Here is a 124,059-nt window from a genome sequence, read left to right on the forward strand (position 1 = left end):
TGGTGGGAAAGATGCTGGAGTCTATTATAAATGATGAAATTACGACACATCTGGATAGCAGTAACAAGATAGATCAGAGTCAGCATGGATTTATGAAGGGGAAATCATGCTTGACTAATCTTCTGGAACTTTTTGAGGATGTAACTCTGAAGATGGACAAGGGCGATCCAGTGGATGTAGTGTTCCTGGACTTTCAGAAAGCTTTTGATAAAGTCCCACATAGGAGATTAGTGAGCAAAATTAGGGTGCATGGTATTGGGGGCAAAATACTGACTTGGATTGAAAATTGGTTGGTTGACAGGAAACAAAGAGTAGCGATAAATGGCTCCCTTTCGGAATGGCAGGCGGTGATCAGTGGTGCGTCGCAGGGATCAGTGCTGGGAACGCAGCTTTTTACAATATACATTAGTGCTATAGATGATGATACTAAAAGTAATATCAGCAAATTTGCTGATGATACAAAGCTGGGTGGCAGGTTGAAATGTGAGGAGGATGTTAGGAGATTACAGGATGACCTGGACTGGCTAGGTGAGTGGACAGATGCATGGCAGATGCAGTTTAATGTGGATAAATGTGTGGTTATCCACTTTGGTGGCAAGAACAGGAAGGCAGATTACTACCTAAATGGAGTCAAGTTAGGTAAAGGGGCAGTACAAAGAGATCTAGGTGTTCTTGTATATCACTCAATGAAAGCAAGCATGCAGGTACAGCAGGCAGTGAAGAAAGCTAATAGCATGCTGGCCTTCATAACAAGAGGAATTGAGTAAAGAAGCAAAGAGGTTCTTTTGCAGCTGTACAGGGCCCTGGTGAGACTGCACCTGGAATATTGTGTGCAGTTTTGGTCTCCAAATTTGAGGAAAGACATTCTGGCTATTGAGGGAGTGCAGCGTAGGTTCATGAGGTCAATTACTGGAATGGCGGGACTGACTTACGTTGAAAGACTGGAGCCACTGGGCTTGTATACCCTTGAGTTTAGAAGGCTGAAAGAGGATCTGATTGAGGCGTATAAGATTATTAAAGGATTGGACACTCTGGAGGCAGGAAACATGTTTCCGCTGATGGGTGAGTCCCGAATCAGAGGATACAGTTTAAAAATAAGAGGTAGGCCATTTTGAACAGAGGTGAGGAGAAACTTCTTCACCCAGAGAGTGGTGGGTGTATGGAATACTCTGCCCCAGAAGGCTGTGGAGGCCAAGTCTCTGGATACTTTCAAGAAAGAGTTGGATAGAGCTCTTAAGGATAGTGGAATCAAGGGTTATGGGGATAAGGCAGGAACAGGATACTGATTGAGGATGATCAGCCATGATCATAATGAATGGTGGTGCTAGCTCGACGGGCAGAATGGCCTACTTCTGCACCTATTGTCTATTGTCTATTGAGTGTCAAAAGCTCCGTGATGCAGAGGTGTCGGTGTTGGACTGGAGTGGACATTTCAGAACAGCAGGTTATAGTCCAAAAATTCATGACACTATTTTTAAGGATGGTTTGTCCCAATATTTGTCCTTCAATCAGCATCATCCAACAGGCGATACTGGAGGTGAGTTGACATGAGGGTCACCACACCTCAGGCAAGGGGTAAGGGGCAAGGGGCAAATTTGAGAAGAACAAGACTTTCTTGTTAATTGGAGCCAGTGTGGGAATTAATACATCAGTCTGTATCACAAGCCAGCAATACATCCAACTGAGCTAACCAACTCCCCCTCCATGTAATCAAATTAATTTAAATAGCTTAATTTGGGTGAATCATTCTAATAACTTTCAACATCAACAACAGAATGAGGTCCCAATAAATAAAAACTGCAGGGAGCTATTTTGAATATTCTTCAACAGAAAGAGTGCAGGTTGGGGAAAACAGAGATTTCCAGAGGTTTTCCAATATTGAGAGTTAAGTCATTTGTGCTGAAGACATAACATTCCAGACACTAGAAAGGATGGCTGTTGAACTGGTGCGACTGCCAACAGCAGAATACTTGAATCATTATAAAGAAATGAAGTAAACGGAATCTTCACAAACAGATGATAGCGAGAGAAACCAGAGGGTCACAGTCGGTTATTTGAATTATTAATCACAAATTCAGAAATATTTCAGTCATCCTATGGTTATGAGGGAAATCAGCCAACTGGAACAGTCTTCACAGAAACAGAGGATTCTAACGGAATCGGAATTACGGGTCACAAAGAGAGAATTGTGTCAGCCAGTTGTTCCAAATTGACAGTCTGTTACGATGGTTACACAATTTCAGAGTCTAACACAAAACTGACACTGGAAGACACTGCCTTCACTGTGACAAAGTGACCCAATTGCTGGGCCCTCTGAGAAGCAGTCGACTGCATACTTCAGACAACTCTCACAGATCAGAACACAGTACATGATTCTTTTATATTAGCAGAAATTCTGCAGACAATCAGTCCAATGGAAATGGGCTTGCTAGTGAATTGTCATTTGAAAGAAGCTTGATGAAGCACACATGACCCCCTAACTTCAACAGATTCACCGTGGAAAAAAAACATGATTCCAACATCATTCAGGTTAAAGTATTTTAACATAAAAATGTAGGAGGAGATTTGGGATATTCAATTTTTTGAGCTTATTCTACCATCCTAGATCTTCTACACCAACACTATCTCCCTATGCTATTCCCATTTCCCTTGATAACTTTAGGATCTAGAGATTTATTGATCACTATGTTGAACATACTCAATTACTGATCTTCCACATCCCCTGGGTTAGAGTGTTCTTTAGTGGATGAAAATCTTATACTGATACAGCACCTTTCCCATCCCTCAGGACATTCGAAAGCACCTTATAGCCAATTGAGTATTTTTGTAATGGAAGCACAGCAGTCTGTTTCCTATGCTCCTTCATCCCTACAAATGCTGGCATTAACCCATGTAAAATAAACTAATAAAAAATAACAGTTATCCTTAACATTAAGCTTCATATCTACTAATCCCTCTTTCGATTCAAATGGGAGGGCTCTTATGTTAAATGTCTGATGTATCAAGCTGAATTTTATCAAAAATCGGGAATGCCAATCTCTGCGAGTTTCCAAGAACCCTACCATGTTTTCTCGTGCATTTCTCTGCCACTCACCTCACTCTGTATGCACCACAGTCCATGGTGCAGCTATTTCATGCTCACCAGCAGACAAGGTACTCACCACTAACACGGCCTTCTGGGATTCCCACCAACAGCACTGTATTTAAATGACGGATGTGCACCCCAAGCCCATGACTACCACCCAGGAACTGCCCTTCAGATTCAGAAGAATTGCCCCAGAAATGGCCAACAGAGTCAAGTTGGCACCCCACTTGCTGAGAGGGATCTGGAGGTCTGGGTGGCCTTGAACCCTGAGTTGCCACTTGAGGTTGGTGTGATATCCACAGACTGAGGGAATGGCCATCAGCGCTGGAAGCAGGCTAATGACCTTCTGTACTTCATCAGGGCATGTCTCACCATCTTCTCTCCAACACCTCACACTCACTCTATTTTCATTCAGTACCCACCTCTTGCATGGTCCCTGCTCTACCATGGTCATTTATTGCATGCAACATCTTCCTGCAGTCACCTTCACTCCTCCCCTTCCTGTTGCATGAGTAACAATGCCTGCTTACTGTGCTGCCTACTCACTCACTGGAGACACCACCTCTGCCAACACTAATGTCTGTGCCAGCCATTTTCCTCTCACTGACTTCCACCTTTTGTCTCATTCCAGGAGAAAGTGGCCCACCATAGCGCAGTGAGAGAGCCTACAAGAGTGGTGGGGTGAAAGTGAGCACTGCAGATGCTGGAGATCAGAGTTGAAGAGTATGTTGCTGGAAAAGCACAGCTGGACAGGTAGCATCTGAGGAGCATAAGCCCTTCATCAGGAATGCAGGAGTGGTAGGATGCCCAATGTTTATCTTTTCAAATCTTATGAGAAAAAAAATCTGGCAGAAGAGGACCATGGCCACTTATAATGCCTAGGCCTCCATGTCCCAGCAATCAACTAAGATTGATTGTCACATGCTATGCTGCTCTCTCATTGCCAACATGGTGAATGTATGCTTAATATGTCCAAACTCCCATCCTTAATTCACAACTCATTGTCACTCTTGTCTCCTGCAGGAACCAGTGACATCCATAAGGTCATTTCAGTTCTGCAGGACATCATCTCCTCCAGCCCTGAAGATGATGCCGCAGAATCCTCAGAGCAAGCACTGGCAAGGCTGCCTCCTGTACCCTCCACCAATTCAGAGACTGCCCCCTCATTGAGTGCTTTAAGTGGAGTAGAGCTGGGATCACATTCTGGTCAACACGTCACTGGCACATCTCCACAATTGCTCAAGAGAAAAATACCCTAGCTCACTGCCACTCAGAGAACTGCCAGAGACCAGGCATCTGTTCAGCCCTGGGCAAGACCTCACTGTGTCCGGCATGGAGAACATCATTCAAATCCACAAGTAGGGACATGAGAAGGCAAGTCTTTTCAGAGGAACTAGTGAAACTGACTCAATGGTTGGAAGTGTCCACCATCACTCTCTGTACAGAGCTGCCTCAGGCGTGCAAGTGACTGGATGACACTGTGGGCAGCATGGCTGCTGTCCCAGACGGCCAACTCTACCACCCTCAGTGCGGGTCAGTTCAACAAGGAAAAAAAGTGGGTGTTAAATACAGATAAAGCTCAGAAAACAGATCAGATAAGGTAGCAAGAGGAAGGAGGGAGCTTGACGTATTTTGGATGAGGACAGAAGGCAACCGCAGTAGAGCTTCACGGCCTGAGCACGGGGCTCAGCCTCTCAGTCACAGTGACCACCGGAACCTTCATGTTCCTTTATCCTTTGCCCACCCTGTCAACTTTTTCAACTTGCATTTTGCCCACATTCCCTTCCAATCCATTTGTTTAGCTGCTCATATCCCCCACTGAGTTCCAGGGCAGGCAGCTGAGTCATGCCAACAGTATGCACTGTTCCAACTCCTCCATTGAAACCAAAGGGTGATAACTATTGAATACTCCTGCATCACCCCTGCCCTCCCATGCCTAGTCAGCTCCTACCCTTATATTTTGAATTGCCCTCCCATCACAATTATTATTCTCACTGTATCCCAGCGTACTGCCTCTAATCCCCACAACTAACTTCCACAATTGCCCAGCAGCAACCTATGATAATGCCTTGACTTTCAGTGAATACTCAACCCCCCCCAACCCCAATCCCGAACTATCTACAGCCACTCCCTCCTCTTGAGCGTCTTTGATGGACAATCCATGCTGATGAGTGACCAGGCCGCTGATTAATGTTTGCCTTGCTCCCTGGCTGACTGGACATTACTCCTTAGTCTGGGTGGATGGGACATTCAGGACTGATCACGGCTGATTCCCTGAACTGTAATGATACATATCCCCTGACCACAGATGTCCCAAACAGCAGACTAAAATATCCAGTCTGAGATCAGACCATGTTCTTGACTTACTGCGCTCGTACCATTTAACTGAGGACAGTCCCTGTCCACCTCACTGAGGACTATTCCCCTTAGACTTGGAGACATGGTCATTCGATTGTCCACAGGAGGTGTGTTTGCTGGTACATGCAGTAAGGTAAGACATTGACATAGCGCCGTGTTGCACAGAAACGCATCCATCCCCTTGACTGACACTTCCGACAATTATGACAAGCTGCCTGGCTTTGTATCAGAGTGAAAAGAAGCAAGGGAAAACGGAAGGACTGGGAAACTTCTGCAGTTGGGAACTTTCTAAACAAGGCAGAACAGCACAAAAAGGGAAGGCAAAGCACAAAGAGATGCTGCACACATCAGAGTGGCACGGTGGCTCTGTGGTTAGCACTGCTGCCTCACAGTGCCAGCGACCTGGGTTCAGTTCCAGCCTCAGGCGACTATCTGTGTGGAATTTGCACATTCTCCACGTGTCTGTGTGGGTTTCTTCTGGGTTCTCCAGTTTCCTCCCACAATCCAAATTAGGTAAATTGGCCAAGCTATATTGCCCATTGTTTTCAGGGATGTGCATATTAGTCAGGGGTAAAATGTAGGGTAGGGCAATGGGTCTGGGTGGTTTACTCTTCGGAAGGTTGGTGTGGACTTGTTGGGTAGAAGGACCTGTTTCCACACTGTAGTGATTCTGTGAGTCGCTACAGACTGGGTGAGTGCTAAGAGAGCAAGCTAAGACCATTGAGACATACTCTACTCCAATCCATGAGATGGGTGTCTGTGCCTGCAAGCAAAGTAACCTGGCAACAGTATTGCCACACAAGGTGGCAGTGAGTTCCAAAGTGTAGTATTGAAGTGGATAACAGATATGTGTCATGACGAGGCTGTGCTGAGGCTGAGTGTGTCTGGTGCAAACCACAAGTCTCTGGACTGCAGCTGGTTGCTGCCCATGGAATGAAGTAACGAGATTGCAGACAGCAAGCAGCAAGTTGAAGTATGTAGGAATTGACTCTGAATTTCATGCCAGGAATTGTCACGCCATAGTTTCTCTCTTCAACATGGAAGAATAGGAAGTTGCAGTTAAGTAATGCAAAATTCAGCCCTAACGAGATAAGAATATATGTATCTATTCACTGTCTACTGGGATTCTCATCTCACCTTCAGTCTTGCGTGGAAAATTGGCCTTTTCTTTCCCAATATTGAGAATCTCATTCAGTTGCCACATTTTCACAACTGACCCACCACTGCCCATGCCGTTCAGGAATTGGGAAAATTGAGTCCCTTGTGTTACCAGATAGAAAACAAGACCTCCCAGCATGCGTCCAAGACAGATTTAATTCATTACCTCCTGCACTGAAACTACAAAGGAAGTATTAGGGACCACGATCCAGATGTTCCGAAGTCTGAGAGACCAAGATGTGTGAGCTGCGAGGGAAGGCATTTTCAGACTTTGGAAACATCTATGTGTTTGTGAAAAAGACTGGGAGCAGGCCAAGCTGCATGGGATTGCATCCTGGGGAGTGGCACTGCTGCGAAAGCAGATCACTAAATTACAAGAGCAGACTTGATGATACAATCTTGTAATACTGGGCATGGGAGCAGGGTTAAATAGCCGCAAAGTTGCTGAGGACCCAAACCAGCCCCACCAAGAACAGATCAGCTAAGTGCAACAACAAAAAGTGTGAGTTTTGAGTGCATGGTCCGAGCATTTGGGAGGAAGTAGATTTATAATATATCTTGAAATTTCAGAGGCAGCTATTAATGATTTACAGTTGTGAAAGCAGCTACAAATTGTAAGGCAAACAACTAGATTTTTTTTAAAATGCCAAACACTGGGTTTTCCTTGAATCAACAGTTAATGCAGAAAAAGAAATCAAGTACAAAACTGTTTGGAAAGAAATTAGCTGCTAAACTTCTCAGCATGGGTGCATATGTGTACTGTGTGAAAAAATGCATTAGCTCAGATTTTGTATTCACAATGAGGGCAGTGCTGTTAATGTTCGCTGTCATTATCCTGGGAAACTGACAAACTTTTGGAGTCTGGACACAGTTAAAAAACAGAAATTCAAAGGTCACTGTCCGTGATTCCCTGTTCCTCTGAAGACTATGAATTCAAAGTCCCTAGAGATAGCAGTCTTTAGCAAACTCTGAACTGACAAGAGCATTTACTTTACTGCAAAGATATCCCTGTTAAACACATCCAAATAGTTATGCCTTGTAAATGAGATGTAAATGAGTTTTTAACTACTGTTGACTTCTGTTGCTGGCACTGGAGAACAATTTTAATTTGTATTTTGCCAAACGTTTCCATTATGAAAAAGATTCTGCAGTTCTTTAAGATCTCGAAAGTTATTTCATCGAAAAGTTTGTTGATGGCATTTTATATTTTAATGTGAGAAGGGTCAACACCAGTGATCACTTAGACGGTTTAATATACAGAACTAAATCAACATCAATAAGAAAATTCAACTTTCACAATAATTACATGATCGAAATAACATGACAAATACAAAAAGTTTCAAGTCAGTATTTCAAATTAGGGGAGTGAGTGAAAGGAAAAACCAGAGACAGTCAGCATCACATAGAAGAGAGGACAATAGGAGCATCAAAACATAATCAGCATCATTGTTCCTTTGTAAGTGAAAGGAACCAGCCCCTATGGGAGGTATCCCTACTTGGATACCTCAGGGATACGATTGCCTACCTGCAAGCCAGGGGATGGATGACTGCCTCATCAGTCTGGACCAGGAGAAGGCCTTTGACATGACATTGCACACCTACATGGGGGATGTTCTCTCCAAAATGGTCCACAGTCTGGACAGATTTCCTGAAGATGCTGGGAATATGGTTCGGAGGGGCTGGAAAGTGCGCAAAATGTTGGGAGGAGTGCATTGTCAAGGTGAAGCAGAAACTGAACCACTCCCTTCCCATTGTAAGTAAAAGCCTGGTCATCATGTGTGAGGCACTCTCTTTGTTGTGCTACATGGAGAAAGTCTGGCCCATTCCCTGAACCTGCACAGTTGCAATCACCCAAGCCTTCTTCCACTTCATCTGGAGGCCTAAGGTGAACCATGTCTGAAGGGACACCATGTACAAAGCTCTGGATAAGGAGGGGGCAATGAATGTACACAGAGTCACCCTCATCCTGACAGCTACCTTTGTGTGTGGCTGCCTCATGCTGTGCTTATACCCTCGGTACATGAACTCCAAGTGTCACTGTATACTGAGATTCTACCTGTCCATGGTGTTGCAAAGGATGGGCCTGACCTCGTTACCATGGAATGCTCGTATCACTTGTCCTTTGTGGAGAAACTTACAAAGAGAAACACCTTTGACTCCAAGTCCATCAGGAAATGGTCAGCGTGTAGTGTCCTCGAGATTCTGTTGGAAAAGGAGAGGATGAATCCTGTCAGGTTATTCCCTGAGCAGATTGTCAAAGTCATTTGGTGGAATGCCTCATCACCAGAACTTTCCAGCAAGCTTGGATGGCAGTGAGGAAGGCACCACCTGCGAGATCCTTCTTGTAGACCTGGACTCTCCATGCCACTGAACGCTGCCCTCGAAGTGGCTGCAGGGGGAGGGGTTTGAGAATATCACACACCTCCTTCTGAAATGTGCCTTTGGAAAGCAAGTGTTTGCCCAGAGCAGCTCTATGATGCAGGACCTTGTTCTCTATGGTCTGTTCCCCATGACTCACACCAAGACACCGAGACTGCGCCTGGAGAGCCCAGTGAAAGACGCTCATGGTCTGCCTGCCAGAGAAAGGAGTTGACCCTGACAGAGTGATGCAGACTGGCACATTCCAAGGTCCAGGACTACGCGGAGGGACATGCTGAAACCTGGGGCAGCTGCTGCCAAGGTGCAGTGGGGAAAGACCACTGCCTAAGGTCTCTCTGTCAAAGTTAAATTCAATCCATTCAGTCCCGGGGCCTCAGATGCGTGTAGATGTAGTCTGGCATAAATAAGAAATGCCTTGGGTTGGTTTGTTTGCCATATGTAAGGACTGTGTACAGAATCAAATTGCCCTAGTGACTGTGTATACAAAGATATTTTTTATGAATAAAGTATATTTTTGAAATAAGAAAAGTATCTTTACTTGGTATCTCTACTTGGAAGCAGATCAAAGGGAGTGACTGTGGAGCATCTGCAATGCTGAGCTCTCTGTGAGGTGGTTACATCACAGCTAAAGAGTGCACTGGCAAAAAAACGGGAATGCGTGACCAGAACACAAAGTGAAAGAACGAGGCAGGTAATGTAAGAATCCCTGAGGACCACCTCTCTCTCTAACAGATTTCCCACCTACTGGGATAGGTGACTTTTCAGGGATTTTCAACAAAATCTGTGGTACCACAAATTGCTTACCTGCATGGGGAGGGGAGAGATAGGAGTGGAAGGGTAGTAGTGATAGAGGGTTATATCATAAGGGGAACAGATGGGTACTTCTGCAGTCACGTGACATCATGTTGCCTTCTTGGTGTCACTGATGGAGTGTTGTGTCCAGTTCTGGTCACCCAGGATATCGTTAAGCTAGAGAGGTTTCAGAAAAGATTTACCAGGATGTTGCTGGGTATAGAAGGTTTGAGTTATAAAGAAAAGCTGGAGAGGCTGAGACCTTTTTAAGGGGCGATTAGGAGGTGGAGAGGTAACCTTATGCAAGTTTTTAAAAATCATGAGGGGTATAGATAAGGTTAATGGTGGTTGTCTTCTCCCTATGATGGGGGATTTCAAGACTGCGGGGCACATTTTTAAGGAGAGAGATTTAAAAAAGATGAGGGGCATTTAAAAATCATGAGGGGTATAGATAAGGTTAATGGTGGTTGTCTTCTCCCTATGATGGGGGATTTCAAGACTGGGGGCACATTTTTAAGGAGAGAGATTTAAAAAAGATGAGGGGCAATTTTTTTTTACACAGAGGGTGATTTGCATGTGAAATGAACTTCCTGAGGAAGTGGTGGATGTGGGTGCAATTATAATGTTGAAGACATTTGGATGGATATATGAACAGGAAAGGTTTGGAGGGATATGAGCCAGAAGCAGAAGTTTGAGTGCATGTTTGGCACGGACTAGATGGACTGAAGGGTCTGTTTCTGCACTGTATGACTCTATAGCTTTATAAGTGACACCTCAATGATATCACTGAGTGGCTACAATTCTGAAGGGGGAAGAGTGAACAGCCAAAGCTTGTAACTTATGTCAGAACCAATGATATGAGAAAGAAGAAGGAAGAGGTCCTATTAGTAGGATAGAGGGAGCTAGGAGATAAAATATAAAGGGAACCAAGAAGGTTACAGTCTCAGAATCCTTAACAAAGGTCGAGAGGGGACCTGATAGAGATGTGTAGGATAATGAAGAGCACAGATAGCATAAGTAAGCACTTTCTCCATTAGTTTGGGGTCAATAAGCAGGGAGCGTGGATGTATGATAAGATGTAGAAAGCTAAGAGGAGAGGAGAGGAAAGGAGAAATGTTTTCATCCAGATGGTTGTGGGAGTCTGGAACTGACTGCCTGCAAAGGCGGTTGAGTGAGAAACACTCATAACATTGAAGCAGAATTTAGATATTCACTTGTGTTGCCATAGCCTCTGGCGCTCTGTGCTAAAATCTGGAACATGGGATTAATGTGGGCAGCTCTTTGTTGATTGGCACAGATGCAATAGTCTGAATAGCGTCTTTTTGTGTCATAAATGTCTATGTAGGGGATTATCACTAGCATCTCTCCTAGATCAATGGTCTTCAACCTGCCATTCTGGACCCACATTAAGGACTCGTGCAGCTTCTGAACTTATAGAGCTATAGAGTCATACAGTGCAGAAACAGACCCTTCAGTCCATCTAGTCCGTGCCAAACATGCACTCAAACTTCTGCTTCTGGCTCATATCCCTCCAAACCTTTCCTGTTCATATACCCATCCAAATGTCTTCAACATTATAATTGCACCCACATCCGCCACTTCCTCAGGAAGTTCATTTCACATGCAAATCACCCTCTGTGTAAAAATAAATTACCCCTCATCTTTTTTAAATCTCTCTCCTTAAAAATGTGCCCCGCAGTCTTGAAATCCCCCATCCTAGGGAGAAGACAACCACCATTAACCCTATCTATACCCCTCATGATTTTTAAAAACTTGCATAAGGTTACCTCTCCACCTCCTAATCGCCCCTGAAAAAGGTCTCAGCCTCTCCAGCTATTCTTTATAACTCAAACCTTCTATACCCAGCAACATCCTGGTAAATCTTTTCTGAAACCTCTCCAGCTTAACGATATCCTGGGTGACCAGAACTGGACATAACACTCCATCAGAAGCTTGGTGGATCAAACTCATTTTATTGGTGACTAAATGTCTCATTTTGTTTTTATTTTAAGATTCTAGTTGTGAGAAAATAGCATTCAAATGTTGTTTAAATGTGTCTTTGTCTTGTTTCTCCTTATAATTTGCATTTGACGAATAGCATTGCAGTCTTGGGATTTGCATTTCTGCTAAATATTTAGAACAGCCTTTCTTGTTATGATCCCTGGTGATCCTTGTGCTAAGTTTTATCCGAGCTAGAGATATTCCAAGCATTATGGCAACCTGCTTCTTGTCCCTCACGATTTCCTGTAGTAAGCTAACTCCATTACATTTTTACTTAAAGTACTGGATATAATATATGATTTGGAGATGCCAGTATTGGACTGGGGTGTACAAAGTTAAAAATCACACAGTACCAGAATACACTCCAACAGGTTTATTTGGAAGCACTAGCTTTCAGAGTGCTGCTCCTGCTTCCAAGTAAACCTGTTGGACTATAACCAGATGTAATATAGGAATGAAGCTTTTCTATTTGGGACAAGGAATTGTGTTAGTTTCAATAATAAAGTCGGCTTCAAGAAAAAGGACAGAAGTTATTAGTGATAGTGACAAAGGCATCACTCTAATTGATGCAGACTGGAGTGAAGAGGAGTCTCACCCTATTCATAGCCTTGATTCACTTTTATTCATCAAGCTCAAATGAGAAAACTCGATCAATCCAACATGACTGGCAGAGACACGATAAACTGGTAACCAAATAGCTCAGTATCTTTTCAAGCACAGGCACAACAGTAAATGGAACTTGTTCTGCTCCAGATTAAAAATATTTAATTGCAACCTGTGTCAGCTAAGAAGTATGGGAGCTCTCTCTCTCTGTGGGAGTATCATCACATGGTTTGACAGTGTAAAAACAGACCATTCAGACCATTATGTCTAGGCCAAGCTCCACATGAGGCATCTAAGTTTAATTTCACTCCCATGCTTGCGTTCCACCCCCATTCTTTCATCTTCTGCAGCAATTTAACAACAAGGTTTGATTAAATTAAAGCAAAGTTCATTAATGGTGCTACCAATTGTGTGGAGTTTGCACATTCTCCCCGTGTCTGCGTGGGTTTCCTCCGGGTGCTCCGGTTTCCTCCCACAGTCCAAAGATGTGCAGGTAAGGTGAATTGGCTGTGGTAAATTGCCCGTAGTGTTAGGTAAGGGGTAAATGTAGGGGTATGGGTGGGTTGCGCTTCGGCGGGTCGGTGTGGACTTGTTGGGCCGAAGGGCCTGTTTCCACACTGTAATGTAATCTAATCTAATCAATTGTGGACAGAAGTGTGGAAGGCTACTTTGCAAGCCACGTATTTGATGGAACTAAAAACACAAACATATTTCTTCTTTCCTTTTCTGAAGTTATTTATCTTCCTTGGAAACAAGTTACAAGAAAATATGGGATTTACAAACTTCTTCTTCCCTTTCATCAAACTGCTCCAGAAACCCAATTAGTTCAAGCCCCATTGCTATGAATCATAGAAACTAGAATCAGGAGGAATCAATCTAGCCCTTCCAGCTATCTCCACCAATCAATATGGTCATGGCTGATCCTTTATCTCAATGGCATATTCCTGCTTTTCCTGATGCCACTTAGTGCAATAAAATCTAAAACTTTATTTCCTTCTTAAATATATTCAGTGACTTGGCCTCCCACAGTCTTCTGTAGTACAGCATTTCATGGGTCCACTGTCCCACTAAACTATTTCCTCATTTCAGTTCGAAATGGTCTATCCTGTATTCTGAGACTGTATCACTAGGTCTAGGCTCACCATTCAAGGAAAATATCCTCCCTACATCTAGGTTGTTCAGCCTTGTTAGAATTGTATAAATTTCAATCACTTCCCCACTCATTGTTCTAAACTCTATTGAGTACAAGTCAGTTGATATAATTTCACCTTGTAAGCCTTCACCGCACTCCTTCTATGACAAGTACATTCTGTCTTAGATAGTGAGACTAAACTGCACGCAATACTCCAGCTAAGAACTCACCAAGGCGCTATATAACTGCAGTAAGAGACCCCCACTCTGAACTCAAATCCTCTTGCAATGAAGGCCAATGTGTAATTTATCTTCCTATTTGCTTGTTTGCACCTGCCTGTCTACTTTCTTTGACTGGTGCACAAGTGCACCCAGATCGCTTTGCACATCCACACTTCTCAATATATCACCTTCTAAATAATGCTCTTCCTTTTAGTTATTCACACTGAAGTATGCTTCCTGTGTGCTTGCCCACTCACTCAATGTGTCTGAATCACCTTGAAGATTTCTTACAACCTCTTCACATCTCACAATCCTGTCCAGTTTTCTGTCATCAAGCAAATTGGAAATATTGCATTTAATTCCCTTGTCTGGTCATTTATATACCTATATATAGTTCCCCGCCCCCGTACCTGCTGTGGACATAGAACATAGAATATAGAACATAGAAGAATACAGCGCAGTACAGGCCCTTCGGCCCTCGATGTTGCGCCGATCCAAGCCCACCTAACCTACACTAGCCCACTATCCTCCATATGCCGATCCAATGCCCACTTAAATGCCCATAATGAGGGAGAGGAGAAAGTGAGGTCTGCAGATGCTGGAGATCAGAGCTGCATACCAGGCAACATCCTGGTAAACCTCCTCTGCACCCGTTCCAATGCCTCCACATCCTTCTTATAGTATGGCGACCAAAACTGCACATAATATTCCAGATGCGGCCGTACCAGAGTCTTATACAACTGCATCATGACCTCAGGACTCCGGAACTCAATTCCTCTACCGATAAAAGCCAGTACGCCATATGCCTTCCTCACCGCACTATTTACCTGGGTGGCAACTTTCAGAGATCTGTGTACATGGACACCAAGATCCCTCTGCTCATCCACACTACCAAGTATCCGACCATTAGCCCAGTACCCCATCTTTTTGTTATTCTTCCCAAAGTGAGTCACCTCGCACTTAGCTACATTGAATTCCATCTGCCACCTTTCTGCCCAGCTCTGCAGCTTCTCTATATCCTGCTGTAACCTGCCATATGCTTCCTCACTGTCAACAACTCCTCCGACTTTTGTGTCATCCGCAAACTTGCTCACCCAACCTTCTAGCCCCTCTTCCAGGTCATTTATAAAAATGACAAACAGCAATGGTCCCAAAACAGATCCTTGCGGAACACCGCTAGTGACGGCACTCCATGAAGAAACTTTGCCATCAACTACTACCCTCTGTCTTCTTCCATCCAGTCAATTCCTAATCCAAACCTCCAACTCACCCTCGATGCCATACCTCCGTATTTTTTGCAGTGGTCTACCATGGGGAACCTTATCAAACGCCTTACTAAAGTCCGCTTTCCCCTCATCAACCTCCTTTGTCACCTTTTCAAAGAATTCAATAAGGTTTGTGAGGCACGACTTGCCCTTCACAAAACCATGCTGACTATCCTTGATCACATTATTCCTATCCAGATGTTCATAAATCCTATCTCTTACAATTCTCTCTAAGATTTTGCCCACACAGAAGTGAGACTCACCGGCCTATAGTTGCTAGGGTTATCCCTACTCCCCTTCTTGAACAAAGGAATCACATTTGCTAGCCTCCAATCTTCTGGCACTACTCCTGTAGACAACGAGGACATAAAAATCAAGGCCAACGGCTCTCAATCTCCTCCCTTGCTTCCCAGAGGATCCTAGGATAAATGCCATCAGGCCCAGGGGACGTTCACCCTTTTCACCCTTTCCAGAATTTCCAACACCTCTTCTCTACATACCTCAAAGCCATCCATTCTACTTAATTGTGACTCAGTACTCACATTGACAACAATGTCCTGTTCCTGATTGAATACTGACGAAAAGTATTCATTCAATGTCTCCCCAATCTCTTCATGTTTCAGGACCTACTGTGGAAGCCCAAAACTGTGGACAGAAGTGAACCCATTCACTTAAATGGGCAATTTAGCTTCCCAGCAGCCTCCTGGTCCCTGGTTCCGGAACATTCCCTGTAATATGTTCCGGCCGTGGGAAACCACGGGTAACTGAAACCGCAGAAAACGATTGCCCTGTAGATATAAATCTAATAATTGACTCCAAGAGGAGTCATACTGGACTCAAAACATTAATTCCGTTCCCCTCTCCACAGATGCTCTCCATGATTTTCTGTGTTTGGTTCAGATGTTTAACATCTGCTCTATTTTGCATTTATTTTAATGTATGACTGTTTACATTTTGTTTTGTTTCTCGCTCAGCTTGGAATTTTATTGGTGATTATGGCCTGTGTGTACATGCTTCTACTTGAATACTGAATAGCAGGAGAGTATGGCTTTCTGTACTCTGAGTGATATAATGAGGATCTTCAATGTAGGGGGTCAAATGACAAAGTGGACTAACATTTAAATTTGTCTAAGTCTTTCACATAAGGGGTACAAATTCTATGGTCAGCAGCCGACTACCAAATAATATGCTTGCTCACATCTGATGTTAAATGAGGTTTGACTAAAAGGTTTTACAGTAGACTTGCAGTTCAGTCATGAATTGCTATCAAAGATATGTTTTGTGAAATGACAGAAATTCTAAATGACCCAATAACATAATTACAGCTCTGGTATTCCAGACCAGTGCCTGTGTTGACAAGATGATGTGAAAGTACTATGTAACAACATTACTTTTAAAATAGTCAAGCTTTAGTTTGGTTTCTAAGTAAATACCTAGTTTCTGTTTATTGTAGGTGCGTGGAGGCAGGTTATGAATGCTCAGTAGTTCAAAGTTCTTAAATGCAAAGTATCTATTAATCACAAGAATGGTATTGTGACTCAAACCCGTTCCGCAAGTACAGCTCCTCTATTTACAACAAGCTCATTCTTCTCCGTACAATGTGGGCAGTATACTATTACAGAAGTTAGTATTTCCTAATCATGTATAACGCAGCGAATATGACAAGAAATAGCTGCCCTGTTTAGCCGTTCTGTTTCTTTTATTAGGCATCTGGGCGAAATGCTATCCTGGGATTCTGCCCATCTAGTCCAAATTGCAATAACTTTCTGGGCAGAAATTTAGCTGGCAATACTGGTGGGGAGAAGGCGAGGGACATTCAGTTATGGCAGTGTTTTTAAATACCCCCCCCCCCACCCCCAATGATCAGAAATCCAACATAATCTCACTCAGTTACAGCTTTTACTGAAACGTATTCTGAGGTTCGCAGAAAACCCGTTTCAAGGAATCCCTAAAATGTGAAAGCAGGCTACTCTGCCCATCATGCCAACACCACCAAAGAGCAACCCACTCAGACCTACCCCCGGCTATTCCAGCCAGCCTGCACATGCCTAAACACTACAGGTAATTTAGCATGGCTAATTCAGCTAACCTGTACATATTTGGACTGTGGGAGAAAACCAACACAGACACAGGGAGACTGTACAAATTCCACACAGATAGTCACCCGCAGGTGGAATCAAACCCAGGTCCCTGGTGCTGTGAGGTAACAGTGCTAGCTGCTGATCCACCGTGATGCCCCACTGTAGAATGAATGGGTCTGTAGTTTAATCTTTTAAAAGTTAATGAATGCAGACCTTATCCTAATACCGCCAATGCACGGCCAGTATACAGGTTTCTCCAGTTATGTGAAACCCGCCTGGGTTAACAAGGCAGGGCTACATGGGGGGGATTCATTGCTTTGAGAAATAATAAGGTTCAAGGGCAGCTGAAGAGTAAAACATTGGAGCTGCATCCCTGCTTAAGTGAGAAGATTTTTCTCATAGTGTGCTATCATCACTTTCCAGGTGATTTGCTACTTTTTGCAAGCCATTTCATGGAACGTAAATATCATTTTCTTTACCTTCACTTTCCAGGTTTCAGCTTTCACTGCAGAACAGTTTATGCAGTTAGCTCTTGGATATTCACTCTGAGCTACAGGACGGGGCTGAATTGGGTGGGGCTGTTTTCCCTGCAGCGTCGGAGGTTGAGGGGTGACCTTATAGAGGTTTGTAAAATCATGAGGGGCATGGATAGGATAAATAGACAGCTTCTTTTCCCTGGGGGAGGGGAGTCCAGACATAGAGGGCATAGGTTTAGGGCGAGAGGGGAAAGATCTAAAAGGGACATAAGTTGTAACTTTTTCATTCAAATAATGGTGCATGTATGGAATGAGCTGCCAGAGGAAGTGGTGGAGGTGGGTACAGTTACAACATTTAAAAGACATCTGGATGGGTATATGAATAGGAAGGGTTTTGAGGGATGTGGGCCAAAAGCTGGCAAATAGGACTAAATTACTTTAGTATGTCTGGTTAGCATGGACGAGTTGGAGTGCAGGTTATGTTTCTTCTGTTTCTGTGCTGTACATCTCTATGACTCTATGCAGAAACAATAGGATCAGCAGCAACAGCACCAGAGCAACAGACATAAACAGCAACAGCAGCAGCAGTTTCCTTCTCATCATGCCGCAGGACAGAGGATGATCCCAGAAGTCCAGATCAAAGCAGGCAATACACAAGGACAGATAACGGCAGAGAATTGGCTTTCCTGACAAGCCTGTGTGTCTCAGGATTTCACTGCAGCTCACTGCTGGAACAGGACCTCTCTCCCAGTTTGCCATTGGCTGCCAAGTTTGCCACAGCCCTGAACTGCTTCACCTCCAACTCCTTCCAGGGATTGGCTTCTGCCCATCTTTCAGATGTTCAGTGCTACGTTGGTCAGGGCTGCCACTTACTCCCGCTGAGATTTCAGAAGGTGTCACGTTTGTTGTCACCAGGGTTGGATTCCCCTAATTCGAAGGGAGTCAGAGACTACATGCACCTGTCACTCAAGGCACCCTGAGATCGATGAGCAGCCTTTGTTATTTGGAACTGATTCCACTCCGTCGATGTTCAGTGGGTTTGGGACCACTTTCACACGGGTCTCTGAAGGATTTATAAGGAGCTGCCACCAAGCCTTTATCCTCTCCCAGTCACATCTTCCATTGGTCTTCACACATAGGCAGCTCCTTTGGAGATGAATACCACTCTTTAAGGTTATGCCAATAAGACTAATGAGAAGCCTGACCACTAATGCAGTGGGAAATTATGAACAGCACCACATCATCAAACAGCAATCTTTTAATTCCAAGTATTTGACTGGCAAATTTTCCAATATCCTGTTTAAAATGCTGAATTAAGGGCTAGATCCCATCGATGTGCTGTGGGCAGCACAACTCTATCACTTGGTTGTGGTTCTGTTCACCGAGCTGGGAATTTGTGTTGCAGACGTTTCATCCCCTGTCTAGGTGACATCCTCAGTGCTTGGGAGCCTCCTGTGAAGCACTTCTGTGATCTTTCCTCCGGCGTTTATAGTGGTTTGTCTCTGCCACTTCCGGTTGTCAGTTCCAGCTGTCCGTTCCAGTGGTCGGTATATTGGGTCCAGGTCGATGTGCTTATTGATTGAATCTGTGGATGAGTGCCATGCCTCTAGGAATTCCCTGGCTGTTCTGTTTGGCTTGTCCTATAATGGTAGTGTTGTCCCAGTCGAATTCATGTTGCTTGTCATCTGTGTGTGTGTGGCTACTAAGAATAGCTGGTGGTGTCGTTTCGTGGCTAGTTGGTGTTCATGGATGCGGATCGTTAGCTGTCTTCCTGTTTGTCCTATGTAGTGTTTTGTGCAGTCCTTGCATGGGAATTTGTACACTACATTGGATTTGCTCATGCTGGGTATCACCACAAAGGTATACAAGAAAGCCACACACACAGACAAGTCCTGAACTACGAAAGCAACCACCCCAACACACACAAAAGTAGTTGCATCAAGACACTGTTCAAAAGGGCCACAACACACTGCAGTACACCAGAACTGCAAAAAGAGGAAGAAGAACACCTATACAATGTATTTGCCAAAAACGGATACCCGCGCAATTTCATCAACAGATGCCTAAGGGAAAGACATCGGAACGAGAACATGCCGCAACCCAAAGGACTAGCCACACTGCCATACATCAAGAGCATTTCCGAACTGACAGCCAGACTACTGCGACCACTAGGACTCATAACAGCACACAAACCAACAGCCACTCTCAGACAACAACACACCAGAATGAAGGACCCGATACCCAGCAACATCTTAAATCTGTTTGGATCTGGTGCATGCACACACACTCATAAAAAACCCTAATGTAACCATTGCTCCCGTCCAGACCTCATGCCATCAGGAGCAGCTTGGTATGTGGGGAGTGTAAACTCAGTAGTGATGGCAAGGACACCAGAGTCTGTTTGCATCTTATTAGTGGGACGGTAAATGGCAGGAGGCTGTCCTTAGGCTAACTGAGTCCCTTAAAAATCACATTTTGCCTCTTATGGGCATATTACCATAATTGCTGAAATCATACAGTGCTAAGGTCCCAATGGCTTGGCTGAAGGTTTGTGTGGACACTCCCTCCTGTGCAAAAAAAAGTCTTAATGCTTTCCCAAGCTGGGAGTAGCTGAGGGCTTTCAGGGTGAGTCTGATTGGAGGAATAATCGGGTCAGGTTGGATCAGGCTGGGCCTTTGGGATATAGAGTCAATGGGTGGTGGTGATTTAATGGAATTGGAAGGGGAGATGGGCGAGGCCAGTCTGAAAGGGTCAACTCTGGGAAGGATAAGTGAAGAACCAATGGGATGGGAGCTGGGTAGAGGGGTTCAGGGAGGGACTTATCCATGGGATGTTGGGTCTGTTGGGTTTTAGATCTCTGGGGTGTTTGGTTCGATAGCTAGGGGTGGGAGGTTGGGCATTGAGGGAGGTGTGGATAGGTGGCAGGAGTTAGTTGGGGTAAGAGGGTTTTGGTCAGTGTTGAGTCAGCATGATCACTTTTATAGTTAGTCAGAGCAGATGTTAACCTTTCTCATTTTTCCTGACTGCTATCAAGTAAGTGAGTCAGGACCATCTGAAACCAGCAACTCTAAGGAGAGATGCTGACCTTACGGAAGGCTCCAGATGTGGGGTTTTTGTCCATCGGAATCAGCTATACTAGGACCCCTTGCATAGTCCTAACTCGCAGCTCTCACCTACACTGCTGCAATGGTGATCTTCCTAATGGGAGATCTGGGCCGCTGCCTCTGGTAATCATGTGACTTTACAAACCTCATAAAAGCATTTTGTAACATGTTCACTTAAAACTATTTTGGGCTCTATGTTATTCAAGATGGAATGTTAAGAAGACATAAAGTTCATATGTTTTAAAACTTTACACCCAGCAGGGTGCTTCACTTTTATCACACAATTCCTGACTGGATCACACACATACTTATTTTGTACATTGTATGATGGATGGGTGATAGCAGATGGAGCTAAAACCTGTTGTTGTTTTGGCTTCTAGATTGATTTAACAATGATCCTTGGGGACCTCCCTACAAAAACTGTGGCTGTCTGGCATATTATTTACAAGATTCTCCATTTGGAAATCTAGTTGGCAGCACCAACTGTTTTAATATGGCTCTGGAAACATTGAATACATGGGAACACCTATTTAAATATTCAACAGTTATTCGAACAGCGCCTGGACTTGCTTCCCTCTCCATGCCTGAACATTAGCATGTTATCTTAATGTTTACTACTCAGTACTCCTCTAGCTTCCTAGTTCTGCTGCTGTGATCACAGAATTGATTCTTCTTCAATAATGTTTCCTCATTCATTCTCCAAAAGGCTCACTGACACTCTTCCCCTTATAAGCAGCAACCGCTACAGTCTTATTATGCTCTTTCCCTGACCTGCCTGTGTGGTGTTGTGACCAGTTACTAATTTGATTAACTTCCATCTGGTTCCACTCACTGTTCCCAATTTTGATTCATTTAATTCTGTCAGCAGAGAGGCTATCACTACTCCTGTCCTCATCATCTTCCAGAATGTGTATTTTCTAGCAAGCAAGATACCAGCTATCCATGCGCAAATTGAGAATGATCGCAGAGCCTTAACAAAGACCTGACCAAGCAGTAATGACATATTGTCATAGAGTCATAGCATGGAAATAGACCCTTGAGTCCAACTCATGCATGCCAATCAGATATCCTAAACTAATCTAGTCCCATTTACTAGCACTTCGCACATATCCCTCTTAACCTTCCTATTCATAAACCCATCCAGATGCTTTCTAAATATTGTAATTGTACCAGCCTCCACCACTTCCTCTGGCAGCTCATTTCATGCACGCACCACCCTCTACCTGAAAAAGTTGCCCCTTAGGTCCCTTTTAAAGGGGCGGCACGGTGGCTCAGTGGTTAGCACTGCTGCCTCACAGCACTAGGGTCCCAGGTTCAATTCCAGCCTTGGGTGACTGTCTGTGTGGAGATTGCACATTCTTCCCGTGTCTGCATGGGTTTGCTCCGGTTTTCTCCCACAGTCCAAAAATGTGCAGGTCAGGTGAATTGGTTATGCTAAAGATTGCCCATAGTGTTAGGTGCATTAGTCAGAGGGAAGTGGGTCTGGATGGGTTACTCTTCGGACGGTTGGCGTGGACTGGTTGGGCCGAAGGGCCTGTTTCCGCACTGTAGGGAATCTAATCTAAATCTTTCCCCTCTCACCATAAACCTATGCCCTCTAGTTCTGGATTCACCCACACCAGGGAAAGACCTTGTCTATTTGCCCTATCCACGTCCCTCATGATTTTATAAATCTCTGTAAGGTCATCCCTCAGCCTCCGAAGCTCCAGGGAAAACAGTCACAGCCTGTTCAGCCTCTCCCTATAGCTCAACTCCTCCAACTCTGGCAACACATGTTCCCTGGTGAAACCTCTCAGTATTTTGCCAATTTAGACTTCATTAATGTTGCCAACCTATCTTGTTCCTTGTTATGTCCCCTAACTCCTTGGACATTTTTTCATTCTTTAAGCATCTCATCTTATTTTACTATCCCACCCCCTCACTTCTCATTCTCCGCTATCAATCTAAACAATGTGCTGGGTAACTTCCCTTAGCCTCTGTAGACAGCAATTTCTCGGCATTGATTACAACCTTGACTACGTCTTAACATCGTCTCTCTCCACAAACCTCATTTCCCTTTACTAGTGATTGTAATGAGGTCATCTAGGTGGATGTCATACACTATGAATACCCTGATTGGATCAGGTTAACAGCCCCAATCAAGGAGCCCTTGCTGACAGATATAAACAGGAGTGTCAGAGATTCTGTTCACTCCGAGAGCTGGCTCTGAGGGAACTGGACCAGTGTCAAGTACTATGCACATGTAAATAAGAGTGACTTGGTGATGGGATACCGGCCTCTGTGGAGATATTTCACAGGCATCTTCTACAAACTCCGTATGTAAAACAACCACTCCTTTGTGTTTTCTTCACATATTTTATTTTTGAACTATAAAAGTTGCAAACAGAAAAAAACCCACCCAGACTGACACTCAACAAACATGTTGGAGGCCTCTCCCACAAACTCCATGTGAAAAAAAATGATTTACAATGAAAATTTCCTGCTGCAGCTATATAATAACAATAAGAAATCCATAGGGAAAGCCTGCAACTCAGAAGCAGCTGCAACATCCACTCTGAATTCCTGAATCCTACACAAGTACACTCCCAAGCAGTGTGGAACTGATTGTACTTACACGTGTTAAAAAAAGGTGCTATGAATTGTTGAAAAGTTATCTTCCAGGTTTACATTGATTGTAATTTGTTGAATGTTAAATGCTGGTTCCAAGACACATTTTCAAGCAGAGGTTGTTTTCCACGATATAGTGCGATATTTATGGGCTGTGCATGTATCTCGGTCAGAGTATATAAAAAAAGGGACAAGAGATTTTAATTGACAGGAAACCACATGATTTGCCTTTCGTCAATCCTTCCTCTTGCAAGAATATCTGAGTTAGTTTCCGCCCATGGTATTAAGCGTTTATGACATTTTAACACTTCTCTATTTCAGGTTTATTCCTTTGAACTGTGTAGGATATTGTTATGCAAACAAAGGTGTGTTAGCCAGAGGTTAAGAGAACATATAAACACTGGCAGAGGTGGCCAATCTACAGTGCACCCTGTGAGCCAGTAGGTGATAATATATCATGTAGACTGTATTATAAAGCTGGACATGTTGGAAGCCCTTGGAAGATTATCAGTGTGAATATTGCAGATTTAAATTATTGCATTATTAGTTTGTGTTCTGAGGTTAGCTGTCATGTGCTTGGAGAACTTTGACATCAGAAATATATAAACCAAAGAAAAGATCAGCAAGATGTTACTGCCAGGATATGTGCTATTGATGGAAATTTTTATTGGTTCTGGTTTTCTAAAGTGCTGTAATTTGGTCTGCATCTGCATCAGATCCTATTCATACAGTGTACAGCAATGAATTTGGCTGTTGGCTTGTCTGAGGTACAGCACTTCCCTCCATCGGAGATGATACAAAGTTTGCCAGCATGCCCACTTTGCCAGCCACTTAGATAAAAGGAGTTTTTGTGTCATTATGTTGCTTACCTATAGAATCTGATTACCTGTAGAATCTGATCTTTTTTTAATATCTCCGTCTCCCCCCTCCTCCCCTCCCTGCCTCCACCATCCCCATCCCTTGCCTCTAAACAGAAGAATGAATTACAATTTTTGCAGGAACTCCAGATGTGGTTAGCACTGCTGCCTCACAGCACCAGGGACCCGGGTTCGATTCCAGCCTAGGGCGACTATCTGTATGGAGTTTACACATTCTCCCCATGTCTGGGTGGGTTTCCTCTGAGTGCTCTGGTTTCCTCCCACAATCCAAAAACGTGCAGGTCAGGTGAATTAGCCATGCTAAAATGCCCATAGTGATAGAGATGAATATAGGATAGGGGAATGGGTCTGGGTGGGTTACTCTTTAGAGGGTCGGTGCGGACTTGTTGGGCTGAGGGGCCTGTTTCCAAACTATAGGGAATCTAATCCAATCTAATCCAAAAATGTCACAAATGGTTCCTGGATCAATGCTCTCAATTTACTTGTACAAGCTAATATTGCCAAAACATGCAAGACTGATTCTTCTGTCAAAACACATGCTTATTGGAAACAGATCAAAAAAGCAGAGAAAAGAGTAAAAGATTAACAGCTAAACCCAAAGAATTGTTTAAAAAGAGGCCATTAAAGCTTCCTCTAAAAAGGACGATATGAAGTAAATGGTGTCCTATGGTGCTTTATTTAAGCTCTATACAATTAAGGCACCAACGGATACAATGGTAAGGATACATAATTTAATGTGGTGTTCATTGAATGCAAATAATGCTTTTTATTGTCAACATTGCTTTAATCACAAGTGTCTAACTTATATATATTGATATCATTTTTGAAGTTTGGATTTTAAAGTAGTGGCATTTGCACATTGGTTATTTTCATGCAGGATTTTCTTTAAAAAACATCAAAGGAAGCCTTTCTATCACCAACCAATAATCTGTTCTGAAAGCAAGGTTTGAAGTGAACCAGCACAGATTGCGAGCTTCAGTAAGTGAAATACTGGGATTGAGATGCATGTGGCATTTAGGGAAGTGGAAGAGGGAACTATTGATGTATCTTGCTTCCCTTCCTACCTCCACAGGTCTAGAGGAGGCAGGAGTAGACCAGGCATGGGAGCAACAGGAGCAGCTGATTGGTATGTAAGTCATGGTGAGCATTTCCAAACTATATTCAATTGTAAGTCACTGTTACTTGGTTTATTCATCTTTAAAAAAAGTCTTCTAAGGTTTTAAACTTCAAAGGGTTTAGTCATGGCAGGAGAACTGGAAGCCATGGTTTGCTCCTCTTGCTCCATTGAGAGGCCAGGCACTGGAAATGTGTCTAGGGCCTGCAGGATGTGTGTCCAGCTGCAGCTCCTGGAAGCTCAGATTTCAGAGCTGGAACAGCAGCCTGGGACACTGCGGGGCATCCGTGAGTCTGAGAGGATTGTGGATAGACAGAGTTGGTCACAAGGACCTGATAAAGGAGGGAATGGGTGATGGCCAGGTAATCCAAGAGAAGCAGGCAGGTAGTTCAGGACTGTCCTCGGGTCCTGCTTACAAATCGGTATTCCACATTGGAGGTTGAGGAGGGGACTGGTTCCTTCAGCGAGTGCAGACAGAACCAAGTTTCAGGCACCACAAGCAGCTGTTTGCACAGGAGGGAAGGAAGAGCGAAAAGGTAAAAGTGACAGGGGATTCTATAGTCACAGGAACAGATAGGTGCTACTGTGGCTGTAAATGTGACTCCAAGATGGTGCTTTGCCTCCCTAGCGCCAGTCAGGGATGTTACTGAATGGCTGCAGGGCAGCCTGAACAGGAGCATGATAAGGTAGAGGTCATGGTACATGTTGGCACCAATGACATAGATAGAAAATGGGATGAGGTCTTGCATCAAGAATTCAGGGAGCTAGGCAATAGATTAAAAAGCTGGAGCTCTTGGGGTGTAATCATTGAATGACTCTCAGTGCCACTTGCTAGCAAGCACAGGAGATGGAAGCGTAACTTGGTGCAGGAGGGATTGTTTTAGATTCCTCAATCACTGGGACTATTACTGGGGAAGGTGGGACCTGTACAAGCAGGATGGCTAACATCTGGACCATTGTGGGACTAACATATTGCATAACGGTTTGCTAGTACTCTTAGGAGGATTTTAACCAAATCTCACAGGAGAAGGGAACACAGACTGTTAGCAAATTAAGGACACAGCATCATACAGTAAAACCATAAAGCCAGAGGGAGTTCAGCTGTAATAATTTTCAAGAGAGTAAGGCAAGACTGGATAGACTTTAATGACAGTGTTTACTTTAATGCTGGGAGTATCACAGGTAAAATAGGTGAGTCAGGGTCAATGATTGACACTGTAGCCATCATGGAGATGAGGTGGGGGGAGGGGTGAGATTGGCAACTCCACAATCCACAATATAGAATCTTCAGGGAAGAGGAGGAATCTTCAGAGAAGGGAATAAAAGAGGAGGAGGCATTGCATTATTAGCTTAGGAGGCAGTTACTGTAGTAAGGAGAGATGATATTTTGGAAGGGGCATCAAATGAAGCTTTGTGGGTAGAGTTTAGGAATAAAAAAGGGGCACATCACTCGGTGTTTATTATAGACCCTAAACAGTCAGCAGGAAATTGAGGAGCAAATTTGTGTACAATTCATGGAGGTGTGTAAAACATAATAACAAAAGGGTCATTATAGTAGGTGAATTCACCTATCCCAACATTAATTCGGATAGACATAATGTTAAGGGCGTGGATGGAATGGATTTCTTGAAAAGCGTATAGGAGACCTCTATATGTAGAAAGGCCAACAAGAGATGGAGCTGTTCTGGACCTAATTCTGGGGAATGGAGCTGGACAGGCGCTTAAGATGGTGGGGGACTGTTTCAGTGATAGCGATCACAACATGGCATAATTTTACATTTCTAATGGACAAAAAAATGTTTTGGGTTGGGGAGGGTGGATTTTAGTAAGATAAGGCAGAATCTGGCCAAGGTAGATTGGGAACAGCTATTGGTTCGGAAATCTACAGAAGAGCAGTGTGGGAGTCTTTGAAAAAAGAAATGGGGAGGCTACAAGCCCAATATGGTCCCTCTCGGGTGATAGGAAGGAGTGATTATACCAGAGATATGGATGCAATGAGAAGGAAGTGAGAGGCTTTTAGCAGGTATAAGGGGAACAAATCAGTAGAGGCATTAGGGGTATACACAAAGTACAGGGTCAAGTTTAAGAAAGCAAATGCTCCAACTGGTAAAAATAGAGAAAAGCCCAAGATATTCTATAAGTGCATGAATGGAAAGATGATAATCAGGGAAAGAGTAGGACCCATTGTGGGTGGAGCCGGAGGACATTGGTAGAGGGTTGAATCAGTCAGTTATATTTATCTTCACCCAAGAGAATGAAGATAAAGGTATGGATCCCATGGGGAGAGACTCTAAAGTGTTTGAGCAAATTGACATAGGGAAGGACATGGCATTGGAAGTGTTAAAAGTGGACAGGTCTCCAGGTCCTCCCAGGGCCGACTGTGGCAGGGTTCCAAGTTCTTAATTCCTGACTGGCCACATGAGAAATGCCAGAGGACAGGTGAACGGCTCATTTGGTTCCGAAATTTTAGTAAGGTTGAGAGATAAGCCAGAGCGCTACTCACTCTTGCGTTTCCACCAGTGGTAGGGAAACTATTGGAGAAAATTCTGTAGGAGAACATCTGTCTCCACTAGGAGAGGCAATACTTGATCAGGGATAGTCAGCATGGCTTTGTCAGAGGGAGGCCATGCCTAAAAAATTTGATTGAATTTTTTGAGGAGATGACCAGATTGCGGAGGGGGAGGGGTGGGGGGCGTGAGGGTGCGGGGGGGGCGGTGTTGGTGGGGATGGTGGTACTGCAGTTCATGTAGTTTATATGGATTTCACCAAAACCTATCAAGAAAACAAATATACATGGAATACAGGGTACGTTGATAAATTGGATTCAAAATTGACTCACTTGGAAGAAACAGAGGGTGATGACCGAAGGCTGCTTTAGTAACTGGAAGCCAATGTCCAGTGGCATACCACAGGGATCTGTGCTGGGTCCCCCTATTATTTGTTATTTATATAAATGACACTGATGACTGTGTGGGGATTGGATTAGTAAGTTTGTGGATGACTCAAAGATTGGTCAGGTGGTTAACAGTGAGTTTGAGAGTCTTGAGCTACAAGAAGATAAACAGCATGGTCAAATGGGCAGGTAGGTGGCAGATGGAATTTAACCCTGAAAAGTGGGAGTTAATATACTTTGGAAGAAGTAATTTGACACAAAAGTACTCAACAAATAGCACGACACTTGGATGTTCTGTGGAACAAAGGAACCTTGAAGTGTTTTCCATAGATCTCTGAAGGTGAAAGGGCATGTTAAAAGGAAGATGGGATACTTATCTTTATCAAATATCACCTCAGAGCACAACAGGATCTTGAACTGAAGGGCCAATGGGCCAAGGAGTGGCAAATGGAGTTTAATTTAGATAAATGTGAGGTGCTGCATTTTGGAAAGGCAAATCAGAGCAGGACTTATACATTTACTGATAAGGTCCTGGGGCTGTTGCTGAACAAAGAGACCTTAGAGTGCAGGTTCACAGTTTCTTGAAAGTAGAGTCGCAGGTAGATAGGATAGTGAAAAAGGCGTTTGTTATGCTTTCCTTTATTAGCCAGAGCATTGAGTATAGGAGTTGGGTTGTCATGTTGCAGCTGTTTAGGACACTAGTTAGGCTACCATTGGAATACTATGTGCAATTCTGGTCTCCCTGCTACAGAAAGGATGTTGTGAAACTTGAAAGGGTTCAGAAAAGATTTACAAGGATGTGGCCAGGTTTGGAGGATTTAAGCGATAGAGAGGGGCTGAATAGACTGGGTTTATTTGCCCTGGAGAGTCCAAGGCTGAGGGGTGACCTTATAAAGGTTTATAAAATCATGAGGGGCATGGATAGAGTGAATAGACAAGGGAGTTCAAAACTGGAGGGCATAGGTTTAAGGTCAGAGGGAAAAGATTTAAAAGGGACCTAAGGGGCAACTTTTTCACACAGAGAGTGGTGCATGTATGAAATAAGATGCCAGAGGAAGTAGTGGAGGCTGGTACAATTACAACATTTATTAGGTATCTGGATGGATATGAATAGGAAGGATTTAGAGGGATATGGGAATAGATTTATTTGGGATGTCTGGTCGGCATGGATAAGTGGACGAGGGGTCTGTTTCCATGCTGTACATCTCTATGACTCTGTGATTCTAATTGAGGCATAGATTACAAGAACAGGGAAGTCACGTTAGAGTTGTACAGGACTTTGGTGTAACCAAAAGTACAGCAATGTTTGGGGTGCAGATGAGATTCACCTCGATACTGCCAAGGATGGAAAATGTATGAGAAAAGGTTGAAAAGGATTGGGATGTTTTTGCTAGAGTAGGGAAGACTGAGGGTGGATCTGATTGAGGTGTACAAGATTATGAGGGGCATGGACAGAATGGATAGATTGCAGCTATTCCCCTTAGTTGAAGGGTTAGTCATAAGGGGAGACAGTTTGAAGGCGAGGGGCAGGAGGTTTGGGGGGGATGTGAGGAAAAACATTTTATCCAGATGGTCTGGAATGTACTACCTGGGAGGATAGTAGAGGCACATTGTCCCACATCCTTCAATAAGTACCTGGATATGTACCTGGCAAGTCATAGCATTCAAGGCTATGGATCAAGTGCTGATAAATGGGATTAGGTTGAAGGTCAGGTGTTTCTCATATGTTGGTGCAGACTCATTGGGCTAAAAGGCCTCTTCTGCACTGCATGATTCTATGATTCGAAATAATATCCTTCCTATAGGCTGACAAGGCAAAGGAGAAAGGAAATCTCACCACAAACAGCTGGCAAAGTGCTTAAAAAAGTCTGTGCTGGTCTCAACTGTAGCTTCACAGGAATAGATATAATAACGACATTTTATGGCAGGACAGGCCTCAAAACTATTAAAGTCCTTTTTAACAAGCTGTTTGTTCACAATTTCTGTTGATTCATTAGATTGCAATTTAAATCTGTGGTTTGAAATGAGTTACAAACGCTGATCTGAGAATGCTGTGCTTGTTTCAACGTTCATGTGACAGTGACATCACATGAATGAATGAAGAAGTTACTGTCTCACCCTGATTCCAATTTAAACCAGCTGTTCGTTATATGTTGAGCAAGAAAGTAAATATCCTGTTGATGTTATCCCATTTAGCTGCACTGGAGATAATTCAGTAACATTCTCAAATCAATTCTCTTTGAGTGCACTGGGAGCATGGGCTCAGTAAATGTGGGTGGCACGGTGGTTAGCACTGCTGCCTCACAGCGCCAGAGACCCGGGTTCAATTCCAGCCTCAGGCGACTGTCTGTGTGGAGTTTGCACATTCTCCCTGTGTCTGCGTGGGTTTCCTCTGGGTGCTCCGGTTTCCTCCCACAGTCCAAAGATGTGCAGGTCAGGGGAATTGGCCATGCTAAATTGCCCATAGTGTTAGGTGAAAAGGGGAATGGGTCTGGGTGGGTTGCTTTTTGGAGGGTCAATGTGGAGTTGTTGGGCTGAAGAGCCTGTTTCCACACTGTAAGAAATGTAATCTAATCTAATCTGAATCTAACCTCTCAGGCCTTAATAAAGTACCCTTTGGTATATAGAGTCATAGAGATGTACAGCATGGAAACAGACACTTCGGTCCAACCCGTCCATGCCGCCCAGATATCCCAACCCAATCTAGTCCCACCTGCCAGCACCCGGCCCATATCCCTCCAAACCCTTTCTATTCATATACCCATCCAAATGCCTCTTAAATGTTGCAATTATACCAGCCTCCACCACTTCCTCTGGCAGCTCATTCCATACAAGTACCACCTTCTGCGTGAAAAAGTTGCCCCTTAGGTCTCTTTTATATCTTTCCCCTCTCACCCTAAACCTACGCCCTCTAGTTCTGGACTCCCCAACCCCAGGGAAAAGACTTTGTCTATTTATCCTATCCATGCCCCTCATAATTTTGTAAATCTCTATAAGGTCTCCCCTCAGCCTCCGATGCTCCAGGGAAAACAGCCCCAGCCTGTTCAGCCTCTCCCTGTAGCTCAGATCCTCCAACCCTGGCAACATCCTTGTAAATCTTTTCTGAACCCTTTCAAGTTTCACAACATCTTTCTGATAGTAACTAACTTTGCATTCTCTATAACTAGATGTCCCCAGGCGTTTGAAGTGTGCTACAAATATATTTCTCATTGAATTCTTTCATTATCAGTGTGTTTCCATCCTGATTCTGTTACTGACCTGGTAAACCATTTGGATAGAATAAGATAGCAGTACCACAGACAAGTATCTACACCACGTATTTTAGATTTTCAGTAAACATTTCAAATACCTGGACTGCTGTTTTGTCCCTGGGAGTTGCCGTAGTGTTATTAGTCGCTACAAGTAGTTAAATAATCTATTGTCTTTGGAACATGTGACTAGCAGGATATTAGAAGGCAAACTGGTTACTCCATTCTCATCTTTGATGGGTTAGAAAGTTATCTTTTGACCTATGTGCAAATCAAGAACAATTGCTCATCAAAGTTTTTTTTTAATCATTCCTGTAAGCATTATAAAAGATGTCTGAACAGTCTCAATCTAGTTCCTGTCATGAGACAGACCAGAAAATAAAACTATCCTTCATTTTGCAATGTCACCGAGAAAAACACTATGTGTAAGTTCATGATACTTGAAGTGATTACCTCTCCACCCCCGATACCAAATACAGGCACATACATGTAACTGCCCATGAACAAAATTTGATATTATCAAATTACCTGACAAAAGGGCGGCATGGTGGCTCAGTGGTTAGCACTGCTGCCTCACAGCACCAAGTACCCAGGTTGAATTTCACCCACGGGCAACCATCTGTGGAGCGTTTGCACATGCTCCTTGTGTCTGCGTGGGTTTCTACTGGGTGCTCTGGTTTCCTCCCACAGTCCATAGTTGTGCAGGTTGTGGACTGTTAAATTATCCATAGTATCAAGGGATGTGTAGATTAGGTGCATTAGCCATGGGAAATGTAGGGTTACAGGCAAAGGGCAGAGAGATGGATCTGGGTAGGATGCTCTTTGCAGGGTTGATGTGGATTTGTTGGGGGGGGATGGCCTGTTTCCATACTGTAGGGATTCTATCTATCTAAACATCTTTATGTACTACTTGCATTTCAACATGAAGCTGAATTCAGCTGTCTAAAATCACAGAAGAGTCTAAAATTACCCAAATGGAAAATAATACTGAAGGTTTTGAAAGTAAAAATGCTGGTGATTTTGTGGTGTAAGAAATGAGGTTTGATTGGCCACTAACTTCTCAACCACTTGAAATAGAGTGAAATCCAGAGTGTCAAAAGCCTGAGCTGGATGCAAGGCCCGATGGGATGAGTTTGAAGAGCCTCAACCCATCTTTTCAGTGCTAATTGGCCCACAGAATAAAGCTGACTCTAATTCAATACAAAGGATTGGCAAATTGGTACTTACAGGTTCAGTATAACCAGCCAGCAAGTTGATGGCCAAGGAAGATGCATTCATAATTTGGCCAAACTGTTGAGTATTAACTTGTAAATCCTACCAACACCCACCAGTGATAGGAGACAAGGACAGGTGAGAATCTTGATCAGCCACATAATGGAAATAAATTAAAGTCCCTGCCATAGCTATGCAGATGACATCATCTGTATATTGAACTCCTTGTGGCGAAGGATAGATTGATTGGCTGAACAGCCTGTGTGAAACAGATTGGTGTTAACAGCACAGCTTCTGATCTTTCAGAACATATCATTTGTTCTGATCTGAAGATGATCAGAACAATGGCAAAGAGCAATGTCAGCAGATACTTGCTTTCCTTCTGTGCTCCACAGCATCTCAAACATTCTAGGAGGAATAACAAACACAAATTGCTCTGCATATCCTGGGTGGCATGGATTTGATACCTGCTGCATTCCCTTCCCATGGTGGAGGCTATGGGGCTATGTGTTGGACCTGCCTTTGGACTGGCAACTCAAAGGGAAACAAAGAAGCAATGTGGATAATTGAAACTCAGTGGAACTTATCTTTGGTTTCACTGTTACCTTAAGTAAAGGGAACATAGGGAACTGTTGGGACATCTGATTTTGTGGGGAAGTGGAAATGACAGAGCCAGTCAAATGGATGGACTTGATGTTAGTAAAAAATTTCTGTGAAATCTGTATATGTTGCTTGATGTAAGGGTGGGAGGAACTGGAAAGATGGATTTTAGGTAATAATTCATAGTGCACAAAAGAACCATGGGTTGTCATTGCTTTTTGAGACGATCCTGGGGAAATTGATGATTAAATTTGCACCCTTGGACTTGACAGAGTAAACTCAAAGACCTGAAACCTCTTTCCAAACAACATCGTGTGCGTGTCCTTACACTACAGTGGCTGAAGAAGGTCTCAGCACTCTGTCTTAAGGGCAGTTACAGATGAAAAACCAGCAATGCTCACCTCTCATGAATTAATAAAAATAGTATTAGGAGCTAACAAAGTGTTGTTGTGTATTAAAGAGCTTTCTAAAGTGAATAAATCACCAATTGCAGAGCTATTGTGGTGAATAGAGAGCTAAAGATTAGACAATGATCAGTCTTACTCTCAATAGACATCCATACAAGTGTAAGTTGGAATGTGCTGAGGAGAGATGCAGAAGGAAATAGAATTGAAATGGAATAAGCAAAAAGAAGTAGTGAACCATACAGATAATGCCAATAAAGATTTTTTTATTCATTCATGAGACATGGGTAAGACTGTCTGGGCCAGCATTTATTCACCATTCATAGCTGCTCTTGAAAAGCAAAGAGCATTCCATCCCATTCCGACCTTGTGCCTTGTAGATGGTGAATAGGCTTTGGGGGGTCAGGAGGCAAGTTACTCACTGCAGACTCTATCCTGCCTTTGTAGCCACTATTTATATGGTGAGTCCAGTTCAGTTCTGGTTAATGCTAACCTTGAATGACAGTACTGCCATCGAATTTCAAGGGTGATGGTTAGATTCTGTTGTTGGAGATGTTTGTTGCCTGGTAGTTGCGTGCTATGGATGTTAATTGCTGTTTGCCAGCCCAGACATTGATATTGTCCAGCTATTTCCACATTTTGACATAGACTGGCTCATAATCTACGAATCGTGAATGGTGCTGAACATTATGAAATCATCAATGAATATCCCATTTCCTAACCTGATGATACAGGAAAGATTGATAAAGCAGTTACTGGCATTGGTTAGCATTTCTCAATATGATAACATGGTTTGTTTTGCAACCAAGCTAGACATGGAATCGTTTTATGAACTCAAGAGAAGCAGGGATCACTAGTTAGGCCAGTATTTTCTTTCTATCTTTAACTTTTCTTGTTCAGTGCAGGCATGATGGGTTGAATGGCCTCTTTCTGTGCTGTAACCTTTCTATAGTTCTAATACCCTTTGGCAGAGCAAATCAGGGTGATCTTATCAGCTACACATGTATTTTCAATGGAGGTATTTTCAATTGCTAGAAAGTCACAACAAAGTAATAAGACAGGACGGATCACCTGGCATTGACCTTGGAACCGGAAAAGACAACAACAAAAACACCAACAGCCCTGTCGACCATGCAAAATCCTCCTTACCAACATCTGGGGCCTAGTGCCAAAATTGGGAGAGCTGTCTCACAGATTAGTCAAGCAGCAGTCTGCCAAATTCATTCTTACAGAATCATACCTTACAGATAACACCCCAGACACCACCATTACCATCCCTGGATATGTCCTGTCCCACCAGCAGGACAGACCCAGCAAATGTGGCAGTACATTGGGAGGGCGTTGCCTTTGGAGTCCTTGACATCAGCTCTGGACCCCATGTAGTCTCATGCCTTCAGGTTAAATTTTGGCAAGGAAACCTCTTAATGGGTACCACGTATCATCTTCCTATAGCTGATAAATCAGTACTCCTCCATGTTGAACAATACTAGGAGGAAGTACTGAGGGTGATAAGGGTGCAAAATGTGCTCTGCATGGGGGATTTCAATGTCCACCACTAAGAGTGGCTCAGCAGCAGACTATTGATTGTGCTGGTTGATCCTAAGTTAGACTGGGTCTGCAGTAGGTGGTGAAGCATACTTGACCTCATTCTTACTAATTTACCAGCTGCAGAAGCATCTGTCCATGACAGTATCAGTATTAGTGACCACTGCACTGTCCTTGTCGAGATGAAGTCCTGCCTTCACATTGAGAATAACCTCCATCATGTTCCATGGCACTATCACTGTGCTAAATGGGACAGACTTTGAACTGATCTAGCAGCTCAAGACTGGACATCCGTGAGGCACTGGGGCCATCAATAGCAGCATAGCTGTATTCCAGCACAATCTGCAACTTCATGGCCTGGCATATCCCCCACTCAACTATGACCATCAAGCCAGGGGGTCAACCTGATTCAATGGAGAGTGAAGCAGGGCATGCCAGGACCAGTATCGCATACCGAAATAGGCGGTGTCAACTTGGTGAAGCTACTTGTGTGCCAAATGTCATAAACAGCAAAGCTATCCCACAGCCAATGGATCAGATCTAAGTTCTGCAGTCCTTCCACATCCAATTGTGAATAGTAGTGGACAATTAAACAATTCACTGGAGGAGGAGGCTCCACAAATATCCCCATCTTCAATGATGGAGGAACCCAGCACATCAGTGCAAATGATACGGCTGATGCATTTAAAACAATCTTCAGTCAGAGATGCTGAGTGGATGATCCATCTCCGGCTCCTCCAGTGGTCCCCAGCATCATAGATACCAGTCTCCTGCCAATTCGATTCACTCCATGTGGTATCAAGAAACAGCTGGAGGCACTGGATACTGCAAAGGCAATGGGCCCTGACAACATTCCGGCAACAGTACTGAAGACGTGTGCTTCAAAACTTGCTGCTTCCCTAGCCAAGTTGCTCCAGTACAGTTACAACACTGGGATCTACCTGACAATGTGGAAAACTGCCCAAGTATGTCCTGTACACAAAAAGCAGGACAAATCCAACCCGGCCAATTACCACCCAATCAGTCCACTCTCCATCATCAGTAAAGTGATGGAAGAGGTCACCAGCAGTACTATCAAGCAGCACCTGCTCAGTAACAACCTGCTCAGTGACACCCAGTGTGGGTTTCGCCATGGTCACTCAGCTCCTGATTCATTACAGCATTGGTTCAAGCATGGACAAAAGAGCTGAATTCCAGAGGTGAGGTGAGAGTGACAGCCCTTGGCATCAAGGCTGCATTTGACTGATTATGGCATCAAGGAGTCCTAGCAAAACTGGAATCAATGGGTATCAGAGGCAAACACTCCGCTGGTTAGAGTCATATCTGGCACAAAGAAAGATGGTTGTGAAGGATCAGTCATCTCAGCTCCAGGATATCTCTGCATGAGTCCCTCAGGGTCATGTTCTAGACCAAACAATCTTCAGCTGCTTCATCAATGACATTTCCTCTGTCATAAGGTCAGAAGTGGGGATGTTTGCTGATGATTGCAAAGTTTCAGCACCATTCACCATTCAGATATTGAAGCAGTACATGCTCAAATGCAACAAGATCTGGACAATATCCAGGCTTGGACTGACAAGTGGCAAGTAACATTCGGGTCACACAAATGCCAGACAATGACCATCACCAATAAGAGACACTCTAATCAGCACCCCTTGACATTCAACGGTATTACCATCACTGAATTCCCCCACTGTCAACATCCTTGGGGTTACCGTTGACCAGAAACTCAACTGGACTCACCACATAAACACAATGGCTACAAGTGCAGGTCAGAGACTAGGGGTACTGCAGCGAGTAACTCACCTCCTGGCATCTACAAGGCACAAGTCAGGTGTGTGATGGAATACTCCCCACTTGCCTGGATGGGTGCAGCTCCAACAACACTCAAGAGGCTTGACACCATCCAGGACAAAACAACCTGCTTGATTGGCACCAATAACAGCAGTGTGTACTATCTACAAGATACACTGCAGAAATTCACCAAAGATCCTCAGACAGCACCTTCCAAACCCACAACCACTTCCATCTAGAAGGGCAACAGCAACAGATACTTGGGAGCACCACCATCTGCAAGTTCCCCTCTAAGCCATTCACCACCCTCACTTGGAAATATACTGCCATTCCTTCACAGTTGTTGGGTCAAAATCCTGGAATTCCCTCTTCAATGGCATTGTGGGTCAATCCACAGTAAGTGTACTGCAGTGATTCAAGAAGGCAGCTCACTACCACCTTCTCAAGGGGAAATAGGGATGAACTATGCTGGCCAGCCAGCGACACCCAAGTCCCACAAATGAGTAAAAAACAAAGTATTTGCAAATTGGGCCATAATTTGGAGACAGCCGCCTTTCTAAAGAGAAGCCTCAGCAGGTTCTATCCAATGCTTCGAGTCTGGTTGGGAAAGACCTCTGCCTGTAAAGACTGAGGTGGTCAGCTTGATGAAACTGTTTCACTTTTCTCTTCAGTGGCACCATTTAGATATTGTGGTTGTCAGAGCTGTTCATAATGTTGTGCACACCCTTGTCACTATATTCATAGAATCATAGAATCCCTACAGTGTGGAAACAGGCCATTTGGCTCAACAAATCCACACCGACCTTCCGAAGAGTATCCCACCCAGACCCATTCCCCTACCCTATTACTCTACATTTACCCCTGACTAATGCACGTAACCTACGCATCTCTGAACACTATGGGCAATTTAGCATGGCCAATTCACCCAAACTGCACATCTTTGGACACACACATTTTGTGTGTGTGGGTTCCTTCAATCCCAATATGATCCAGTGTGGATGAGAATATCCAATTTTCTGATCTAATTAGAAGAGCATTGTGAGTAAACAATAGGAATTTTATTACATCACTGCAGCTATTAACAGGTTTGTTGAATGTGACCTACATTACTACTGAGACTGTTAGGAGCCTCAGATCTGTTTCCTACAAGTTCCTTCTTTACTGTAACCATACCTTCATTGTATCTTTACAGAAGATGGTGCTTACTTCACTCCATCAAGTATTAATGCTCATAGATCCATATACAGGAGAAAGTGAGGTGGAGATCAGAGTTGAGAGAATGTGGTGCTGGAAAAGATACCAGACACAATATCTGTCCATCATCTTTCCCGTCTATCTGCTCCACCCTGCTCTCACCTTCTCCCTCACCTTCATCAATCTATTACTTTCTCAGCTACCTCCCCCCTTACCCCCCAGACCCCTTCCCATTTATCTCTCAGGCTTCCAGCCCACACGCCTCATTCCTGATGAAGGGCTTTTGCCTGAAACGTTGATCCATCTGCTCCTTGAATGCTGCCTGACCTGCTGTGCTTTTCCAGCACCACAGATCCATATATAATTCAGACTGCAGAGTGGCCTTCCTCTTTGGGTTTTCAGTTTCTTTCAAGTAGCAAAGATAGGGACTAAGCCACAGATCTGCATGAAAAAGAATTGCATAAAACTGTTGGCCAAGTTGTACTTGAATTCAATAAAACTCACTGCAAAAAGATTTTAATCAGTTTAATCTTTTTAACTTACTTTTGCTTTCATAGTAATGCCATGAGGAAGCCTGGGTGTCAGCGTCAAATTAGCATGATACAGAATCTGTGAAATGGAGGGAAGTGGTAGGAAGCATTCCTATATCATGGTCCTCTATTCCTGATGAAGGGCTTTTGCCTGAAACGTCGATTTTTCTGCTCCTCAGATGCTGCCCGACCTGCTGTGCTTTTCCAGCACCACTCTAATCTAGACTCTGGTTTCCAGCATCTGCAGTCATTGTTTTTACCTCAGTAATTTATGCCTATCCAAAACTTGTGAGCCAAGGTCAGGAAAGATGGTTAAAAAGAACAAAGAAATTTGCTGAGGGTGTTTGGATCTCATTTCCTATCTGATCTAACCTTCCAAGTTTTTGTTTGAAAGTTGCAGTTACAAATGGCAGTGTCCTCCATCATCATAGTTGTATCACAGATGTAGCTTAATGCAACAGCAGTATGGAATGTATCTTTAAAATTTGATTTTTTTCAGTGGGTAGTCCTTTGTCCTTTTGCTGATCACCCCATCGGAACAAACAGAATCATTACCCACACAAGATCACATGATATCCCACACAACATTTTTTGGCAATTAGTTGTTCCTTATTTTATATAGCACTTTGTTTAAATCGCTTGTTCCAACAATTTAAATCCATAATTTATTCAGAAGAAGAAGCCCCCACTGGTGATAATATTGTGTCTGATCTCTAGGCTTTTAGTCTGGCTTTTAGTTTGGAATGCTGCATTCCACTTTCATCTGTGCGTGGAAAATCTGGGTGTGGCAGTTTTAAAGAAAACTTTAGCAATTGCTGTTTTATACACAAACATGCCTCAGGTTTCCCTTCACTCTTTCTCTGCTGATTGAAATGCAGGAGGTTTCAATTTCTCTTTGGTTCAGTCAGTACGTTGCATAACCGGCAAAAACAAGCCTTTCTCAATTTGTTTTCTGAAAAGGCTTTAAAATAGAATTGGGTAATACTGAGAGTTCTGGGTTCTCTGTGTATTTTGGTCAATAATAAAAAAAAACAAGTGTCAAAACTTGTGTCCATTTGGAAACATAGATATAGAAGGCAGCTATTCCCAAGAGTGTTGTTAAAGATTCACTTTGAGACAATGTTTGGTAGAATTACAAAATGGATCATTGCCATCAGTTGGAGATAATATTTTGGGATGGGACACACGTTTATCTTTAACGTTGTCTTGAGGAAACCCAGCAAAACTGTTTCTCACTGGTGATAATATTGTGTCTGATCTCTAGGCTTTTAGTCTGGCTTTTAGTTTGGAATGCTGCATTCCACTTTCATCTGTGCGTGGAAAATCTGGGTGTGGCAGTTTTAAAGAAAACTTTAGCAATTGCTGTTTTATACACAAACATGCCTCAGAACGCTGCAGAACGTTTTGTCAGAGTGTGATGGATCTTTTCCTTTACCCTTGATCTACTTGATAAGTAGATGTACACAGGCTGTAAGTAGCAGAGGCCAACAAGCTAGATGGGAAATCAAGTTTGATAGATGTGGTGGCCTTGTGTTTTGGCAAGCCCATATTCCTATTTGAAGCTGACATTCTGCCCTCCTTCCCATGTTCATGCTGACTGCTCCAGCTTAGTCTGGCACCTGTTCAACATATTGATTTTTCTTCCCTTGCCATTAGAAACAGAAGGCCCAAGCTTCTCCTGCTGTTGGCCTTGAAGCACTACAACCAACTGCTGCCACTTCTCTTTCAGTCCGATTCCATTTCCATTCCTCACATTGTATTTCCGTCTCTTCTAATGCTACCAAACTCTCACTTCCTTCTCCCCATTATTGCTAACCATCATCCCCTCCTCTTTTACTGTTGCTTATTCTCCTCTCCCCTTCACTGGTACTTATTCCTATTGTTCTTTTATTGCTACCCATTTCTCACTGTCAGTCTTTCCTTCAGTCAGCAACTGATTTGCTCGTATTAGCTGTTTTCTTCTCTCTATTACCCCTGATAGATATCAGGGGTAGTTCCTTTACTCAGAGAGTGGTAGGGGCGTGGAATGGCCTGCTTGCAACAGCAGTAGACTCGCCAATACTAGGGGCATTTAAATGGGCATCAGACATACATATGGATAATAATGGAAAGGTGCAGGTTAGATAGGCATCAGATTAATGTCACGGGTCGGTGCCTGTACTACGCTGTAATGTTCTATGTTCAATGTTCTATAATGCAGTGCTGGTATTAATGGCAGGCAGTTCAGCTTTTAAAAATCTTCCAAAAGTTAAAGCTTTATGGTATCTATTTAGGGAAAGAAATTTGGCCAAATTGTTAAATTTTAGAGTGAGTGCAAAACCAGAAGAAATGCCAAACATTTTGGAAACTCTTTGGATTTTAAATGAATGCAGTTATCTCAACTATTGAAATCCCTACAGTGTGGAAACAGGTTCTTCGGCCCAGCAAATCCACACCGACCCTCCGAAGAGTATCCTACCCAGACCTATTCTCCACATTTACCTCTGCCTACCACACCTAACTTATACATCCCTGAACATTATGGGCAATTTAGCATGGCCTATCCACCTAACCTGCACATCTTTGGGCTCTGGGAGGAAACCCACACAGACACAGGGAGAATGTGCAAACTCCACACAGACAGTCGCCTGAGGTTGGAATCGAACCCAGGTCGCTGATGCTGTTAGGTAGCAGTGCTAACCACAGAGCCACCCTGCTGCCCAAAACAGTAAGGTCACCACAAAAGTAAATATTTAAAATAGATGCCCCAAAATATTTCAGATGAATTTAGAATGAACTAAATTATAAAAGACTCTGAAACCAATGTAAGCTTATGTGCTCCCAACAGATGTAATTATGTCAAATTCATATAATTTAAACATTGCTGAAGTAACTTGCATTTATACAATGACTTTTATGAACTCAATACATCTCAGAGTCATTGTCGTCAGCTATCTTTTGACTCAAGGCTGACACCTACTAAGAGTCATAACTTCCTGCCACGTGTTTTCATGTGACTGATCAGAACAATTTCCAAACCTCAGATTATATAACACTTGGGCTAGGATAATCTTTTGTGGTAGTGAGATCCAGACTACAGGACCTGCCTCCACTACTTCCCTTCTGCTCCACTGATGCACCTCACCATTAAGAGATTGGGAGTCCAAGCCTAACACAGCTTTGCAGAGAAGTTGTCACCGTTCTGAACGATTATTAGCAAGGGAGCTGCTGAACATTGTTTTCTTTGTCCTTCCTGAAACTTGCCGTTTGACAGTACAGAGAACAGGACCCAGTAGAGGAGATAGTTTCAGTCATCTGGACACAGTGCCCAGTCCACCAAAATTACTTTTGTATGAGTTTGCCTAACGTTTGACGAAATTGACTTCAAAAACAAGGCTAGCATTTGTTTAATGGTCCTCCCAATGAATCTGGAGGATTCAGTGGAGGCTATGTCGAAGAAATAATGTTCAGTGTTTTTATGTGTTGCTCATACACATTCAAAATCTCACTGCAATACAGGAGTGTGGTGATGACAATACACAAGGACTTGGGTTGACTTGCAGAGGTCTTTCCTGTCAAACACTCACTTGTAGAAGGTTGAGCTGGCACAGCTAATGTGCTGTTGGATTGCCTTATCAGTGGTGGCAAAGATCATTGCCAAGATATGGCAAGAACTCACCATAGCCCAGACACTCCCCTTCTATGGATCGGGGAGATGGAATAATCGATGACTGGGTATGGGGTAGAACATGAATTTTATTTTGGCAGCATTTAAGGATATGTGAAATCTCTTGTATGCAGAATGAATTTATTTATCTTTTCATGGGATGTGGTTATTGCCAGTTGGGCTAATATTTTGCCCCAACACGAACTGTTCTTGACAAGGTTTTGGTGAGCTGCCTTCTTGCACACCTGCAATGCTGTTCTTATGTCAGAAGTGTGAGATGATGCACTCTGATCAGAAGAACATAAAATGAGGGGTATAACTCTAAAGAGGTTGCTGGTGAAGAGGCCCTTAGGAGTATATGTGCACAGATTGTTGAAGGTCACAGGATAGATGGAGAGAGAGCAATTAATAAAGCACACAGTATTCGCAGTCTTATTAATAAGGGCATAGATTATAAGATCAAGATGCTGAACTTGTACAAGACACTTGATAGATCTCAGCTGGACTATTGTGTACAGTTGTGGGTACCACTACTATAGGAAAGATGCAAATACTTTGGACAGGGTGCAAAAGTGATTTACTAGAATGATTCCAGGACTTCAGTTATGAGGATAGACTGAAGATGTTGGGACTGTTCTCCCCGGAGAAAGGAAGGCTGAGAGGAGATCTGATTGAAGTTTTCAAAATTATGAAAGGGTTGGATAGAATAGGTACGGTGAAACTGTTTCTGCTTATGAAAATACAAGAACAAGTAGGGGATAATTTTAAAATGAGGCAAGGGTGGTATGAGAAAAAAAAATTACACACAGGTGTGGTTATGGAATGGACGTCTGAAATATGGTGGAAGCAGGTTTAATTGAGACTTTCAAGAAGGTATTGGATTGTTATTTGTACAATTGTGGTTTGGAGAGATAGAGTGAAAAGCAGGAGATTGACAGTACATAATAAGTCCAGTGCAGGTATATGGGCAAATAGCCTCCTTCTGCACAGTAATAATTAAGTGATTCTGTGAATGGCAGATATGGAACAAATAGTGGCCTTATCAGTTACACTTGCACCCCAAGAAAACCTAAAGGAAAAAATGCCAAGTGACTTTCTCCCTTCTCTAAAGCGGGCAGATTGAATTGTTGCTAACTTCTGATCCAAGCCACTGGACTGGAACAACACATTTATACTGAAATGTCAGCTTGGATTATTGGTCTCAAGTCTCAAATAGAAAGGGGCTGACATACCTTCTGAGCCCAGAGGAGGCAGAGTGACTGCTGAATCAGAATCAACAGCTCTAGATTTCAGATTAAGAACAATAAATTCTAGAGATTTTCAAATGGCATGCTGTGGCTGCAACAAAGTGAGAAATGTGTTGCTAAATTTTGATATCAAACAAGAACTGGTGTTGGGTCACTTGAAGAGCATTAAAGTGGATAAGTCCCCAGGGCCTAATGATATCCAGCCCAGGTTATTGAGAGACGGAAGAGAGGAGATTGCTGGGACCTTGATCAAGATCTTTGTTTCTGCATTAGCCATTAGAGAAGTCCTGGAGGATTCGTAAATAGCTAAGGTTGTTTCTCTAAAAATAGGGATAATCCAGGAAACTATAGACCAGTGAGTCTTATATCGGTAGCAACTGGGAAGCAACTGGAGAGAATTCTGAGGAATAGGATTTACTTGTATTTGGAAAAGCGTGGTGCACATAGGGACAGTCAGCATGGCTTTGTGCAGGGCAGGTCATATTTTACTAACTTGGTTGAATTTTTCGAGGAGGTGACAAAGGAGATGGATGAGGGTAGAGCAATGGATGTTGTCTACATGGAATTTAGTAAGACCTTCGACAAGGTCCCTCATGGTAGGCTCATCCAGAAGAGTAAGATGCATGGGATCCATGTCGGATCCTTGGCCGCATGGATTCAGAATTGGCTTGACCATGGAAAGTAGAGAGTGGTGGTAGAAGGTTGTTTTTCAGGCTGGAGGTCCATGACTACTGGTATTCTGCAGGGATCCATATTGGGACCTCTGCTGTTGGTGATTTATATACATGACTTGAATGAAAATGTAGATGGGCGGGTTAATATGTTAGCAGACAATACAAAGATCGATGGAGTTGTGGATAGTGTAGAAGATTATCAAAGGTCACAGCAGGATATAGATCAGTTGCAGATATGGGCGGAGAAATGGCAAATGGTGTTTAATCCATGTAAGTGTGAGGTGCTGCACTTTGGGGGACCAAATGTTAAGGAAAAGTATACAGTTAATGGCAGGATCCTGAACAGCATTGATGTACAGAGGGATCTTGGGACTCAAGTCCATAGCTCCCTGAAAGTAGCTATGCAAGTAGGTAGGGTGATAAAGAAGACGTAAGCATGCTTACTTTTATTGGTCGGGGAATTGAGTACAAGAGACGGGATGTCATGTTGTGGCTTTGGTTAGGCCACACTTAGATTACTGCATTCAATTCTGGTCACCACTTCACAGAAAAGACGGGGAGGCTTTGGAGAGAGTGCAGAATACATTTCCCAGGATGCCTCCTGGATTAGAGGGCATGGTCTGTAAGGAGAGACTAGAAAAACTTGGATTGTCTTCTCTGGAGCGGCGGAAGCTGATGGAAGATTCAATACACCTCTACAAAATTATGAGATGCAGAGATCAGGTTGACAGTCAGAATCTTTTTCCCAGAGTTGAAATGTCTAAAATTAGGGGGCATGCAAATAAGTGAGGGGGGAATGTTCAAAGGAGATATGAGGGACAAATGTTTTATACAGTATGTGTGTGGAATAACGCTGCCAGGATGATGGTGGAGGCAGATACGATAGGGGCATTTAAGACTTTTAGATAAGCACAAAAATATACAATGAATGGAGGGACACGGGCCAAGGGCAGGCAGAAGGGATTAAATTAATTTGGCGTCATGATCAATTCAACACCACGGGTTGAAGGATCTGTATCTGTGATGCACTGTTCTATATTTGATGTTCAAAATTCTCCAGAAGCAGCGCTACTTTGCACAATCCTCCAATACTGCACATGTACGGATATTTGTTACTGCGTATGGTTGTAAGATGGGAAATCCGTTCAGTATGCAGCCTGCTTGCACGTGCACGGCCCAAACAGTCAGTTTCAGCATGTGCAGTGATCAAGGATCATATCCTCAGGATGAGAAGAAACTGCGTATTGTAGTAAAAGACTTGGTACAATTATTGAACAACTGTAAAGCTGGCCTACCTGCCTGAACATGTTTCCACACCAGCACAGATTTTAAAGTGAATATTTCTGGAATTTTTTTCTTTTAGTTGAGCCACAGATCTAAGACTTAGAACAGATTCTAAGAAAAATAATTATAAGTTTCTTATTAAAATAAGCGGTTACTCTGCTTAGTCGATGAAACATCTGAACCTAAAGAAAGAATGCGAGAGCTGTTCAGAGACAGTATTCTGAGGGCTACCGACCTTTTCATGGCCAGGAAATCCAATTTGTCCCTTACCTGAATGTCTCACCCTCAGTGGGAAATTGGCAAACAGTTGATGAGCAGATTTTGAAAACATGTCTGTGCTTGCAGAAAAAGACAGTGAATTTTTGCTGGTGTATTTCAAACTCTAATGCTTTTTATTCTTCTTTATCTTGTCGCATGCAGTATGTTGAAAATATCTCTAGCAAGGCCATAACCAAAGTAAATGCAAGTCAGTGGACCATTTGCAAAAAATGAATTTAACTGAATAGAGTGGTTGTGCTGTAGAATTGTCTCATGTCTCATTCAAATGTGCCTTGATGCTGAAAATGTTGGGAACCACTGCTTTAGAGGGAGCAAACAGGAAGGAGGCTGGAAGAACACAGCAAGCCCAGCAGCACCAGGAGGTGGAGAAGTCGATGTTTCGGGTGTAAACTTCTTCAGGAGGATTCAGCAGGTCATGAAGAAGGGTGTCCACAAGAAACGTCGACTTCTCCACCTCCTGATGTTGCCTGGCTTGCTGTGTTCTTCCAGTGTTCTTCCAGTCTCCTGTCTGTCTACTTTGGATTCTAGAAACTGCAGTAGAGAAGAAAAGTGTGACTGGAAAGAAAGAACTCTTAACAATCTCTATAACAAAGGACAAAGTATATAACAAACTAAAGGGTGATGAATTATCAGAACCTACAGAGATAGTGGAACCATTGGATCAAGTGTTCTATATATCACTGGATTCTGGGAGGTCTTCTGCCATTGGAAAACTGCTAATGTGATGCTCCTGTTAAGAAGCAAAGACGACAGAAAAGAAGAAATTATAGGTCAGTTAGTTTAACATTTCTGTTGTTGAAAATATGTTAATATCTATTATTAAAGATGAAATCGCAGGGCATTTATAAAAGCTTAAAGTAGAGTCAAAATGGTTTTGTGAAGAGTTCTTTGAGGATATAACAAGCAGAGTTGATAAAGGAACCAGTAAATGTCACGTATTTGGATTTTCAGAAGGCATTCAATAAGGGGTCACATAAAATATTATTGTGCAAGGTAGGAGTTTATGGTATTGAGAGTAATATACTAGCAAGGATTGAGGGTTGTTTAGCAACACTGAAGAGAGTCAGGGTTATGGGCCATTTTAAAGTTGGAAGGATGTAACTAGTGGAGAGCTACAAGTAGTCATAGTGCTTCAATTTATAACCTAGATTTATTAATGACTTGGAGAAGGGAGCAAAGCGAAATGTATCCAATTTGCTGATGACACAGAAATACATGGAGGGCATGATGTGATAAGGGCATAAGGAATCTGTGAGGGGATATAAACCATCAGACTACATGATCTATGAGTAGTGTTAAGCCATTTGGCCCACTGTGACTGCTCCACCATTTGATCCTGGCTGATATGTTTCTCAACTCCATTCGTCTGATTTCTCCTTGTAACCCTTGATCTCCTTATTAATCAAGAACCTGTCATAAATGCACTCAATGACTTGGCCTCCATATCATTCTGTGGCAATCGGTTCCAGATTCACAACTCTATGGCTGAAGAAATTACTCTTTGTCTCAGATCTAAAAGGTCGTTCCTACATTGAGGCTGTGCCTTTGGGTCCAAGTCTCTCCTACTAATGGAAACATCTTCACCATATCCACTCAATCCAGGCCTCACAGCATTTTGTAAGTTTCAATCAGATCCTCCCTCACCTTTCTAAATTCTAGAGTACAGATCCAGAGTTCTCTCCTGCTCTTGATACGACAAGCCCATCAACTCCAGGCCATTCTTGTAACCCTCCTGTGGACCCCCTCCAACCCCAGCACATCCTTCCTCATACACAGGGATGCATTGTTTATTTGGAGATCTGATTTAGATTGGCAGAATAGCCCTTTTCTATGCTATGATAATAATTATTGTGGTTTTGTAAATTCTAATCACAAGTGACCTAGAACCACCAGATTCCACACATTCAATGCATCCAGGTACAGTACAAGTGGGGTAAAAAAATTGGTTACAAAACAACTTTCAGGTGAAAGAAATCTAAGAAGCAAGAATGAGGGGAAAGCTTAAAAGAAACCTCCAGCCTGGAACGTCCTTTGAGTACAAAGTCACTGCTGATTTTGAACAGCCAGTTACAAGACAGAACCAGTAACAGCCAGCTCAACAGTCACGGAAGGAGTTCAAAAAGGTCAATTTAAAAACAATTTAATACCTAGATGTAAAAAAAAACACAATGCAATATTTGACAAACAAGCCCTGATGAATAAATCTCAATTCGGTAAATTTTAACTTGATTTTAAGCAAACAAAACTACTTAAGCTCTTGGCTTCTTCAGTTTTCCTTGTTTTTAATGAATAGTGCTACACAACTTATGCTCATCGTTCCATGCAGGTGACTTTGCACAATAACCTCAATGCGCAAGTAACAAAATATCAATTGTAAATGTCTACATTGCAAGAGGTTTTATTTCAATGGGATGGGAAGGAATCGAACCAATAACCAGTAGTTATAACTGGACTGGAACAGCAGCAAGTCACAGAAGATTGTAGTTCAGGTTGAGGGTATGTAGGATGAGTAAGAGGAATCATGAATCATGATTAATTTAGTTTGCTTATAAATTGTACAAACTATATTAATCAATTAACATTATTCTGGCTATCTGTAACCAACATAGACTTAGTAAAGTCACCATCATCCTACCAGATGATAGGGCTGTCTTATTGGAGGGAAATGACTGGTGAGGGTCAACACATCTCAGACAAAGGGAGAGGTTCTGCAGCAGAGCTCTACACATGGATTTCAGCCTAGAAGTAAGCTCACCCTATTCACTGCTTTGCAAACCAGCCATCTAGGCTAAATGACAGAGTTGACGAGTGCACCATGGAATTTCAGAACTATATGGCAACAACTTTCACTCAGGCTCACATTCTCCCGACTTAGTGAATCAAGTGAGGAAGAGATTGTTTACAGGGAGGGAGAAGAAAAAAATCAACTATATTTTACATGAGCTCTTTTATATCTAGTGTTTTGGAAGAGAAGCAATTATATTTGGCAAAATGCAATCTTTTCATGGAGGTAAATGTTTAACAATGCTTAAAAGATACTGTATATAACTTTAGAACATTAATTACTTGAAGTAATGTGGCGATCATAAGGTAGCTCACTACCTTATGGTTTGTAAGTACCAATAAGGTCTTTTTTTTGAACATTTGCATATGCAAAAAGAAAGCACATCATATCCCAGCCAGAATTAACAATCCATTGTGGATGGACTGACTCCACTATCGATCAAAGGTAATTTATGTTAAGTTTAGAATATGTTTAGAAAATATTTGTACCTAGAATGGTCTCATACCTAGTCAAAAACTAATGTCATATAATTAGAATGAAATTAGATTTTGGAATTCAGTAGGTGGTATATTACAACAAAGGCAACATGACAGGAGACAAAGCTAGCAGTCCTTGGGTGACTAGGGAGCTAGAGAATATGAGGAAGCAGAGAATGACGCACGGCAGGTAAATTCTCCAAGAACCGGGTCAAATACAATAATTTGAATAGGGAAGTGAAGAGAAAAATAAGACTGTTAAAAGAGCGAGACCTAACCAGCAGTTGACATAAAAGAGAACCCAAAAATCATCATCTAACATGTAAGCAGGTAGAAGAGGCAGACTGAGTTCTGTTAGAGACAAACAGGGTAATATATTTTTGGAGAGACAGGGCAAGTTTAGAATATACAAGCATGTGTGCCAGTATTTAGTAAGGAAAAGATGCTAACATTATCAGTAGAGATGGAGATGGTAGAGGTAATGGACAAGGTGGAAATTGAGAAACAGGACTTAATAGTCAGCTATTCTATACTGAGTGAATAGGTTACTTCTGCAACCAGTCCCTGGAGAGGGGTCCCCACTTGTGATCACAGGAATGGAGGGAGGAACTGATTTTCCTTATTTATTAAAACTTCTCCCTCTGTTGGGGAACTTACCACAAAGGATTCATTCCCATGTGTATAATTATCCCAATTCCCATGTACCTGTGCTGTAAATGGACCCAATTTAACCAGACTTTTACCTCAAGGAAGCAAAAGTATTAGATACTAAAATGTGAACAAAAATAAAATGCAACACAAACACATGGCAGTGAAAACAGTAAAAATGAGTCCGTTTCATTTGTTCCTGGGAAATGGAACATTCAGGTCATTAACTTGGGTGATTGCAGTAATTGTCTTCAGAAGTTGAGTGGCTGGTTTGGAAATTCTGGATACAGTAGATCAGTCAAAAGGTCTGGTTTATTTGACTATGGCTTTTGACTGGTGAGGTGGTTTCATCAGAACGACTTCGTCCTTTATGAAACTAACAAGCAGTGGTGTTCAGAAGCTGTTCTCAGTTGTAATCTTCACCACATTCTACAGCCCTGCAGAATTTGAACTCCAGACTATTGCACACACACACACACACACACCCCAGAGGTACATTTGGTTCTGGATTCCTTCCTTTGTGCATTCCTGAACAGGGAGTACACAGCTTTCTTTCACTTCACTTGATAGCCACAGTCTGGGGATGCAGGCCATTGCAAAGACCCATACCATCTCCAACAAATCACTTCCTTTGCATTGTTTCTCTGAAATTCTTTGACATACTTCCAAGTTTCCATGGTGTTTTTCAAGGTTGGGTATATTCCATACAAACCTTCCAGATAGTCATTAAATTGTACTCAAATTGTACTAATTTGTAGGCCATTTGAAAAAAAGATCTACCTTCTTAAGTTCAATATGTCAGTGATCCATTGACATGATATTAAAATTCTGGTGACTAACATTCCAGTTTGCTAAGGGAATTTGAGGTGGAGGTAATAGAACAGCATTCCATAATCCATCTTTGATACAAAAGAGATGTCAGAGTATTTGGAGTTTGGTAAACGCTTGTGAAAATGATATTTGGCAGTCCAAATAACTAAAAGGCATAAATCTTTAACATCAATGCGTGGTAAGGTTTCAGAATCAATAATGAGGAAAAACAGATATTAAAAGGTTTAAGTTAATTAATTGTAAAATGGTTAACTAATTGTTTTGATCAAGTAACAGAGAATGTTGAAGGAGGAAATGCAATGGATATTATCTTGGTCACTTTCCTAAAGTGCAAAATACTACACTAAACATCAGCTGAACAAAACTTAAGTTCATGGAATAAGAGGATCAATATGATCTTATGAAGTCACAGCAAACGGTTAAATTGCAGGCTGAAGAATGGTGATTTTCCTCAAATTCCCATGTGCACTAATAATGCTAAACCTAGGAATGGCAATAATTGTAGATTGCAATTCTTAAGATAACTGAATTCTTGCAACATCAAAAAAAAAATCATGCTTTTCCCTGCCTTTGGCATACAAGTATTTTTCAGTTGTTTAAATGGTTTACCTGTATTAGCAGTTGGCCTCAATTGATTGCATCATTGTCACCCATATGATTTGATAAACTATCAGATGTTGAAGACAAATGTCATGATTTTAAAGCATTTCAACTGCAGTCAAGGTATCTTTGTGATTAATTCGATAATCAGTGCCACATCAGCTTCACATTAGGTCAGACTTTCCACATTTCAAAATGGCAACCATCTACACTAGTGGGTCAAAGTTCAGACTTTAGGGAGAATATTCAGGTTTCAAAAGGTTGACAAGTCACATTTGGGAGTGAGGATGAAGCAGATCAATGGCAAAATGGTAGCAGCAATAGGTCAATGAACTGAGCCTACAAGTGGAAAATTGAGCATTGAGGTGATGCCTTTTGAGAAGAGACAGGAAAAGGCAATATAGACAAGGATGCAGTTCCAATGAGTGAGCATGAACCGGACATATTAACTGTCATGTGTACACGGACCCCCACAAATACAAACATTTCTCAGTTTGACCTCTTATGGTGGCAGAACATACTGACAGTAGATAACAAAACATAAGGGATTATGTTCTTCATAAATATAGGAATGGTGTACAAAAGCTAGGAATTTATGCCAGGCCTTTACAAAGATCCAGTTACAGGGTTGCATCCCGTTGTTGTCACCACGCTTTGGAAGTGTATAAAAGGTGCAAAATGGCAAAGATTTATCGGAACGATTCCATTGATGAGATTAGATTGGAGAAGCTTAGGCTGTTTTTCTTAGAGCAGTAATATTTTAAAGGGGAGAATAAATAAAAGTGCTTCAAGATTTGAGAGACAGTGCCTTACACTGTAACAGTCAACTGTGTTAACTATCTGGTACTGTTCTGGAATCTGCTGCATTTGGTACAGGTGAAAACAGTGGGCCAACACGGCACAAGATGTGCCAGCTTTCGTTTTCCCTGGATTCTTTGTCTTAACATTGTTACTACTTGCCACTTCCATACAATTCCAAACTGCCTTCAAGTCATAGCCAAATCAAATACTTTACTGGCATGAGGACCTTAACATTCTGACATGTTTGGAAAACTGTTGCCATTAGCTGACAGTATTAGGAACCAGGAAATAGTGATAAAAGACTTTGGGCAAAAAAGCATGGGTTGCAGGAGGCAAGCAAGGGATAACATTTTTAATTGCTGAGTACTCATGCCCCAAGTACAAAAATGGTATAAGTAGAAACAAAACCAATTTAAAAAGGACATTAGATTGGCAATGGAAGGAAATAAAATTGTAGGGCTACTGCAATCGAGTGGGGCAATGGGACTAATTGGATTTCTCTTTGGAGTCAAGATGGTGCTGCATATGGCTTTACGCCCTGCCAGAAGTTAACTGCATAAATACCTTTGGAATTCTGGACATTTTCATAGAGAAGAATCTCCCTTCATGAGCTTAAGCAGATAGAAGGGGGTCGTAGAGAACAAAACACTTTCCTGAATGGCTGATTATTTTCTGTATATTCAAAAAACAGTGACACATTCTCTGGAGGTTCAAATTTAAACTTTATTTCTCAAAGAAAAAAGGCAAATCCGGTATCTACAGTTTGTGACTTTAAAACAATAATCAAAATACTTTAAAGGATTTATTGAGAAGGTGAAGATTCCACAATAGCATGTGTTCATTTGATGCATCACAATTGGGAAAACATCTAATTTTGTAATACCTCTTTAGTTTAACTAAGTTAACATCTTAAATTCTGAATCCAAGGTCTGCCATCCTTCTAGAATAAACATTTCCAATTTAAACAGATAAGACAAATATATAGTTTTAAATTTATGATAACCTTAAAGAAAACCTCATTTCCAAGTACACACTGATACTTCACTTGTCAAACAAAATATTGAACAATGTGGATACATTAAACAGATTGTGAGTCTTATTTTAAAAAAGTTAGATTTTAAACTGAATACAAAAAAAGGAAAATAATTAAATGCTAAAGTTAAGCTGTTAACAAGAAGCAAATATCAGGCAAAAATGCATTTTATTACTGAATGGCATCATTGTTTCAAACTTCCTCTTTAAATCATCTCTTTGCTGTTGCGAATGGCACAGCACAGCACCATACTGAAGATCATGCCAAAAATCTGGAGAAAAAAAGCAGGGTTATTGTTGTAAAACAACTCGAGAGATAAAGCTTTGTAATAGAGCTACATACTCCAGTGTTTAGGTAGTTTCACTCACCATTACAATTCCAATGCCAATCCCAATTGCTCCAATGATGTAAACCTTCCTGTCAAATACGTCTTTAATAGCAGTTAGGCATGACTGCACAAAATCAAAAATATCAGAAGTTAAAATGAAAAGGCTTTGTGGATTCATTTAACAAAAGTAATATCACAAAGAACTGAGAGAGGATTCCTTCTAACCATCAGAGTCTACTTCACTAAAGATCATGGTGAATCTTCACAGCTTCACCTTCCCACACAAATATTTATGCCTCAATTCCCATGGTAACCAAAAGTGCCCATCTTAACTATGTTCAATAACGGAGTAATCTCAGTATTCTAGGGTAGAAACGCCAATGAAACAATTCTTTGATTCCAGAAATTTCTAGATTTTTAAATTTCCCCATATTTTGGCACCAAGTTCTAGACTTCGAAGAGAAACATCAGCCTGGCATCTACCCCATTGAGTCACTGAAGAATTTTTGCATGCCAATGAATTCATCTTCATTCTTCCAAATGCCAGAAAACAGTTAATTCAATCTTGCCCAGATGACAGTCCCTTAACTCAGGAATCAGACTAGTGAATGTTTGCTACATTCTCTCAAAGGCTGGTAGTTGTCATTTTGCGGTTTCATGTACAACATCAAAAATCTTGGTCTTTTCTACTGCAATTTTTGTTTTTTTTTACTAGAAGTATAAACCATATGCTCTCAATTATTTTTGAGTCTGCATATTAACTGTGATGTCCATACAGGCCTTGATAAATACTAACATTTCCCAGTACTTCAGTCTATTCACTTTAAAATTTTAAAATTTCATTTTAAACTGATTGTAAAATGTTACTTTATTAGTTTAATATTCATGTCATTTTGCTTTGATAACTTTAAACATTGTAGGTCTTAAATTACAAATTTAACTGACACCAAATGTCAAGTCCTCCAAATATCGCTCAGACTGGATGGTAAACATGTCTAATTTTCCCTTTGATACAGTTTAAGATTACCTCTGGATGCTTCAATATACTGAGATGCACATTGAAGCATGCTGGGTTAAGCCTTTGAGTTTTGGGATTATAAATGACTCTGGGAAACACTGTTCAGCAAAGAGCCAAAATATATGCAAAGGCCAAGAGCAACTGCTAAGCTGGGTCAATGAATCTCATTTTCATAACTTATGATGATGGATACACAATCACATGATTTAATGTGTTTGGAAAGCCAGTGCTAGTGTGCTGTCCACAGAGGCCCAAGGTAAACATACATTCTGCTTCTAAAATAATAAAGGTCAGATGTCACATTGCCAAATGCATCCTTTCATACCACCTACAATTTTATTGTGTAAATTTCTTAAAATTAAACTGCAGAATATGATCAGAATGGGTTTTAACTACATTTTTCCCCCAGTCTCCAACCCCTTAAGTCTTGGGATTTCAGAGAGTTGTATTATTAGATTGACAATTAAAATATTCTAACAAACCAACTACCTCCTTCATTTCTTTCCACAATAGAAATTATGATGCAACTAATTTTAGAATTTAAGTCAGTGGTAAGAACTGTACTATAAAGAAAACAGTACTCAATTCCCAATCAGTTCTAAAAATTGTCCTACTCTGTGAAGTTCAATCACTTGACAATAAAAAAAGTCCACATCATTCAGCTGTGCTCCTGCTCATTTGACTAAACCAAAAATACAGCTATATTAAAATGCACTCGGGCCCTTCGGCCCATTGCGTTCATGCCAGTCTTGTCCCATTTATTAGGTGTTAAAGCAGAATTGTATGCATTCAATTATTTCCTGCAACAATTTGGGTTCAATTGCTGCTGAAATATTTACTGTCTGAACCAGGAATTTAGTTATTAAACATCTACTTCTTTATGCACCAATAGGTATACGGCAGTTCAATTATAATGGGTAAATAGCTGTCTTTAAATAGGTCTTCTGACACGCACACAAAATTCGCATTTGTTATTTACTGGTAAAGAGGATGTACCCTGCAGGAAAATAAGTTGTACATCAAATTTAAAACACTGCTACTGTCAAAGTACACAAGTTTAAACCCACAGTGTAAATCACACAAGCAGAAATTGCTGGCAAAACTCAGCAGGTCTGGCAGCATCTGTGGGAAGAAAGCGGAGGTAACATTCTGAAGATGAACAAGTCACCGGGCTCAACATTAACTTTGCTTTCTCCACACAGATGCTGCTCGACCTACAGAGTTTTGCCAGCAATTTCTTCAGCATCTGCACTTGTTTTATTTTAATGTAAATCTCACAAACCAAAGTCTCATACCTGTCTTGAAAACTCTCCTGCGATGTCTGTACTTGGGCAGGTGGGTCGAATAAGTGGTTCAAAAGTTCCACCTATTCCGCAGCAATTCAGCTGAAATAAGATAATTTCCTCAGAAACTGTGTAATAGCATTACAGATAATAGCTTCAGTGTGCTTAACTAGCAGAAACAATATATCTCATCTAGCTTTTTCATCAGCTAGTTTTCACTTTTGTAAAATAACTAATACCATTTTAGATTACCACTTAAAATCACAACTGCATTCTTTTATCCACACCCCATGAATAGATATCAATATCAGGATTAATTGTTCATCTTAATTTTGCTGAAGGCATCTTCATGAACTGGTGTGAGGCTTTGATATAATCTGCCCAATCACAGCAAATAGGGCTCCTATGTGCCTGCTGCCCTTACTCGACAAGGGATCTTAGGACACAAGTTTAGAAATTGCTGTTCATAGCATCATAGAATCCCTACAATGTAGATGCAGGCCATTCAGCCCATTGAGCCCACACAGACCCTCTGAAGAACATCCAACCTAGACCCAGCCCCCTACCATATCTCTAAGCGTGCATTTCCCATGGCTAATCCACCTAGCCTGGACAGTATGGGTAATTTAGCATATCCAATTGACCTAACCTAAACATCTTTGGATTGTGGGAGGAAACTGAAGCATCCGAAGGAAACTCACGCAGACTAGAGGAGAACACAACCTCCACATAGTCAGCAACTGGAATTGAACCTGGGCCCCTGTCTCTGGCAGGTTGGGGTGTTAACCACTGAGGCACTGTGCTGTTGAAACAATGTCAAGTCGCTGCAATGCATCTTTCAGATGGAGCACGCTGCTGCCACTGTGCACCGGTGGAAGTCGTCACTGAGATGAGGTGCTAATCAAGTGGATGGCTCCATCCTGGTTGGTGGCCTTACTTCATGTATGTTCCAGTTGCATTCATTCACAAAAGTAACATCTCTTGCAACATTCCAAACATGTGCCTTTGGGATAATGCATAGACTCCGGGGAGTGTGCTACCTAAATTATTCCCTGTACAATTCTCAGCCTGAGACACTGCTTTTGTATTCGTAATGTTGGCGGCTGATTTATTAAATATATCTTTGGCCGACAATCACACCCCTGCCTCCTTACCCAGGAAGGAGGGGTTGGGGATTCAGTGATAGCAATGCTGTTGGACACTGGAGGATGGTGGTTGCCTGGCATTTATATACCATTGGAAAGAGAAAGTGAGGACTCCAGATGCTGGAGATCAGAGTAGAGAGTGTGGGGTGCTGGAAAAACACAACAGGTCAGACAGCATTCAAAGAACAGGAGAATCAACATTTTGGGCATAAGCCCATGATCAGGAATTTTTATGTACCATTGGCAATTACTGCTTATCAGCTCAAGCTTGAACACTGCTGGTGGTGGTGGTTTTGGGGGTGGGGGGGGGGGGGGGGTGTTCCTTAACCAGGAGCTGCTCAGAACTTAAGAATACTGCTGAACAAAGGCACTTCCCACTTCTGACCTTATGATGGAGGGAAAATCCTCAAATCAAGCATCTGAAGATGGCTGCCCAAGATATCATCTAGTGATGTTGATGAGATGATTGACCTCCTACAATCACATTCTTTGTGCTGGCATAATTACAAATCAGTGGTGGTATTGGGCAGGACTACAACTGAAGCACAAGTCTTTAACACTACAGTCACACTCATTAGTGGGGCTTGGTCTTCATTATACACTTTGATAACAATGCAAGGGAGAAGTGGCATTCATCTACACACAAGGATTTTCACTTTTTTTAAAAAAAAGGTCATTTAGTCACAGGATGCTCTCACCGGGTTCCGATGAATAATTACTCAGATTTCACAGATATGAGCACCTCAAATCATCTATTTTTGTAATCCAGATTATCCTAATCATCTGGCACATGCCTAGACTGACATTAACAATTAGAGTTGATTCTCTGAACTTCCAATGTTCTGTTTTAAAAAACCTATGCCGAGTAGAGCAAACATGCCTACCATAGATGTGTCGTTCACACCTTCTTTAATCAACTCATGTAATGTTTCATTGCACCCCATTAGAAGTATAGCCTGTACCAGGAAATAGTAGTCACATAAGATGAGCCCCATGGTGTGACTTGGTAATAGGATTGCAGATTTGTTCTTGCTCTTCTACAGAAGCACATACCCCAAGAACTTTATTCTCCCACACTCTAGTCAGCTAATATCAATACTTGTCAATATTTTCTAGTCATTAATGCTGCATTTCAATGACTTTTCAGGTTTTATTTGGCATCTTGCCATAATATATAGGTTTTGCCTTTGAAAATATATTACAATCATGACTATACTTCAAAAAAAAATCATTAGTTGTAGAGTATTTTGAAATGCCAGTGGTTGTAAATGAACTGATGTGGAAATACAAGTCCCTTCTTTGAAGTCTTGGGGGCCTGTCATTTGTTCTTCAGAATGGTGAAGGTCATTCATTTAATGGTCAGTAGCTTTGAAATCACCAGAAACACAACATTTCTGATACAAAATAAAGGAGAAATGTGCACTCTTCTGGTGGGGAATCACGTGACAGTGATGGTAGAGCAGATGAATTGTGAAAGCATTTCTGAAAAGGCACTTGGGTTACAGAGAAGCCCTGACCATCAGACTAACAAATGTTACCTTACAGCCATGACATAGGAGTGATGACAGTTGCTAAGTCGAATAGCCAAGAACAGCTGAAAGAAACTATGGAGCTGTTAAGGTTCTTTAGCATTGCTGCTCTGTTTCTTTTTTCCTTCCTGCATTGGAAGTAGAGCTTCAATTCAGGATTTAACTCAAGATAGAGTTTCACCACACTTCACCCCAAAGATAACTGGAGGCAACACATTTATACCACCTACAGTCAGTTCAAAGGCAAATTACATTACACAAACACTGAAGTGTAATTGCACTTCAGGCTGGTCAAACTATAACAAAATAAGTTTCACAAAAGGAAGAGAAAGGACATTTATAACCAAAAAAAAAAAGATTGATAACTTACACTTTCCTGTATTGCTTTTAAAGCTGCTTCCTTACTCTTGTCACGATTTTTCACATATTCAGTATACAAGGACATGTAGAAATTTGTCACATCTTCAGTGACCTACAGGATTTAGTTAAGCAAGAGGGAAATTATTAAAAATGTAATTGAGAGTCACATTAAAAGATGCAGCAAGCTGATAATTACCTCTTGCATTATAGCCAAAAAAAAGGACAAAGAAACCTGGCTTCATGACAACTTTGGTATCATTTAAATTCGTGCTTAAAGAAAATGCTAAGATCTGAGAAAGTACCATTTCAATTTGTGCCCTCTTGACAGATGCTGACCAATATTAATATTTGCCTCAGGTTTTTAACATGCATAATAATTCAAAAACCAAAAAACAAGAGAAACATTTTTTTGAAAAGCCAGTGATGGAACACATTTGTAATACCCATTATCAGGTTCCCTCACTGCTGTTGTAGTGTAGAGTACAAATTAAAGAATTAGATGCTGTAAGAAGGGCAATAAAGTAAGGGACTTCAATCCATGTATACTGGACAAACAATTTGTAGTAACATAGTAAACAAATTCTTGGAAGGTAACCATGGCAGATAGTTTTCTGGATTAGCATGTTGAGTGATCAAGCAGAGATTTGGTTATTTTAGACTAATAGCATGCAATTCAAAAGAACCACTTGATGACTGTCGGAAAAGGGACCACTGGGCAAGTGTGACTATAATGGAACAGGCATTTATATTGAATTTGAAAATGATTTGGCTCAGTCCAAAAGCAGGGACGACTTGGGGCTGATAGACAAGTAGTCTCTTAGATTGGAAAGATTAGATTATGACTGTGTAGACAAGAAACAGTATTTAAATACTACTGTATTTTGACATTGATGTTTCAAATAATGTACAGATAACATGGTCCAATTATGGCTAAAATAAGATGAGTTAAAGCTGGAATCACTTGGTCAAAAGATTTATAATTTTGTGAAACTGGGTCTGATGATGCAGTGTCAAGAGTGTGGCACTGGAAAAGCACAGCAGGTCAGGCAGCATCCAAGGAGCAAGAGAATTAATGCTTCGGGCAGAAGCATTACAGTGGTAGCATCCTTATGTCTAGGACAAATTTTTAGGTTCAATTTGTAGCTGTCTTGAAAGTGCGCTGTAATTCCAAAATCGGAACAAGTTTGAGAATTGAGAGGGAGGATTTTAAAAGACAAAAGAAATGAAGTAGGAAAGGTCAAAACAATTTGAATTTAGACCATGAAGGTTCATTAAAATTATTGCAGATATCTCTATAGATGTGCAAATTACGAGAGATAAAAATCAAGATGAGTGCATTAGAATTTCTGTTTCTGATGCTAATAGGGACTGAGAAAAATCAGATATTAAACAAAACTAATTTACCTTCATTGTAGAAATAATGAACAATTCAGAAGTAACAGGGAACCAGGAATCTAGACAACATTGAGAGAGGACTGGATAATGGACAGACAAGATTAGGAATGAAAAGAACACTTTTGGGCACTTGGTAGTACTGTTCCTACCACTCAGCAAGGAAGCAAATCCTACCTGCTCTAGAGCTGTGTAATAACATCTCTGAACAGGATGATTAGAAATTATCCAAGGAGGACATTAAGTTGGCTGTAACTAATAAAGCAGTGCAAGGATCAGTACTTGGACAATTATCTTCAATCTACATCAATGAGTTAGATGAGGGGACTAAGTGCAATGCATTCAAAGTTTGCTGAAACAAACTTCAAGTTTAAAAGTAAACAGTGTAGAGAATAGCTGGGCTGCAGACAGATGTAGACCGGATGAGGGGATAGCAGATGGAATAGTGTAGTAAAATGTGAAGCTTCACTTTGATAAAAATCAAAATAATTTTTTAAAAAATGTTTGCATTTAGAAAGATCTGGATACCTTTGCATGCAAATTGATTTTAAATATGGAGTAATTCCAGGGTCAAAGGGCCAGATGGCCTATTCCTGCTCCTAGTTCTTATGTTTAATCAGCTCAAATGGAAATATGGCTCAAAAGGTTTACCTACAAAAGGTTACATCAGGCTCAGTGAGGTCAGTGACTGCTGGTGACAGATGGCCCTGAACCAGAATGAGAGTGTAACACCTTGACTCTCTGAGCTCATACACATGGGCCTTCTAACACAGAAATCTGGCATTGTCTGGTAAGCCTGGCACTAAGAATCCGGGAGTGGGGTCAAAGGCCAATAAAACAAGGCTGGTTATTGAGCAGGGTAAAAACAATGACTGCAGATGCTGCAATCCAGATGGAGCAGCATAGCCAAGCATCTCTCGGTAGTGGGTGGGAGACAGATAGCAGCTCCAGTCTGAATTCAGACTCAGATAGAAGAGGATGCTCGCCCCAGCTGACACTCCATAGCCACCACTTAAGTGAACGACTTATGGGCTTCCAGTTAATGGGCCTGGAGAGTTACACCAGCCAGAAAGATGTTACGAAGAATAAAACCACTAAGGGAGAGCTGCATGGTATTGATTTGTTCATTGACCTGACTTTTAGTTCCAAATTCAAATGTCATGAAAGGATTTTCTCTGTGCTGTTGACAGAAGCTCCAAAACTAGAGTAACTTGACAATCTGAGTCTAGTCTTTCATAGTCATCAGACAATAGACCCAACCTCTGCAGCTTAGCAATCTTAAAGAGGCTGGTGACTGATGGAGGAAAATCGATACTCAATCAGGTACTGCACCCCATTTCCTTCTGGACAAGTTGAGTTTTATTACATCCAACCTGGGAATGGCTGGTGATAACTGATGGCTGAAATAGTTTCCGGTTTCAATTCCTCAACACTGACATCCATAAGTTTTTCAGCACAAGAAATAGTTTTTTTTTAAAAAGTAGAAACTGATCCATACCTTGTCCTTATTCAGAAAGCCCCAAATTCCAGCTGCTATTTCAACTGCAAATATGACAAGGAGAAACAAGAAGAACTGAAAGAGAAGATGATTTTTGTATTACATATCAACTATTTAAAAACCAGTGGTTCAGAGAGATTCAACTTTAAACTCCATATTTCTGAGGATGCACTCAGATCACTCACATGCATATTTGTTGCGGTCACAGTCTAAGTGCAACATAATCCAGCGTTAGATCCCAATCTTACAAAGAGTCCAGTTATTTGCAAGGGAATCAGTCTTTCTGCATCATGGAAGAAATCTGACCTGGTCACCCAATATATGCTTTAGTGCTGGGATGAAGTTGAAACTAACATACTATTGATTAGTTAGCCTTTGATTATCCGAACAGATTATCACAACCAGAAGTCTCCAGAAAAATAGCTATTTAATTTGCCTGACAAAAATTTCTGTTGACTCAAAACCCCAAAGAATGTATGAAGTCAGATTTTAAAATTTATGATGACACTTCTCGCAGTCAATGGGGCTTTAGTCATTTGTGTGCAAGAGTAATACACCTGCATAGCAGCCCATTTGGTCTGAGGACCAGGCTATTGTTTGCCATCAGGACTCTGCTGTTATGAGATGTGCTCCTTCAATAACTCTAATTTATTCACTCTAGATATCAGGTCCTGGAGACACCAGTTTGTTCATCATACACAATCTGAATGTCTTCCAGAGCTTGGTGTCTTTTTTCCCCTTACAGATAAAAAGTGGATGTTCACTTTCTTGCAATAATTTACATAGCACAGCTTATGAATCACTTGTCACCTTGATGTGCCAATTTTAATCTTCTCTAATTGTTTAATTCAAGCTCTCATGACAGTTAATTACAATTGGACGTGTTAATTAAAATTGGCCCTGTTTAAATTTTACAATAAAGTGAGAAACAACAAACCCTTTCCCATTCCCTTCAAAAATTTCTCATTGTGCACATTGTGTTAAAAGCCCTAGACTTGCTCATGAGGCTTACCATACTTTTGATTGAACTAATTTCGTACACTAACAAGATTTCTGCAGAGAATTCCAAACAATTGGCCGAGGCAGGTTCATGAGAACCACGCTGCAAGGCATGCCAAAGAGTTTTGGGGATTGAGGTGCAAGGAAGAGATGAAGAATGCCAGGAAAGCAGCGACTTCACCGCCATGAACTCGTGCTGTCAATTAACAGCATGGAAGAAGTGGTACATTCACCGCTACATTTGACTACACTTTGGTGATCCCACCCATTACTTCAACTGCTAGAATATTTACAGCTCTCAATTGAAATTACACTGGACACACATCAGACAGGCTACTTAATAATGACTTGGATAGAAGACAATATTTGTTAGTGAAACCAAACATGTCTCCAAATAAAAGCCTCCATCTTTTGTCTGGTAGCCTGTCACATCTAACTAGAGCCCAAATGTTATGTTGCGTGCATTATTAGCTCAAAATGTGTAGCCTTTATTTAGTGTACAAACACATGTTGATTTACCCAACTGGGGAGCAACACATCACTGCCAGATTGGACTATCTGCACAATCTTTTGGGACTGTAATAATAAAAAAAGGATGAAAGTCATTCTAGCCCTTCCTCTATTTATGCATCAGGTATATTAAACAGTTCTGCTTCATGCTTCAGACTTCCTTCTGACCATGTGCATGATGCAAGATGATGATGTGGACCATATTACAGAAAAGGAAGATATCAGTCAGGATGATGATCTCCAAATCAAGTGAATGGAGTTGCCTACGAAGCGAAAAGTTGGTATTTGATAGTCTACCAAAATAACTCTGTCATGAAAGCTTGAATTAAACAATTAGAGAAGATGAACTTTGGCACATCAAGGTGACAAGTGATTCATAAGCTGTGCTATGTAAATTATTGCAAGAAAGTGAACATCCACTTTTTATCTGTAAGGAAAAAAAAAGACAGACACCAAGCTCTGGAAGACATTCAGATTGGGTATGGTGAACAAACTGGTGTCTCCAGGACCAGATATCTAGAGTGAATAAGTTAAGCGCGAGTTATTGAAGGAGCACATCTCTTTCAATTCAGTGGGCATAGCTAATTCTATACCCATGCTATGATAAAAGTGGATGCTGGCAATGCACATGATATACCTTACAATAGATATACTGCTTGCAAGAGGTTCTCTGTAACTGGCACAGAGGGAGAGTTAGAATCCCTACTCATCAGCTGTCGAGTAAACAGAGTAATAATGCTTCTTGGCTGAAATAGTTTGAATCATTAAATTTGGAGGATTTGGAGCACACCTGAAGCACCTTAAACTATAGTCCTAGCAAACTGCACCTGATCTCCCCAGTTATTTGGAATGCTTGTATCAAGAAAAAGACACTCCATATTGGGCTAAAAGATATTCAACGTAGAAGGATATATCAACATCTTAGCTTTAATCTCACCCAAATTCTAAATCTGTTTATACATCTCAGACTAAATGAATAAGGTAAAAATTGCAAAAATATGAGTATAATCATTAAATTCTATTATTTAATATGCCTGTTTGCTTGAAACATATTTTGTGCAAATCAGATGTTATTTACAAGAATTATTCTGTTCACAGGCCACCTCATAAATTATGCATTTCAACTTACAAATCCAAGCATGCAAGTAGATTCCTGAATTGCACCACAGCATCCTAGGAATCCAACCACCATCATCAGTGCACCAGCTCCAATCAAGATATAGACACCTATAAAGGAACACAAACCAGAGGAGTGTAAATGCATGGAAATGCCACCATAGAGTTACAGATGTATAGCATGGAAACAGACCTTCGGTCCAATTCATCCATGCCATCCAGATATCTCAACCCAATCTAGTCTCACCTGCCAGCACCTGGCCCATATCCCTCCAAACCCTTCCTATTCATATACCCATCCAGATGCCTTTTAAATGTTGCAATTGTACCAGCCTCCACCACTTCCTCTGGCAGCCCATTTCACCACCCTCTGCATGAAAAAGTTGCCCCTCAGGTCTCTTTCATATCTTTCTCCCCTCACCCTAAAATCTATGCCCTCTAGGGGAAGAGACTTTGTCTATTTATCCTATCCGTGCCCCTCCTGATTTTATAAAACTCTATAAAGGTCACCCCTCAGCCTCTGACACTCTAGGGAAAACAGCCCTAGCCTATTCACTCTCACTCTCCAGTTCAAATCCATCAACTCTGGCAACATCCTTCTAAATCCTTTCTGAACCCTTTCAAGTTTTACAACATCCTTCCAAGAGGAAGGAGAAGAGAATTGCACGCAATATTCCAAAAGTGGCCTAACCAATGTCCTGTACAGCCACAACATGACCTCCCAACTCCTGTACTCAATCTGACCAGTAAAGGAAAGCATACTAATCGCCTTCCCCATTTTTAAGAAGTTCCCTATCATGTCACTCACTGCCCATACATGGAAATACATCTCGGATTTACAAATGCTGGAGCAGAATTCTTGTTTCTTTAAATGTGGCAATCTTTCACTCAAATCAAAAGCCAACAAGTTTATTATACTAAAAAACAAAATTAAACAATTTGAAGGATTTCAAAAAAAACACACCAAAACAGAAGTTCACTTATTCTGAAACACCTTCATTTCACAGAAAATTAGAATCTCCAGAAATATATCCTCCCTGTCACATCTAAAAGTTTGACTCAACACTTCGGTCCTGTCCTGGTCCTACACAGCCTTTTCCTTGAATCCTTTCAGTCGAGCTTACACACTGTCATTTAATAAATCTGCAGAAAGAAAGTTCAGGTTAACAAAACACGTTACAGCAGAATTCTCCATAACGTGATTGACAAATTGGGACACTTTCCAAAGCCTGAACTTTAGAAAGTGTGTTGGCTGTAACACTATTACATCAACACTAAGCGCTGTTTCTAAAGCACGATTTTTCAATAACGCTGGGTTGCACAAAAACACAACCATTGCATTATAGAAGAATTACCTGCAGTTCTAACAAAATAATCCTGATCTGGCAGCTTCAGAAGTTACTTCAGTGACCATATAGCTTATTTCCTTAACTACCTTAAACCATCTCCTTTTCTAAAAGGAGTACAGTCTATATCTGTGTCCAACTTCAGTCAGATCTCTTTCAATAGTCCCCAAATGTTTGTATTAATTTTTTTTGACAAGTTGCTCGTACTAGATTCTAAGTTAAGCACAATGTTTTTTCTGACTGTAAACTCTCATCACAAAATCCCATTAACACTGAGGCCTTGTAGTCATCTGCTCTCTAATACAGACCGACTTAAAATAATGGCTGTGCAGGACTAATTGAATTAAGTTTTCAACCATTGCTTGAAAAAAGTAAACAAACATGCTTGCTTTTCATTTCAAACTAGTGACTTTAACAGTTTATACCTGATCTTTCATCACAGCATATACATTATTTTTCGATCAAAATCACAGACATACCAAAAATGTTTAATCAATTCTTTTACAGCGGGAGCTAATCTTAAAACATTAAATAATTCCCAAAATTGAACTTAGCACAAATGTTCTAGAAAAACAGAACAGTACTTCTCTCACACACTATAGCTCTGTTCAGTACAATTTAGCATGCGAGCTGTAAACAACAATATTTTCCACAAAGCCATTCATTAGAAAGGAACAAGAAAGACTAAATGTACAAGTTTATTCTCTCTCTTGCAGATCCTGTACCATTAAAAATAAACCATAAGTCATTTAGATCAAGGTTAGGTCACACCCACATACAGAAAACAATTCCCCTGCCCATCACAAAATTACAGTTTTCTAGTGGAAAGAAGCAAACAAAAATGAGAAAGAGTTTCCATAAGCTTGTGATGCAAGAATGCAGTATGTTAGCATGAGTTGGGAACTTGCATGTGAATGTGAAACAGTTTAGTTTTTGAGTTTCGTGATGGTGTTTCCTTTAAAGCAAATGTCAGCCGTTTTAAGCAGTGAGCTTCAGACAGCTTTTCCAAGAAAGAACATTACTTAGATAACTGAGAAGCTAACTGCTGAATGCTTATAATGCTGAGCTTCATCATTTAAACTAGATGGACAGGAACCACCAATAGGTTGAGTTCAAAAGAACAAAAGTCATTCCAGCAGAAGGCTAGTAAAAAAAAGACGGTGTTTAAATTTTTAAGCAGTTTTCAGTATAAAGGGGCAGCACAGTGGCTGACTGGTTAACACTGCTGCCTCACAGCACCAGGGACCCAGGTTCAATTCCAGCCTTGGGCGACTGCGTGGAGTTTGCACATTGTCAGTGTGGGTTTCCTCTGGGTTCCTTCCACAGTCCAAAGATGCGCACTTAGGTGAATTGTCCATGCTATATTGCCTGTACTGCTAGGTGTCTTAGTCAGAGGGAAATTCAGAGGGTCGGTATGGACTTATTGGGCCAAAGGGCCTGTTTCCACACTGTAGGGAATCTAATCTAAAAGAGTGGCTCAATCTCCAGGCTCCCAGAAATGAAATGTATTAGAAGCCACCAGAGCTGAAAATAAACTTCAATCTGATTCAGAAGGTCAAAGGAAAACGTTGGAAAGAGAATAATCTGAATAAGAAACTAAAGAACTAAGATGGGCATAAATATTCTCTCAGCCCCATACTACTGAAAGCAATGCTTCTGAAGGAAGATTGTGCATCCCAAGCACTTGTGCAAACCTATTTATATGGAAACAAATGTTAGAAATGGTGCATTTCTGAGACCCTATATTTGTCATGAGGGTACAGCTGAAGAGAACAATAGTTTCTCTCTGGTCTTGTGCAGCAATCACTTCATTACTGAATAGAACCACAGCCCAAGATATCCTCAAAACTGTAATAAATGAGGCCATTAATGTCCACTTTAACCATATAAGCATACTTCTAATTAAAGTATCAGTTTTGAAGCTTCCTCCTCCACTATCCCACCCAGAAACCTAATCCTAACATTAAGTCCCTTTATAGGAAGGGTTTGCAGATACTCCCAAGTCCAATGCTGGTACTGTGGTGAGCATAGCTATCATCCAAGTAGTTAACCTTAGTGTGACTCCCAGCCAAGCTGAAGTGGGTCAGTCAATTTGATGGCTGATTTGCCAACAGCATGGGTTCAATAGCAGCAGTGCCTGAAGTTACTACAAAGGACTTATTTTCTCAACTTCTCCCCAGGGGTGGTCACCCTCAGATTAATCCGTCACTTTCTAGAGAGAGAACAGCCTTCGGCCCTCCAGAACTGTGGCGATTTTTGCTGCAAAGTGTGTTTTTTTGCCAATATATATCCACCTCCCTGCCTTCACTGAATTTGAAGCATTGTTTCAGATTAACCCTACTCTATTTAAATGTGGTTCAGAATCATTTACCTGGTTTAGTACCAATCTGCAATGGACAGGCAACACAGCACAGGGTCTTTGCCCAAATGTTGTTGCATATTGTGTAGTCACATTTCCTAACTATCCTGTCCTCACCTTAACTTCTGGATTAGTCTAACTTGAAGGGAGCCAGCAAGTTTGCATCAAGAGTACTGGTTATAAAGTGCCCGCTGTGAGATTAAAATGCTGGGTGTTTTGCAGGAGTTGACATCCTGCAACATTTTAAAGAAAATGCATTCCCGGACAGTGATTTATTTTATGAAGTGACACAGCTTTAGGACTTTTATCACAACCATGAATGCCCTCCTGACAATATGAATGCATTCACTCTTAATTTGTTTACTCAAGGCTAAATAAGGCAGAGGATTGTATTGTACACCATGGAAAGCCCCCAGTCTACATCCTGTACAAAAAAACCCCCTGAAATTCCAGGTAGGGAGTACATGGGAGCACAGGGAATTAGAAGTTCAGGTTGTATAAGAAATCTTCTGCTCTTTCACCTTTATTCACTCGAGCGTTTAGCACAAAACAATGAAGCATCATTCTACTGTAAAATAGATTGAAAAAAGGTCCTGATCAGGCATAGCATTGTTACTCGCCCTTTACAACAGACAGAGCCAGGGCTCAGTGGCACTGAGATAACCATCAGCTCACAACCAGCAACATTATTCACTGACTTCCATTTACCAAGTTCAGACAAATCGGAGACAATAAAAGAAAGAAAATCAGGCGGGGACCTTGAACACCAATTCAAGGTCTTGTTTAGTGTGGTTTAACTAGTAACACATGAAAGATTCAGTAAAAGAATGCCAAACATTCCTGGTTTAAGTTTTAATCATGAAGCATGTCTACCCAACAGATGTGGAACTTACACACAGATTTATGACAGGATTACAAATGACAACACAGCAAGTAACTATTCCATTCATTGAGATTGTGTCAACTATTTGAAGAATGACACTACTTAATCCACTCCCTGGGTTTATTCTTCACTATTCTGTGAATATTCTATATTGAAGTACAGGTCCACTTCTCTTTTAAGAGGATTTCAGAATTTACATCCTCCAGTCTTTCAGACTTCCAGATCAGAACTCACTTTCCACTCTTCCCCCCCCTCACACTACCTCTGGTTCTTTCTCCAAATACGTATTCACACTAGGTATTGATCCTGCTGTCACTGGAAGGAGGTGTTTCCTCTTTATTCACTAAAAATCTTTCACGATTTTGAAGGCCTCTCTATCAAACCTTCCCCCATTCTGGAGCAGAGAGACTCTCCTTTCAGTCTCAGTCCCAAATAACTTGCTCCTGATTTTGAGGTTGTGCCTGCTTGGTTCTGGACACCCCAGGTAGGGCAAATGTTTTTTCTGCAACTACCTGGTCTAGTGCTTTAAAAACTTAAGTTCCAATGAATTCATTTCTCATTCTAAAATTAGAGAATTCTGGCCCAGTCTCCTCAAAGTACATTCTCACTCTCCCAGAAGTAGCCCCCCGGATATTTGCTACACTCCCTCTATGGAAAACATATCCTTCTTTAGGTATGGTGACCAAAACTGCACAATACTCCAAATGACGTCTCTAAGGTTATGTATAATAGAAGCAAGACCTGTACTTAAATCTCCTTGTCTTCAAGGCCAACTTACCTTTCTAATTTTTCCTTCACCTACAGGTTATCGTTCACTACTGTAGGAAGGAGGACACCCAGATCATATCTGACATCATTACTTCCTAATTTCTAATCATTTCAGAAAAACTCAACTCTGATCTTCCTACCAAGGTGGATGACCTCCCACAATGAGAGTTCAGTCAATTACTTCACACGCGCTAACTCAAGCCACCCTGCAATAATGTCAGCTCTCATCTACACAAATCCATACACAACAAAAATCCAGACTTTCATGTTTACCGTAGGAGAGGACGATGGGTACATCTAGTATATTTTAGATGATACACAAAATGAGAAAATTCAGTCGAAAGTGCAATTGATTTCCTTTGTTACACAACTGCAATCTTGAGTCGGTTAAATTTAATAGTGCCGACACTAAAATAATACCTGCTGAAAAATCAAAGATTTTATGTTGCATCACATTGTGCAAGAGGGGAAATTGATATGGATGAACAGTTGGTGCTTGATTTTCTCCTCCTGACCCATTTCTCAAAGATTTGGAATCTTACCTATATAGAAAGATGAAGGATTCTCTTCAATTTCAAAAATGTCCTTTGTTTGTGGGTCAAAACGTAGCCATAATCCAATTGCCAGGACCGCAGTTCCTGCAAGCTGAAACACAAGAACAGCAAGTTATTAGATTAATTATATTTACAACAAGAGTCCGAACATTCCACACATTTATCCAATATTTTCCAGTTCTGTACTACCTCAACTAGTGATATTTCATTAATTCACTTTAACAACGAGCAATCACAAGTTGATGAGCACAGCAGCAAAAACCCTGGACTTATTAAATAGCAAATTAGAAATGATACACTTCCTTAGGCAATTTTGAAAATGCTCATGTATAATGGAGTGTTTGTATAATGACGTCATAAATGGAATATTTTTACTTGCATATTTTGCCTGTTTCTCATTTCAGCCATTTCCCAGTTAGCGAATGCCAAAGCTGACGGAGAACAAAGCAAATTTAAATACATCTGCATAGGAGGAGCAATTATTTACTTGGTTATGCAATTACATCGTGTGGTATGATTAGCTACTGTCAGCTAACTGTGCTGCACTTAATGTTGAAGCATTGAACTAACCTAGGGTAGAATGATTACTTGAAGGCTAGTAATTGGATTTGAAGGCTGTTTTTGTTTTAGTGTTCAAGAGCTTCTTTTTCATGCTCACCAACTCTTGTGATGCAGTATCATTACACTCAGTATTTGTGTTGAATTATTTCAGTGTTTCTTCTCTGGATAGGAGAAAGTGAGGTCTGCAGATGCTGGAGATCAGAGCTGGAAATGTGTTGCTGGGCTTTTCCAGCAACACATTTCCAGCTCTTTCTTCTCTGGATAGGCAAGCTAGCACAAATAAAATTGATAGAAAGTGTAGAATATAGCAGCCTGTCCAATCCCAAGCAAATATTAGTCTGAGCAAAATGTGTCAACACTAAATTAAAAACTTAATTTGCAAAGTAAATCGCTTTATTTGCAACATGTGGCTTGCGAAAAGTGGCTCAGAACAGGAGAAAAAAAAATGTGGAAAACTGCAGTTTGATTGCAATGCAAGTTTCCACTATAAGTAGTAAATACTTATTGATATAGATATCATCCTGCCAACCAAAAGGTGATGATAGCCCCATCTGCACTAATTCTTCCTTTCTCTGCTCAGAGCTGACACATTCCTGGATCCCATCTTCCTTTGCACTTAAACTCATGGATGCCTAAGCAGTTCATATCGGGGATACTATCACCTATGTAATTTATGTAGAAATACTTTTAAGTATGCAGACTGATGGCCGCATTGCCATATGTCATACAGACGACATCAGATCAAAGTAGCCCTGATGAATCTCCTCAGCCAAGATGTGAGTGAAGGTGGACTTGTACTTTGTTCCCAAGTGTTGCAAAGACACACACCATGTTTTACAAGACAAGAGTGGGCGAGTACATAAAAGATAATACAATTCAGATGGCAAAATGCAAACAGTTTCACCACCTTTCTATGTGCTTTGCAACAAGTCTTTGTCACAGCCCTCTCTTTTTTAATGGTTTGATTGTTCTCAGGTGGTTGCATAAGACACTAAAGTCACAATTATAGAGAGCTAGGGAATTCTCTCTGCTGTCCTGGTCAATATAAACCTCAAAAGAAATTACCTGATTATTAGATTAGTTTCCCTAGAGTGTGGAAACAGGCCCTTCGGCCCAACAAGTCCACACCGACCCTCCGAAGAGTAACCTACCCAGACCCCTACCCTATATTTACGCCAGAATAATGCACCTAACACTATGGGCAATTTCGCATGGCCAGTTCACCTGACCTGCACATCTTCAGATTGTGGAAGGAAACCGGAGCACCCAGAGGAAACCCAAGCAGACACTGGGAGAACGTGCAAACTGAACACAGCCAGTTGCCAGAGGTGGGAATTGAACTCTGGTACCTGGCTCTGAGGCAACAGTGCTAACCACTGAGCCACCGCATTGCATTATAAATTGTGTGAAAATGATAGCAAGTGCAAATTGACTGCTGCATTTCCTACATTACAGCAATGCCTATAGGTTTAAAAAAGTGTTGACACTAATGTCATTTATGAAGCCTCAAAAACAAATTCCCTCCAAATTTATGGCTCAACTTATAGTATAAAATTGAACAACTTGCAAGGTGGTGAATGAAGTTGTTCACCATGTGACATGCTATGTTGACATGTTTTAAACTTCCATGCATCTCCATAATATAGCCTGCATCACCTGTGTCCCTTGTGTTACACCTAGTTAGTTATGAGACAAATGAAACAATTTGAGGGGCGTATAATCAAGGTCAATTACTAAATAAAAGTTACACATATCATGGTTGAAAAGGGAAATAGATTTTATGATTTGGAGATGCTGGTGTTGGACTGGGGTGTACAAAGTTAAAAAAATCACAACACCAGGTTATAGTCCAATAGGTTTAATTTGAAGCACGCTAGCTCCGAAAGCTAGGGAAATAGATTTAAGCTAAGTCGATGCAAGAGCATGATTTTTGGAATTAGAAAAAAAATGTGGTGAAGGTATTTAGCAATCCAAGTTATTTTGCTATTTGTCAAGTATTTTGGAATGTTGAGATTGTGAAAGATGCTGTGTAAACACAAGTTTTAATATGTACTCAACTTTTAAACCGTGAGCAAACAAATGGCTTTTTTTTTAAAAAAGCATGTTAGAAGTTTATTGACCTCGTGCATCTGTATGAACAGAGTTATTTTTGTAAATAGTCAAAACTGAAAACATCCTTTCAAAATTGGAGACAAGTTAGTGGCTTTAGATGTGAAAGCAGACCGATTTTATCAGCTATCTTGTAATGCATCATGGAAAAAAAAAAATCAATGTGCAGATTATGCTCCATGCAGATTCTAATGAGATACAACATTTAAGTGGAGGTGACACATATGAAGTTGGATTTGTGAAGAAAGATTTTTGTTTGCATCTCAATCCAACAAATCTCTTTCCTTCCCCAAGAAGTGTCGATTAACAACACATGCACAACTGTAACAAATCTAAAAGTGTTGCTGTTGTTATAAAGCACAGCATTTTCAAGTATAATGATGACAGAGAATACATGAATTATAATACAGTACTGGCTTTCAAGGTGGTACCAAAACAATAGCACTGCAGATTAAATTCTCTAGAAAATTCCTGTTATCACTCAAACACTGGACCTAGTCTTAAAATGCTGTCCCTTTGTCAACTCAAAGCCTGCAACATGTGCTTACAGTCAATTGAACTAATATTAAATATGATTTGGAGGTGCCGGTATTGGACTGGGGTTTATGAAGTTAAAAATCACAATACCAGGTTTAGTCCAGCAGGTTTATTTGGAAGCACTGCTCCTTCATCAGGAGGCTGTGGAGAATAAGATTGTAAGGCACAGAATTTATAGCAAACGTTTAGTGTGATGTAACTGAAATTATATATTGAAAAAGACCTGGATTGTTTGTTAAGTCTATCATTCAGAATGACCATGTTGGTTTCAGTTCCTTCATATGCAAATTGGAACAGGCAACAACGAAAAGTGGCCGAGCAGAGGCCGAGAGCCAGGTTCAGTACCCATGAGGATGGCCTCAGCAGGGACCCTGGGTTCATGTCACGCCACAGGTGACCCCATTGCGAGATATATATATATATATATATATATATATATATATATATATATACCAGACCCTCTCTCATACACACACACACCCTCTCACCGACCTATAACCCTTTACTCTCACATACAGACACTCCTAACCATCTCTCTCACACACACACACATTTGTGGGATGAATTTGTACTTGCAGAATTAAATTTTACTTTTTTCAAAACTGCATGAATCCATTTTAGATTCTGTAAATCTGTTTTTTAGATTAGAATCAGTCTGACCATTATGGCACAGGCAGCCTCACCCCTTCAATACATTGTCTGGGCCGACATGACACCAATTGTTAAAGTTCACTTAAGAATGTAACTTCTAAAAAAAAAGTTTCACGATTTTCATAAGAATGAACTGAAACTAATATGTTCATTCTAAAAGATGAGACTTACACAATCCATGTCCTTTTCAATATAAAATTTCAGTTACATCACACTAAATTTTTGCAATTAATTCTGTGTTTTACAATCTTATTCTCCTCAACCACCTGAAGGAGCAGTGCTCCGAAAGCTAGTGCTTCCAAATAAACTTGCTGGACTATAACCTGGTGTTGTGATTTTTATTAAATAGAATTCCAAGAAAAGAACCTTTGTTGGATTACACCTTTCTAGAGTGACAAATCATGAATTCACACATCTATACCTTTGCGTTTTAAAGGCAAATATAATTGTAAACTATTGCCTTTCCTGTTTGCTCGCTGTGTGCTTTAACATGTACGCCCTGCTTCAATCATCCCCCAGGTTCGAATGCACAAGTAAACCCTACTTGCAATTTAACCAGAGAGTTTGTTCCAGGTCACTTAAAAAATTTTGATTTCACATAAAAAGGTTTTGGGGAATATGCAACATCCTAAATGAAAAAAAACAAACATTTATGATTTCGGATAGAAGGCAAAAAACTGAAATTGCACGGTTTATTTCTTGCATCTGCCTGTAGTAAGTGTTTAAAGTTTCTCCTACCAAACTCCAAGTTGAGGTTGGCAAGAACAGAATTTTTAAAAAAAAAAATTCAAAGACACAGTGGCCACAAAAATAAGTGACAGTACATACAGCTTAAAAAAAAAAATCAGTTAACTAACATGTGGTTTTCTATGGTTTCCATTTAGCGATTATGGATTATTTCTGAAATTAGCTTAATTGTTTCAATGGTCTTGCAGAAGCCAGCTTTCACTGAAAGCCAATTAACAATGATTGATTCAAACCAAGATGCATTTAAATTACATACAATATAGATAATTACACAGTTCCATAAATTATAGATTCCTTTGTTCAGGACACAGCTAGCACAATGTTGACACTGACTATCGACTCTTAACATTACAGCAATTAAAAAAACTATTACCACAAATTGCAAGCACAAAAACAAACCTGCATTCTTACTTGACAAATAAGAGGAATCTAGCTCCACACTCTGTAATCATGCCATTTAGTTAGGTTCATATTGCTCAAAGTTAAGAAAAAAAATTCTAGCGTTAACCCACAATTCTAGAAATATAGCATTGAAAATCTGCTTCTATTTGGAGCCATCATAATGTGAGATGTTGTGAGAAAAGTATGAGAAACGAAGAGCATGTGGGGATGAAGCTTGCAATTTTAATCCTGCAAATTTTCAGTGCCAGATGTATTTCTTACAGGGCTCTAACCTCCACCACTCCCTGAATCTTTCTCTGTACAAACACCTTTCAAAGGCTGCCCCACAAATACATCGCTGGTATGGTGACCTCTCGCCATCATGGCTACTGTACTGTGGGCAGAATAAAAATTTCTGCCATTTGAAGCTGACTCAACCTTTGCCAATTCTATTACTAAACTACATCAAAATGGACTGCTTCTCAACTTTGCAAACCAAATTCAACTTCAGAAGTCAGTCTAATATGGCAGCAGCATTTCCCATAGAGAAACTCAAAGTTGTTCTGGGTGAACGAAACAGTAACTAGCTGCCCAGCTACACAGATAAAATATCTATGCCGCCAGACCTGCTGAGGTTCTCCAGCTATTTCTGTACTTTTTTTCAGTTTCTAACATTTTTTTTTAAAATAGTAGTGATGCAATTGTTTGGCTGCAGTGAAATTGTTGGTGAGCAGTGATGTGAAAAGGTGCAAGTTAGCATTTTAATTACATAGGATCAGCAGCCACAACATTGCTCACAAGTAGTCTGGGCCTCCAGTCAGCCTTCAAATCTACTGGAATCCAGTAGATTTGTCACTTTGCTTGGATCCAGAAAATTCAAGGAGAACATAGTCTTTGGTTGCAGTGTGATTAATTTGTCTTCGAATTTACCAATTGAAGTTTCAGGTTTTAGTTATCAAAGTACAGGAGAAAAGTTAGATAAAACTAGATAACAGCCCCCTTTCAAGGCGAAAGTGAGGACTGCAGATGCTGGAGATCAGAGTCAAGATTAGAGTGGTGCTGGAAAAGCACAGGTCAGGCAGCATTCGAGGAGCAGGAAAATTGACATTTTGGGCAAAAGCCCTTCATTTTTGGGGGGGGGGGGGGGGGAGCTCATGCAGCAGCTGACAGTATTCACACTTCTTCAGAGGAGGGGTCATGGTCCACATTACCCAACCTGTGTCATTGGTGCCAAAGTCCTGCAAGTAGATTTTAGGGAGCTAGGAAGCAGATTAAAAAAAGAACCTCAAATACGTTGCTGGAACACTGACCATAATTCCTTAAGTTTCATTTTACTACGGATAAGGATGAAGGGCTTACACCCGAAATGTCGGCTATCCTGCTCCACAGATGCTGCCTAACCAGCTGTGCTTTTCCAGCACCACACTCCGACTCTGATCTCCAGCTTCTGCAGCCCTCACTTCCTCCGATAAGGATAAGAGTAGTCCTCTTAACCGGGGGGGGGGGGGGGGGGGGGGGGGAGAGAAGAGGCTAACTCTGACAATATTAAGCAGGAACTTGGGAATGTAAATGGGGATGGCAGTCGGAGGGTAAATCCACACCTGTCATGTATACACTTTTTAAAAGGCCAATTGATTAAGTTTCAAAACCAGCATGCTCATGTGAAAATGCAGAATAACATTGGACGACAAGAGAAATTGAGAGTTTAGTAAAAGAAGATGAGGCATATGCAAGACTTAGGAAACTGAATACAGACTAAGCATTTTAAATAATATAATGAAAGCAGGAAATAACTTAAACAAGATATAAGGAGGGCTAAAAAAAGAAAGGGCATGAAATGCCTTTGGCAAACCAGATTAAAAGGAAAATCCAAAAGGAGTTTTATATATACACAAGCTAGGGAAAAGACTAAGTCCACTTGAGGACAAAGGAAGGAATTGATGATGGCAGCAAAAGGAAGTGGGCAAGGTCCTTAACAAATACTTTACATCGGTATGCACAAAAGGAGGTCATAGTAGGTGGTGGTACTACAGAGGGGTATGGTGATATTCAAGCTCATGCCGACATCAAAAATGTTGGTGTTGATTGTTTTGAAAAACATTAAGCCCAGAGGACCATAAAAAATAGGAGTAGAAGTGAGTCCACTCCACCATTCAATCATGGCTGATAGGCATTTCAATGCTACCTACCCACACTCTCCCTGTATCCCTTAATTCCTTGCAAGATTAAGAATTTATCAATCTCTGCCTTGAAGACACTTAACATCCCAGCCTCCACTGCACTCCGTGGCAATGCATTCCACAGGCGCACCACTCTGGCTGAAGATTCACATTAAGATAAATGACTCCTCAGAACCTGATACAATCTATCCTCAAATCCTGAGGCTGGCACGGCAAGAAATTGCTGAAGCCTTGCATGAAACCTTTTCATCTTCTTTGATCACATGAGAGATCCCAGATTACTGGAGAACAGCCAGCATTGTTCCTTTGTTTAAGGACAGCAACATGGATAATCTGGGAAATTCCAGGTTAGCAAGCCTTGTGCCAGTGATAGGTAAATTACTGAACATGTTTTATTCACATTTGGCAAAATATGGACTTATTAGCAAATAGGCAGTATGGCATTGTGCAGGGGGAGGTTACATGTCTCAAATTTGATCCATTTTTTTGAGAAAACGATGAAGTTGATGAGGTCAGGACAGTGGACGCAAGGTCTGGTACAGGTGGTGAAGTCACAAATTCCATGTGAGATGGTAACAGCAAACTCTAAGAAGGATACAGAAATGGATTGGTCATATAAGACAGAGGAGCAGTGAAGCGTGTTTTTCCAACTGGATATTTGCGAACAGTGGTGTTTGACAAGGATGAGTGCTGGGATCACTATTGTTTGTGATGACTAGAAATGATTTGGAAAGAACAGACGGTCTGACTAGTAAGTTTGCAGATAACATTATGCTGGAGGAGCTGTAGATAGCAAGGAGGTCTGCCAGAAGATACAATAGGCTATGGATGGGCTGGAGATGTAGACGGAGAAATGGCAGATAGAATTTAATCTGGACAAATGCTAGGTGATGCATTTTACAAGGTCTAATGCAGGAAGCAAGTACAGTAAATGGCAGAACCTTTGGAAGCATTAACATACAATGGCATCTACAGATACAGGTCCACAGTTCCCTGAAAGTAACCACACAAGTGGATAAAGTGGTCAAGAACACATGTTGTACGCCTGCCTTCATTGATCAGGGCATACAGAAGAAAAAATTGGTAAGTCATTCTGAAGTTGCATAGAACTTCAGTTAGGCCACATTTGGAATATTGCATACAATTCTGGTTGCCATGCTACTAGAAAAATACAGAGACTTTGGAGAGGGTACAGAAAGGTTTACCAAGCCTGGTTTGGAGGGCATTAGCTGTGAGGAGAGATTGAGTTGATAAAGCATGGCACTGGAGAAAACAGGTCAGCAGCAGAGGAGTGAGAGAGTGACAACATTTTAGTCCTTCTTCATGACTGGGGAGGAGAAAGGCAGCTGACAGATAAATGGTGGGGTGGAGCTAGGGAAAGGTAGGTGGGATGGTGATAGGTGGGCAAAGGTAGGAAGTGATTGTGATAGGTCATTGGGAAAGGGGGAGCAGAAAGGTGGGAAGGAAGATGTACAGGTAGGTCAGGTCAAGAGTGCGGATTGAGTCAGAGGGTAGGAGCTGGGATGGGGGTTGAAGATTCAGAAACTGGTGAATTCAAAGTTCATGCCAGGTGGTTGTAGGCTCCTGAGGCGGAAGACATGTAGGTGATGGAGGCCCAGAATGGATGTGCCTTCAGGGGAGTGGGAGCAGAAGTTGAAGTAGATGGCTAGTGGAAGGTGGGGTTGGTTGGTACATACGGACCAGAGGAGTTTCTGGAGCCATTCCGTGAGTTTGTGCTCAGGTTTCTCCGATGTCAAGGAAACCACATAAACAACAACGAATGCAATAATGAGGTCAGAGGATGTACAAGTAAAGCTCCGCTGAATTTGGAATGACCTTTTGGTGTCTTGGACTGTGGTGGGGGTGAGGGGAAACCAGGTTTTGCACTTCTCAGAGCAGCAAGAGAAAAGAGAGGGGGTGTGGACCTAACAAGGGAGTCGCAGAGGGAACGAACGGCCTGTACAGAATGCGGATGGGGTGGGGAGGGAAATATACTTTTGGTTTGGGGCGGGGGTGGGGGGGGGAGAAAGAAAAGTGGAATGTGAGGACTGAGGGATTCTATCTTTGTAGTTTTGGGGGGAGGTTTTGGAGGGCGGAGATGCAGGAAATGGAGATGTGATTGAGGGTATCACTGATCATAGGAGGGGGAAATTACAGTCCTCAAAGTAGGAAGACACGTGGGATGCCTTGGAGTGGAATCACTCACCCGAAGAGCAGCTATAGCGGAGGAAGAGAGAGTAGGGGATCATGTTTTTTCCTGGGGGGGTGGGAGTGGGTGGGGTGTTGGGAAGATGGAGTCGTCAAGGGAGGTATGGGAGTCAGTGGGTTTGTAGATGTTGTCGGTGTGGAGTCATACACTAGAGACTGAGGGGTCCATGAAGGGAAGTGGACCAGATGAATGAGGTCAGGATGGAAGGTGTTGATGTAGTGCATGAACTGTTAAAGCTCCTCGTGGAACAAACTTGGCTTATTTTCAGATGAATGTTGGAGGATGACGGGCAACCTCATTGACATTTACAAAAGTATGAGGGGTGTGGATAGAATGGATACTCAAATCTTTCAGAGTAGAAAGGTCAATTACTAGGGGACATAGTTTAAAAGGAGATGGGAAGGTAAGTTCTTTTCCTTCTTAGAGGGAGAAATGTTCTTGGAATGCACTGCCAAGGAGGTGGTAGCAGATGCAAGAGCAAGGTTCAAAAGGCATCTTGACAAATACATGAATAGGCAAGGAATAGAGAGATGCAAACTGCATAGAGGCTAAATACTTCTAGGTTTAGAGAGACATCACAAGTTGGTGCAGGCTTGGTGGGCTGAAGAGCCAGTTTCTGTGCTGAACTGATGTTTGTTCAGTCACCTCAGGCTTACTCCTAGTTCCACCATAGGAAATAAGAGAATTGAGCATCAGAACAGGTGGCTGGAAAACTACAGGGAGGGTATCGAATTCCTGAGGCATGGGACTAGGTCTGGGCCAGGTGAGACTTATATAAGGTGGATAAGTTTTACTTTAGGAGGACCAGGACTAACACCCTCGCAATAAGGCTTGCTAGTACGATCAAGGAAAATTGGCTATGGGATGGGAAGCACAGGCAAAGCTCAGATAGAACAAAAACAAAGCTAGCAACAGGAAATACAAAAGTAACGAACAAAAATTATGGACGGACCAGACCAGGCCCCCTCAAAACATATCAATAAAGTAGCCCAGACCCAAACTTTGCTAGTTGTTTTAAGTAGATGTAAAGAGCATACTCTAGGAGGCATGCAGCTGGTCAAATCACTTAGGTTTGGACAAAACAGAATTTACTTACAGGCTTACAAGATGAAACACAAACTGAAGAGAGCAGAACAACTTAACCTCTGAAAACCTAATAGATTAACCAAACTTCAATGATGCTGTGCCAAATTCCTGCAACAATCCCCACAAACACCTCTTGACAATAAAAAGGTAAAATCAAACACAGGGTCTTACAGGAGGGAGGGAGGGAGGGAGGGAGGGAGGACGGACGGAGGGACGGACGGAGGGATTCAGCATGGAATACCCTCCATATAGGTGTTTCTTGGACCAGTGACCTCAAAGTGAACTGTCTGCTTTTCGCAAATAGCCAGACTGCTCAAACTAAACCAGAGAAAAGATGAGCTGGGAGAACTGGCCACTCCCCTATCATACAAAGTGCTTTTTTGACAAAAACATTTGAAATCGTTCTCAAGTCGATCAACACCAGACATTTTGGTGTGTGTCTCTGCAGCCTTCTGAAGAAAGAAAACACAACCTAATCTTTGTAAAAGGAGCAGCATCATCACAATTAGCAGACAAACGAAGCAAGTGCAAGTGAGTAGGTCAAATGGCCAAGATGTAGAATTAGTGTGGCTGAAGTTAAGAAAAAGCAAGAGGCAGCAACCATTGGTGGTTGTTATTTATCACTAAGGTTTAGGATCATACAATGTTGGAGAAGGCAAACAATTAGAAAATTGGAGATGTATGTTACATGGGTAATGCAGCAATAATGGGTTGACTCCAATTTACATCAAGTCTGGGTAAATCTGATCAGCACTAATGATGTGGAGGATGTATTCCTGGAGTGTGCACAAGATTAGTTTCTAGATCAATTTACTTACTTACAGTGTGGAAATAGGCCCTTTGACCCAACAAGTCCACACTAACTCTCCGAAGAGCAACCCACCCAGACCCATTCCCCTACATTTACCCCTGCCCCTAACACTATTGGCCATGCTAAATTGCCCATTCACCTAACCTACACATTTTTGGACTGTGGAAGGAAACCAGAGTACCGGGAGGAAACCTACGTAGACACGGGGAGAATGAGCAAACTCCACACAGTTGTCTGAGGTGGGAATTGAACCCGGGTCTCTGGCGCTGAGGCAGCAGTGCTAACCACTGTGCCACCATGCTGCCCCAATTTGTTGAAGAACCAACTATAGTCTGGCTGTTTTAGATTTACTATCATGCAATGAGAAATGGCTACTTAATAAGCTTACAGTAAATTAGCTTTAGGAAAATATTGATATGATAAAATTTCACATTAAATTTGAACGTGATATTATTTATTCTGAAACATATGAACAAAGGGAAGCTAAGATACTTGGGATAAATTAGCTACATGAATCGGCAAATGATTAAATACTAGCAATTGTCGTCAAAGTAATAGTACATGACAGATACACATTCTAAATGCACAAATACACAGTGTGAAAGGTACATTAATTGTGGCTAATAAAAGCTAATAATTGCATTAGATCAAATGAGTGGTTCATAAAGGATCCATGTGTTAGACAAGCTGGCAAATCAGATGCAATTTTGAAAGCATAGAAACACCAAGAACCAATAATAAGAAAACAAAAATTCAAGCTGGAGAGAAACATAAGAGGACTGTACAAGTTTATTCAGGTATGTGAAAAGGGATAAATTACCTAGGACAAATGTGAGCCATGACAAATGGAGACAGAATAATTCATAATGATGAATAGAAAATGGGAGAAGAAATTACTTTTTAAAATCGGTCTTAACAGATAAAGACACAGAAAAACTACCAGAAAGACTAAGCAACCAAAGGACTTGTGAAGTTGAGGAGCTAAAAAATAATCAGTGTTAATAAAGATTACATTAGATTCCCTACTGCGTGGAAACCAACAAGAGTAATCCACACAGACCCATTTCCTTAGATTTACCCCAACTAACGCACCGAACACTACAGGCAATTTAGCATGGCCAATTCACCTGACTTGCACGTCTTTTGTAACGTGGGAGGAAACCCATTGAGACACTGGGAGAACGTGCAAACTCCGCACAGACAGCTACCCAAGGCCGGAATCGAACCGGAGTCCGTATTGCTGAGAGGCAACAGTACTAACCACTGAATCACCGTGCCACCCCAGAGGTGGTACCTATTAAAAGTAGTTAACTGAACTGACAAGTCCTTTAGACCAGACAAGCTAAATCCCAGAATGTTGAAGAAAGCGACTCTAGAAATGATGGCTGCATTAGTGGTGATCATCTCTCTCAATTCTTTAAGTTCTAGAAATATTCCTGCGGACTGAAAAACGACAAATAAGTCCAGCATTAAAGATAGGAATAAGAAGGAGCTTTACAGATCTGTTAAGTCGATGTCAGTAGTACAGAAAATGAGAATCTATTATAGGAGGTGATAATTGGATACAGAGAAAACAATGACAAATTAAATAGTCGATGTGTATTTATGGAAGAGAAACAAAGCTGCCAAACTGTTGCAAGTTTTTTTCCCCACAAAAGGAACTTCAATAGTGAGAACCAGTGCATTGCTAAAGTGTGATTTTCAGAATGGTCTCGACAAAACAAAAAACATTGGATCAGAAGGTCAGGGTTATGCATAAGAAAAAATCAATTCAGAGACAGAAATAAATGGGTCATTTTCATGATGGTAGACTTGCCAGTTTGGTACGACAAGAATCAGTGCTAAGGCAATAGCTCAATCTATATGAATAATTTGTATGCTGGACAAGTTGTAACAGTTCCAAATCTGCTGATAATACAAAACTAGGTGGGGATGCAAGTTGTAAGAAAGATTCAAGGAAGCTTCAAGTGAACTCAAACAGGCTAAGTAATTGGGCAAAAATGCATGACAGATGGAAGATGAATGTATTTTTCTAACAAAGTGGAGAATTTCACAAAGACAGAATATCTTTTAAATGGTGAGAGATTGTGAAGTATAGGTGTCCATAGCCCTGGTGTGGTCACAAAAACCTAGCATACAGACACCAATCAATTGAGTATAGAAGATGTATTTTTTGAAATTGCCTGAAGCCTTGGTGAGGTGGCACCTGGAGTAATGTGTACAATTTTGATGTTCTCAAAAGGATGCAAGGGAGTGTAACTGGAAGTTCACCCAATTAACCCTTAAGACAATAGAATTGTCTTATGAAATTAAGTTGAGGAAACTTCATCTGTAATCACTAGAGTTTTGAAGAATGCCACGTGATTTCATTGAAATAACTCTTAAAAGGTGGAACAGGATGTATGTAGAATGGATGTTCCCACTGGCTGGTGAGTCTAAATTAGAAAGCATAATCTCCGAGTTGGGGTAGGCAATTTAAGTCAGATGAGGAAGAATTGCTTCCTGAGGGTGGTGAATCTTTAGAAGCAAACCTCAGAGAGCTGTAGAAGCTGAATTACAAGGCAGGCTGAAAAAAGAATCAAACAGGCTGGTTGGCCCACTCTTGTTCCTAAACATTTTATTAATGATCCAATATTGTTCAATGTTCTGTTCTCCTCTGCCCCCCCTCTTGCACTTACATACAGTTTGTAATTGATGTTACGCTAGTTTAGTATGCAGTCAGCAAACAAGAGCTGGGAATTTCATGCTTGAAATGAGAAACAGCTGGTGGCAGGGAACAACATTTTCTGACAATATTTCCAAATGTTCCAAACCTCATGGGTGCACAGTCCCAATTTGAAAGGACCAAAATACAAACTCACATCTAGTCTAGATCCCAGGACTTCTGGCCGTTTGCTCAAGTATCTGACTCTTAACCCCTCAACGTTCTATGATCCTCTTCCCTCCCAATTCCAGGGTTGCACCAGAGCTTAAGTCACTCAGTCCTCTTCAATGTCAAGTGCTTACATTTGAACCACCACAATCACAGGAAGAACAAATCAACAATTTAAAATTTACTTCACATGGTTGAGAAATGCTCAGTGATATTTGCTTCAGTAGCTCAGATCATAGATTGCGCTGCATGGAGGAAGTCCATTCAATATTGGCATTTTCAATCTCAAGACATAGCAGCAGTATCACTTCCCCAAATAAGGGAGATATCACAGTTGCAGCAACGACCTTAAAGCCAAGTATCCATAAGGGGCTTAAAGTTAGCTGTTTTGCTTCCAATTTCCATCCCACTCTCACTTTCACCTGGTCCATCTGACACCTGCCTTCCCTTCCTCAACATCCGGATTCCATTTCAGGGAATAGGCTGGCCACCAGTAACCACTACAAACACATCGAATCCCACTGTTGCCTTGACTGTACATCCTCACTTCCCGATTCCTGTAACAATTCTATTCTCTCAGTTTGTCTACATCACGTCTATTCCAAAAATGCCAGCTTATATAAAGGAGACCTCCAAAATGTCCACCTCTTTTCTCAACTGAGGATTGCACACCATCGGCATCCTCAGCCACATCTGATATCTCATGCACTTCTGCCCTTCACCCTTCTCTTCCCTCCCACACCACCAATCGGGTCCCTTGTTCCTCACTTACCACCCCACCAGCATCCGCATTCAAAAGGATCATTAGTCATTATCTCCCACCACCTCCAGAGACCGATTTCCCATTCCGTCCCTTCTCCAGAGACCATTCCATCCAGAACATCATGGTCCTCTTCTCCCTACACTCTCACGACACCCATCCATATAATCACAGAAGGTGTAACACCTGCCTGTTTACTTCCTTCCTCCCTCACTATCCAAGGCCCCAGAGATACCTTCTTGATGAAGCAGCACTTCACCTGCATTACTGCATTTACTGCTCACAATGTAGTCTCCTCTACATCGGGGAGATGGGTGACCGCTTTGCAGGACACCTACACCCTGTCCACAAAAATAACCCAAGTTTCCTGTTGCCTGCTACATTAATACCTTGCTCCCTTGCCAACATGTGTCTCAGATTTGCAGTCCTCCAGGAAAGCTCAGTGCAAGTTGGAAGAACACTACCTCATTTTCCACATGGGAACTCTGCAACCTTTGGGACTCTATCATGTGCAATAATTTTAAGGGCCCCAAGAATCTTGCTCTGCCCTTACACCAACACCCACACACTATGCCTCAGCATCACATGGCTGTTACCACCAATAACCTATTGTCAGCTTCTAATAATCCTCATTGGCAACTGATTTCCCCCAGGCTAACCTTTATTTATTCCTTTGCCTGCCCAACTGTTCTTTTCCATTGCTCTGTGGGCTTCATCCACCACCCCCCTCCCCCATTTACTTTATTCTACCCCGCCAATCTTCAGAATAGATGTTAACATCTTCCTAGCTACACAATTCTGGAGGGGGATTACTGGATTGAAATGCAAACTCTGCTTTCGCTGCAGAGATGCAGTCAAACCTGCTGAGTTTCCCAGAAATTAAAAAAAAAGTGTTTTCCAGCATCTACATTCCTTTGTTTTTTGTTTGTTGTTTGTTTAGTGTCCAAAAGGGGTCATGTGAATGTCACAAACTTATCAAGTCTGCAACGTTTTTGTACTCCAAGACATTTTATCTATCCTCTCCAGATGAACCGTAAAATGTAAAGTTGCCGTAATTCTCAGTCCAGAGAGCTGCTCTCAGTGAAACAACTGGTTTAACTGAAGGGTCACCATGACTCAGACAAGGGAAAAGGTTGAGAAGCAGAGTCCTTCATGATAAGCTTTGTTGGTATTATTCTACATCTTCTAGTTATGGTTTAGTAACCCAGAGACCTGACCTTCATGACCCTGAACAGCAAATTGTGAAAACAAATTCAATAAATTGTTATATTGCAGGGAACCATTCCAGTAATCTCCAGACAGGAGTTCCAATCATACAAGATCAAGCTTACACACAGTTTCAGTTGCAAACTTGGTTGATTATTAACATTTTTAAAAAGGTTTATCTAATTCACTGCTGTAAATCAATCACCATGAAACAAAATGGCTTCCTGCCAGGATACCTAGCAACAGGCAGGAAACCTTGCCTTGCTCATGTTTCCCATATCCCCCATAGGGAGAAAAAGAAAAATCAGTATTTCCAACACCACACTCCTGACAGCTCTAATTTTCATCCAAAGATTGGGAAAGCCTTCCCGGATACTCAACCATGCCAGCATTACCTATGCAACTTCTAGTCCTGGTGCTTTCACAACTCAACTGTACCAGAACAGCTGCACCCAAGAGACAGATACTTTTATTAATATATTTCAATCCCTACCCACAACTTCTGTTAATGTCCCACAATTACTCATTTATTTAGATTTCCCTATGTAGTCATGAACTTGTTTGTGTTTCCAGTCATTGCTTTGCAGTGTACTTAGCTCAGGTTTTCACCACACCTTTTATAGCATTTCACCACTCACTCAGTCTCCAATCACTGCCCCTCCAGCTATGACAACTCCCTCAGCAAGAATGCTACAACTTCTATTTTTCAAACCCTGCAAGGATCAATGCTGGGACTTCAGTTTGTACACAAACTACATATGGTTTGGATGAAAATGTAGGTGGCCTGATTAATAAATGTGCAGACAAAGTGAAAATTGGAGGATTTGTGGAGAGTGAGAAAGGGTGTCTAAGAGTACCACAGGATTTAGATCAGTTGGCAAATTGGGAGGAGAGACAGCAGATGGAGTTTAATCTGGATGAGTGGGAGGGAATTTTGGGAGGTCAAAGGCAAGCAGAAAATATACAGTAAGTGGCAGGACCCTTCAGTGCATTGATAGAGATCTTGGGGTGCTACTTCATGGCTTCCTGAAAAAGCGGGAACAAGTAGGAAAGGTGGTGGAAAAGGCAACATATGGTTTACCTATATTGGGCAGGGTATGAGTACCAAAATTGGCAAGACTGTGCAGCTGCATAAAGTATTTTATTTCAGCCACATTTGGAATGAAGTGTGCAATTCTGGTTACCACACCATAGGAAGGTTGTGGATATTTTGGAGAGGGTTTACCTAGATTATGTTGCCTGGATTGGAGCACATTAGCCATAAAGGTGAGGTTGGACAAACTTGGACTATTTTCAATACAGCATCAGAGGCTGAGGGTGACCTATATAAAATCAGAGGCATGGATAGGGTGGACGGTCAGTGTCTTTTTCTCCAGGGCTGAAATGACAAATACTAGGTGACATAGGTTTAAGATGAAGTGGGAAGTTCAAAGATGTGAGAGGAAAGTTTCTTTTACAATAAAAGCAGAGGGTGGTAGGTGTCAGGTATGTGCTGCCAGGGGAGGTGGTAAAAGCAGATACAATAGCAGTGTATAAAGAGGCATTTAAACAGCCATGTGAACAGGATAAATAGAGGCTTATGGATCTTGTACAAGCAGTTGGGATTAGGTTAGAATGGAAGCATAGCCAATGTAGACATGGTGGGCCAAAGGCAGATCCTGTGCTGTACTGTTATCTATGTTCCATTTTACTAAACGCAAGCATTTCAAGTACCCCTAATTCTCCGTTCACCAACTGACATTATAATTTCATCTACACAATTTAATCCACGTTCCAGCTTTGTGAAAACCTTTCTAGCCTTAACATTGGTTAAAAAATTGAAGAAAGCAATAAAATCACCTGACATTCAAACTTTTATATTATGTAATTTTTGGTAATTCTCATGTAAGCAAATCTGTATGTTATGTACACCTGATTGATTCTATCATATTCCTGATTATCTCTCAGCATCAACCACAAGTCTCTTTCCTGATAAAGGGCTTATGCCCAAAATATTGATTCTCCTGCTCCTCAGGTGCTGCCTGACCTGCTATGCTTTCCCAGCAACACACTCTTGACCCACATTCCTGATTCTCCTAGGTCAGTGCTTCAGACTTCATCCCAGCTTACTGCCCAATCTATCCTCTGCTCCAGAACTCCCACTGGCTACACTGTAGCATCCTTGATTATTTTTGTTTTGGAATATATACAGCAACAAATGAGGATATGCATCTGTTTGTGCAACGACCCCAAGATCGATCGTTGTACCATTGGACCTTGCCCCAAACTCCACCCGAACATCCTACCATTGCTAGTACCCTCGGAAAAGAATCCTGTGATTACTAGGTATCATCCTTTCCTACCTTCACCTGATATGGGTAATCCTCCACATTAAAAGTTACAGAGCCAGTACAGAGGGTGACAAGGGCACACAGAATGGACTGAGTGGGGGACTTCAATATCCAACCACTATCATTAATGTTACATCCTAAAGGACACTAATTGTCACACTGGATAGTAATGGAACTGCAGGGCAGAAGAGACACTAAATTGTGAGAAAGTGAGAACTGCAGATACTGGAGATCAGAAGTCAAAAGGTGTGGCGCTGGAAAAGTGCAGGTCAGGCAGCATCCAAGGAGCAGAAGAATTTTTGGATTGCTGATGAAGGGCTTATGCCCGAAACATTGACCCTCCTGCTCTTCGGATACTGCCTGACCTGGCCTGCTTTTCCAGTGCCACATTTCGACACTAATAACTTGTACTCATCAGTCCACTGTTGAACACGTTCATATGGAGGACATTGTGTTTCGTAATACTACAGTACTATACTGGATTGATTTCAAAGAGAAACAGGCATCCAAGAGGAGTGTGGGATATCAGCAATAGCAGAAAGGTATCTTTCATCCACGATGGCAGAGTGGTTAGCACTGCTGTCTCACAGCACCAGAGACCCGGGTTCAATTCCCGTCTCAGGCGACTGACTATGTGGAGTTGGCACATTTCTCCCAGTGTCTGCATGGGGGTGCTCCGGTTTCCTCCCACAGTCCAAAAAAAGTGTGCAGGTTAAGTGAACTGGCCATGCTAAATTGCCATAGTGTTAAGTGATGGGGTAAATGTAGGGGAACGGGTCTGGGTGGGTTGCACTTCGGTGAGTCGGTGTGGACTTGTTGGGCCGAAGGGCCTGTTTCCACACTAAGTAATCTAATCTAATCTAATCTGCAGCTTCATGAACTGGCATCTCTCTTGCTGCACTATTACAAATCAAACTGAGAAATCAACACTGGTTTAACTCTGGAAGGCATACCTGAAGCTGCACTAGACAGATCTAAAAATCAGGTGTGTTAGGGCTTCACCAGGTTGACAAGACACACACAAGCTAAGCAACTGTGTACCATACGTTACTTCCGCCAAGTAATCCCACAATCTAATGGATTAGATTTAAGCTCTATGGTTCTGTCACAGTCGTGAAAAACTTTCTGACAATTAAACTAATAGGAGTTGGAGGCTCCACAAACATCCCCATTCTAAATTACAAGCATATCAGTGCAAAAGGCAAGGTTGAAATATTTACATCAATTTTTTTTTAAAACCAGAAGCAGTGAGCAATTGATCCTTCTCAACTTCCTTCTTGTGTCCCCAGCATAACAGATGCCATTCTTTAGCCAATTCGACTCACTCCATGTGAAATCAAGAAATAGCTGAAGGCAATGGATTCTACAAAAGATATGGACGTTGACATCTTTCTGGCCATTGTACTGAAGACGTGTTTGAGCGTTTGACCCTCAGCCATGCTGTTCCAGTACAGCTACACTGGTATCTACTCGACAATGTAGAAAAATGCTGAGGCATGTCCTGTTCACAAAACGCAAGGCTCAGTCTATGTTTGAGATAAATTTGATGGAAGGGATCATTGACTACTCTATTAAGTAGTGTTTGCTTAGCAGCTGCTTGCTCACTGATGCCATTTCTGGATCACAACTCACTTCAGTACAGCTTTTGTCCATTTTTCATGGACCAAAGTGTTGAGTATGACTGCCTTTGACATCAAAGTAGACAGAGAGAGGGGTGCTGGAAGCACCAGGCAGCATCCGAGGAGCAGGAGAATCAACATTTCGGGCAAGAGCCCTCCTGATCAAATGCTTATGCCTGAAGCGTCGATTCTGCTGCTCCTCGGACGCTGCCTGACCTGCTGAGCTTTTCCAGCACCACACTCACGACTCTGATCTCCAACATCTACAGTCCTCACTTCCTGCCTTTGACGTCAAGACAGCACTTATGCAAGTAGGCTATTAAGGCGTACGTGGGAACCAGGGGTAAAACAATCCACTGTTTGGAGTCACACAAAGCACAGCCAGAAGCGGAGATGTTTGTGATGCTTGTTCAGTACCGAAGTTCTTCAATACTGAACAAGTCCATGTCCACATCTAGCAATATTTGAACAATATCTAAGTGGAAAGTGACATCCCTGCAACATGTGGCAGGCAATGATCAACTAAAAAACAATTCTAATTATCAACACTTGACATTCAATTTGCTCAAGTCCCATATCAATGTCTGGGGGCTTACCATGCACCATAAGCTGAACCAGGCTAACCATAAATACACCAACTATATGAACAGGTCAGGAGACTGAGCACTCTATCCCAAATAATTCATCTCCCCTTTCTACAAAGGTGAAGGTATGATGGAATACTTCCCACTTGTCTGGATGGCTGCAGCTCCAGGAAGACACAATCCAGGACAAAGCTTGACTAGGCTCCCAACTACCACCTTCAACATTCAGGACCACCATTACAGGTAGAGTGGCAGTGTTCATTATCCAAATGATGCACTGCAGTAGCTCACTGTGGCTTCTTTGATAGGACCTTCCAAACCCATAACCTCTACCACATAGAAAGAAAGAGCAGCATATGATCATAGCCATGTGCGGATTCCCTCCAAACAGAGAAAGCTTGTAGCCTTACATGTGACACATTTGCTACAGGAGACACGGGAAAGCACTTGAAATGGGGGAGCCATTTGTTCAGAAGAATTGAGAAGAATTAATCTATTCTTAATATCAATGGATCAGTGTAAATAAGGTGATAACATTTGTTCACTTGTGGAACATGTGGCAGTACTTCCTTCTCATGCCAGGGGCTGGAAGATTGCGCATGCTTCACAGTTGCATGTCGGATAACTAAAATTCTGATTATAAATCGAAGACTCTCAAAACTCACTCAATAGGAAAAGAACTTGTAATTTAATAAGCGGAGTGGAATATGCACGTAATAGAACAATCCCAATACATGTTCATGTGTATCACACTGAGCAGATTTGAATTAATGAAGCTCAGCTCCCTCATCTAGACTGATCTGGAATGTGAATGTCTCATTACCCTTACAAGCTGGGCATGCTAGTTGAGCAAAGTTACCTCATGACCTTTCCCACATAGTTTCGACTAGTCCCTCGTTATGGTGTTAAAAGGGAAGGTTAGTTAGCCAAAGCAATTGGCCATTTGGCCTGGCTTGATCAAAGGTTCCCATTTTGATGTGCATATAGCTTAATTAGCCAAGTGTACACAGACCTGTCAATTAGTTTCTTTTTCTCTGCAAACTTTTGCCATTTTATGCTGCTTATTTAACTAAGGACATGTGGAGTTTTGTAATTTTAATACCAATTTCTATATGAAGACAGCTTGTTTGCAGCAATAAGGAGAGTAGCCTGAGAAAGCTCTCAGGGGTAAGAGCTGGCGCTGCTACTCTGCTAATAGTTTTAGAACCTTAGCTCAAGCCTGACTTGTAGGTATATATGTTATAATGTAACATAGATACCATTGGTAAATATACACAATAATTTAAACTAAACTGTCTGTAAGAGGTTTATATTCCAGACTACCACAAAATACGATCTCTAGGACAAATCGAGAGAGACTTTCAGGTCAAGTCCATCAGGGATTCTGCACTGTCTTGAACAGGTACTTTAACAAAATGATTCATGAACCTAACTCTGAGCTATATAATTTCTTGGTGACTGGGTCAAAATCCTCATCCTTCCTAATAACCTTGTGGGCCTACCTATCAGTCAGGGACTACAACGGTTCAAGAAGACAGCTCCCCATTATTTGCGCAGCAGTAAAGGATCAGAAGAATCACGTTGGACTTGAAATGTTAGCTGTTTTTCTCTCCACAGGTACTGCCAGATCTGCTGAGTTTGTTCAGGATTTTCTGTTTTTATTCCTAGATATTGTCCAAGTCTTGCTGCATTTGGCTACAGACGGCAGCATTACCCGAGTCGTCATGAATGATACTGAGCATTTTGCAATCAGCAGCAAACATCCCCATTTCTGATCATATGGACAGGGAGAACATCCATTCACGAATTCAGCTCTTTTGTCCACGTGTGAACTGAAGTTGTGATGAGGTGAAGAGCTGGATCACCCTGGTAGAACTGAAACTGGGCATTAGAAAATTGGCTATTACTCAGCATATGCTGCACGATAGCACTATTGATGGGTCAGGAATTTAGAGTTTTGTCCAACGTGTTGGACAAGTATCAAATATTGACCAGACTGCTAAACAGCAGCAATGCTTAATAATGGCTGCACAACATTCAACATTGACTAGGTCACTAGTGCAACTTAATTGGCCACATCTGGTAGAAAGGGACAGCAAATCCCTTATTTTAACACATGGGACAATTTCAAATCTGAGAAATTAATAAGACTTTTGAATTTAACAACCAAAATGCCAGGAAAATCCAACTTAAAGGAGCTTTAACAGTTGAAACACATCATAAAGAGATTAGAAGTTCTAAAGTAGTGTCGATTCTACTTTCCCTTCATAGATGCTAGGAGGGAGTGAGGACTGCAGATGCTGGAGATCAGAGTAGAGTGTGTGGTGCTGGAAAAGCACAGCAGGTCAGGCAGCATCCGAGGAGCAGGAGAATCAACGTTTTGGGCACAAGCCCTTCATCAGGATGAACGGAACATTGATTCTCCTGCTCCTCGGATGCTGCCAGAGCTGCTCAGTTTTTCTAGCAGTTTCTGTTTTTGTTTCCGATTTCCAACATCCACAGTTCTTTCAGTTTTTTGGTAAATTCAGCGGATCATGCCCATAACCAGGAGAGCTGAGTGTCCACTCCTCATTCGCTACCAGAGTGGCCATCTTGCAACTAAAAAAAATGAGACAAATGGAGCAAAAGGCTCCTATATATAATTCTAAAAAGAGGGATCACATAGCCACCCACATGCATGAAATCTTACATTACTTGTTAGATATCACATGGTATTTATCACATCACTGGCCATCAAAAATCAAATTTTAAGCTAAACCACATGAAGTTTTAGTTTAGACCAATTACTAGTGAGAATATTTTAGTTTGCAGAAATTAAAGCAGAAAATGCCTGAACATACTGGCAGAAGTTTGCTGACCTTAAATGTTAACTCTATTGAGCTCTTCACAGATGCTTCCTGACCCACTGAATATTTCTACCATTTACTTTTATTTCAGATTACCTGAATTTGCAGTATCTCATTTGTACATTTACTGTAAACTGGCTCCCATTTCAAACCTATACAATAGAGATTTTTTTTAGATTACTTAGTGTGGAAACAGGCCCTTCGGCCCAACAAGTCCACACCGACCCGCCGAAGTGCAACCCACCCATACCCCTACATTTACCCCTTTAACCTAACACTACGGGCAATTTAGCATGGCCAATTCACCTGACCCGCACATCTTTGTGACTGTGGGAGGAAACCGGAGCACCCGGAGGAAACCCACACAGACACGGGGAGAATGTGCAAACTCCACACAGTCAGTCGCCTGAGTCGGGAATTGAACCCGGGTCTCTGGCGCTGAGAGGCAGCAGTGCTAACCACTGTGCCACCACGCCGCCCATAAATAGTAGAGCTATAACTCTTACGAATGATCTATTCCCAACCATTTAGGCTGCACAGTGGACAACCCTGGCCAGAAGTTCTTTTTTTAAAGAAAAAGGGCTCTGCTTGGCCCCTTTAGTAACTTTCCAGAAAAAAATATTTCTTTGATACTGAATAACTATGTTCTGGGTATGAAAATGAATAAGGAATTAAGGTCTGCACTCCTAAGCATATAATCTAGATTTAGGGCACTAAAGAAAATTGTGTTTTAAAGGTAGGTTCCAGACTCTTGACCATCATTCAGAGGTAAATGGACAATTCACACCAGCACACCCACAACTGCTGCAAACTTTCAGTGCACCATGCCCTTGTGTGAACAATGAACACCTTATGTTGCTGATAAACAATGTAAACAGAACCAGCTGCCAGACAAGAACCCATGTCTCAACCTGCAAACTACCAGCTTTGTGAAACAATATTAACTGAAAAGCAAGCACAGATTTCAATAGATGAATGGGCGGCACAGTGGTTAGCATCGCTGCCTCAGTGTCAGGGACGTGGGTTTGATTCCAGCCTCTGGCGACTGTGTGGAGTTTGCACATGCTTCCTGTGTCTGCATGGGTTTCCTCCGAGTGCTCTGGCCTCCTCCCACATTCCAAAGATCTGCAGGGTAGGTGAATTGGTCATGCTAAATTGGCCAGTGTTCAGCAGCACGTAGGTTAGGTGCATTAGTCAGGGGTAAATATAGGATAACAGAGTAGGGGGATGGGTTATTCTTCAGAGGGTCGGTGTGGACTTGTTGGGCCAAAGGGTCTGTTTCCACACTGTAGGGATTCTATGATCAGAAAACTGTTAGCCCGATGCAAAACAATTAAAAACGTGTAAACAATCCTGAAGCTCTCCATGGTGATATTTAACTTAGGCTTGCACCTGTGTCACTTAAGACTTGCAAAATGCACACAAGTTGGGTACTCAGGAACCATTCTCAATAGTTGGTTTGGCAAAGTAGAAATTCACTCAAGTATTTTACACTATACTCTGCATTTAAAGTTGATCTGTTGCTATTATAAACTAGAATATAATTAAACAATCAGCAACAAAAGCATCTCCATTACAGTTCTTTTCAGGGCAAGGTCATCTCTGAAGGTCATGCTGGCAAGATCAATTCATGCTAAAATTCTATACAATTGATTTGGTGCACTCATTACTGGTAAGCAGTTTAACTATGCTTCTGTTGATAATTCTGGCAAATATTAGCATAGGACATTTACCTCATCAACTTGTTAACAGTAAACTGTCACTTACAAAAATGTTAAATTTTATTATCTAAATTGATTTTCTGAACTCAGAACAAACAGCTCAAGCCTAAATATATAATGATTGCACTAACTTTTGACCAATAAAGGTAAAACTTTATCATGTTGTAATGCATGCATAACAGTAAAATATAAAATTATCTCCCACTAAGAGACTGTTCAGATTTTAAAAGCCTATCTTCAATGACAGAAGGTGCAATAAACAATCACTTGATCCCTTAAAATACAAGGGTGACAAAAAAAAGTTAAAAAATATTTTTAGTTGATGCTTCTCATCTCTCCCCTCCTTTTCATCATTATCTGAGGCTAAACTGCAGCCCCTACGACAAGCCAAGTGAAGTATGATCTTAAGTCTGAAACTTTTCCAGATAACCCAGTCAAAATTTAAAGTGAAGACTATATTCTCATAAAGGCCAACCCACTAAGGAACACATGGGATGACTCAAGTTTTCTGATTGTCTAAGAAACATTATATCATTAGACCCAAATTTAATTAGGTATAAAATTATCTACATAAGGAGGTATGGTCATACAAGATTTAAATACTTCACTTTAATAATATTAATGGAAACTTTAAAACAAGACTCTTGGGAAAGTGTGGAAACACAATCAAAGCTACATTATACTGCCCATCCCTGATCGAAAGAGGCAAAGGCATTCAGGCAGAGTAAAACATTAAACTGGTGAGACACAGTGGGGCACAGTGACAAAAAAAACCCATCAGTTAACCTTCTGGCTTTTGTTTATAGAACAGCAATGGAAGCTTATCAAACTTTAAAATCACATTAGCAAGGGTGATTATGCACTGAGCCCACTGATCCCTAAAGGCCTCTATTGCCTGGTGGACCCTGCTTACTCCTTTTTCCAGACACCTGAACACATGTCAGGAAATGACAGGAAAACAGGTAGACAGTCGGGTGCTACAACGCCCTTCATGGGACACCACCTGAACCTATTGATGGCCAATTTAACCTGGCCCTGCAGTAAATCTGAATGCCTTTTAGATGTTTTTAATGAACTTCTTCACACGTTATGATACACCCTTTGATTCAGTTGGAATTCAACCTTGGGCCTTTTGATCCAGAGGTAAAGATACAGTCACTGCATAAGAACCCCAAATACCTTTCATGCACATTTCTAAAACACAAGGTGATTTCAGCATGCACCAAGTTAACACTATAGCTACAGCCTAAATAGACAGGAGTTGGTTCCCACCCTTCTCTATCCCAGTTATTTTTAACTGACAGCTTCCACTGTCACGTTTTTAGTGTCAGCACAAAAAATGAAACTTAGATTTTCAATCTTTGTACTCCATTGTCTTTTTAATAAGAGAGATTGAAGCAATAGGCAAAAACTGTACTAAAATTCAAGAAAATTGACTTCAAATTGGGAACACTACACCACCACCCTCCCTCTGAAAAAATACATTGTTCACCTTGTCAAAGGGACACTAATTTGCACCACTCATTACAAACAAGTAGACCATTTGCCAAAGGCTGCAACTTCTGGATTAAAAGAAAAATCACCACACAAAAATCCAGGAGTGGAGACAAATTAGAAGATTGTTAGATTAGATTAGATTACTTACAGTGTGGAAACAGGCCTTTCGGCCCAACAAGTCCACACCGCCCCGCCGAAGCACAACCCACCCATACCCCTGCATTTACCCCTTACCTAACACTATGGGCAATTTAGCATGGCCAATTTACCTGACCTGCACATCTTTTGGACTGTGGGAGGAAACCGGAGCACCCGGAGGAAACCCACGCCGACACAGGGAGATACGTGACCTTCACTTTTGCTTTAGTTTAAAACAGACAATTCTCAAACAAAGGACAAGTTGCAGCTATCTGGGATACTTAATATGAATTGCCTTAGAACTTATAAGTACAAACAGACAAGATTGACATTGATCCAAAGGCAATATTAGTAGTTAAGACTAAAAGCTTGATTTATTAATGTTAAGTACTTTTTAAAGTTGGAGAGAGAAATGTATCAGAGCTTCAAAACTATTTGGTGAAAGCATTGTTGCCAATGGTGAAGCAAAGGAAATGAGGCATTTTTTAAAAGAGATCAGAGTTGAAGGAAAGCTGAAGCCTTGTATGGTTTTAGGAACAGAGGAGGTTAGAAGTAAACAAACCTAAGAAATTGGGTCAGGAGTTCCTGAAGAAGGGCTTATGCCCGAAACGTCGATTCTCCTGTTCCCTGGATGCTGCCTGACCTGCTGCGCTTTTCCAGCAACACATTTTCGGCTCTGATCTCCAGACCTCACTTTCTCCTCAGGAGTACACCATAAAGCTCAAACATGCTCCACCATTTAAGTTTGACCACCTATCTCAAATCTTTTTATTTTAAACCCATACCCTTGATTCCTTGAGATCCCAGAATTTAAATATTCTTCTGAGTATATTTAGAAGATTCACTGCGCTCTAATATTTAAAAATTGATTTCCCAGTCAGAATCCAGGAACCCTTTACTCTTGAACTGTATCTTTATTCTAAATTCCTTTGTCTGGACAAATAATCTCATTTCCAGGCAAATAATCTTTCATATCCTTACCAATCACTTTCAGGATTTCAAAGTATTAACACCAAGGGGTTCAATAATAAAAAGGAGCCAACATAGGTCAGCAAACATAGCATTTGGAATAAAACCTATCATCCCATCACTCCTAAGTACTGGAGAAACCCAGGTCTGTCAGCATTTGTGAAGGGAGAAAGAGTGAGCATTGATTATTCTTTGGACTAAGAATCATTGGATTCAAAACATTAACTGTTGTTTCCCCTCAGATGTTCCCAGAACTGAATTGCTCCAGCACTTCCCATTTTTATTTCCAATCTTTTCATATCAGCATTATTTTGCTTTTGAGGGGCATTTAGTGTGTGCTAAAGCTAAGATGAGTAGCAGAGCAAAGTGTGCAGAGGACTGAAACTTTGCAGAGGAATATAGATACTTTAAGTGAGTGAGCAAAGGTCTGGCAGATAGAATACAATGTTAATAAATGTGAAGTACTACCATTTTGGTAGGACTAACAGTAAAAAGGATTACTACTTGAATGGTAAAAAGTTGCAGGCATGATCTTATTGAATGGTAGAGCTGGCTCAAAGGGCCAGATGGCCTACCCCTGCTCCTAGTTCTCATGTTCTAAAGAAAGGTTAACCCTATAGCTGGTGAAAATCAGTTAGAATGGCTAGCTGGTTACATCTGGCAAAAGCTGAAAATGTGTTGCTGGAAAAGCGCAGCAGGTCAGGCAGCATCCAAGGAACAGGAGAATCGACGTTTCGGTCATAAGCCCTTCTATATGCAGAGATGAGTTCGGTGGGGCGGGAGCAGGCTGAGACAATGGGTCGGCCGGGGCAGTCAGGTTTGTGGATTTTGGGCAGGAGGTAGGAACAGGCGGTGCGGGGTTGTGGGACTATGAGGTTGGAGGCGGTGGATGGGAGATCCCCTGAGGTGATGAGGTTCTGGATGGTCTGGGAGATGATGGTTTGGTGGTGGGAGGTGGGGTCATGGTCAAGGGGGCAGTAGGAGGTGGTGCCCGCGAGCTGGCGTTTAGCCTCAGCGGTGTAAAGGTCGGTGCACCAAACTTTCTCCTACATCTGGCAAAACCCAAGGCATGAAGGGGGGCTTTTGGGAGGGAGTGATGGGAGAAATGGACATAGAAATTGTAGGCAATAGAGTAGAATTAGAGACCAAAAACTGCATATGCTGGATTCCAAGGTAGACAAGCAAGAGGCTGGAAGAACATGGCAAGCCAGGCAGCATTGAAGGTGGAGAAGTCAACATTTCAGGTGTAACTCCAAAAAAGAGCAAATCACAACTTGGGTGCACAATAGCCAAATTAAAGCAATCAATATACTTCATAGGTATACGACACTTACATAGAGCATGTAATAGGTGTTGTAAAATACATGCCAAGCACAGACCAGTCCAAATAAAAAAAAATAAGAGTTTTAAGTTAGGGCTTCTAAGACTGAAGAAAATTTTGCAGCACTTCCAATTTTCGGCCAATCCAAACTTTCCAATGAACAGGTCTTGATAGTGAACAGGTGAGGCCATGTTTGTCTTTCCCCCCACCCAAAGATTTCCATCAGACAACAGTACCGATCTAACCGATTTCCCACCTCACACAGAACCACTGAGTTAGAAAAAAAATTTGCAGGAACTCAGCAACGGTAAAAAAAAATCAGAGTTCAAAAGTTAGTGAAAATGCCACATCTCACTACAGATCAAAACAAAACTGTTAGAAAACTCGACTAGATTTCAAAGCAACTTTTTTTTTAGAAAAAAACAGGGTTAAGGTGGGGAGGTAGAAGACATGCAAATCGAAATTATTTTCTTCCACCTGCAGACAGTAATATTTGGGCAGTCAAAACTCTCTCTGTTAAACCCGAAACGACGAAGCCAAGAGCAGAGAGAAAAATAAACACAATCGGTCAAACTTACCCAGAAGAGGAAATTAAAGCCGAACAAAAGGTACTTAATGCATTTCATGCCACCGTGCACCATTTTGATACTTGATGTGGGGGGGTGGGGGAGGAAGTGGGAACCGAGAGTTTTTCTTTCACAGTCGCGAAGGAGATTGGAGTTGAGGGGGGGAAGGGAGCGTGGATCACCGGGGATAGTCTCCGACTGAAATGTTGTTGTTTTTCCCTGCGCTCCGAGAAGTCAGCAGACTGCAGGGAGAGAGCGCAAGCGCGGAATGCGACCTCGCCCTTGGCTAGATTGGTCTCAGGTGTAGGAATGGAGAGAGGGAGGAACTGGAGTGTTCTCAACGTGTGAGATCCCTGGCTTTACCTCACTGTACAGCCAGGCTGTGTAGAGACACCTCAGGCTGTAGATACTGCAGCACACCCTCATTCCCCCCCCCCCCAAAAGAAAACCCCGTACAGTCCAATCTTTGTCTATCCCACCCACTGCTCCGACGAAGAATCAGGGCGCGGTGGCAACTGACGTCTGCAGTGGCAGCCCTGGAAATTAGTTTCCATGGAGATGTTTTGATTCTGTTCTTAGATCCGAGATGCATCATATACGAGACGGGGCTAGTAGGAAGAAATGGAAGGGAGTGGTTGGTGCGTGTGAGGGAGGGAGAGCGTGTGGGTGTGTAATGTACGGTTCCATTTCTGTCTGCCCCTTAGTCACGGGGAGAATCTTTATTCACCAGTGTGTCATTTACACGAAACGGTGGCTGTGTCGAAATAAGTGTCTCCATTTCGCCACCTGCGCAAAGTCAATAATGCGTAAATGCGTCCGCGGCCGACTTTACACTGTGTTGGGAGTCTCTGGGTGAGGCAGCAGACAGAGTTTCTAGAGGATGGTGGCAGCCCCCACACAGCAGCTTTCTCTGCAGCCAGCACACTCCGCCCAGTTACGTAGGGGAGTTTCTGTTTCGGATACACTTAAAGCAGTGAGCGCTAAGGGTCGAACCAGTACTTTCACTGTCTCACTGTGTTTTCAGCCATTAACATTTCATTCGGACCGGCATTATTCAAAACTGTGTAAAGCCAGCCTCCAATGTGGCTGGACAGTTGGAATCAAACATGGAAAATCAAATGCCTTCAACATCAATGTAACATCCTCGTTATTGGTAGCTGTGCCTTCTGTACAATAAGGGCCTCAGATTTTTTTGCTCACTTACAGTCCACTTTCTTCTGCATTTTTGTTAGGACATTGAGGGTAGCCAAGAGCAAAGTGTTGCATGTATACGAGAATGAGAAATTCCTAGCCTGGATCTGCTCTTGTGATCACAGTATTTATACAGTCATAGAGATATGCAGCACGGCAACAGACCCTTCGGTCCAACTCTTCCATGCTGACCATATATCCTAAATTAATCTAGTCCTATTTGCCAGCTTTGGTCCATATCCCTCTAAACCCTTCCTGTTCATATACCAATCCAGATGCCTTTTACATATTGTAATTGTACCAGCCTCCACCATTTCCGCTGACAGCTCATTCCATACATGCATCACTCTCTGTGTGAAAAGGTTGCCCCTTAGGTCCCTTTTAATTCTTTCTCCTCTCACATTAAACATATGCCCTCTAGTTTTGGACTCTGTGACCCCAGAGAAAGGACCTTGTCTATTTACCCAATCCATGTCCCTCATGATTTTATAAACATCTGTAAGGTGAGAACATCTTCCTCAGGTCTCCACACTTGCGGATACTTGGTGTACCTCAACATTTTACAGTATGTGGTATATGGAGGCAGACCTCTATGCCTTTCTTGGGTGATACAGGGATTGAACCCCACAGTTTTGGCAGTAATCTGATAATTCAGAAGAGGAAAAATGGGGTTTAAAAATGGAATAATTGGAATTCAATGCATTGATCATATGGGGGTTCCATTTTCAAAAATACAAGTCAGACAATATATATCATTTACAGGTTTTATTGTTCTTTCCTTCTGGAACATATTGGCATCTAGATATATGAGCTCACCAGCCCCAGTACCCTATGTACCTGTGGAAGGGTCAAAATGTGTGGCACTGGGAAAGCACAGCAGGTCAGGCAGCATCTGAGGAGCAGGAGAGTTGATGCTTTGGGCATAAATCCTTCAGCAGGACTAATTATGGAAGGGAGGAGGGTGATTTAGTCTTCATACAATCATAACAGGGTTTATTTCAGTCTACTCCAATTGATGTAGTTGATAAGATTGACTTCATGTACTTTAAGGAGTCCAGTCAGTCAATAAAATTGCTATACTCTGTTGTTATAGTACCTGTTATTCATGATAATGTGGACTGGTTTTCAGCTGGCATGCCATTTCCATACGAGTGGAGGGTAATAGGATTCACCACCTGCCCTCAATCCAATTATTAGTGGATGATGGGATGTTCTAGGAGGAGAAAGTGAAGTCTGCAGATGCTGGAGATCAGAGCTGAAAATGTGTTGCTGGAGAAGCGCAGCAGGTCAGGCAGCATCTAGGGAACAGGAGAATCGACGTTTCGGGCATAAGCCCTTCTTCAGGAATGAGGAAAGTTTGTCCAGCAGGCTAAGATAAAAGGTAGAGAGGAGGGACTTGGGGGAGGGGCGTCAGAAATCTGGCGATGGAGGAGTCCAAAGACCTGCATATCCTTGGTGGAGGGGGAGTTGAAGTGTTGAGCCACAGGGTGGTTGGGTTGGTTGGTGTATTTATATGGTACATTTAATGGAGCAAAATTCCCAAAGGTGCTTCATTGGAGCATGATCAGCCAATAAAAATACACAATTGTAGAAGACATAAGGACAGGTGACTGAACACTTGGATCAAACAGACAGTGTAACAGTACTTTTAAATAATTAGGAGTACATGTAACGGAATCACAGGGAAGTACTTGGATATTCTCCAGACAAACTTTCAGTTATTGCTTATTTGGGTATCACATTGCACCATGTTCTTAGTCTTGACAACACTCATTTAAGCTTCTTACATTTTGCAAAGCATATTGAAATCTAGGACCTTGCACCATCATCCATTCAATGAATTCTGACTAATTGTGATAACAGGATATGAGAGCTATAGCAGCCAATCTAAACACTTTACATCTTTTCCTGCAGGATGCCATGGTACATACTGCTGATTAATATCAGGTTACTGGAAGACTAACTTGCTATCATCACTGAATTCTGCTCTGCCCTGTCTTCAGGAGTAGGGATGTCAAAGTCACTTGGCTTCTTTGGGTCATTCCTTTCTTCTTTCATGTTTCTCTACATCCTTTAACATCTTTACTAACTGCTATTTTCTTCATAATAATCTCCATTAACCAGAACCTGAACAGGATAAGCCATGTGAAACTTGAAAGGGTTCAGAAAAGATTTACAAGGAGATTGCCAGGGTTGGAGGGTATGAGCTATAGGGAGAGGCTGAATAAGCTGGGGCTGTTTTCCCCGAAGCGTTGGAGGCTGAGGGATGACCTTACAGATGTTTATAAAATCATGAAGGACATGAATAGGGTAAATAGACAAGCTCTTTTCCCTGGAGCAGGAGAGTCCAAACTAGAGGGCATATGTTTAATGTGAGAGGAGAAAGAATTAAAAGGGACATAAGGGGCAGCCTTTTCACGCCGAGGGTGGTGCATGTCTGGAATGAGCTTCCAGAGGAAGTGGTGGAGGCTGATATAATTACAACATTTAAAAGGCATCTGTTGGTTATATGAATAGGAAGGGTTTGGAGGGATATGTACCAAATTCTGGCAAATGGGACTAGACTAATTTAGGATAGTTGGTTAGTATGGATAAGTTGGACTGAAGTGTCTGTTTCTGTGCTGTAAATCTCTCTGAGTCTATATAAATACTGTGACCACAAGAGCAGGTACAGGCTCGGTGACAGGTAACTTCTGTTTCCTTAAAGCTTGTCCACTATCTACAATGCACAAGTCAGAAGTATGATGGAACACTCTCCACTTAACTGGATGAGTGCAGCTCCAAAAACACTCAAGAAGCATTACACTTTCCAGGGCAAAACCACTTTCTGGATTGGCACCACATCCACCACCTTTGACATTTGTTCCCTTCAATACACAGTGGCATCATGTATACTGTATACAAGATGCACTGCACTTAGTAAGGCTCTTTCAACAACATCTTCAAAATCGTCATCACTATTTTAAAAGACGAGTGCATTAGATACATGGAAACACCACCACCTGCAAGTTTCCCTCCACGTCACCTGACTTTTAAGTTTTATCATTATTCATTCAATGCTCTTCATTCTCTTCCTAATAGTACATTGGATGTCCCTATATGCCAAGCAATTTAGGAAGAAAGCCAATACCACCTTCATCAGAGCAATTATGAATGGGTAATGAATACTGGCCTAGCGACGGCCGCATCCTGTGACTGAACAACATAAAATTATCCTGAAGATCAGTATTGGCCTCGAAAACGGATAATGGGTTCAAATCCCACACGAGATTTGAGCATAAAGTTAAGGATGACAGTGCTCTCCATGATTGAGGAAGTGCTGCACTGTTGAGCATGTGACCTATCAGACGAGAGTTGAAGCAGCCATTCTATCTGTCCTCTGAGATAGATGTAAAAGTCCCATGGCCCAATTTCAAGCGAAAACCAGGGAACTCCCTCAGTAACTTGGCCAACTGCTAAAATAGATGATCTGGATATTATTTCATTGCTGTTTGTGAAATGCTGCTGCATTGAATATGGTGTTTCCCTGCATTGCTGTACTTCAAAAGTAATTGTTGGCTGAAAAGTGCTTGCGTGCATCCTGAGGTCAGGAAATATGATATATTACATCCATTTCTAATTTATCACAAGGATTCACAGATTATCGGATACATCGAGATGTTTTGTGTAGCAAATGGCTGGGATGGAGTCCAAGATGCATTTTCATGCAAGTAAATGCCTGTTCTCCTGGCAGCTGCCTTTATTTTAAGCACCCTTTCAGTTACAGAGGCACAAACCCAGTTAAAGTAAACTGTTTGCAATTTTGCAAGACCAGACCACTAGATGGGCACTCCAAGTGCTGTCCATTCTATCATCAGTGACAAAAAGCACATTATTAGAATTTTAATGCACTTCAAACATTTGGATCAAACTGGGAGTGTTTCACCAAAAGTGGTCCACCTTGGATTCCAGGCTTTAGATTACTTACAGTGTGGAAACAGGCCCTTCGGCCCAACGAGTCCACACCGACCCTCCGAAGCGCAACCCACCCAGATCCATTCCCCTACATTTACCCCTTCACCTAACACTACGGACAATTTAGCATGGCCAATTCACCTAACCTGCACATTTTTGGACTGTGGGAGGAAACCGGAGCACCTGAAGGAAACCCACGCAGACATGGGGCGAATATGCAAACTCCACATAGTTAGTTGCCTAAGGTGGGAATTGAACGCGGGTCTCTGGCGCTGTGAGGCAGCAGTGCTAACCACTGTGCTACCGTGCTGCCCATACATCTTTGTGGTGATATGCTGTGCAACTTTGCTGACAAACAAATTTCCTTATGAAGGCCCTGGATGAGGATAGCTTGAGCAGTATTGCTTTTATTCATTCGTGGCAAATGGGCATCACTGGCTGGGTCAGCATTTATTGCCCATCTATGTTGCCCTTGAAGGTGGTGGTGTGCTGCCTCTTTGAACAACTGCAGTCAATTTAGTGGGGGTGTACCCATAATGCCTTTAAGGGTTCCAAGATTATTGACACAGCAATGCTGAAGGAACAACGCCATGTTTTCAAGATGGTGAATGGAGGGGAACATGTAGATGGTAGTATTCCCATCTATTCTTATTCTTGTCCTTCTTGATGGTAGTGGTTGTGAGATTGAAAGGTCCTGTCTAAGAAACATTAGTGATTTTCTGCAATGCTTCTTGTGGATGGTATACAATGCTACTACTGAATGTCAGTGGTGGAGGGAGTAGATGTTTATAGACGTAGTACCACTCAAGTGTTCTCCATGGGAGACTGGTTAGAAAGGTTAGATCTCACAGAATACATGGAGAACTAACCATTTGGATACAGAACTGGCTGGGTCCACTACTTTTCATTATTCATTATTTACATAAATGATTTGGATGTGAGCATAAGAGGTAAAGTTAGTAAGTTTGCAGATGACAAAAAAATTGGAGGTGTAGTGGATAGCAAAGAAAGTTACCTCAGATTACAACAGCATATTGATCAGATGGGCCAATAAGCTGAGAAGTGGCAGATGGAGTTTAGTTCAGATAAAGGCGAGGTGCTGGTGGTGTGGTCTAGTTGGAGTTGGCAGAAGTGTTTAAAGATGAGGTGTTGGATGCGAAGGCTGGTGTGGTGGCAGGTGAGGACAAGGGGTCTCTGTATTCCGTTGGCAAAGTGGTGTGTTTAGAGCAGTGGATTGGGGAATGGAGATTTGATGGCAGAGGGCTGTCTGGATGATGGAGGGAGGAAAAGCATATTGTTCGAAACAGGTGGACATCTGGGATGCTCGTGAGTGGAATGTCTCCTTATTCGAGCAGATGTGCCAGAGGTAGAGGAATTGAGAGAATAGGATGGAGTTTTTGCAGGATATTGTTATGTCATGGTTGCAATGAATGAGTGCATGCTGAACCATCTTTGATAGTACTTTCATTTTTAAAATGCTATAGGCATGTAATATCTGTTCCATGTTTCACCCCACCCCAGCAGTACTGACTTCCCAGTCAGATGAGCTGTTAAATATGCTGAATGTCATCCCAGATGCTTGAAGTTAACTTGACTCTGGAATACTGCCATGATCACCATAGTTACCATGGTAAGTGGTGGTTTAGCGCATTGTGAATTCAGAATGCTACATATCCAGAGAGTAAAACTAAAGCTGAAAGTCCTTTGACACGAAATTTAGAATCTTGTATGTTGGATATTCTGAGGACTGGCTATCACAATTGGAATACTGCTCTGCAATTTTTTTTTAATGTCGGCAATGAACTCTGCATTTCTACCTGGGACCACTAATTCAAGCTCCTTCAGAAATGTGGACTAGCTAAAATGAACACAATTCTTCTCTAATCCAAAATAATGAGGGAAAGTCAAACATGCCTTTTATCAGCAGTTAGTGCATCATGTTCTAAGATTTAAACGTCCAGCAGTACATTCGAGCATTTTGACAGCTGCTGTGAAAGGTTAAATATATTGGTAAGTGTAGTTAAGGCTGTCAGTGCCTTAAGGGTTTAGAGTGCCAGATGGGTAGGGGGTGCCAGGTAAGTGATGGGGTGCCAGACTGTACCCATGGAGTCTGCTATGTCTGGGATCTAATGTGTAATCCTTGTCTGCACTGTTCCACCGACCTACCTGACCATCAGAGTATCCACGATCTGATTTCCTAATATACTTCCCTCCCTCTTTGGGCCACTGATGTACATATGCAAAAGAATCCGATGGGTGATGTAGATTAAGTTCAACCTTCTCCCTCCCTCAACTCTCATCCCATGTTACTCCTCCACAGACATTCTCCTCACACACAACTGAGTCACACGTCTGCCATCTACAATCTCACCACAAAGAAAATGAATGCTCCCCTTTGCCTGACAGATATGCCTTTCTCCCTTTTAATGGATAATATGCAAGTTATCCCTCTATAGATGTCTCTCCCTAAATCCTTGCGGGATTTAGTTGTCCTGAGAACTTTGACATTAATCAAATGGAGAGAATAGATTTAAAAATTCTCAAAACAGAAACCAATTTACTCAAATGGTATGAAGCTAAGAATAGCAATTGATGCATAAAAAGTTAGGACCAGGTACTGACAATCAACCTATTCCACAAGCACTGCACACAGTTGCGTCTGATCTGTGTCACTTTTAGAAAACTTACAAATTCTGGACCATAATCATACATGGTGAAACAGCAATTTATTATTTTTCAGAAACTTCATTTGGAATGTAAATTTAGAGCAATATACATTCAAAATCCTTTTAATAATACACACATAGGATAGAATCTTGTTGTGGTCTCATCTGGAAACTAGAAAATCAGCGAGAGAGACCCTCAACACCTCTTTTTGGGAAGGTCCACCGAACGTCTAACCTATCAGGTAGTGGTGAGGTTAACAACAAGCCTTCCCATGAAATTGAGAACCTGAGGGTGGAAATTCCATCTGCTGAGAGCTGCTGGTCAATGAGATGCTTACTGCTTTTGTGTTTGGGAGCTACAATGTGGAAGGTAATGGTGATCACTGTGGTCCCAGAGGTAACGTTGTAGGGGTGGGGGAAGAGGAACAGATGTGCAGGAGGGTGGGCAACATGGGCATACTTCTCAGATGGCTACCCACGTACCCAATGACTCATCTCTCAATTGGATACTGAGTACCTTTGATCAAGGACCCCACCCTAGAAGTGACAAGTTAGCTGCCTGTTGTCATTACATGGTGACAGGCCCACCCACCACGGGGTTACAACCAGAAAGTGAGGACCCTTACTGGTCATTTATTGTTTTTTCTTTGTTGTCCTATTTGCTTTTGTCTGGTTGCTTGTTGTTGACTTTCAACCCTCAATAAGAGACAGTCTTCAGCTGTAACACATTGGTGATTAGGGAATAGTTCTTCACAGCCTACTAATACTCAGTCTCAGGCTGGTGTACTCAGTAATGTTCAGTTACACTAGTACATTCCAGTGGAGTTGAAGCTGGCTTTTAAACCCCTGTTCTTCAAGGAAAAACAACTCACAAAGTATACCTGCAGATTGGATCATAATCCACAATGGTGCTGGGTAGGGTAGTTGCCACAAGAGATCACAGTCTAGTCCTGTTTGACTTGCCTGGCACCCCCATTTATGAAGGGCTGGTGTTTCATGTTCCCTTCACAGTTTGACATCAGTATGACATTCCATGAGCCTCTCTCTCCAGATTTAGATCTGCAGCCAGTTCAAGATGTATCAGTCCTCTCTTAAAAAATGCATTTGGAATTACTTGGAAAATTTCCACAGTACTTAGGGTTCTGACCAGCATTCCCTCTAACATTCTTTTTCTGCTGAGCAGATCTCCACAGTTCGTGCTGGATCTCCACAACTGGAATTCAATGCAGGTTTCCACCTCACAATGTTGATAACATTGTAAGGAACATCAGAGCACCTGTATGAGCACACAGTTTAGAGGGAACATTAGTTCTAATTACAAGGAATTTCCAGAGGTTTCACCCCTAAATAACTATGAAGGTGATTGCCTGACCCACTACTGTTGTCTCAACAACCGTACCTTCTTGGATCCCTGATAAGACCTGAAATTATACATGACAACCTCAACCTTGATTCTCTTTTTATTCACTCACAGGAAAACAGCGTTGCTGGCTAGGCCAGCATTTATTGCCCACAGGGCAATTAATAGTCAACCACACTGCTGTGGATCTGGAATCATGTATAGGCCAGACCAAGTAAGGACGGCAGCTTCCTTCCCGAATCAAAATTAGTAAATTCGATGGTGTTTTCCGAACAATTGACAATGGATTCATGGTGATCGTTAAACTTTTAATTCCAGATTTTTTATTGAATTCACATTCCACCATCTGCAGTGGCGGAATTCAAACCCAGGTCCCCAGAATGTTACCTGGGATGCTGGATCAACAGTCCAACAACAATACCACAAGCCATTGCCTCCCCCTTGATGTCCTCCCTCGCCCTGCTGAAATTGATACCATTCCTCCCCCCCCCTCCCACCTCCCAAATGTATTGGTGCTGAGGCTAAGAAGCTGACACCCCCTGGTCCTGCTGGTGTCAATAACACCACTTAATGTGAACAAACCACCAGGACTAGGTGGAAGCAAAGTTCACAGTCCTAGCATTGTTTGTGATGGAGGATTTGCAAAATTGGTATTCTGCAGTATTTTACATCTGGTTCCTTGTTTTTCATTAAACTTACCATGAGCAGAACTCTGGAAAATCCCCGGTAATGTTATCGATTTATGTTGGTGCAAACAGTTCTTCAAGACCCAACTTCAATTTGCTAAGCAAGTCTCCAGGCCACGCTTGCAGGTGTGAAATTGGCTTAGCGTCTTTACTGCATTCAACATCCTAATGTGCTGCCTGCAAGCCCACTACTCAATTATATGGCCCCCGATGCTTTAATGGAGCTTTAACAGTGCCCAATTCTCCTGAATCACCTGACTGAGACAAAGGGGAAAGCCAGGTAAAATACCCAGCAGTAGTTAGAGATATACTTACTGGGTGCACTGGAAGCGTGCAAGATGGGTGAGATCATTATGTGTTACGTACATGATTTGCTGTTTTATTTTACTTTCTGCAGAAGCAGATTGGGAGACTAGGGAAGAGGCTATCTCCAAATGGGCAAGCCCTCTGACAGGTTTGTGTAAATTATAATTTGGAAGGGTGGCGAGGGCAACAGTTCCACAGGTTTGTGGTTGAACTAACTGCACAGAGGCTGGTATCCCAGCACCAAGTCCCTGAACTGAGGTAGACTCAGAATCCCCTGTTAATATTGGTCAGCCAGGACTACCTGATTGACCCCAGTTAACAACCCCAGTCAAGGATCTCAATCAGTAAGATTCAACTGGTTCCAGTCAGTACAATGCTGAATCTATCCAGGTGGATCACTGGGGCAACAACAGAGCTTTCTTTCATACCCGCATTAAACTCTTTGTGACATGGAACTACAGGCTGACTCCCTCCCCCACCCACTCTTGCCCTCCAACTGAATGCAAGAGCTGTTTTCCCCATGAAGCTATGTGTGGGAATGGTCTCCACCATCAGAGAAATGCTAACTGTCCCATAAAATGGGGGGGGGGGGGGTGGCTTTGTCGATGTATATAGTTGCCTGCCTCCTCGTGGAAGGTTCTAGTTCACCTTGTTTGTTTTCACAGCAGAACTTTCTAGTCAACCTGTTCAGAAATTCTACACGTACTTCAGGAACAGGTTCAGAGGTAAGGGTACTACCATCGTGCCTGAACAGCCCCCCCTAATTTACCTTCTAGCTTACTGCTAGAAAGATTGGTACAGTTCTCTTTTATTGTACGGCCCCTCCCCCATCACTGTTCCAGCAGAATTGAGCTCTGCCTGTCAGCTATGATGTATTTCATCGGAACTTATGCATCATACTTACAAAAGCAGAAATAAGGAAACAAGAGTGACTACTTATGCGGCAAAGATAATTCACCAGGGACAGAAAGTACAGGAACCACATTGCCTTCAACCATTAACAGATCCTTTTACAAATGAAACCTGTGTCAGACCTCCAATCTGAATCAAAATACTCTTGCACCTTTGTGGACAAGGGCTGATTATTGAATAGAACTTTGTTTCGTACCCAGTTACACTTTAGAAATGGAATAATATACTATTGCTTTCTTTGTGAACTTCATTAAAGATATGTTATCTGGTTACTATATTGCTGTTGAACTGCATTACAACATTAAATATACTTCAAAAGTGCTTCATTGGCTATATCATGTTTTGGGGTGTTCTGAGATTGTGAAAGGAGTTATATAAATGCAAGTCTTTCTTTCCCTTGTAAAACAATACGTCCTGTAATGAACAGATTCATAAGGGTTTGTGTGTGCATACTTTTGAAAAATCATTTATGGCTAGGTTAGGCCAGCAATTATTGCCCATCACTTATTATGCTGGAGGAGTTGGTGCTGAGCTGCTTTCTTGAACTGCTGTAGTCTTTCCATTACACACCACAGCGCTGTGAGGAAGTGGGCTTCAATACCCTGACCCCAGTGACAACAATGGAACTGTGACATTAATTCAAGTCAGAATAGTGTGTGACTTGGAGGGGAACTTGCAGGTGGTGTTTCCATGGATTTGCTGTCCTTGTCTTTCTAGATGGCAGAGGTCATGGGTTTAGAAGATGCTGTCAAAGGAGCCTTTGTGAGTAATGCATGAGCTGTGTGGCTGAAACTCCTGTTATCTTTCAAATCATTTAGTCGCCTTGATCAGGTCAGAAGATTGAGCTCTTGGGAAGTATAATTAGCAAGATAAATTATTTTTAATTAGAATTTCACACTAGAATTGGGAACTATTTCGAACTGTGGGTCCTATTTCCACACCTGCACTGAACAGGAATTGAACAGTAGCAGAAATAAAAGTTGTGATGCAGCAGCACCTACTGCTTTATTTCAGGTAACATTTGACCTGTCACAACTTAGAAGTGGGTTGGGAATGAAGTGAGCATCATCTCTGCTCAAAGAGGATAGAATTCCATGTAAGTTAGGATTGTTAGAAATAAATATAGCCTTGGTGCAATTTAGGCTTATTGTGGGATCACTGCAAGAACCTTGCCCAGAGAAATTGAATAGAGATGCTGCTCTGAAAATATTGCACAAATGGTATTGGGACAAGTTTTGAGGGGCAGGATAAGCATGAATGTTCCTCCACTCAATCCTCTTGGCTGCCTCACTCTCTACCCTTCCTCATCTCCTATCACCAAAGGCTAGTTGAAGTGCCTCTGCAAACTTGGATCCATATTTTTGCAAATAATGGACTTCTTCCTCCACCTCCAACCCTTTGCATGAGTGAAGCCCGAAGCCAGCTTTCTGGCCAAGCTCAAATAAAAGTGATCTGGGCCCTTTGCTAAATATATCAGGCAAGCAAGCTGATTGTTACACTCGGCATCTGACTGATATCAACTCATAATGAAAGTTGGCCCTCATTTGTTAAAGATCAATTTTGAATTGTGTGATAGGAGACCAGATTTGGGAGTTTTATGGATTTATATTATGTAGTCTTAAGTTTAAAACTCAGTTGCTGTTTATAGTTCAGACTAATGACTTTCTTGGAAGTCTGCTGTGCTTCTTTTGAAGTTTCTTTTGTGGACGTTTATGAGGCAATGATTTTGTTTTTGTGGGTTAGAATTCTTATTTGTTTCATCATCATAAAAAGCACAATTCACATTAACTATATTGTTTTCATCCTCTGCCTCATTACTGTCTCCCATGTGCCCTTGCACACAAGAGGTGAAAAAGCCAATCAGGAGATTACAAAGAATTAGCCTTTGTTCTTGATGGCAACCACTTATGCCCCTGAGAACACTCGATGCAGTCGGGTGTCCCCCACAGATATGAAGGCCAGCTGTCTGTCAGCTCAACAAAATCCCAGCCTTTGACTGTAACTGTTATCATTGCCAATAATGTAGGATTGGAAGATAGCTTCCTGTTTTGCACTTGATGCAATATTCATTTTGCACCGTAATGTAATATATATATTATATGTCTTATGACTTTAGTATAATTTTGGAGAAAAGGAGAATTCCAAAAGGGAAGAAGCCACAAGTTTTAGACTTTAAGTACCATCGCATTTGTTTGCATAAGGACAGGAACTGCACTTTAAAGTTAGCACTTTGACTCAGCTAAAGCCATGACCGGCATTATGTAAATGTCATTTCTTTCCCCTTTTTAAAATGAGATTACAATGAGTCGGACTTTAAATAGACTCGAGTCTTTCAAGTGGGGTGTGGCATTGTTGAGAAGGCCAGCATTAGTTTAGATTCTCAAGGGCAATTCAGCAAGTGCTGATCTTATCAGTGGTGCCCACATCATGTGAAAGAATATTAAAAACGATGTGGCCTGCACAAACAGGTGTTTGTAAATAAGAATTAAGAAGTGCACATTATATACATTGGGTCCACACATTCAGCTTGCCAATCAGTTTATCAATGTACAGGAAATTGGCTACATTGTAACCTCTGTTTCAACATCAGTGATTATTCATTTCCAACAGCAAAAACAAACCTGACAAGGGCAAAGAATATGCCACCTAGCCCTTTAAGTGTGCTCCACCATTCAAAAAGATCATAGCTGATCAGATTTTAATCTCAACTCTACTTTCCTGCATATCCCTGAAAATCTATCATCCCCTTGGTCACCAAGAATCTATCTACTTCTCTCTTAAATATATTTATATATTCTTTATCCATTGCCTTTTGAGGAAGGGAATTCCAAAGACTTTCAACCATCTGAGAGGGAAAAAAAAAGGCCTCATCTTGGTCTTAAATTCCTTATTTTTCAATTGTGAACCCTAGTTCTAGATTCTCCCCCAAGAGGGAGTATCCTCTCCTGATCAAGTCCCCTCAGGATCTTATTGTTACGGAGGTTAATGGGGTGGTAGGTGAGGACCAGTTTTCAATTGTGAACCCTAGTTCTAGATTCTCCCCCAAGAGGGAGTATCCTCTCCTGATCAAGTCCCCTCAGGATCTTATTGTTACAATTAAGTTACCTCTGATTCTCCTAAAACTTCAGACAGTACAGGCCTAGCCTGCCTATCCTTTACTCAAAAGGCAATCCATTCATTCCCGGTACTAGTCTTGTAAACCTTCTCTGAGCAGTTTATAATGCATTAACATCCTTCAGTAAGTACAGCAACAAGTGTTGGACACAGTACTCCAAATGCAGTATCACCAATGGCCTGTATAACTGAATGGATAACCTCCTACTCTTGCATTCAGTTCCCCTCACAATTCAAAGTAATTGAAAACTCAGGACATTTTGAATCCCAGTATACATCGCAGAATTATGTGATACACTTAATTAGGATTGATAATTAATCCTTTCCTATTTGACTTATTTGGACATTTTCATGACTGCAATTGATTAATTATCACATTAGAATAGGACTAAAGTAAACAACAGTTCTCAGTTTGAGATATTCTAGACTTCCTCACTTCCCCACTTATACTTCCATTAGCTCAGCCTCCACATGACTGCGTAAAAATATTCAATGATTTGTGGAAATAAATTAGTTGAAAGCAGTGGATGAAGATTGCTGAAGAATATTCTCATTGATTCCAACAAAAGGGAAGGAGTTGTAGATTTCTCCAATCCAAAAAATGGAAAACGTGATGCAAAAAGGAAACCTTCAGTAAGCAACAAAATTCTTGACAAAATTAGAAATTTCATGTAGTTTACAGAATTTTACAGCTTTTTAGCACAACTGTTTCTTTTTGTCCATTTTTGTAATATCAGTGCTTAAACCAGAAACTCAAACTGCATAATAAACTGCACTGAGTCAAGCATTGTGTACCTGCAGTTGATATCATATATCAATGTCATGGGTGGTGCATAGTGGTTGGGTTGTGGGTCAGGTCTTTCTTTCACTCTCACCACTGCACCAAGTGTGTTAGTGTCATTGGTAGTGCATGGTGGTTAGTCTGTTTGTCAACTCTTGCTTTCGTGCTCAGCATTTAGCTCCTATCAAATATTGTGATAGGAGCTAAATGCATGACCCTGTGTCACTTCATTAAGTCTTACGTAATGCCTCCCACTGGTGACATAACTGAACTGGGTACCTTGCTGAAATAAATAGAGAAAGATCTCCATGACACTATAACTCACCACGCCTGGCAGCATCTGTGGAGAGAGAAACAGAGTTAATGTTTTGAGTCTGATTTGGATATTTCTTCAGAACCCTGGAACTTAGCTGACCCAGTAACGGCCTAACTGTAGCAGACTTGTAGGGGGCTAGGCACCCAGACGGGTGGCATAAGGGCCAACTGGTGGTGGCTGACACAGAGTTAGGGGATTCAGAGTCTCCTCACTGAAGAGACTGACTCCGAGTTGGCTGGCCACAGCTGATATACTGGGCACATGGGTGACTTGGTGATGAGATACCAGCCTCTGTACAATTATTTCAATAGTGTTTCAGCAAGAAAAGGTGCAGAAGAAGATCCAATTCTAATATACGAGGGGTCCATTCATAAGTCTGCCGGGAAGAAGCTGTTCTTAAATCTATTGATACGTATTTTCAAACTTTTGTGTCTTCTGCCTGATGGAAGGGGGTAGAAGAGAGTATAACCGGGGTATAAGGGGGGTCTTTGATCATGTTGGTTGCTTTCCCGAGGCAGTGGGAAGTGTAGACAGAGTCAATGGAAGGAAGGCTGGTTTTCATGATGGACTGGGCCGCATTCACAACTCTCTGTAATTTCTTGTGGTCTTGGGCAGAACACTTGCCATACAAAGCTGTGATGCATCTGGAGAGGATGCTTTCTATGATGCATCTATAAAAATTGGTAAGAGGTGTTGTTTACATGCTGAATTTCCTCAGCCTTCTGAGGAAGTAGAGACATTGGTGTGCTTTCTTGACTGTAGCTTTGATGTGGATGGACCAGGATAGACTGTTGGTGATTTTTACTCCTGGGAACTTGACATTCTTGATCACCTCCATCCCAGCATCATTGATACAGACGGAGGTGTGTCCTCCACTCTGATTCCTGAAGTTGACAACAACTCCTTTGTTTTGCTGACATTGAGGGAGAGTTTGTGTTATCCTTACACCATGCCACTAAGCTGTCTATCTCCTTCCCCTATCTCCTTCCTGTATTGTCTCGTCTTGGTCTCATATCTCCTTATGTGACTTAGTGCCAAACATTGTTTTATACAATTCCTGTAAAACAGCTTGTGAAGTTTTATTGCATTCCATTCCATTACTGGCCTGCCTGAAAATAGGTCCTCAGGTCACTGTCTGCTGAGGCTTCATCTCAAGCTGATTATCTTGGCAGTGATGGTTTGTCATGTGTTCTCTCAGCTGCAGGGTGAGGAGGCAGGTCCTAAGCCGACCTCAGCTGGAATGGGAATCAAGTTGTACATTTTTCTGCACCACATGTTGACCATCTAACCGAGCTGGCTGGGTCCCTTTGTTGCATTAACAGTTCTTTATAATTACAAGTTGCTGTCATTGCTGACCTTACTATAAGTGAGTGGAAATCACCTCAAACATCAACATGCTAATTGAATTATTTTAATGCACCCATTCAGCAACTATTTGGTGCTTTTCCGGAGCAGTGGTAATGTCCCTACCTCTGAGGCAGGAGGCCCAGGTTCAAATCGCACCTCTTTCAAAGATGTGTAATAATTTGTCTGAACAGAAAGCAAAGAACTATAGATGCTGGAGTTCTGAACCATGCAAAAGCAGAATTTTCTGGAGAAAAATAGCACCAGAAAGCTCTGATTTCTCTCCACAGATGCTGCCAGACCTGCTGAGTTTCTCTAGCGATCTTTTGTTTTGGTTAACATCTCTGAACATGCTGATTAAGAAAACATCTCCAACAATTATTGTTGGCATGCGGCGACTTAATATATTAAAAATGTATCCAGTTTGCAGCAGGTTTCAGTGTTTTGAGACATTGGTGGCGCAGTGGCTCAGTGGTTAGCACTGCTACCTCACAGCACCAGGGACCCAGGTTCAATCCTAGCCTCGGATGACTGTCTGTGTGAAGTTTACACTTTCTCCTCGTGTCTGCATGGGTTACCTTCCACAGTCTAAAGATGTGCAGGTTAGGTGGATCGACCATGCTAAATTGCCCATGGTGTGCAAGAGATGTGTAGGCTAGGTGGATTAGCCATGGGAATTACAGGGATAGGGTGAGTCTCGGTGGGTTGCTCTTCAGAGGGTTGGTGTGGATTTGATGGGCTGAAGTGCCTGCCTCCACACTGTAGGGATTCTTTGACTGGAAGATATGTGTCCCAATGTGTCTTGAAACACAGAGTAAAGCTCAATCAGCTTATAGAAATTCAGTAGACTAAAAGCGAGACTAGCTAGAACACATTTATAACTTACTAGTGCTGGCAACTGAATGATTCATTTTGTAATTATGTGGTGTGTTAGCTTGCAATCAGGCAAGTCTGCTTAACATTTTTAAGTAATCTCCTAAACGTATCAATCAGATGATTCACGTATGATTAATGCTATCACTCAACCTGATTCACATTGTGAAGATATTTATTTTAAAGGGGAAAGCCCACTTCAGGCCAGAAGGATGTGGTAAACAGACAAATATGGGAAAGAAAGCATTAGACATTTCCAGTAAAGACACATGTAAATTAGTTGGGCCTCATGGAGATTAAGCCTCCTTGAAACTCACCAAAAATGACGTTTAGCTGAATTCTAGTAAGATTCTGTGCATTAATGCAGTTGCTCTCTCCAATGGATGCTCTATAATTGAAAGAGGTGGGAAAAGAAAAATATTAAGCTCGAACTTGCTGTCTGATCATCCAGATTCCCTAAGACTTTCTGCTTGTAATTGTGCAAATCAATTTTAGGAGAAACTTGAATTTAAATCTAAGCAGCACATTCCCACATCCATTTTAAAATGTGAGTTCTCCCAAACAAATATAACTGACTTTTGTGGAAACTTTGTGTTCATTTGTACTGAGTTCTCAGTTTACATCACAACACTGTTATTTTCCATTGTGTATTGAATCAACTAGAATAAGAGTGAGAGAGATTCTACAGTCGTTAACTTTGATCTGTTTGTTAGAAACCATAGTCTCCCTTCATGCTAGTAAAAATGTTTCTGTTTTAAACTGTGAAATTTTGTAGCTTCTTCACTTTTTCAGTAAATAGAACTTTTGATTTTTTTCCTAAAAAGTGAGTTACTAGTCGAGTCTGGAATTGTGACAAAATGCAAGCTTGTGACAAATGCATAAGTAAAAGGTGGATCTTATTCAAAGAACAGAAACTGCGTGTCCTTGATAAATATGTACTTGTCAGGCAGGGAGGAAGTGGTCAAGCGACGGAGCCGTACTAGAGAAGTTGAATCTCTTGTCAAGAGGAAGAAGAAGGCTTTTGTTAGGATGAGACATGAAGGCTGAGTTAGGGGGCTTGAGCGTTACAAGTTAGCCAGGAAAGACCTAAAGAGAGAGCTAAGAAGAGCCAGGAGGGGACATGAGAGGTCATTGGCAGATAGGATCAAGGAAAGCCCGAAAGCTTTCTATAGGTGTATCAGGAATAAAAGAATGATTAGAGAAAGACCATGTCCAAATGTTCTCCCCTTGTTCAAGAAAGTGAGTAGAGACAACCCTGGTAATTATAGACCAATGAGCCGTACTCTGGTTGTGGGTAAAGTGTTGGAAAAGGTTATGAGAGATAGGATTTATAATCATCTAGAGAGGAATAAGTTGATTAGGGATAGTCAACACGGTTTTGTGAAGCATAGGTCGTGCCTCACAAACCTTATTGAGTTCTTTGAGATGGTGACCGAACAGGTGGATGAGGGTAAATCGGTTGATGTGGTGCATATGGATATCATTACGGCATTTGATAATGTTCCCCATGGTAGGCTATTGCACAAAATACGGAGGCAAGGGATTGACGGTGATTTAGCGGTTTGGATCAGAAATTGGCTAGCTGAAAGAAGACAGAGGGTGGTGGTTGGTGGGGAATGTTCTTCCTGGAAGTCAGTTACTAGTGGTGAACCACAAGGATCTGTTTTGGGGCCACTGCTGTTTGTCATTTTTATAAATGATCTGGAGGTGGGCATAGAGGATGGGTTAATAAATTTGCGGATGACACTAAATTCAGTGGAGTTGTGGATAGTGCTGAAAGATGTTGCAGGTTACAGAGGGACATAGATAAGCTGCAGAGCTAGGCAGAGAGGTGGCAAATGGAGTTTAATGAGGAAAAGTGTGAGGTGAATCACTTTGGAAGGAGCATCAGGAATGAAGAGTACTGGGCTAATGGCAAGGTTTTTGGTAGTGTGGATGAGCGAAGAGATCTTGGTGTCCAAGTACATAGATCCTTGAAAGTTGCCACCCAGGTTGGTAAGGTTGTTAAGAAGGCATAGCTTTTATTGGTAGAGGGATTGAGTTTCGGAGCCACGAGGTCATGCTGCAGCTGTACAAAATCCTGGTACGGGCGCACTTGGAGTATTGCATACAGTTCTGGTCACCACATATAGGAAGGATATGGCGGTTTTGGAAAGGGTGCAGAGGAAATTTACTAGAATGTTGCCTGGTATGGAGGGAAGGTCTTATGAGGAAAGGCTGTGAGAATGAGGCTGTTTCGTTACAAAAGATCGAGAGGTGACTTGATTGAGACATTAATAAAATAATAAGAGGGTTAGATAGAGTGGACAGTGAGAGCCTTGTTCCTCGCTGATGGTGATGGCTCGTACGAGGGGACATAGCTTTAAATTGAGGGGTGATAGATATTGGACAGATGTCAGAGGTAGTTTCTTTACTCAGAGAGTAGTAGGGGTGTAGAATGCACTGCCTGTGACAGTAGTAGACTCGGAGAAAGTGAGGACTGCAGATGCTGGAGTACCAGAGTTGAAAAATGTGGTGCTGGAAATACACAGCAGGAAGAAGGGCTTATGCCCGAAACGTCAATTCTCCTGCTCCTCGGATGCTGCCTGGCCTGCTGTGTTTTTCCAGCACCACATCTTTCAACAGTAGTAGACTCGCCAAAATTAAGGGCATTTAAATGGTTATTGGATGAAGATATGGATGAAGATAGGCTTCAGATTGGTTCCATAGGTCGGTGCAACATCGAGGGCCGAAGGGCCTGTACTGCGCTGTAATGTTCTATGTTCTAAATCTTTACTAAAATGGAGAGAGTAGGGTTAAAACTCTGTCAACTGAGTGTCCAAACCAAAATGTCCTCAGTATTTGTGAATTTACCTCAATATTTACCTGTTGGCCTCAATTCGTTTTAAAACTGGCTAAAGTTGAGTTGAAATAACAAAAGGGGCAAGTTGTAACTGAACGCGTGAATAAGAATCCTCTCCCAAATTTAAATTGATTGCCATCTCTTGGAATGTGTGCCCAGAGAGATTGCCTATAGTTCTAATGCCTGACATCACACTCGCTATGGGACACAATGGCTGACCCCATTAAAGTTAATCAATTCAGGGATGGGCGCCTTTAGTATAGTCCTTTACCATTTACTCCTCAAAACTACCACTATAGATTCCTGAAATATTATGGAAAGGCGACAGCAGCCTAATAAAAGTGTGAGTTGTGCATCCAGAAAAGTACAGTTTTTCTAGTTTGCCTCCTGTGTTGAGAAGGTCTAATGAGCAAGCTTTCCCATCCACCTTCCACTTGGAGCCCCTTGGTGAGGGAGTTGGGTGCACTCTGTCTCACCTCAGTAAAGTTACATCCAAATATACTCAGAGGTAGAAAACACGTGGTTTAAGACTCTGTGCTCGATTCCTAACCTTCCCTGTCAGTTGCCTTGTTTGGGGGTGTATTGGCAAGGTTTTCACACCCTGACACAGAGCTCCGTGACTCTCCTGTCCAAGGCTTTATTGTATTAAATTTGATTCAGCTTCTAAGAAGTTAATCACAAAACACAGTTTTCAGAAAGTACAAATTCTATTCTGATGGAATACTAATGCAGATTGCTTGCGACTTGGTAATAGCATCTGAGTAAAATTCATGCATTGAGGTCTTGGAGTGTCTCATTTACTTGAACTTAGCAGGGGTTGGTAGCAAGTTGCGCCCAGAAGCACATTGGTGTTTGGTTAATGGTTTAGCCTGAATACTGAGAGCTGGTAGAAGTTCAGAGGTCAAGGCTTTGGTTTCCTCTCCAGCTGGGAAATAAAGAAAACAGATTTGCTGATAGTTTTGAAAATCTGGCTAGGGTACCAGATGCAGCAACTGAAAGTCCTCCTCTTTACTCTTGTTGCTGATCAATCTCAGAGAGGTTATTGACCAGGAAAGTTACAGAGACAGGCATGTTTTGCTGTTTTGTTTCAGATCTCCAGCATCTGCAGTCATCTGTGAGATGCCTTATAGCATAGTGGGAAATGCTGTAATCTGAGAGCTAGAGCACATGGTTTGAGTTCCACTCTAGGAGCTGGTGGCCAAGGAAGGTGCTTTCATGACCTGGTTAAAAAAAAAGATTGATTATCAATCTGTAAATCTTTTCAATATACCTGAGGTAGACAATAAAAGTGGGTGGGGGCGGTTTCCTTGTCAGAACACCTTCTCTGTGTTAAAAGGCATCACCTGCAGCTTCTCCATAATCCTCTTTGCTTCAAGTGTCTATCAACTATATCAGATTCCAATCAATAACTCTGTTGCAGTCTCTTGAGATGCTGCCAGATCTGCTGAGTTTCTCGAGTACTTTCTGCTTGTAATTCAGATTTCCAGCATCCACAGTACCTACAGTCTGTGTAGTTGTGAATTTGGCCCACACCTCATCTAATCTTTCATTCATTCACCAGATGTGGGCATTGCTGGCCAGGCCAGTATTTATTCCCTGATTGTCCACAATTAAGAGTCAACTACATTGCTGGAGTCACACGTAGGCCAGATTAGGTAAGGATGACAGTTTCCTTTCTCAAAGAGCGTTAGTGAACCAGATGGGTTTTTCTGATAGTAGTTTCATGATCCTATTTACAATCTTGATTTTTATAGACTTCAAAGTCCATATCTGCTCAGGTGGGATTCGAACCCAGGTCCACAGAACATAACCTGGGATGCTGGATAAATAATCTAGTGATGATACCACTAGGCCATTGCCTCCCTTTCTCCAGTCTGATCACATGTCCTTCATGGTACATGGGAGAGTTACACTAGAACGGTACCCATGTTTTATGTTGCCTGCAGAATTTATTAGATTCTCTACAGTGTAGAAACTAGCCATTTTGCCCAACAAGTCCACACCGACTATTCGAGAGTGACCCACCCAGACCCATTTCCCTCTGACTAATGCACCTAACACTATGGGCAATTTAGCATGGCCAATTCACCTAACCTATATCTTTGGACTGTGGGAGGAAGCCGGGGCACCCAGAGGGAACCCACACAGACACAAGGAGAACGTGCAAACTCCACACAGACAGTCACCTGAGGCTGGAATTGAACCCAGGTCCCTGGCGCTGTGAGGCAGCAGCGTTAACCACTGAGCCACTGTGCCACCAGTGTTTCAGAATACTGAAAACTGCTGTAAACTGGGTACATTTTTAACATATTAAGTCACTGCAGGTTAATAATAGTTGTTGGAGATATTTTCTTAATCAGCATGTTCAGAGATGTTAAATAAAAAAAAATTGCTGGAGAAACTCAGCAGGTCTGTGGAGAGATATCAGAGCTTTCTGGTGCTGTTTTTCTTGAGAAAACCCTGCTTTTACGTGTTTCAGAACTCCAGCATCTGTAATAATATATCTGCTTTCTGTCCAGATAAATTATTACACATCTTTGGAAGAAGTGCGATTTGAACCGAGGTCTCCTGTAGGGACATTACCACTGCTCCAGAAGAGCACCAAATAATTGCTGAATGGGTGAATTCAAATAATTCAATTTGCATGTTTATGTTTGAGGTGATTTCGATTCACTTATAGTAAGGTCAGCAATGACAGCAACTTGTAATTATAAAGAACTGTTAACGCAACAAAGGGACCCAGTTAGCTCAGTCGTCCCCAAAGTCTGTTCTGCTATCCCCTGTGGGAATAGGAACTTGTTGTACTTTGATTTTCTATATTATCATCAACCTGTTAACTTATTATCTGATCTGGCTTCAGCAAAGTGTTCATTTGATCAACTTTCAAAAGATTGCAGAACTTTTAGCCTGTGCAAGATCTTAGTGTCTGGTTCAGATGGCAGATGGCTTTCATTGTTCCAACCCACGTCATGTTATTGTCGAGCTAGGCATTAAGGAATTAAGGTAAGTACCTGATCACACGTGAAGAAGGATCATGTTGTGAAACAGGCAGGTGACACTGAAATTGAGAGGTTATCTGAGCAGATCCAGTGTTTTAAAAATGTTTTTATTTCTTTCATTGGTACATGCAGATTAAATCAATCCATGTTTCTGCCATATACAATGGCAGCATATAGATTCTGAATATCAACTACTTTTAGGACAGTTTGTTTCCCTGTGTTGATTTGACATGTGACTATAAGATGAATTGTTGCTTTTAGGTTAAGGCATTGTTAGCATTAAGAAATGAAGGTCTTATTGTTTGTGGTTCAAGTAACAAAGTACAATTAATATTCTCTAATAGAAAAATGCAACTGACCAGGTGAGGGTCAGTGATGTAGTGGTAACCAGTGACAGCACTCTCTCCTACTGCTCTAGGGACATGGGTTCAAATACAACCGTAGCAAATAGTGAAATTTGAATTTAGTAAAAATTTGGAATATACAAAATCCAGCCAACTTGTAAATCACTCAATTCCTGAAAACACACCTTCGGTTGACCATTATCTTTTAAAGTTGGAAATCTGGCAAAGCCAACGTGGCTTTGTGCGTGGGAAATCATGTCTCACAAACTTGATTGAGTTTTTTGAAGAAGTAACAAAGAAGAGTGATGCAGGCAGAGTGGTAGATGTGCTCTATATGGACTTCAGTAAGGTGTTCGACAAGGTTCCCCACGGGAGACTGATTAGCAAGGTTAGATCTCATGGAATACAGGGAGAACTAGCCATTTGGATACAGAACTGGCTCAAAGGTAGAAGACAGAGGGTGGTGGTGGAAGCTTGTTTTTCAGACTGGAGGCCTGTGACCAGTGGAGTGCCACAAGGATCGGTGCTGGGCCCTCTACGTTTTGTCATTTACATAAATGATTTGGATGCAAACATAAGAGGTACAGTTAGTAAGTTTGCAGAT

At 41.7% G+C, this 124,059-nt stretch overlaps 1 protein-coding gene across 1 annotated transcript; it reads right to left on the bottom strand.

Moving 5' to 3' along the window:
• Positions 1-52,648: 52,648 nt before the first annotated feature.
• On the bottom strand, positions 52,649-100,187 carry cd9a (CD9 molecule a). Its single transcript, XM_043713570.1, has 8 exons — positions 99,780-100,187; positions 70,055-70,157; positions 64,170-64,267; positions 61,532-61,606; positions 58,652-58,753; positions 55,620-55,709; positions 53,347-53,430; positions 52,649-53,249 (listed from the first exon to the last, which is right to left on the bottom strand). Exons 1-8 carry the CDS (start codon positions 99,840-99,842, stop codon positions 53,184-53,186), a joined length of 681 nt encoding a protein of 226 aa, XP_043569505.1. The 5' UTR covers positions 99,843-100,187; the 3' UTR covers positions 52,649-53,183.
• Between the last annotated feature and the right edge of the window lie 23,872 nt (positions 100,188-124,059).

This window comes from Chiloscyllium plagiosum, chromosome 23 (assembly GCF_004010195.1).
Source record: "Chiloscyllium plagiosum isolate BGI_BamShark_2017 chromosome 23, ASM401019v2, whole genome shotgun sequence".
NCBI classification, from domain to species: Eukaryota; Metazoa; Chordata; class Chondrichthyes; order Orectolobiformes; family Hemiscylliidae; genus Chiloscyllium; species Chiloscyllium plagiosum.

Bases quoted from the DNA above. Each gene is read 5' to 3' on its own strand.
- cd9a (XM_043713570.1), bottom strand. From the start codon at position 99,842: ATGGTGCACGGTGGCATGAAATGCATTAAGTACCTTTTGTTCGGCTTT. The intron at 70,158-99,779 runs GTAAGTTTGACC...CTTGTGTTTCAG, and splicing joins GCTTTAATTTCCTCTTCTGG to CTTGCAGGAACTGCGGTCCT. The intron at 55,710-58,651 runs GTAAGTTATCAA...ATCTTATTTCAG, and splicing joins TAAAAGCAATACAGGAAAGT to CTGAATTGCTGCGGAATAGG.